The following is a 144179-nucleotide window of genomic DNA, read 5'->3' as shown; positions in this document are numbered from 1 at the left end:
CTGGGCAAAGACTGAAGCTCTGTCCCAAATTCATGCCCAACAGCATGGCTCGGTTCAGGTTAGTGCCCGGTTCCTGCGCTCACACAAAACTATTCGCTATATCTGTTGAGGAAAGGTACGAGGCTGAGATCAAACGGACACGGTAACTCCTACACGATAGATAAAAAAAAAAAGACAGAGTAGGATTTGTATCCCGTTTGCACAAAATCTTGAATGAAAAAAGAAAAAGAACAAAAAACTAAACAAAACTTGGAGCTGTTCCTTTGCTAGCATTTTCCAAAAGTTCCAGAAGAGCAATTACAAGCAACATCAGCCAGAGGAAAAATCACTTACAAACTGAAATTTGATAAATGATGTGTTTGAGTTAGAGAAAGAGAGAAAGAGAGAGAAAGAGAGAGAGAGAGAGAGAGAGACAGACGGACAGACAAATCCAAATATGCCACGAAGCCGTATTTAACCACCGAACGAAGCAGGCGAACGTGCTCGATGAGCCGTGACCCAACGGATGCTGCAGTGACACGGCGCGGATTCAAACGCAACGCGACTTTCTCCTGACGACGGTCTGGGAACTCCAGGAAGTCATTAAACAAAATGCTGATTTAATTAATTTTGAGTCCGTCCACTTTCTACGTTATCATTCTTGAGAGGAGTAAACAAAGTTATTTAATTTAATTGTACTAATTTATATGACAATAAAACTCTTTAATCTATATCCATTGTTTTTGTGGCAATTACTTAAAAGGTTGGTTTGCAAAATCAATGCTCGATTGTCATCCACTAAGGGCAAGTTGGGGAACGGCGATTAGCCTAATTGTCACGCAAGTTGTGGGGCTGCGGGCGAGGCATAACCGCAAAGATGTTGAATGAAAGAAAACAAAACAGGCAATTTATAACAAAACTACTGAACCAGGTGAGTGCTCTCATCACCTGGCCGAGGTGCATCCTGGGAAATGAAGTCCAACAGGCCAAAACACAACATAAGAGTCTTACAACACCACAACATCCGTAACAGAAATCTCCATGTCTGTGGGAGGAAACCGGAGTACCCAGAGGAAACTCACCAAGCACAGGGAGAGAACATGCTCTTAACAACTCTTCACTATTCGCTAATCCACCTGTCTGTCACATAATACTGGTTACTTCAAGTATCGAGAACATACATGAAAGGATTCGGCACTGACTATTTTTATACAGTCAGATTTTACAACACACCAAGCACTTCATGAAAAAAAAAATTAATAAATAAAAATTCCAATCCTATACTCTTCCTGCAAACTGGCAGTTCGTGAAGGAAAATATGAAGGGAACTGAGTAAAGTAAAAGCAAAGCAAGCTTTCCAAGGGTGGGAAATAAATCCGGTCTGTGCTGGGAGGGACGGTGTATCTGCTGCTCGAGAAATGACAGGAGGAAGGTTTTAATCAGGACTGGGAGAAGAGCGGAACGGAGAGGAGGAGACGGGAGGGGGGTGGGGGTAGTACTTAAGGAACAATTTAAAAGTCAATCGCAGGGGAGATGACAATGCACTTGGAGAAGAGTGGTTAATAAAACATAATTTAAAAAAATTCTAAGATGAAGATCGAGGGGAGAAAAGTTATAAGAAATAGTGTATTATGAAGTTTAAACAAAAAAAAAAAGAGAAAAGCCCACACATCCTGCAGCTCCTGGCGATGAGCAAGACCGGCGAGTTTACGCCAGACCTCCATCTGTTATTGATCAGCAAAACCTCAACCAAGAGCGAGATACGGTGACGAAAGAAAGAATGAGATTTCAAACATGCCAAGAGTGTAAGCGAGAGAGAAAGAGAGAGAAGAGAGAGAGGAAGAAAAGTGGAGATAGAGATTCATTCCCACAGGCATCGGGTGTGTCCTGGAAGTTATAAAAAGCCACTGGCTCGGCAAAAGCGCTTATTATTGTGGTTAAAAGAAAGAAAAAAAAGAGAAAAAAGATAACATATGCTTTCCATAAGGAACAGATTATCAGAATCGCTTTTATGACTTTTTTCCATTTTGTTAAAGTGTATAATTAATCTGTGATTTTGATATTTTGGAAACACTCCCAGGAACAAAACTTTTGTGCCGGAGAAATAGTCCAGAAACACACACGCATGCGTGTGTACGCCATGTGTGCACTCATAACTTTTAAAACAATGAAAACACGCAGAAGTATTTAGACATGAAATGAAATGTCGCTGCGACGCTGAGTAAACCGGGCATTGTCGTGGGACGACGCTCTATTCGCGGGCTTTAATATTTATATATCTAAGGGCAGGACGCGAGCAAACACACGCATGCGTTTACACGGGTTGTTATATGTTCTGTCTGATCGACTCCTGCTTTATTAGGCCATAAAGACAATGCACGCTTGTCAGGAAGCTTTTTTTGGTCTACTAGATTTGACGCTAACCAACAGCGGCGTTCCTGATGAAATCACTCTTTCCGTTCCTTGATCTCGTGCCATCGATGCGATGTGTTTCCAATACAGGAACACCGCGGGAAAGCGGGAGACGGAGGGGAGTAGGGGAGAGTGTCGGAGAGGTGAGGAGGAGAGGAGGTGAGGCCCTGTCATTGGCTTCGTTCCTCTCTCTCTCTCATTCTCTTTTCTCTCTTTTTTGTGGTCCAAAGGTAATAAATCACGTTTGAAGCCAGGAGCAATCATCACACACACACACACACACACACACACACACACACACACACACACACACACACACGGTAGCTATGGTACATCGATCCAGCATGAAAACGAGCTGCCTGAACCAAAAAGCACAGATAACACACACAGATGCTTGTTTTAACATCGGTATGAGGACCCGCCCTTAATGCGCCTAATTAATGCTATATTACACCTCAGTAGCGCTCAAAGCAGTGCTGAAAGGTCAGACATTCCTATCCTTGCAGGGGTATTTGGTATCCAACAAGATAGAAAAGCATGGACACACACACACACACACTAATATAAAATACTGTTAAAAGCAACATTTCTGCTCGGAGCACATATAATCACGTTCTAAACATTCCTGCAGTTTAAACACACAGGAGTGTTTTTTTTTTCCACCCCAAAATGGCTACCTGTACACGAACATTGTACAACTGGCTTCCATTACGTCTGGTCCGGCGAGATTATCATTTAAATCACCTCCATTCGAGGTGACGGCCAGAAAATTAGTGCTTAGCACGGTTCAGGAACAACGCTGTGATTTCTTACAAGGTATTTATATATACCTATATAAATAAATATATATATATATATATATACAGTAGATGAGAATTTGGTTGCAGTAGTAGTTGTAGTACGTGCAGTAAGACATGTGCTCCTGCCAGATATACAGCTTTCCCAGTCTTCAGTGTCCTTTTAAACTGCGATGCCAATCATAAACTACTCTCTCTTTGCCAGTGCTTATCTGTTTAATGCAGTGTTTCCCCACATGTAGAGGAGACTTGGGTGGGCCGCTAAAGTATATTGATGTCTGTCCAAGTATATTTGCCCTTTAAACAAAAAAAAAAAATGAAAAGAATCTGTCCAGAAGAACAAAACAGCAACACACAAAGATAAAAAAAAAAATAAAAATACTGCTTATAAACAGAAGTCCTGCTGGTGTTTTGTTTCGAAGGAGAAGGCTTCGGACGCCAAACTATGCGTTTGAGTTTTCTGATACGTGACGCAGAACCACGTGTCGTCACTATTTTTAAAACGTGCACATTTTTACGTCTATGGGAAAAATTAAGAGAATTACATCACAAAAAAAAGGAGGAACCCACAAAATGTGTATACTATTATTGTCTTGTCTATACAGTACATATAATAAAAGTGTAAAGTGCAAGTGTTCAAGTCTGTACATTGAAGATATTTGCGATAAAAGTGATTTGGGGTGATGTAAGATGAGTAATCGATAGAATAGAACTAATTTTTTCCCCCCAGTCTGTTTGTTTGTGCACGCATCACATAAAAACTTCTTCTTTGTCTTTCGGCTGTTCCCTTTCAGGGGTCGCCACAGCGAATCATTTGCCTCCATCTACCACTATCCTCTGCATCCTCTTCTCTCACACCAACTAACTTCATGTCCTCTCTCACTGCATCCATAAATCTCCTCTTTGGTCTTCCTCTAGACCTCCTGCCTGGCAGTTCCAACCTCAGCATCCTTCTACCGATATATTCACCATCTCTCCTCTGAACATGTCCAAACCACCTCAATCTGGCCTCTCTGACTTTATCTCCAAAACATCTAACATGGGTTGTCCCTCTGATAAATTCATTCTTAATCCTATCCATCCTTGTCACTCCCAAAGAGAACCTCAACATCTTCAGCTCTGCTACCTCCAACTCTGCCTTCTGTCTTTTCTTCAGCGCCACTGTCTCTAAGCCGTATAGCATTGCTGGTCTCACCACTGTCCCGTACACCTTTTCTTTCATTATCGCTGATACTCTTTTATCGCACAACACACCTGACACTTTTCTCCACCCATTCCAACCTGCCTGTACCCGCCTCTTCACCTCCTTTGAACACTCTCCGTTGCTCTGGACCGTTGACCCTAAGTACTTAAAATCCTGCACCTTCTTTACCTCTGCTCCCTGTAGCCTTACCGATCCACCTGTTCCCCGCTCTCGCTACAGAGCACAATGTCATCTGCAAACATCATAGTCCATGGGGACTCCTGTCTTACCTCATCTGTCATCCTGTCCATCACCAGAGCAAACAAAAAGGGGCTTAGAGCCGATCCTTGATGCAGACCCACCTCCACCTTGAACTCTTCTGTCACACCTACAGCACATCTTACCACTGTCTTACAGTTCTCATACATGTCCCGCACCACTCTAACATACTTCTCTGCCACTCCAGACTTCCTCATACAATACCACAGCTCCTCTCTTGGCACCCTGTCATACGCTTTTCTAAATCTACAAAGACACAATGCAACTCCCTGTTACCTTCTCTGTACTTCTCCGCCAGCATCCTCAAAGCAAATACTGCATCTGATGTACTCTTTCTAGGCAAAAAAACGTATTGCTGCTCACAAATGCTCACCTCTGCCCTAAACTAGCTTCCACTACTTGTTCCCACAGCTTCATTGTCTGGCTCATTAGCTTTATACCTTTATAATTGCCCCAGCTTTGCACAGAACCCTTGTTCTTAAAAATTGGCACCAATACACTTCTCCTCCATTCCTCTAGAATCCTCTCACCCTCCAAGATCTTGTTAAACAAACTTGTCAGAAACTTTACTGCCACCTCTCCTAAGCACTTACATACCTCCACAGGTATGTCATCAGAGCCAACAGCCTTTCCACTCTTCATCCTCTTCAACGCCCTTCTCACCTCACTTCCACTAATATTTGCTACTTCCTGTTCCACAACAGTCACCTCTTCTACTCTTTGTTCTCTTTCCTTTTCCTCATTCATCAACTCCTTAAAGTACTCCTTCCATCTTCCCATCACCATCCTGGCATCTGTCACTACATTTCCATCTCTATCTTTAATCACTCTAACCTGCTGCACATCCTTCCCATCTTTATCTCTCTGCCTTGCCAACCTGTACAGATCCACCTCTCCCTCCTTACTGTCTAGCCTAGCATACAAGTCCTCATATGCTCTTTGTTTGGCCTTTGCCACCTCTATCTTCACCTTACTCTGCATTTCCCTGTACTCCTGTCTACTCTCTTCAGTCCTCTCAGTGTCCCACTTCTTCTTAGCTAGCCTTTTTCCCTGTATACACTCCTGGACTTCCTCATTCCACCACCAAGTCTCCTTGTCCACTTTCCCCTTACCTGATGGTACGCTAAGTACCCTCCTACCTGTCTCCCTGATCACATTGGCTGTAGTTGTCCAGTCAACTGAAAGCCCCTACTGACCACCCATAGCCTGTCTCAACTCCTCCCTAAAGACTTCACAACATTCTTCCTTTCTCAGCTTCCACCACTTTGTCCTCTGCTCTGCCTTTGTCCTCTTCGCCTTCCTCACCATCAGGGTTATTTTACACACCACCATTCTGTGTTGTCTGGCTACACTCTCCCCTACTAACACTTTGCAGTCACTAATCTCTTTCAGGTTACAACGTCGACACAAGATGTAGTCGACCTGAGTGCTTCTGCCTCCACTCTTATAGGTCACCCTATGTTCCTGCCTCTTCTGGAAGAAAGTATTTACTACTGCCATTTCCATCCTCTTTGCAAAGTCCACCACTATCTGTCCTTCTACATTCCTGTCCTGAAGACCAAACCTGCCCATCACATTTTCATCACCTCTGTTCCCTTCCCCAACATGTCCATTGAAGTCTGCACCAATCACCACTCTTTCACCTCTGGAGATGCTCTGCATCACTTCATCTAACTCACTCCAGAATTTCTCCTTCTCTTTTAACTCACATCCTACCTGTGGGGCATAACCACTAACAACATTGAACATTATCCCTTCAATTTCCAGCTTCAGACTCATCACCCTATCTGATACTCTCTTCACCTCTAGAACATTCCTTACAAACTCCTCTTTCAGAATAACTCCTACTCCATTTCTTTTCCTATCCACACCATGGTAAAACAATTTGAACCCTGATCCTAAGCTTCTAGCCTTGCTACCTTTCCACCTGGTCTCCTGAACACACAGTATATCCACCTTCCTTCTCTGCATCATATCAACTAACTCTCTTCCCTTCCCTGTCATGGTCCCAACATTCAAAGTCCCTACTATCACTCCTAAACTCTTGCCTTTCCTCTTCTCTCTCTGCTTTCGAATACGCCTTTCTCCTCTCCTTCTTGCATCACATAAAAACTACTGAACGAATTTTACCACGGTTTTCACAGGTGTATTTAGCCGAGCTTGAGGTAACATATAGGCTTTTGCTTCATTGCAGTCTGCCAACTAGAAGAAAAGATACGCTACTTTATATAGAAATTTAAATGGAAAACGCCCTTATATCCGAGAAAAAAAATCAACCTTAAAAAATCATTAGATTATCTTAAAATTCAACAGGTGGCGATGTACATTTTTTATATGCGCTTATGAGTGTGTAATTCAAGTCCACTTAATGAACACAATCTCACACCTTCAATTCCGCGCACTTCACGGTAACACATATAAATTTAAGTTCAACAGATGACGTTTTACATTTTTAAATACGCCCTTATGAGTGTGTGATTAAATTCCATGCGAACGCACATCTAGTAAAAAAACTAATCGTATGAATCTGTGCTTTTTTTTTGCCTATGGGACCCTTTCCTTTTTTATTTTGCTCAGTCATGTTTGTATAGTTGGTTAAAATTACATCACATTGCCCAGGTTGCGCTTAAAAAAAAGAGTAAATATTAGTCTATATTACACAATCCTGACTCTACTAAAACATAGTAATGCAAAAAAATTATAAAAATATTGAGTTTTTTAAGGGCTGCGTGCTCGACAAACAGTAACAGCTTTGTACACCAAGCTTGTTTAGTTCTTAATATTTTCTACTTGGTCTTCACGTACGTGTAGATAGATGGAGGGGTAGTAGGTTGGATCTCTGAAATGTAAAATTAATAGAAATACCAAATAAATCTAAATATTGTGTTATGTATTCGTTGTATGTAGTAGAACACATTCGTGAGGGTGGGAAAAGCCGTCCCGAATACCACCGCGAGTATATTTCAGACCCGTGGGAAACACTGTAACGCCTTTTGATTCCTTTCTAGTTTAATGTCTCTAATTGCATGAAAACGGAAAGAAAGTCTTTTGAAGATACTTATAAAACAGACCATGCTTTTGTGACTAATGTTTAGGCCCTGAAACATGTTTTCGAATACCTTTATGATTATTGATTATTATTATTAGTGCTTGATGTGATTACTGATTATTAAATTACCCCAAGAAAAAAAATGTCAACAGACGTTCAGGAAATCCAGATGGTGGTTGTGGAAGTGCTTGTATTTACACGTTGGAACCGGACAGGTTTATACTATTGCCCTTTTTCTTTCGGTCGCGAGACTGAAAGGTCAAGCTTTAACCACATTCACAGTGAAGTAGAGGGCAGCGCTGTTTTTAGGTGGCTTTGGCAGACATTTAAAGAGCATACGTTACGACTCTCTCCCTCTTTCTCTCTCACATTATCAGCCTCTTTCTGTTTGACTTACGCTTCCTCTCCCTCTCTCTCTCTGTCTCTCTCTGTTTCTCTCGGCATTCTGCAGCATGAAGAAATTCAATCCCAGCTCTCTGATTGTATTGTTGCTGCAACACAGGAACACGGCAGACCATTAAGAGCAATCAGAGGATTTTTTTTTTCTTCACTCCCATTCAACATCATCAAAGTAAATCTGAGACTCATGACTCTTTCTTTCAAAGTTTATATAAATGGTATAAAAGCCTGATTTCAACCCCAAGTGAAACTGTTTGTGGTGTTGGTTTTTATTGGATATATTTTGCAATGGTTCTTCCTTTGTCAAATACCACAAACTACACTTTACACACACACACACACACACACACACACACAATCTGTAAGCTCCAAAAAATTGGAGTAATCATATTATCGGCAGGGCGCCAGGTAATTTCTGAGCCATGCACGGGAAGAAATTGCAGAAGAAAGAAGGCCTTCATGGCTGCGTGAACGCCCAGACACATCTGATTTAAGAGCGATACATGCTAAAATCATAATAAAGCAAGAGCGTGAGGGAGGAATTTGGACTAGACGGACTACATTTGGAATAAATGCTTAGAAACACGGGGTGTGAATGCTCTGGGTGTTATTTTTGCACGAGATCCTGTTCCCCTGGCTTTGGATTAGGATTTGTGTCTCTATTTGTGGGTTTTGGATGAAGACACGCATTGAAGACATGATGGATTGATGTGTGTTGAGTCCACAATTTGATCTAATGCATCACAGCACTAAAATTTGTCAGATGTTGCTGAAATGATGAATTGATTTAATGGGACCAGGCATGTTACTAACAGTAAGTGGAAAATTAAATGCCTATGGTCGACACCCACCTCCTTCCCTCTCTCCCTCCTTTTTTTTATCTCCAGTTATTTTGCATTTTATTAATCACTTCGATTCCATGTCGATTTTTACATTGTTAGATGCGTTTCCCATGGAAAGCTGGCAAATCGACACGTCCTCACGTCAATCCGTACCACAGTCCGCACTGAGAAATATGTCCCTTGTTAAATCGAATAATTGTTCCGTTTCAGAAAACCCTGATGCCGGCCAGCTCCGCTTATTTTTTTGGCAAGGCCCGTGTTGTGTTTTAGGGTTCTTAAAGACGGGCAGGCGCTGGGAAACGATGGAAACTGAAATAGATCTCCATGGTTAGTTTTAGGCGTGGCGTACCCGTGTGAACCCCTTGTATTTAGGCAGCATGCCTCTTTCACTTACCGACACACAAAACTACTCAGGCAAGGGGAGGAAAAAAAATAAATCTTAAAACCTGCTTTGTAAAATCTGTGGAAATGTACTAAGGAGAAAGGCTGTTTTTTTTTTTTTAAGTTGGAAATGATCCCTGCTTATGGTATTTTTTATGAGCTGTCCCAGTGAAACGTGCAAAATTATCTTAATGTTGTTTATGAATGAACAACATAATGTTTGTTTTCAGCTGTCAAAGGGCTGTCGTTAAACCATGCGGCGAATGTAAAGAAATAAAAAGCGAGGAAAGCCTTCCATGAATCACAATAAACCAGTTACTCCAGCCATGAACAACACAATAAGCCACAATAACTAACGAGGAATTTTAGTATATTGGACAATTTGAAATATCGTCCCTACCTGAGACCTCTCTCTGTGGAACGAGATTCCCAGAAACCTGTCTCAATCGAGTGTATTACAGCGAGTGCCTGAGATGTTATAGGATATTATCAAGGTTGTATTGTTTTTCCTACCAGCTGGTGTGTTAGCATGATCCTGATCAGCGGCTCCGACGACAGGTTGACCGAGAGGGCAGGAGAGGGCTCCACCTTTAAGGAGATCAGGTGGCTGGCTACCTGGATCTTATGGTCCTTAAATTCCACCGCCTCGTTGATCCTGCGGGAAATCGGGAGCAAAAGTCAGTTCAGAGACATGACGGATTGACGGTGATGAGTGCAGATAGTTAATGTTTTAAGACATGAAGGTAATGTTATTCTCTCAGTTAAGGCTGGGATGCGAATGACGATAATATTCCAGTACTTCAGAATTTTTGTGCTGGGGGTGGAATAACAGAGTGTACAAATTTTTCATAAGGATCATAAGAAGTCTGGAATCAGTGGATGTCAATAATCCTATACATCTGGTGTGAGGAAATGTCTTCTAATAATTGAATAATAGCTTTCATGACTAAGTGTTGACTAACAATGCCATCAGTGGCATGTCCTGTCTTCGACCCCTTTGTCCTGTCATTGGTTGATTAAATCATTCTGTTCAAACGCTCTCTGTTAATTAAACCATTTACAAAAGTCCAATCCATGTGCAACATTCTCAGCATTATCATGCATTTCCAAGCCTTGATTTCTGCCCCTACCTTCTGGTCAAGACCTTTGCCCTTGTTTTTTTTTTTTCTTTAGATACATGCTATTTACTTTATTTTAGCATTTGGCAGATGCCCTTATCCAGAGTGACTGGTGACTTTATTAATAAAAGGCTTTTTATCTTATTATACATCTGAGCAGTTAAGGGTTGAGGGCGTTGCTCAAAGGCCCAACAGGGACAACTTTGTGGTGGTGGGATTTGAACATGGGACGCCTTAATCACCGAGCTATCCCTGTTGTACATCGCCTGCCCGTGCTTTGACCCGTGTTAAGGATTTTGATTGTGAGTTTCGGATTGCCTGTAATAAAGAACACGCCAGTTTATGCCTGCAATCGTAGACGTTACCAAAACAAGAAAGAGGATTCGATTTGAGAATTTAATCAGAACGAGAAAATGAAGTTAAAAAAGATGGCAGATGAGCTGACTGAAAAGATAAAGCTGGCAATTAATTGAACCGAGACTCCGCTCCAAGAAGCTTAAAAGCCAATATTTAAAAAACCTGCAAGAACGCAACCCTTACACTTAAAGCGAGAGAGAAAGAGAGAGACACTAGTTCCCATGACCATGCTGTCATTTAACCAGCAATTATACAGTTAATGCTCACATATATCTGGTTTTAGATTTGATTCCTGGTGTAAACAGAGGGAGACGCTCATCCTAAAACGTCAGTGCTTGCAGGAACACACAACTGGCAGCGAGAGCCCTGATGGTTCCATCTAGAGTGACACGCTATACCCAGAGTGACACGATGTTTATATGTGGTGGAGAACTACCAGACTGTATAGTTTAAACAGGAAAAAAATTCACCATAGAGTAAAGGGAGAGCCACATCCATGCTAAAGGATAACGTAAAGGAGGCTTACTCAAAAAGTTAGGAAAAGAACAACAAATAAGATGCCAGGCTGGCACCGAGTAAGCCAAGTCGTACTAGATAAACAAAAGCGGTCAGGCGAGGAGATACGGACAGATCCACGGCTCGTAAACCGACTTTGTTTGTATTTTAACAGCGTGCAGATAAGGAGGGTCAAGTGGGACATGATCGAAATTCGTCTCAGATGTGTTTCGGCCTGAAGACTGTATCAGAATAAGAACAAGATTTTCACAAGCACTGATTACAAAAAAAAAAGAAAAAAAATGATGTGAAAAACCCAGTTTCTCTTTGCATCATGCTGATGAAAGGATCAACACTTGGCACCAGAAACATGAGTCATGAGCCAAGGCATTCTGTTTGCTGTGAACAGTAGGGGCTGGTGTAATGGGGTGGGGAATATTTTCTGGAACGAATTACATTAGGGCTCCTGATACGTACTTAAGAACGTCTGACCGCCTTAATGCTACGTTGATCGAGTTAACATCTTAATGACTAAGTTTTTTCCCCCTCTCTCTATAAAAACACACTAAACACTTGCTTAGAGACAACTATTAAGTGCTGAATACATTTTACAAAAGTATGTATCAGCTACAAAAAATACTTGCACACAACTGGAATTCGGCACAATCTATTATCTCATAATAAGATTTGGGGAGTCGGACGTGAATGAATTCTTAAGCTCTCTCCTGGGAATACGAGCGGCTCATAATTCACCGATGACTGCATGTCTGAAAATGGGAAGAGAGCATTATCAGAAATGCTGAGGGTTAAAGGGAGTAACGGGGTAAGTGGACGAGATGAGAACAGAGTATGCTAAATGATAAGAGCACGCTCGGAGGAACACGGTGTATCAAACACAGGAAATACACACAACACAGCACTGAGAGAGAGAAAAAAGAGAGAGAGAGAAGACACAACAAACACATGACAAACCTGGTCCTCAGAGGGCTGATCTGTTTGTAGTAGTTGTGCATGCTGTGGTAGAAAAGGCCTACGATTGTAGTCTGGGCTAAAAAGACAAAAAAAAAAAGAAAAAGTATAAGAAGTGTAATATTTCATTTTTTTTTTTTTACTTCAATAGATTAAAGTGTAACTTTCTTTAACTCTAACACACACACGTCCGTCATTAAATGAATAAACGGTCAAGCGCTTTAGTTCCAGGAACTGGATGACAGAAAACGCTAATGACGAGTGTGTTTGTGTTTATGTGTGTGTGTGTGTGTCTGTGCGAACAACCATGTAGTTTCTTTCACAGGTGACCTATTCACAAGGCGACAGCCAAGACTTATACATCAATGCTTATTCCTAAAGTTTCTCTCGCGAAGAAGAAAGTCACAAGGAAGCGATATAATCTGGTCGTTAGATTTAACGTTTCTAAATTGTTTTATTTCAACAAAAAATATATTATTATATAAAATTAGTGATCTAGGTTTTATATATTCCACAACAGCATTTGCAACAAAAAAAAACAAAACAACAACAACATAAGAGTAACTGTACATAAATATTGAGAAATTTTAATTTTATACTTAATTTTATTGTCACAAACCTACTACATATTGTAGATTTTATATTTCACGTTTCTTTTCTATTGCCATTTATTTTTTTCCCTTATTAGGTCACTTAACTGTCGTGCAAGTATTTCACTGAAAAATTTAAATTTAAATTCGAATGTTGAGCTTCTGATAACATTTAAAAAATTCAAACAGTATTTCCGTTGGAAATTCATTCTCTCATTTTGTGTGTGCGTCTGTGTGCATGTAAGATTTATGTGTGTGTGTGTGCGTGTGTGCTTTGATAATCTATTAAGAGGCTGCTAAATTGCACACGGAGGCTCTTCTCATTATCATAGCCTCTTGACTCTGTCCTCTCACCGTGAGTCTAATAGAACAGCTGTGCTCTCACACACACCTGCGACACACACATGTACGAGAAGATCTCGCGCTCCTTTACTGCGCCGCTCAGACACGGAATCAAAAGACACTAGCACACTGTGTGTGTCAATCTACTCTGGAGATGATTTGAATTCCGCTAGCCCAATCTGTCTGCCAAAAAACAAGCTAAAAAAAAAAAAAAACACACACACACACAGCTATGCACGCCACCTGTCTTTTTTGGGCATGAGTTACAAAAACGTGGCAGCACATGCGGTCTAAACAAAACAAAACAAAAAAACTAAAGTATCGTTTATATTGTCTGCAAATCTTCAGAGAACCAAGCTTTAAAAATAAAAGAATAAAAATACACCACCTTTTATATGCGGAGTCTCTGTGACACTTGGCCACACGGTACAAGCCAGTGGAACGCGAGCCCAACTTTCCGTACATTTAAGTGCCTTATAAAGTCAGGTTCGGTCTTTAATGGACTGCTCGGTGTATCCGCAACACTTGAGCAGCGCAGTAATGCCAGACCTGAGGTTTACATGCCAGTCATGACGAAGCTACTAATGATACAATCTATCACCGCTAACACATGCTTGGTCTCCAGATACAAAATAATCAGGGACGTTCAAGTCAAACCAAGACTTTTCATGATTCTTTCTCGTGAATGAGTTTGTAAAAGTGATTGACATTTTACAGAAGACTTCAAGGCACAGTACGGTGATGAGACTCTCTTAGAGAAGGCCGTATGTCTGTAAACAAGATCCCTGGCTAAGGTGGTTTGGAGCGCACTGAAGAGGGGGGTGGGTGTCTGATCCTTAAAAATCGACGAAGAACTTGTCACACATCTGTCTGTGTGAACTGTAAACACAATCATTCACCAACGCCACTTGCATATTACAGGAATTCGGCTTTGGGAGTTATTGCCACGTCCCCCGAACAGTCCTGACCTCGCTCTAAGACCTTTCTACAAGTTTGGGCTATTAAAAGAGTTATATTAAAGGCTAGCGTTTCAGATGTGACTCAGGCAGTCAAACTGAGAAAATGTTTTACATTAATAGTATACAAGTGCTATTAAAACACTGGAATAAGCGCATTAGTGTAGCAGGAAAATAAAAGTTTTTACTCTCATAACTGTAATCTGTTATTCTGCGCAATTCAAATTCCAGGTTTGATCTGAACGCCCCTTGTAGAACAAATACCTCAGTCTTAGAAATGAATTCATTTTTCGCAGCTTCTTCTTCTTCCGCATGTATTATTTTAATATTATCGATAATATAATTTTAAGGGCCAATATTCGTGAAAACTACTAATGAAGCAGAAAAGGTAAGTATTTTTCCAAATGATTTCAGTGGAATTTTTTCTTTCAATCATTTTAATGAATCTGGAAGGTGTCATGATGTGATACTTTGGCCATATTCGCTTACCTATCCGCACACACACACACACACACACACACACACATACGCAATTGCTCTGGCTGAATCAGAACAATTTTCTCTGCTCTGGGCTGTTTCTTTGCTGTCTGCCTGGCAGGTGTAATCAGCTGCATTGATTGCGGTGCTACATTCCAGCGCTTGGCTTCACCTCGGCCCAACTCTTCACACTCACACAAAATCTCTGGCTTCCTATGACAGACGTTTAGCCTTGGTCTATATGTGTGGAAAAGTGTAGAAAGAAAAAGACTTGTGTACATTCCATCAGGTGTATTTATTTCTGTGTGCCTGCTTCTTGTGCGTCAGTGAATCTGTGTGTGTGTGTGTGTGTGTGTGTGTGAGTATGTGTGTTCACTTACATTCTGTAGTAAAGGCCTCTCCTGGCACTGAGATGTAATTCTTGCCTTGTGTTGGAAATCTGTAGTTCTGCATGTTATAATTTTGCGGGAACTTCATCAAAGAGTAATCTATAAACAAATAAAATAGAGAAGAGAAGAGAGATAAAACGTTGCACACTGCTTAAACAATGAGACAAAGCTGAGCATCCCACTCGTGTTTATTGCTTCGGTTGTTTTTTTTTGCAATGCTGCTGAGGCTAGACATGCTCCCATGCTTGACAAAGCCTTTTCTAACCGCTATAGCATTTTAAGGGGCCTGCAGGTTTTTTGCACGTGTGACTCGTTCACCGGGATCACTCCTCTCATACACTACCGGGACAAGTTTTTAAATTGTCTTGAATTGTCAAGGTTGAAATCATAGATATTTAGAAATGAAGAAGCCAGTGCTGTCTGTAACACAACAGTCCCACAATCTTAATCCACGCAAAGTAAAAAAGATGAGAGTGTGTTCTCCAAAGGAAAAAAAAATCCTAGCAAATTTCTTTAAGAACCACCTGTGAGCAGTGAATGTTACTGAAAAGAGAGTGTGTAGTTACGGCTGCGGGAAAAAAAAAACTTTCTTGATTAATGTTAAGTTGATTTTTCAATTCCTGACGAAAATTTTTTTTTTTAAACTAGAATAACTCTAGTCTTAAAAGTTTAACATGAATTGGCAGCAATAGACACCATAGATATCAATCATAGCGAATGTTTTTAAGCTACAGTACAGACACTACAGTATAATATACCAACACCATATGTCCAAAGCTTCGCGTACAACCAGCTGACCATCGTGTGCTTTTCGAACACCCCACTTTAGCTGCTAAAACACCATCAATTCCACTAGATTTTTGGAGTTTTTGCTTTGGGGATTTGTGTTCATTCAGTCACAAGAGCGTTACTGATGTGAAAGTGGTGTTCCAGTTCAGCCTAAAGGTGTTCAGTGGATTTGAGGTCAGGGCAGGACATTCGAATTCTTTCGCTCCAACCTTAACGCACCATGGCGTTGTCATGCTGGAACATATTTGGGACTCTTAGTTCCAGTGAAGGGAAAATTTTGTAAAGAAATCCTGTACAACTACATACTCTTATTTTTGGAAAGAAAAAGAAAAGAAAAAAAAGAAAAGACGTAAATACTTTTGGCTATATAGAGTCTGAACACAGTGAATATTTCTTAAGGATGTGGTCAGAGACCACAAACTTTTTTTTTCATGGCATTAAAGGGTTTTTCTTTTCAAAAATGGTTAGTGTCTGTAGTCTGGGAATATTATAGCTTATTTGATGCTGGGGCATCTTAGTGTTAAAAGTGTATTTAGTTGTTTTTTCAACTGTATTAGTAAGTTTCTGATGACCTTTTGAGTAAAATAAAGCATTAAATCTTTTACAAGTGCCCAAGCTCCTGAACTGGGATAAAAATGATCATTTTTTACTGCAAATTACTGAAAATAAACATTGTTTAAAAAAAAAAACATTCTGATAGTCATTGTGGTGCTTTTTTTCTCTGAGCATACAAAACAGGAGGTAAAAAACATCCAAAAACTGTAAATAAATTTGTATGTTTATCCTGAGACAAACTCTCCACATTCGAATATTATGTGATTTATGTGTGAGACCTAAAACTCTTCATAAATTGTAAAGATGAAAATTCAGGGTAACCAAAGGCTTATGAACCTACTCTTCTGAAGAATCTAAACATGTAAACTCTTGTGTCTATTTATCATTTCGGTCTGTTCTAACAAGATCTAGGGAAAAGAAATATACTCTCTGGTGACCTCCAACCCTGAGGATCTTAATCTTATCATAATCAAGAGTGACGTTTAAAGAGAGAGAGAGAGAGAGAGAGAGAGAAAGAGGGAGAGATGAGACATGACAGTACCTAATAAGGCACTTGTGTAAATAATGAGTGCTGATGCACTTATCAGGGCAAACAGTAAACCCCTGGCATGTTTCTCAGTCCTTTGAGGAAATCCTAACCTATCTCTCCAGCCATCCGTCACCTCCTCCCCTTCCTACTGGAAGACACAGTTTCTGAGTAATAATTGTACCTCTATGACGCACTTCCTGTTAGCTATGCAATAATGCACGACTTGCTGTGTCAACTTGCTGACCCGCGATGTGAAGCCTGTGTCATTTATATACTCAGGGTCAACTACACGACCAGGGTAATCAATTCCTTAAAATGAGTCCCAGAGCAAAGGTAGCTGCATGTGTGTGTGTGTGTGTGTGTGTGTGTGTGTGTGTTTGTGTTTGTGTGTGTGTGTGTGTTGCCACTGACCTGCAACATAGCTCTTTCCACCAACAGTGACAACAGAAGACGGTTCAGCCTTGAGGTTGGACACCATGTGCCCCATGACTTTGTCCACTGTATCTATTAGTCCACTGACTACAGGAGTTGATGGCTGATTCATACATATACACACACACACAAAAAAAAGCCAACAGTTAATTCGTTCACTCATTCACCCGCTCACTCATCCTCTACTGACGAAGCGTAATGATATAGCGCAAGCATTTCTGCGTACCTCCACGTCTCCTCGCAAGGATATCACCTCGTCGACGCTCTTCAGAAATGACTATAACACACAGCCACAAAAAGACAAATAAACAAACTGAAAATAATGCGCATGACTCCACAAGATATCAGGGAGTGGTGGGCTGTGGTGTCTGGCATCGGGACAATGGCAGTAGTTCTTTTGGGAGCTGTGGATTGCAGGAAGGGGCATCTGTGGATCACGAGTGCTGAAGATCTGGGAAGTTGTGCCCATGGTCATGTGACCAGTTTATGGTGTATATAGCCTGTCATCAATGTTGCAAAGTAAACCTGGCGGTAGTATTAATGTTATATCTGACTGGTGAAGAATTTTTTTTCTTAACAATATTTTTATTTATTTTAAACAGGGATATAACAGGGTAAACATGTAATGTTTCAATACAGATTTTATAACCCCCTTATAGACCCTATAGCAGCCACCTCACCCCTTCCTGACTCCAAGCCGGTTTTACATGCATAAGAAAGGCTAGACTTTATGCCTGGCATAAAAAAAAGAAGAAAAAATATGGAGCTGGAAGTTCTGGTGAAGAATTTTTAACGCATTAATATATATTCATGAAAATTAATCTTAAGTTTGACCCTAATGGCTACCTATTATCGCTAGAAGCTAAGTGCTAAGGCTCTAGGTTGTTGATTTTCTGATCTGAGGATCCGGGTTCGAGCCCTGCTGTCTGTGGGTTTTCAACACCTCATTCTACCTAGCCACGAGGTGAATCCTGGTCCCATCCGAGGGATTTAAATTTAGCATTTGTTAAATGTTAACGTTTGAGATATTATAAAACTGCATATTTCCTCTAACCATTTTGTCTTTATTCCAACATTGCACATTTATAATACAAATAAATCTGAGTAGTTTAAAATTTGGATTAATTTTGATTAATCTAATCTAACTATTACAATTTTTAATCGGTCAACAGCACTAATATAAATGTAATGCTAAAAAAACAGAATCACACCCATATTTGGTTTATCCTTAAAACTTCCACAAAATTAAAAGCCTTTGTATGCTGTTGTGTCACAGTTTCCTTTCACTGGAACTAATACGCCTGAACCTGTTCCAGCATGAAAATGCCCTTGTGTACAAAAGCCAGCTCCATGAAGACACGTTGTGTGTGTGTGAAGACTGAAATGGAAGAACCCGAGCTTCCTGCACAGAGCCCTATGAACTGGATCGTACCGCAGAACACTCCCGACCCCCACCCGCCCGAAATCAGTGCCTGACCTCGTTAATGCTAATGGCACGCACCAAAATCTAGTGGAAATCCTTCCTAGAAGAGCGGAGCTTATTATAACAGCGAAGGGGAACTAATTCTGGAATGGCATGTTCACCTAGCAAATAGGGGTGTGATGACGGTCAGGTGTCCTTATACGATTGACTACATATAAAACAAGCCTTTTCTTGAAGCTTAATGAAATTATTATACACTGTAGGGTGTTCAAAAACTTTTAACTAAAACTTGCTGCACATCTGAGTATGTGGTGTTTCTGTTTTTCTCTCCTCCTCACACATACCTGTGTCAGATTGTAGGCCGTACTCTCGGGAATAGTCTTATTGGGCAAGATGAAAGAGGACTGGAGAACGCCTTGCACCGACATTTGCACTGAAGAGTCCTGAATCTCTGTGGAGTTAGAGGTAGTTATGTGGAGTGATGTTGTTGTTTCCTATAGGACAGACACACACACACACACACACACACACACACATACACACACATCAGGTGATCAGGAGCCTAGCCTAGGAACAAATGACTTGAGACTTACGTCACTTATTGATCCCGTATGTTTTAGGTTACAGATTTAATTTATGAAAATGATCGTCTCGCAGGATGTAACCGAATTAGGTCTGCTACTCTCCTAAGTAAAAGTTATGCTCTGCTCCAGCTTCATTAGATCTATTTGGCTGCTGTGTGAGCATGTCCGCTGTCCTACACACACACGCACACGTGCACGGCGCAGGTGGTAATGCGATTACGTGCGTCCTAATTTGGAACAATTAGAAGGAATTGTGCGAAATAACTTGCAGACTACCTTTCTCGTTGCCATGTTGTTTTATCTGCACCCAAAAGGAAGGTATCCTGAATCTGGGAACGTTTCAGCCATCTTTAAACTTCTTTCTCTCTCTTTCTTTCTCTCTAACCCTCCCTCTCACGTTTCTGACTTCCCGGCTTAATAATCTGCAGCAATGCCTTTTGCGTGTGCGCTCAATATCCGATTTCTTTCCATTTCCTCAGAGTCTGGAGGACAACAATAGCTCCACAAGAAATGGATTTGTTTGTGTTTATGGGTCTGAGCTCCATCTCATTTTATACTGGCATCTTATGCAAAGGTCTGTGTGTGTGTGTATGTGTGTGTGTGTGTGTGTGTATGTCCTTGGCTGTTATATATCTGTGTTAGCTTTAAACCTCCTAATCATTTTAGAACGTATGACTCATGTACAGCGTGTTTGTGTGTACCAAGTCCACATATCATTTCTCCGTTTATACTCGCTCTCAATGGCTGATGTGGAGGAAAACACACAGAGGCAAGTTTGAGAGTGTGTGAAATGCAGGCTGTAATACTCCCTTCTTTTCGGCGCTGTAGGAGGGCAGAGTGGATCTGTCAGCGCCCTGAATGCCTACTCTAATTTACTGGCGGCCAAATGAAGTTACCAAGCACAAGCAGTGTGCCATGTTCTCTGTGTGCTCTGCTACTCTTAAACTCATAATACTCTCTGCATTTAAATCTCCATCTGCATCCGGTCATCGTTTGTGTAGGATGGGTAGGATGTGTGTGTGTGTGTGTAGGATGTGTGTGTGGGTGTGTGTGTAAGATGTGTTGTGTGTGTGGGTTTGTGTATTTGTAATATGTAGTGTGGGTGTAGTGTATGTGTAGTGTGTGTAGAATGTGTGTATTTCGTGTATGTGGGTGTATATGTAGTGTAAGTGTGTGTACTGTAGGATGTGTGGTGTGTGTGTAGAGTTTGTGGGTGTATGTGTAGTGTGTGTATGTGTAGCATGTGTTTGTAGTGTGTGTGTTTGTGTAGTATGTATAGTAGTGTGGGTGTGTGTGTAGGATGTGTAGTGTGTGTAGTGTATTGTGTGTGTAGGATGTGTAGTGTGTGTCTGTAGTATGTGTGTAGTGTGTGTAGTATGTTTGTAGTGTATGAGTAGTGTGTGTCTGTAGTATGTGTAGTGCGTGTAGTATGTGTGTAGTGTGTGTAGTGTGTGTGTGTAGTGTATGTGTAGTGTGTGTGTAGTACAGTATGTGTGTAGTGTATGTGTAATGCATGTAGTATGTGTGTAGTGTATGTGTAGTATGTGTGTATTGTGTATAGTATGTGTGTAGTGTGTGTGTAGTGTATGTGTAGTCTGTGTCTGTAGTCTGTGTGTAGTATGTGTGTAGTGTGTGTGTAGTATGTGTGTAGTGTATGTGTAGTGTGTAATGTGTGTCCATTGTGTGTGTTTTTGTAAATGACCCAAAATATCTGACTTCGTGTTGAGTTGAGTTGCTGATGTCATAGTGATTGGGCCCTAATTATGGGATGTCTGGACATCAGGCACACCTGAATGCAATTGCCTACAAAGTTTTCCGTCCTGGTGCGTCTAGTTGTGTCCAGCTCCCTAATCAGGAAACCAGAAGTGACATCAGGTAGAAGCTTTGCAAAGGAACCGGACTTTGAAACCCGTCTCTCAGAAAATCAAGCCTGATCATTTTCATTATTCGGGGTGAAATCTACATATAAGAGTTAAAATACTAATAGAAATCAGTTAATACTATTAAACTGTGACTTTTTGATACATCACGTATGTTATAAATGATTCCTAACACTAAGGGAAAACTGAGATAAGAAAAGAATACCTGCTCTCTTTTCCTATGTAAAGTCTGACAAACCACTCTGGTCATTAATCAAGGTTTTCCATCGATTTACTACGAGTAATTTATCATGATCCAGGGTTAAATGGCTGTGCAAGTGTTTAAGAAACAGAACAAAAGCTGTTTTGGTTACTGGACTGATGTCAGTAAGTAATCAGTCTGAATGACAGACAGAGACAAACTGCAGGACCTAAGAGGTTGAGACTCAGTGGTATCGAACAGCCAGGCCTTCAATCAGACCTTTTCCCTCCGATCACATCTGCAACCTTTCTGCAATTACTCAGGAAATACACCGCTATTCCGACATTGTCTGCCCGCTAGCCATCCTGTCCATCTGTTTATATTTTCTGGGTGCATGATTTTTCTGAACGGGGTAATTCTCCATGGTGTCTTATGTATGTTTTCCACTTTCGGACATTTAAAGACACTCGGTTTGCAACTAAACAGACCTGGTAGTAAGATTCGGCAGAGGGATATGTTACCTGCAGGGGGGCGCCTGTTGTAGTGTTGATGAAGGAAGGAGATCCTGTAGTTGGAGGATAAACCACGTGCTTACCTGTACGACAAAGAAAAAAATGCATTACACTTATTCATTCAGAACTTTTTTTTTCTACAGATACCAAGCCTCACATATTTGATGAATGATGTTTTTCATAATAATTTTTAATTAGAAAACTGAAGCTACATCTAAAGCAATCACTGAACTGGACAATAAACAGATTAGAACTTAACATCAACATAACTCAGACATCATTCTTTAATGAACATTCTTAAATTTTTTATAATCATTGCTTACTAGGATTTAAGGTAAAAAATACTGAATTGGAATTTCTTTTGTAAAAGAAAACATTTTTCTTTTTAACACGCTGAAGTTCTATAATCCCATATTTACATAAAGCACGGTTTGTGCTCTGTAAGAGAACAACTGTAAATATGATACATACTTCCTCTCTTACACGAGAAGCATTTTCCTAGAAGAACACACATGACCGATTAAAGACCAGCTTTAAAGCCTCCCAAAAAGAGTACCTATTGAATCTAGCAATCTGCAAAGCTCAGTATTGGGTTTTGTGACAAGCATTTACTACTGCAAAGGAAAATGGTTCTAAACAGAAGTATTAAACAGTCCAATTCAAATAATTAACGCACATTAAAGAATCAAACAACGAATAGGCATTCGATGAAACATGACTTCTAGGAACGAGGCGTCTCTCTTGATTAGAAACCATAACGCTTCAGAACAAATCCTTACAAAGATTTCTGTCGAAAGCTGTATTCTTTCCATCTATGAAATTTTTACAGCGATAAAGGACAGAACGAAACAGAACGAGATCCAGCTGAAATCCCAGTGAAAGCGCAGGGGGTAAAACAGTCCTCGCCAAGTCTAGCACAGCTAGAGTCATTTTCAAACAGTGAGGTAATCACGACTGCCATTTAACATAAATAATCCGCCACAAATCAACTAAATGAGAGGCCGCAGATTCTCCGGAGGTTCGGGTTGAACACAAACAAAGCTCTTTACGTATGATTTGTGGGTAGAGTTTTAACTATTATTATTTTTTTATCCACGAATTCACCCTGGGAGGCATTCGCACTGTAGCATAGTTTCAACTTATCAGCCTCCTTTTACAGCATTTTATTGTATTCGTTTTGGAAGAAAATGACAATCCGTTTCGTAAGCGGGCTTTAATTCGTTCCTGCTGACTCTTTGGTGGGGTCTGACACTTTGTTAAAACAAGGCAGGCACAGATGTGCTTGGTCCAGCGTTCAGGCGAAATCGTATGGGGCAGAGGACTGTGATGCAACATAGAGCAGGCTCAGTGACCTTTAGAGTGACAGGGTATATTGTACTACTATCCTTAGCGCGGTTAACAATCCTCTTGATAGTTGTCTTGGTCTTTATAAACAGTATTAGTGTTTCGTAAGTTTTCTAGCTAAGTTCTGAGGGGCACTCGAGTTAAAAGGAGAAGCTATGTGTTGCAAAAAAAAAAAAAACTTGTCATGTCGTTGTAAAATTGTTGTATAAAACGCAAACAGAACTGAAACGGTCATTTGTAATACATTTTCAAACACATTCAGCCACAAACCAAAACAAAAACCCCTTATACAATGCCGAGCATGCCATTGCATACTGTACATATAAGGCAAAAGTATGTGCTGTCCCAATTAACAAAAAAAAAGACCAGGGTTTGAATCTGATTTACAGATAGTCATATTTTTCTCTGAGCTTTTTCCTACCTCTTTACTCACTAGAAAAAGGATCCTGTTTAAGTGGAAGAACCATTCGCCACCAGTTTGTGCTCACTGGATTGAAAAGGTATTTTTTTGTTCATCTTGAAGAGATTCGCTATTTCATTAAGGGATCCACTTAGAAATTTTATGATGTCCAGCAACCATTTATAAGCCACTTTGAAATATACGTACAGTAGATGTAGATAAGTTGGATCTGTAATGAAAGATCTCTTTTTCAGTTTCTTTTTTCTAATACTTTTTTATTATTTAAATGTTATATATATATATATATATATATATATATATATATAATGCTCGTAACCCACGGTTTATTACGCGCATAATTTGTTCCAGAAGTGGGCTTGTATTTCAAAAAACTCTAAATTGAAGCGAATTTCCCCATAGGAAATAAGGTAACTCAAATTATTCGTTCCACAGCCCAAAACAATAAATACATAAAAATAATTAATACAAAATATGAAGTAAAACTAAAACAAATTAACCTTGTTATGTTGATCATACCAGTAAGAGACGCGCAAAAGACCTAGCAGGGGAGACGATTTAACCACAATTCCACAGCGCAAGAGAGAGAAAAACCGTTGGCTTAGTTGTGATCACGTGACGCTCAAAACAAGAAGCGCATGTGTGATACATGATACTCGCAAACCAAGACTTGTTCATTTTCCAAGTCAAAATTGATTAAAAATCTTTGCTCGTCTTGCGGAACACTCGCAAACTACTAATATACTCGTTTTACTGTATATATATATAGCATATATATATATATATATATATATATATACAGGTCCTTCTCAAAAAATTTGCATATTGTAATAAAGTTTATTATTTTTTGTAATGTACTGATAAACATTAGACTTTCATATATTTCAGATTCATTACACACAACTGAAGTAGTTCAAGCCTTTTAATTGTTTTAATATTGATTATTTTGGCATACAGCTCATGAAAACCCAAAATTCCTATCTCAAAAAATTAGCATATTTCATCCGACCAATAAAAGAAAAGTGTTTTTAATACAAAAAAAGTCAACCTTCAAATAATTATGTTCAGTTATGCACTCAATACTTGGTCAGGAATTATTTTGCTGAAATGACTGCTTCAATGCGGCGTGGCATGGAGGCAATCAGCCTGTGGCACTGCTGAGGTGTTATGTAGGCCCAGGATGCTTCGATAGCGGCCTTAAGCTCATCCAGAGTGTTGGGTCTTGCGTCTCTCAACTTTCTCTTCACAATATCCCACAGATTCTCTATGGGGTTCAGGTCAGGAGAGTTGGCAGGCCAATTGAGCACAGTAATACCATGGTCAGTAAACCATTTACCAGTGGTTTTGGCACTGTGAGCAGGTGCCAGGTCGTGCTGAAAAATGAAATCTTCATCTCCATAAAGCTTTTCAGCAGATGGAAGCATGAAGTGCTCCAAAATCTCCTGATAGCTAGCTGCATTGACCCTGCCCTTGATAAAACACAGTGGACCAACACGAGCAGCTGACATGGCACCCCAGACCATCACTGACTGTGGGTACTTGACACTGGACTTCAGGCATTTTGGCATTTCCCTCTCCCCAGTCTTCCTCCAGACTCTGGCACCTTGATTTCCGAATGACATGCAAAATTTGCTTTCATCCGAAAAAAGTACTTTGGGCCACTGAGCAACAGTCCAGTGCTGCTTCTCTATAGCCCAGGTCAGGCGCTTCTGCCGCTGTTTCTGGTTCAAAAGTGGCTTGACCTGGGGAATGCGGCACATGTAGCCCATTTCCTGCACACGCCTGTACACGGTGGCTCTGGATGTTTCTACTCCAGACTCCTGCTTCCGCAGGTCCCCCAACGTCTGGAATTGGTCCTTCTCCACAATCTTCCTCAGGGTCCGGTCATCTCTTCTCGTTGTGCAGCGTTTTCTGCCACACTTTTTCCTTCCCATAGACTTCCCACTGAGGTGCCTTGATACAGCACTCTGGGAACAGCCTATTCGTTCAGAAATTTCTTTCTGTGTTCTTTCTTTCACCCTGTTGCTTGAGGGTGTCAATAATGGCCTTCTGGACAGCAGTCAGGTCGGCAGTCTTACCCATGATTGCGGTTTTGAGTAATAAACCAGGCTGGGAGTTTTTAAAAGCCTCAGGAATCTTTTGCAGGTGTTTAGAGTTAATAAGTTGATTTAGATGATTAGGTTAATAGCTCGTTTAGAGAAGCTTTTCATGATATGCTAATTTTTTGAGATAGGAATTTTGGGTTTTCATGAGCTGTATGCCAAAATCATAAATATTAAAATAATTAAAAGGCTTGAACTACTTCAGTTGTGTGTAATGAATCTAAAATATATGAAAGTCTAATGTTTATCAGTACATTACAGAAAATAATGAACTTTATCACAATATGCTAATTTTTTGAGAAGGACCTGTATATATATATATATATATATATATATATATATATATACTGTATATAATTTTTTCTTTTTCTGTTGATTGGCTGCCGTTTTCTTGTGGGTTGGGCTAGAGAAACGAGTCGGGGAAAAAAAATAATAATAATAGTTTACCATGTATGTATGTATATACTGTGAAGTCAATAAGTATTTGATCACCCTGTGATATTGCAAGTTTTCTTACTTAGAAATCATGAAGGGGTCTACAATTTTTAGCATATAGTAGGTGCATTTCCACTGTAAGAGACAGAATCCAAAAAGAAAAATCCGGAAACAATTTAATTAACAATTTATTTGTGAATTACTGTGTCAAATAAGTATTTGATCACTCGCTTATCAGCCAGATTTCTGACCCTCAAAGACCAGTTATTTTGCTTTTAAATAGTCCATATGCTTTTTACGGAGCCACTCCTTGGTTTTCCTGGCTGTGTGATTTGGGTCATTGTCATGTTGGAAGACCCAGCCACGACCCATCTCTAATGCTCTGACTGAGGGAAGGAGGTTTTTGCCCAATATGTCACAATACATGGGCATCCTCTCCTAATACAGTGCAGTCACCCCCAGAGCCTGATGCCTCCAGCCCCATGCTTCACTGTAGGTATGGTATTATTGGGATGATACTCATCATTATTCTTTCTCCAAACACGGCGAATAGAGTTAAGACCAAAAAGTTCTACTTTGGTTTCATCTGATCACAGGACTTTCTCCCATGATTCCTCTGGATCATACAGATGGTCCCTGGCAAACTTCAGACGGGCCTGGACATGGGCTGACTAAGCAGGAGAACCTTCCTTGCGATGCAAGATTTTAAACCATAACGTCTTAGTGTATTACTGATAGTAGCCTTGGAAACAATGGTCCCAGCTCTTTTCACGGCATTGACCAGCTCCTCTCGTGTAGTTCTGGGCTGATTCTTCCCCATTTTTGCATCATTGATACCCCATGCTTAGACTTTGGCTAATTGTGGAGTGCACAGGTGTCTTTATGATAGCTAACGACCTCAAACAGGTGCTACTAATTTAGAATCATGTGCAGAGTGTAGCTGGACTATTTAAAAACAGAATAACAGGTCTTTGAGGATCAGAAATCTGGCTAATAAACAAGTTATCAAATACTTATTTGACACAGTAATTCACAAATAAATTGTTAAAAAAATCATACAGTGTGATATTCGAATTTTTCTTTTTAGATTCTGTCTCTCACAGTGGAAATGCACCTATGCTGAAAATTGTAGACCCCTCCATGATTTCTAACTAAGTAAGAGAACTTGCAAAATCCCAGGGTAATCAAATACTTATTGATCTCACTGTATATATATATCTTGTTTAAATTTCCAATAAAAAATACTTTGGTAAAAAAAAAAAAAGTTTAATTTCTGCAATCCATCTGTTTAATGTGAAGAGAGATGAAAGAATGTGAAAAATCAAACATACAAAAAAAACAACAACAAAAAAAACCCACCTTTTTTTTTGGGGGGGGGGGGGGGGGTTCTTAGAACCGATAAGGGCAAAAAATAAATAAATAAAAGATCAAAGCTGCAGATGTTTTGTATTATGAATTTAATAACACTGGAATGACTGCTTATGACACGTGTGGAATAAAATGTAAAACTTGGACTGTGTGATGTGCTGTTTGAACAAACACTCGTCTGTAAATATTTATTTGCATCAACGAATTGACGTTAGCAGTGGGTTATTTCCTATAGATCTATACATTCTTACCTATCTATATCTATATCTATACGCAAACATGTTGCTGCATGTCTGTACACTCTTACATGATATCTACGCATAAAGAACATTCTAGATTAAGGTTTAAATCTGAACACATGACGTTCGATTGCCATCTGTGGAGCGCCGTGCGGGCTGTCACAGGCACGTTACTAAACAGCAACTCACCGACAGCTGGACGACAAGAGGAGACGAATATGGCACAAAAATATTAGCAGGCAGCTGCATGGATGCGGAGCGCGAGTTTGATTGAAAAAATAATAATAATAATAGTAATAAAATACCTATTGCAGCGTTATAGAAGAGCCAGATCTCTTTGGCGGAAAGAGCTCGCTCCCAAATGACAAACTCGTTAAAGGTCACTGGGACAGACTGCCTGTTGGAGGTGTTGGGTCCCGATCCGATCACCATGTTTGCGTTCGCATCGGCGTAGTTCTGCGAGACGTCGCCTTGGGCGTCGCTGGCGTTAAACGTGCCGTTTACGTAGATCTTTAGGCCGTCTGTAAGGGTCCACGTGAATAGAATGTTTGTCCAGAAAGGTCCTGCGGAGAGACAGGAATATTAAACAAGTTTTCCGCTTTGAAAATTAGTCCCAGTTTTGGTCAGGTTTTTGCAAAAACAAACTATAGAGTCACTGATATGATATCTAATAATGCAAGAGGCTGCAAACGAGCTGTTCTCTTCCTGCAAGCTTTTAAAAGTTCGTCCACATCGGCTTAAAATAATAATTCTGCCCTGTTAAGCTACAGACTGGCTCGCTGTTAAAGACTTTGTTCAAGAACACATTTTGTGATGTAAATGGCGAAAAGCCAGTGAAAGCATGAGCGCTGTGTTGCTTTTACGGCTCCATTTAGCCTGATTTCAGCGTTGGGCATTTGATCCGGCTTGGCGCTGCCGGTGCATTACGCCGGCTCACGTCAGAAGCACTTCAAAATTGAAAAACACAAACATTTACCTTCCATTTATCACAGAATACACACATGAGTCATGCGCAATGCTCACTAATAGCACTAAGAGAAATCTTTTTTTTTTGTCAGAATTATTTTTGAGAATACAGTCGACCCCCAAAATTTGTGGTGGTCACGAATTTTGGATGTGGTAAAAAAAAACAACAACATATAAGTGCCTATTTTTAGAGTTTAAACCCTAAATATTCTCTTTGTGTTATCTCTACAGTAAGAAAAAAATCATACAGTATTATATTTTATATGGAAATTTGGCTTAATTTATGCTAATATTTATGCTACGAAATCAGTAAATCATATTGTATTTAATAGTTTAGAGTTAAAAAGGCTTCATGACTTCATGACAAAACCATCCACACACTCTTTCCCAACATCACCTCAAATAATTAACACACACACACACGCACACGCACACACGCACACACACACAGTCATTTCCGGAGTCTCTGAGTGAACCTCAATAAAAGACCTGGCAGGTTGATTTTTGCTTTCCAGCGGCGAGTGTTTTCCTTGGTGAAGAACTCAACGTATCCTCCGCGAGAGTCGGTGTAGACAGAGAAGCCATTGGAGACGATTTTCCCTTTCATTATAGTGAAGTTGGAATGGGACTTCTGGTTCTTCCAGAAGAAGGAGAATGTGATCCCTGCCGGAGAAAACATACAAAACAGCGCTTTTACCTTGGTTTCGGGTGAAGAAGAATAAAAAAATAAATAAAAACATTAAAAATAAAACAATCTTTCACCAGAACACAATTTGTATTTTTGCAGTTTTATAAATCTCAATTACTAGACAGAAATACATTAAAAACAAGTTAAAGCATACTGTGATGATAAACAGCAGCGTGCAATGACACTGAGCAGGATGTGATTAATGAGTCTCTCTAGAGTTACACAGCAATTAATTGTGAAGAAACACGAGTTGTCGTGAGTGAAAATAATAATAGTAATAATAATAATAATAATAATAAAAAAACACTATGGAAACTTGGATAGATGATTGAACGCAATGGCTTGCTGCGAGCGTCTAAGAGTAATAGGCTGTTCATATTTGTTAACACTCAGGGTATAAATGACAAACAACAAAAACACTTTTTCGTGCACCAATTTTTATGTAACACAAGCATAATTTATGTTTTGGTAATTCTGTCGAACTGCCAAGGACCTGAGAAACAAATGCACGTTTGAGGATGAATAATCGTACGAGTCCACTTTAGCTCATGCTACTCCTGTCCAAGTCCCTCTGAATATGAATATAATATTGGAACCAAAAAAAAGAAAGAAAAGAAATTCAAGTTGATATAATATGGGAGTGATGCCAGATGATGTCAGTCTCTGCATGAAAATGTTGCCTTTTTTATTCCTAACGTGTGGTGACATAATTCAACTGACATCTGGAGCTGAAAAGTCTTGATATGTCGTAAATTTAGGTTTCTAATCATTAGCTATTGTTGTGTCATTCTGGACTAATGGAGGTTAAAGTGATTCATCTAGAAACGCTTACGATACGTGAAGACGCAATACTGCGCTGTTTTAGTATGAAGCTGGTTTGCGCGCTCTATCAGATCTTTCATAGAAAACACCCTAGTGAGGTATGGGTAAACAGGAAATAAGTAATTATATGGATAAAATAAAACTGATGGGAGATCAAAAAGAAGAAATGGGGAGGGGGAGAGGGGGAGAGGGAAAGAGGAAGGAGGGATGCTGGATACATCTGCAGTTAAGGACAGAGAGAGGGAGAATGAAAAATAGAGAAGAGGGGGAAAATATGGGAGGAAATGAAAAACAAAAAATAAAACAAGAAAGACAAATAAAATGTAATAAATGAAAGCAAGTGAGGAAAATTAAGACAAGAAAAAGAGAGAAAGATAAAAAAAGGAAAAATATAGAAGGCTAGTAATAAGCAAGAGATGTGAGAATGGGAGAAAATAGAGGAAGAAGAGAGAAAGAGAGAGAGAAACAGAAAGTGCAAAGGCTAGAGGGAGAGAGGATGGGATGCAGAAAACATCTGTATTTCAAAGAAAAGATAGAAAAGAGAGATGAGAAAAGAACAAACAGAGAGACAAATAATATATGGAGACATGAGAAAGAGTAGAAACGAGACAGAGCTAAACATTGCAACAAGAAAAAAAAACAGGAATTAGAAAGAAAGAGAGAGAGAGAGAGAGAGAGAGAGAGAGAGAGAGAGAGAGAAAGACTAAAAAACAAAAGGGCGACACAGAAGTAAAAGCAAATTTAGAAAGAAAATAAATAGAAAGAAAGTAAGAGAAAAAAAGACAAGGCAGGATATAAACAAGATGGCCAATGAGAGAAAATAAAGAACAGAAAAGAGAAGGAAAGCTGGAGAGATAGATGAGAGAGGAAGAGAGGAAAAAACAAGAAATGGAGAAGGGACAAGAGAGAGACACAAAGAGAGACAGACACAGAAAGAAAATAAAGAGAAAGATAAGTAAAAAAAAAAAAAAAAGGAAGACAACATGTATGTAAAAAGGATAGAGGGGAAGATGCCCAGCAAGGACAAAGTTGGATGGACAAATAAATTGAGAGAAAACATAAAGATGAATGAAAACAGGGACGGAGTGTTAAACCTTGAGGTCCACACAGGCTTGGGTCACTGATGCATGAGTTCTTGAAGGTGCCGAAATGGAGGAAGGTGTCTCCTTTCGCCCTGTTCAGGTAGATGCCTTTGTTCAGCACTCCTTCTACGATGTCTACAGTAACAACAGCCACAACCCATTAAACCACCTGGAAACATGGCTAACCAGGCTGTACAACTAAATAACAAAAAACAGCTCACTGTAGTCTCAGGAAAAGCAAGCAAACATTTTCTTTGAACATCTTTTTTTTTTTTTTTTTAAAGTTAATCAGCCCGAGGCTTTGCTGAAAACGTGCCGCTTGGCATGCTGGTCGGTCCGGGCCTTGGATTTACGACTGGTGCTCTGACTTTATGAGATTATGAAATTAATAAACAAGAATGCACTGTTTGCCTTCGCCAGTTCGGGGCCAATATGACATCATCCGGCTTTGAGCATTTTCGAGTAATTCACCTCACACTGGCGGATGAATGTGTGGCGCGTGTGGGCTCAGGTGGAACTTTTCTTGTTCGTGTCATGACTGTTTTACGTACAGTATTAGCTACTCGTTAGAAAGAAATATGACTTATTAACTACGTCCATGTTTTAAATTGTTTTGTATTGTTTTTTCCCTACAATATATATATATATATATACTATATATAATTTAACATTATACTTAATTATCGTTTAATTTTTTTTTTTCCATGATGATTTTGCTTAAACAACAACCTGCAGTAACGGGAATCATAACCCGCCCTTTACAGTAAATCAACGTGACCTTGGACTGGTCATACAGCGTTGGAGTGTTCCACCTTATCATTCATCTCAGTGTGGGCGCAAAAGAAAAAAAAATAAAAATAAAAATGAATGATTCACTCAACTACACATCTTCATTCACTGGACAAACAGTGCTGGGAGTTACAAATGACCCAGGGAGTTTATTCATTTCAACTCATGAATGGCTGTGTTTTCGAAGGAAGAGGGGAGAAAAGAACAACTACAGTATGGAGCGATATCCCGGACAATATTCAAAAGGAACTGCAAATTACATTTGCAATTGCATTTTCCATATGTGCATGCACAAAGTGTGCCATAATTCAAATGCAACTGCAAACTTTGCATTACCGTTTGCTGCTTCGCCTTCGTGAACTCACACTGACTGCCAAATTTCAAATGAATAAGAAAAGTCCATTTGAATTTGTATTTCCACAGTATAGACCCGCCCCTGATGCTGATTGACAGGTTTCTGTCTAACGTGTTGGAAATGCAATTGCAAATGGATTAGCGATTGCATTTGAATTTTGGCCGGCTTGACGCGTGACGCAGAGGAAGTGACAAAGCAAACTTGGTCATTTATTTTGCTATTTAAATATGGCAGGCTCATGACTTGTAAGACATGGGAAATACAAATGCAAATGGTCTTTTCTTTTTCATTTGAAATTTGGCAGTGAGTGTGCTTTCACGAAGGCGAAACAGCACACGGTAATGCAAAGTTTGCAATTGCATTTGAATTACAGTATGGCACACTTTGTGCATTAATGGGAAACGCAATTGCAAATGTAATTTGCAATTCCTTTTGAATATTGTCCGGGATATCGCTCCATAAAAAACAAACACAAGGGAGGGGGGAAAAAGGGCAATGAAGCAAATGAGAGAATAAAAATAAATGGCTTGATGCAAGCATGAGTTAAAGGTAAGAGGTCAAAACGTGAGCATTGCAGTAGAGATGAGAGAAGAAGAGAAATACACATACTGTATCTATGTTGTCTAAGGTTTGTTACTATAAAACAAAATAGTCTGTTCGAGATTTCTTAACACCTGTAATCCAGCGATTGTCTTAATCAATCTACAAGGAATGGTTCAGTAAAGAAAAATGAATACAGTAAGGTCAATTAGTATTTTTATCACCCTGTGATTTTGCAAGTTCTCTTACTTAGAAATCATGAAGGGGTCTAAAATTTTCAGCATAGGTGCATTTCCACTGTGAGAGACAGAATCTAAAAAGAAAAATCACATTGTATGATTTTTTTGAACAATTTATTTGTGAATTACTGGGTCAAATTTGATCACTTGCTTACCAGCCAGATTTCTGACCCTTAAAGACCAGTTATTTGCTTTTAAATAGTCCATATGTTTCTTACGGAGCCACTCCTTGGTTTTTCTGGCTGTGTGATTTGAGTCATTGTCATGTTGGAAGACCCAGCCACGACCCATCTTTAATGCTCTGACTGAGGGAAGGAGGTTTTTGCCCAATATGTCACAATACATGGCCCTCACATGGTTCATCCTCTTCTTAATACAGTGCAGTCGTCCTGTCCCCTGTGCAGAAAAACACCCCCAGAGCATAATGCTTCCAGCTCCATGCTTCACTGTAAGTATGGTATTATTGGGATGATACTCATAATTCTTCTTCCTCCAAACACGGCGAATGGAGTTAAGATCAAAAAGTTTTACTTTGGTCTCATCTGACCACAGGCATTCTCTCATGGCTTCTCTGGATCATTCAGATGGTTCCTGGCAAACTTCAGGCCTGGACGTGGGCTGCCTTAAGCAGGGGAACCTTCCTTGCGATGCAAGATTTTAAACCATGACGTCTTAGTGTATTACTGATAGTACCCTTTAAAACGATGGTCCCAGCTCTCTTCACGGCATTGACCAGCTCCTCCCGTGTAGTTCTGGGCTGATTCTTCACCATTCTTAGCATCATTGATACCCCATGTATCTACTTAGACTTTGCCTGATTTTGGGCTGCACAGGTGTCTTTATGACAGCTAACGACCTCAAACAGGTGCTACTAATTTAGAATCATGAACAGTGTAGTTGGACTATTTCAAAGAAAAATAACAGGTCTTTGAGGGTCAGAAATCTGGCTAATAAGCAAGTGATCAAATACATATTTGACACAGTAATTCACAAATAAATAGTTCACAAATCATACAATGTGATTTCCGTTTTTTTCTTTTTAGATTCTGTCTCTCACAGTGAAAATGCATCTACGCTGAAAATTGTAGACCCCTCCATGATTTTTAGGTAAAAGAACTTATTGATCTCACTGTACATTACTTTTCACAAACCCAAAATGTGCACTGGAGTTTAAAAACTGCAACCCCAACTCTTTTGCTATCTTGGAAAAGAGTATATAATCTCTAAGCTTTTCTTCACTCATGTATGGGTTTCCCATAATTCCAGCATCATAGAAAGATTTTAAAATATATATATATATTTATCAGACTTACTCAAAGCGATGCTCCCATCATGCATAGTGTCCACAGTACAAGCCTCTGGAGACAGTTTTATGACCTGGGGTTAATTCAGTTGCTCTGGTCTAAACTCAGCAACGTTGTGTGTGTGTTATGTCAGCTGATGACCTGAATGTACTGAATCACCAGATTATCAGTATCATCTATGGAGTTCTTTCTTCCCTGATGGTATAGATACATTTTAGGACTCTTTTTCTTTACTCTTTGTGACCAAGAGTGCGCAAGGAGCATGAGGAATCATTTTCACATATGAACTAGACATCACATTGTATGATGTAATCGAAGCTAAAGCTGATTGAATGAAATCTTAAATAATGCTGGAAAAATCTAGTAAACGTGTAGCTTCTACTGTTCAGCTCCTGAAGTTTGTGCACCGTCTGAGGAATAGAGTACTGAACTGGCACTGGGCTGGTACACCTACTGCATCTTAAGTATTAATATCTTTGTATATAGAACCTTACATACAGTATGGCGTTCCTTTAAAGCTTTAAAATATCTACTTGTAAAGTATAGCACAGTTCTTTTTGAAATCTATGTTTTCATGCAAAATACATTATACACATATTAAAGATAAAAAGCCAGAAACAGAAACAGCGATAGGTACAGTTTGCTACCTTTTTTCCCCCTAAAAGTGTACCATAAAGTTTAATATAACTTTATAACTTTAATGTGTAGCTTTAAAGCCTTTTTTTTTTTTTTTTTTCGCAAAACCATTCCTTTTTTTCCAGTCGTTACAAAGTTGTTAACGTATAGTCCAGGTAGAGGTGTTGTATCAGTGCAGGAACCTCACCTACAGAGACGGAAATATTAGTGTAGGCAGAGTCATTGGCGTACACAGAGGAAGAGTTATGGGTAGGCAGGACAGTGTGGTTGTGGATTCTGAGTGCTGCGGTGGAGAGAAACGTGGGAGAAATAATAATAATAAAAAAAAATTTAAATACACACAAACACAAACAGAAAAGGACATAAAGAACAAAACAAGTGACTTCCAATACAAGCACATGTGCACATTAGACAAACACGGAGATGTGATAAGAGACAGAGACAGACACACACACACAGATAGGGAGACATTTAAAAGAGTTATTTACAAATATTTAGAGACAGAGGTGGACAGCACTAGCATGTACAGGGTGAGCTTGAACAACAACAACAACAACAAAAGAGGGTGTGTAGGATAAACGTTAAATCCACGGGTCTCGCCCTTGATCCGTGTTTAGACCGTTTCTGTCAGAATTCAGACCAGACCCAGCTGGCGCGTGTGGGAAAACACGGCTACGGCTACAGATGCGCGAACTGATACTCTAAAACGTGGATAGGAGTTTGTCCCTCTGTTCTGAATCAAGGCAAAGGCTCGAATGTAACGACGCACACATTAGGGGAATAAAATCCGACGCCCGGCTCTCTCCCATATAAACCGAACATGTCATCATGTGTGGACTGGAGTGAGACTCGGTGAGAAAATAAAAGAAAAATGAGCCGGTCTCTCGTTTAAATACATGTCTCGTGTTTGTCGAAGCTTTACAGACGCGAATGCAACTTCATCGGAGACACATGCATCTGCGTTGGTGGAAAATGACTGACATAACCATGTTTGATTCTCTCTTAGTTACGCGGTGCGTCGAGGAGGACTGGAGTAATCATCTGTGAATGATTGATTGTTGTTCATCGCTTTCGAATGTTGCCCCGAATGTTGTGCCATTCGGTCACTTAAGCACTGAGGACAGCTGCACAAACTGAACAGAGATCTCTGGAGCACGGCAAGACGTGACTGCAGAGGAATGCTTGACAGCTGGGGAGAGAAACCCAGAGAGACCAGAGCGCAGAAAGAGAAAAGACATGAATGTGTGTGTGAGTGTGTGAGAGAGAGAGAGGGAGAAACTGAGAAAAATTAAGAGACAGAAAAGACTTAGGAAATAAGTGAATGACAGAAAACAAGAAAGGGAGAGCCAGTAGAGAATTACTGTAAAGAAATGCAAAAAAAAGAATGTAAAAAAAAACAGTCGAATGTGTAACAGAAAGAGAGAGAGAGAGAGAGAGAGGCAGTAAGGAAAAGGAATAAAATAAAATTCATGTACAGTCAGAGAGGCAAAAGAAACAGAGAGAAAGAGAGGGAGAAAGACAGAATTCAGTGTAAAGACAAAAATACAAAAAAAGATTCACAGAGAGAAGAAATGAGAGAGATAGAGAGAGATACGAGGAGAAAGACAAAGAAACAAAAGGGCGACAGAGAAGTGAGAGCAAATCGAGAAGAAAAATAAAAATAAATAATAAAAAAGAAGAAGAGAGACAGGACAGAACAGAAAAATAAAAAGTGACAAAGAGAAAATGAAGGAAGAGGAAAATGAAAAACAGAAAAGAGAACAAAAGCAGGAGAGAGAAATGAGAGAGGAAGAGAGGAACAATGTGTAAGTGGGTGAAAAGATAGAGGGGTGGGATGGCCAGTATGAACAAAGATGGATGGACGAATAAAGTGACAGAAACAAAGTGAGCAAGCAAAAGTAACAGAAACAAAAAGAGAGAAAAGTGTAAAGACGGAAATACAAAAAAGAGATACACAGTAAGCAAACGAGATGGGAGAAAATAGACGCAGAAAGAGAGAGAGAGAAAGAGAGAGAGAACAAGACCAGAAGTCTGAAGCAGAGACACAGCCAAAACCGGTGCACATACTTATATCAGTCCGATTAATATAACCTGTTCTATTTATAATCTGCTCCCTCAGGCTGTAGATCCCGTCTACGTCATCCAGTGACCAGTAGTGTGATGCTGTGGCCAGCACATCCAGGCCTAGACACACACACACACACACACACATATTAATATATATATATATATATATATATATATATATATATATATATATATATATATATATATATACAGTAATGAGGGGTCATATGTACAGTACAAATACAGTATGGCTTGTTTGGTTATGACTTTTTGAGTTATACACTATAACTGTACATTCCTAATTAGTTTGACTAAACCATTGTGACGATGCGATCAATCACATCACGATACGCTTTTCTACACACAACATCAACGCTATTACAGCGCTGACCAAATAGCGTTATTAATTATGATTATTTGATGTGAATATGAAAAGATGCTTTATTGCACCAAAAAATTCCCTTCTTTTTTATAGTTAGATGATTTGATTGTATGTAGACAAAAAGTGCAGTATAACGAAAAAAACAAAAATAAAAAAACTAGTAAAATGCTTGTATGTGTGTCTTGGTGCCTTCATGTACCATGACAAGACCTCTCTTTGAGATCAGATAAATCTGTTTTTGGATTGTGGGCTGAAAATGTGCTTAATGTTAAAAAAACTTTATCAGGCATCTAGAGATTTTTTCAGCTTAAATTAATAGGAGCTTTTATAAATCTTACTTGGGAAATGACAGCAGTCGAGTGCCTCTTTACGCTCTGACAAGTATATGCCCCCTTTGGTTAAAATAATAATAATAATAATAAATCCCAATTTATTAATAGGTATAGAAAACAACGCTCCTGGTTCATTCCCTTTAAACCACGCAGCTCACATTCCCTGAGCTCTCATGAGCTAAAAACATTAATCCAAATACATACTGAAATTGTCTAATGAAGGTTTTTGCTCTTACGTGGCAAAAAGCTGTTATTTCATGCTGTAAAAGATATGTTTTGTAGATTATATCACGGACAAACTTTTGAATTAGTTTTACATTAAATGACGTTTGACGTCTTAATTACAGATCTGATATTCATTGCACACGATTATAACGGATAAGTAACCAAACAGAAAACACATATTTGTTTGTTTGTTTGTTTTTTTTATCTCATCATGGGAAAACTGTGCATGTGTGTGTGTGTTTTGCTGAAAAATTGCAATTGGGTCGTCGGGCTGATCCTAATCACATTCACGTTAACAGTGTTCCCCCAGGACGACTTAGGACGTTCTCTCCGCTTCAGAAAACACATCCTAATTAACCCTTTTCCTGACCAGACTGGCTGTTTATCAATAGTTAAATCATTTTAGTTACACATTAAACACCAAGGTCCCTGCGAGGGACTTCACTGCTTATAAAAGTAAACAAACATGCAAGTCCGCTCAAAATTTCCAGCTGATTTGTACATGGGTGCATGGTACCATGCTGCTTTTGGTAGTAGTTACGTTTCAGAATAAAAATAACAAAAATAACAACCACAATAAATTATAAATAAATAATTACATGGATAGATAGATAGATAGATAGATAGATAGATAGATAGATAGATAGATAGATAGATAGGAAAATCAAATCTATAAATATTCTTTAACATGGTCTATTGAAAGCAAAAGCTCACCCTTGTAAAAGTTTCTTTGATTTCAGTTATTTAAGATAACTTTGGGATTTGTTTCCAACCAATATTTCCATCTAATTTACAAAGTTTGTCAGTTCACTCACTCATCATCTATACCGCTTTATTCTGTATTCAGGGCCGTGGGGGGCCTGGAGCCTATCCCAGGAGACTTTGGGTATGAGGCAGGGTACACACAAATTCACACACTACAGGCAATTTGGAAACACCAATTAGTCTAATCTTCAGGTCTTTGGGAGAAAACCGGAGTATCCAGAGGAAACCCACCAAGCACGGGGAAGAACATGCAAACTCCATGCATATAGAGACGGAAGTTGAGCCTGGCCTGGAATCGAACCCATGCCCTGGAGGTGCAAGGTGACAGTGCTAACCAATAAGCCACCGAGCCATCTTCTGTTTGTTAATTTTTTTTATTTATTTATTTTTTATCTTTTTTTTTTTTTAAAAAAGGCTGGAAAATTTGATATATTAAAAAAATTATAATGCTATTATTTAGACACATACTGTAACTGTGATTTAAACTTTGATACACAGCTATTAAATCTACTAGTTACTGTTTAATCATATTTATCTATTTTAAGGACAAATAATAGAACAATAAAATAAAATACAGAATTTATGAAAAACTCGATAATTTATGCAGCACTAATAAATAACTTTCAATACAGACACAAAGATGTTCCATCGACAGCCTTCTGTCTTCATTTTTTATGCAGTATCATTAATAAGTGATCCTAATTAACTTTTAGTTTTGCCTTAGTCATCTTAAAGCAGGGTATACAGTAATTAAATGATAGAGATTGGAAAAACATTGTTGTTTAGTTCAATAAGTTATTCAGTGATGATTCTTTTATGTGTCAAATAAAAAGAAATGTAAATCAGGTACTCCGGTTTTCTCCCACAGTCCGAAGACATGTATGTAAGGTTAATTGACGTTCCCAAATTGCCTGTAGTGTGTGAATGGGTGTGTGTGTGAGTGTGTGTATGTGTGTGCTTTGGGATGGATTGGCACCCTGTCCAGGGTGTACCCTGCCTCGTGCCCTAAGCCTCCTGGGATAGGTCCCCGCGACCCTGAATACAGGATAGAGCGGTATAGAAGATGAGTGAGTGAGTAAACTACCAGTCAAACGTCTGGACACATCATCTAATTCTATGGTCTTTCCTGGTTTATTTCTTTCTACACTGTAAAAATAATCTCCTTTGAAGAGCTGATATTGAGATGTTTCTGCTACTTTTGCTCTGTAAATCCTTCATAACGGCTATAATCTGAGGTGATGTTTGTTAATTGGTGATTTCTGAGTCTGGTAACTCTAAATGAACTTCTTTGCAGCAGAGGTAACATTTTGGTCTTGCTTGCCTGGAAAGGTCTTCATGAGAGACAGTTTCATCATGTAGCTTGATAGATTTAGCAAATGCACCTGACAATACTAGAACAATAGGAGAAATTTCAAAACCATGCAAAAACACATATGGAATAAGGTAATTAAGTAACAACAAAAACAAATGACTGTTGTTTGTTGTTATGTAATTCCATAATGCCATGTGTTAATTTATAGTTTTGAAATCCCCATTACAGTCGACCCCTGAAATTCACAGGGATTATGTTCCTACAGCACCCGCAAATTTTTGAAAAACACGAATCTTGGATATAGTAAAAAACAAACAAACAAACAAACAAAAACTCACAGTGTAAAAAACTCCATATATTCCTAAACACTTTAATTTTCATTTCAAACTCAGCTTAATACATTAAATAAGATAAAAAAATGTAAAGTTAAACCTGTAAACTGTACAGTACTGTACCTCACTGTCTCCCGCAGTGCTAGAATGTAAAAAACAGATGGTCCCCCTATACAGCATGTACTGTAATTCATACAAGTGTGTTTTCTTTGGTATAAGTAGGATAAATTTCGATTTCTCGATTTCCACGAACAATTATTAGTCAGGTTCTGAGGAAAAATCTGTGAATGACTGAGGCCGCGAAATGTGTATTGCTCTAGAATGTAAAAAAAAAATTATTAGGCAAAAAACATTGAACTTGATATTGTGTCCATTCTTTTGACTGGTACTGAATGTTTGCATTTGAGGTGGTAAAATGTTGCCATTCCTGCAGGTGGCGCACTCTAAACTATTCACACAGTGTGTGGTAGAAACAAACTATTATTATATTTTGTTGAGAATTGTAACAAAATATGAGAATAAAATGCATGTTTTTATAAACTCATGATATTTGCAAAATCATTACACAGATTGATTTGGCACCTTGGTATCATGATAATATTGTGTTGTGTGATCCCTGGTGATCCCTGTCCCTATTAAACAAATTATTCACAAACTGCTATACAACCAAGAGAAATTATATCAAGCTACAACAGTGACATTTACCCCTGTCTGTGTTCTATATTTTGGTTGTTATTTTATTTTAGTTGAGAAAGATTCTAAACTAGTTTCGGTGAGTCAGCACCCAGATGACAATTCTGGGACCAACACTCGGTTATGCGCTGGCACAAAGAGCCAGCTGTGGTCATGGCGAAGGGATCGTAAGCCTAAAATAGTCCGACTACAATCAGCTCCATTTAACATTTCGTGGCATTTGGAATCAGAGCCAAAACTACATCCTGGACGCATATGCGTCCAGGAAAACAAGGCGCTTGCCAAAGCCTGTGAGATTCAGGTCTCATCAGACTGGACTTGGGGTATTAGGAACCAGATCTGGATGAGTTTCATCGCTGTTAGTTCATGATGCTAACTTAAGTTAGGTGCGGTATGTGAAGCAGATAAATGGCTCGGATGTCTTATAACTTGATAAATTGAAGTTTGTCTTTCTCTGGAATAAGATAAGAAATGGTACCACTTAAGAAAAAAACAAGTTTGAAGAACAGGCAGAATAAAACAATAATCCATTTGGACGTACAAACTGATTTACCTTAAACTTAGGTCTTTAGTTTGGTATCTACCGTACAGTATCTATACAGATAGATACATCTCTCTCTCTCTCACCATTTCTCACTGCCAATATCTATTTGACTTAAGTAAGATTTCTGCCCAGGTGGCAAGGTGGGTAGAGGGGTTCGATTTCCACCTCGGTGCCTGACTGCGTGCAAGTTTGTGTGTTCTCCCCGTACTTGGTGGGTTTTCGTCCAGATACTCCGGTTTCCTCCCACAGTCCAAAGACACTGAGATTGAGTTAATTGTTGTTCTTAAATTGCTCGTAATGTGTAAATGTTGTCCTACCATGGTTGTAAAATGGGAATAAATACAGTGGTAATCACTATTGGCCTTATTTATTTAAAACATAACGCTTTAGACCGCTATCGTGCCTCATATGTATAAACTTTCTCTATATATTTATATATATTTGCTTTTACCTGAATGCTTGGATGGTGCAGCCTTGTCACCAAGTACCTGTGAAAATTTGGAAAAGAAAAAAGAATCTAAAAAAAAAATCACCTTAGCTTACCTACGAGGCTAGCTAAATAAAAGTACACAAAATATACAAAATATAAATGACTAATATTAAAGTAACCTGAGAAAAAAAGCAACTTAAAAACACCTTACCTGGAGGATGCTGACAAAAGTAGAAAGGTTCAAAACTTTATATAGAAAGCCCATCGTTATAAAAAAAAGAAAACAAGTAAAAAAACTAATCTTAAACGACAAAAATAAAAGATATTAAACTTTTATGCTAACTGAGCTAGCTTTAGTCTATAACGCGCTCGTGAGCGTTTTGACGGAAAAACAACAAATAACGGTTAAAACCGTTAATACAACTGGTATGAAGTACGATATAAAAAAAATACAGCAGGCGCAAACAGTTACGCGAAGTCAGAATGAATTATCCGAATCATTTGTCCTCCGTTTTTTTCTTATTATTTTTCTCTTAAATTAAAAGAAAACTCCTAATCCATTCTGTCAAACACCATCATCCGCTCGTGAGTGAGGCGCACTGACGAGCGCTCGCGCAAGCCGCCGCATGAGAACTTCTGGCGTGGTGCACGTGCGCGCGCGCGCAGCCCAACAACGACAGAGAGAGAGAGAGAGAGAGAGAAAGAGGGGTGGGGGGCACGAGCAAGCGAGCGAGCGAGCGAGCAGGTCCCACCACAGGCAAAACGAACCCCAGTAATGACGTCATTCTAATTGAAGCGCGAGGCGGGGCAGAGGAGAGAGAGAGAGAGAGAGAGAGAGAACTGTAACACAGTTATAAGAGCACTTTATGTTACCTGTAGTTATTATTACAGAGTACTTTTTATTTTAAAGTCTGAGCTTTTTTTTATTACATGCAGGGGAATAAAACACTGCAGAAGGTGATGTTGTAAAAGGCGATGTGATGAAGCACTGTGATGTAGAGCTCTTGTTAAAAAGTTTTGAGATTTGCATGTCACAGATCCCGTTGCTTTCGCCACACGTCCGACCTTAAGGGCCTTAAAACCTGGCAGTAGATTTCTCTTCTGGAGACAAATTCTCCATGCACAGTGTTGCAAATGTCGGAAAAAAATCATGAGCAGGTAGAGCTGTGGACCTGCCCCGCCTCTTTCGGTCGTGGAGATGAAGGGCACTTCCACTGTGAAGACTTCGTCTCAGGGTCGTACCCGTACACCCAAGTTTTGTCAGCGGTATTGATCCTCGACATGAAGGACATCTGATGCTGAAGGAGTTCCATATACACTGGTGCATTAGGCTAAGAGCTAGGCTTACCATTAGTCATATATAGAATGTATTTATTTTAAAGAATTTATTCATTTATTTATGAATGTCTTTCTCGATTCCTGAGAGATGATGCGAAAAATCAAGCAGTTCTGGAGGATTGGAAGGGAACGTGGTGCGGTGCGAGGTGTGATTAGAGCTGAGAGGTAAATAGGTGCTGGATACTTTGAGAGTTTTAAATTTGATCTGGGCAGCTACGGGAACGAAATGAGTAACAACCGTCACCATTGCTTGTTGCTCAGATCTATTTTACTTAAGCGGTGTAGTTTGTGGTTTGCATTCTGGCCTCACACCTTGAGGTTTGTGTGCGTGGTGTTTGCATGTTCTCCTTATGCTTGGTGGGTTTGCTCCAGATACTCCGGTTTCCTCCGGCAGGTCAAAGACATGAAGGTTAGTCTAATTGCTGTTCCCAAATTGCCTGTAGTGTGTGTATGTGTGTGTCTTGTAATGAATTAGCTTCCTTTCCAGGGTGTACCTCGCCTTGTGTTCAAACCCTCCTGGGATAGGCTCTCCTGGGATAGGCCCTCACAACCCTGTATACAGGATAAGCAGTATAGAAGATGAATAAATGGGAATTCTGCCCTTAGTTGAATTGAATTGTGCTATAATTGTTTTTTCTGTCTATATGACGTGCCCACCGTACGGTTCCCCATAAACGATCTGTTACTATAGTGACGATCTCAGAATGAACCCAACCGATCCTATGAGTTAAAGCTACCACTGCCCAAGCTTCGGTTAGAGAAAATTCATCAACGCTGTCAAGATTTCAACAATCATTAGTACAAACTGCAGTGTAACAAAAAATGTTCCAGAGAATGAAGATGCATGCTAAGCTAGAGGAAGTATAGCAGCCACACATCTTTCTTTCATTTATTTTTTTCTTCTTCTGTCAGTGTGTTTGGTGTCCTGATGGATCTGGTGTGAAGAACCCAGAGAAAACCCATGATGAGACAAAGAAAGTTTCTACTAAATTAACTGCAAACTATTAAACTAATTAATACTAATTAAAACCTAATGTGTGTGTATTTAATGTTCTGGTGTCATCTGCCATTATCATGACATGAGAAATACCAAAGCAGGAAGAGGTTTAAGTGAATTAAAACAAGCTTGCGGCTTTTTTATTAAATTGCAAATGCCGGAGATCTTTGTCAGACTAATTAGACACTTGTAACACACAACAGGATATCGGTCCAGTAATTGATGCGAAGATTGTCTTTTCTTTACTGTTTTATCCTCATAATGCATCTGCTTTTAATAAAGCCTCATTTCGAGGTCTGTTAGCATCTGGGAGAGGTTACGTCCTCAATTACAAGGATTAGGGGTTGATGGAATGTGCATGGAATGTTTTTTTTTTTTCCCGTTGCTTTTTGTGTGACCCGTGACAATAATAGGAATTAAACGTCACAATTTTTTTAAAGTCACACTTGATGTAATATACGTAGCGTATATTTGGTAATTGTAATAATAAAAAGATTTAAATGTTTTGAATAAGACCCCTATTGCTTTTTGGTTTCTTTTACTTTATACAAAAACTAGCTTCAATTGGATTCAAGTTTTGTTTGTGTAGAGTTTTTAAAAATAGTCACGAAGGAGCTTTACCGAAATTAAAATTATGGATATACATTTTTTTAAATGCCAGTGGCAAGGAAAAACTCCTTGAGACGAACATAAGGATGAAACCATGAGTGAAGCCAGACTCAATCCAGACTTTAGTACCCATGAGGAAATCTTCACGCTCAACTAATTCTTTAGATAAATCTTGTTGTTACACTGTCCTTACCTGTACAAGTTACAGTAAATGTAACTTGTCTCACATCTGAACCTTTATTTCTAATCTTTTATAAATAGCAGTAGTACCTCTTACTGTATATGTCGTCCTTGTTAATGATATTAAATGTGTTGCGGCAGATAGGTGACCTGGTTCCTTAAGCTTGTTGAAGCCTTCGTATGAGTAACGCGTTATCCATCCGGTTGGGAAATACAAAAAATCAACTTTTGGTTGTGCAGAATAACAGCACACAGTTATAAAAGCAAAAACTCATTTTATTTCTCTATATAATCCCCTGCAACACTAATCCCCTTATCTCAGTGTTTCACTAGTGCTTGGACACCATCAAGGTGGAAAAAGTTTTCTTTTGGGCTGCTTAATTCATGTCTGAAACCCTGGCCTCCCAGGAACTCCTTTAATGGGCCAACATGTGGAAATGACTTGGAACGAGCACTGTAGTCAGCACTGTACCGAGGGACTAGACAATAACTCCTTGTAATGTGCAAGTAGTGTTGGGGAATGATTGTGTGTACGGTTTACACAGACTGATGTGTCTCTTTTGCAAGTTGGCGAGGAGTTATACGTGGATTTTCAAGGATCAGATGTTGTACTCGTTAAACATTCACGAGACCAGCTGCAGGGTGCTCTGAGCCACCTTGGGCCGAGATCGGCATCGGCATCCACGGACGTACAGCTCCCTTCAAAACGTTTGCACCCTTTAAATGTCTCATCACCGACTCTGCCTGCAGTCTTCTGTAAAGTCTTTAATCTTTTTATATTGGACGCCTTCATTTAACAGAAATGTCACCACAAGTCCCGGGTTTGACTTGAACGGGAATTGGAATTCCAGGTAAAAGTGTGAACATACACATAATTAAATGTGAAAAACAAGAAGTTTGCATGGTTTTATAAACTTACCTGTTCGTTTTGTTAACCTCATTCTGCCAAAACAAACTTGTCGAAGTTTCGCAATAATAGAGGTGTTATGGCCATCTAGTGGCAAAACTCAGTCCGTTTCCTTCACCCAGTTTCTATTCACTGTGAGCATTCATGGGTACAGGGTTATAAAACAAGTAAATAACTAAAAAATATTCTCTAAACTGAAACCATTTTATGCAAGAATGAATGAATGAATAAATAAATAAATAATAAACAAAATCCTACTCATGGTGTGTGATGTGAAGTCTGTATTTATCTCTGGAGATCAAACACAAATTAAATGTTATTACTTAAATAAAAACATAATAAAAAATTCTAAAACTGACAGCTGATAATTTCACACACGCACACACAAAAAAACTTAACAGAATTTAAAACATACTGTAAAAACTGCATAAAATAACACAGAAAAGACAGGTTTATCTTCCCAAGATCAAACACCAGCACACAATCAATGTGTACAAAATATCAAATTTATTTCAATTAAAAAAAATGCACATGCACACCCACACGATGTTAGATATCCGTCACCACAGGCTTGTTTTTTTTTCTTCTTTTCTTTTCCGTAAAGCTAGCACACATTTTGCAGACTCTTTAAACGTTATGGTTCTGAAGACAGCATGAGGAAAAAAGCTTGCTCTGTCAAGATTAAAAAGTCGAATGTACAAAAAAGGCAGTCTGAAAAGCAAGTATAAACATTTAAAAAGAACGTACAAATGGACGAGGTACAAAAAGAGCAGCAAGTCACTCGGACGACATGTAGAAGCGATGCTCGACGACGTATGATCTCCTGACTTGGTAAAAAAAAAAAAAAAAAAAAACCCGAAGATTTATATATTTATATATAGATATATATTTTTATATATATTTATATACAATTTTTCTGATGACATAAAATGTCTAGTATTTGGCTGACAATTGTACAACATATACAGAAATGTTTTATACATTCTTTTTTCTTCTTCTTTTTTTTTTAAACGTTTTTTGGCAGTCTCAGTCCAAACTCATGTCTGCGCTGGAAATAATGTGCAAACGGAAGATGAAGCGGACAAGAGGAAGAAAATATTATTTGTAGAGAAAATACAGTACAGTACAGTACCAGCTCGAGACCATTCCATCAGCTTACATTCATGACAATAATGTTTGATGGAGAAAATGACGCAGTAATGGAATTAACAAAAGACAGACAATGGTTCAAAAAAAGAAAAGACAAACAAATTTCAGTGACAAGGTTATATGTCAAATCCCACCCATCTCTCAGATACAACACGGACTTTTGTGCACAATTGATAAGGCAATTATAAGAAGGCTGACGCCCACTAGGAGTTTCATGACCACCCAAAATCTGGGAAACTAGTCAAAAGTGGCAGGGTGCATCAGTGTTATTTCATATCATACTACACATAAATATAAACTCTCTCTCTATATATACATATATTGTATTCTAATTTGACAAATCTACATCTAAAATTTGTGCTATGTCTTTTTTTTTTTATTATTACTTTGTGCTAATTTTCATTAGCTGTCATTCTCTGACAGGGCTTTGGGGATTCCACAAGGGTCGTTCAAGTCAAACTGGGACTTTTGATTGTGCAGATCTTATGAAAACAGAACAGAGTTTAAAAACTCCCTTTATTTCTCTATATAATCTCCTGCTGCACTAATGCACTCATTTTACTAGATCATGGATACTATTAATTGCTTGGATCGTGATTGCTTTATGTCTGAAACGCTGGCCTCCCAGGAACACCTTTAAAGGCTCAGACATGTCTTGGAGCGAGGTCAGGACTGTACACGGGATGTGGCAATAATTCCTAGCCGAGTTCCTGTAATGTGCAAGTGGTGTTGGTGAATGATTGTGTGTACAGTTACCACAGACTGATGTGTCTCTTCAGCAAATTGGTGAAGTTATCTGATCAGACATTTCACGTATGGATTTTCATCGGAGCGACACTGAGCCACCCCGGCCGGGATCGTCATCCACGGACATATAGGCTTCTCGAAAAAGTTTGCACTGTTTAAATGTTTTACTGCGGCTAAGAGTCTCATCGCCGTACTGTGCTTAAAGTCTTTTGTAAATGTCAATCGCTTTTACGCAACGTCACTCACCAGAAATTTTATCACAAGTCCCAGTTTGACTTAAAACTGAGCGGAAACACTAGCGGTTTTCTATGGTAGTTAACCTAGCATACAGTACACTTTAGATGCTAGCTGGATGTTTAGTTTAAAGCAACATTTCAGTCAACAATTCCCTCATACAATTTCCCTTTAAACCACGTACAGTCGATCAGCTGAAGACTGGTTGAATTTAGAGCGAAAATTAGAGTTAGAGTCAGTGACAAAGAGTAGATAACAATTCAGGGAAGCTTGAAGTTATCGCTTTAGCATCACGCCATAGGGAGGAAATGTTCTATATAAATGTTAAATTCTAATATATTCGCAATGTAGTGTAGTTTTAAAAATTTAGATGAGTTTAAACACTACGATTCTAAAATGCAGACTATCAGCTTCCTGAGGAATATTAGCCTTTTAGCAACAAGCAAACAAATCTTGGTAAATGTTTTATTTTTGAGGTTAGGAGGTTGTTTTTTGGCTAACTTACCACTTTAACGCTAATGTCGGACTATATTAGTAAGCAGTATACTATAAATAAATATGAATGATCTACGCATGGTTTTACTATAATATTAGTTAGGTGATAAGTCTTTAAAGTCTTTCTTACTGCATACATCTTTAAACACAGAGCTCTGATTGGTGTCGTTTCTCACTACACATCCACTCACGCTGTACTCATAGATTTTGTTGTTGTTTAGTTTGGGGTAAAGAAATGAAGCCGGGCTCATTCAAAAGTCTAAAAATGCTCGACTAGTTTGGTTTGTGGTCATGAAAACCCTAGTTCCCGCTTTTCCCGTTTCTTGTTTCCCATCTCCGCCCAAATCCCTGAACAGAAATGGAGGAAAAGATGTAAAAGTGACTCCACCCATATTTCACAGCACCAAGTCTTTTCAACAGTTTTTTTCCCCTCTGGAGAGTAAATCCTTGTTTCTTACAGTAGGTCGCCGGGGATCCCTGACCCCTGGGAGGCGGGGACAGAGCCCTGGAGATGGGGGCGCTCCGTAGGGGTGGCGCTTCGTCTCAGAAAGCCCCCCGCTTTTTCCACAGGAACCTAATGAGAGACCCGTAAGGGACAGTTCAGGGGGAAAAAAATATACAAAAAGTAATAATGATAATACAGCGCTATGGTTTTTGATTTTCTCTCACAGCATCCCACTGCACATCCAACCCTCCATCTTCAACAAGTCTTTTCTGTCCCAGCAGGGCCACCGTACAGTACACAGGGAAAAAATCATGACACATAACGACTGAGTAATTATCTTCACTGTCTGCATTTGTTCCAAATAGATGAAATAAGTGTTCTTAGGTCTCTTTATTAAAAATATATATATTTTTTTTTGAGGTGCTACGATTGAGAGGGATTAAAAATGCATAAAAAGGTGCTTTAAATATTCTCGCTTCTATAAATAATAATAATAATAATAATAATAATAATACACAGTTTTCTTGTCTCGTCTTAATGGGGTACAGTGTAAATTGGGATCGTAGATATACATATTAGACACAGAGATAGCTGGACGTAAAAAAGCTGATTTGGTCACATTTCACAGCAACATCACCTCAAGTTAAATGCGAAACTAAAGAGTCGTTGATATTCGCTTGTCAACGTCTAGATCAACGTCACATCATTGTAAAACAGCGGGAAAAAATGCATCTTCGAAACAGAAACCGTGTAAGGTCATAAAGGAAATGCATCTCACTATCTAGTGGTCTAATGTGTATATCTATAATTAGATATAATCGTGGTTTTCTACACACATTCTGTAGAGGAAATAAAATAAATAAATAAATAAATAAATAAATAAATAAAAAAGACGCAAGTCTCGATCTCTTACGCCTCTCTAAATATGACTCAGCTGTAATAAAGGCCAGGAAGCGTTCCACAATCCCTTCTTTATCCCTAACTCCTTCGCACCTCCTTCAGGGTCATGTGGGGATGTGTAATATTAAAATATTATATTTAGATCAAATTAATGGTGATAAAGAGGAAAAAAGACGAGTTTTTAATTTACCAGTCTCTGATGTAATCTATCACCTTTCAGCTTGGTAACTTCGCCAAGGGACCTGAAGCCAAATTAAAACTGATTTAAAACACACATTTGAAACATCTTAACCGTCTAACAAACTATTAAAATGAAAAGAAGAAGTAAAAAAAATTTTTTGATTAATATAAAACAATGTGACAAACTAATGCTGATGGTGGACATCTACTCTCTAAAAGGGACAGAAATGGTTTTATTGGTGTTTGTTGGCCGTTCCTTAGAGAAACCCTGCACCCCAGACGTCACCCCGTGTCCCAATTCCTCGTGACTTGGCCCGTTTTGGATGAGTCAGGTCTTGTCTGGTGCGCAGCTTCTCGACAGGAAGGGAGAAGGGATCGTCTCTACAGGGGCGTCCACGCTACGGGAGGTGGGGAGAGGGGGGTTGTTCGAGGAGGGAGGGAGAGAGGGGAAGAGGCAGCTCAAACTCCTCGGACCTCTGCTGTGCAACAGGGCCCATGTAGCTTGAGCCATGATTTACAGCAGGAGTCAATGAGACGGACACTGTCATGTACAAACACCCAGAGAACCGACTGAAGATACCAGCTCAGCCCGTCTAATGCAGAGCTCGGGGGGGAGGGTTTTTTTCTCGTTCTCTGCGTTTCGATAAATGTGAGGTAGCAAGAGTGTGGCTAGAAAAAGTACCAGTAAGTGAGGATGTATTCATGTCTGATGAGATGCGCGCGTTTTATGTGAACATCTGGCAGTGATGGGATCCAAACCTACAACCATCTCGTTACAGAAAAATGTAAGCTCTGACCCACTGCTGCTTCACCTACGACTTTAGTCCAGGGCTGATGTTTTAAATGAACCACTACAGGTAGCTTGTAGTTTTAATGTAAACCTATAGGACAAGAACTAACTTCTTGGCTGGGTGACTACAGTTAGGTACCCAACCATTAATCACTATTGATGTCATCATAGCATCATTATAAAGATATTTCTTACTGAGATCATGTGACCTGAGTAACTACAGTCATGTAAAAAAAAATTAGTGCCCCCTCTTTTAATGGTTAATGTCTCTTTGTGCAAAAAAAATCATCTGTTCAGTGCAGGTCTCAGTATTAGGCAAATACAACCTTAGACGACCAACATGTAACTTTTTTCACTGTGCCATTATATTTTTAAAAAAAAATTAAACAACCAAAAAATAAAAATAAAAAGAAATATGCTGGCAATACCAAGTACCCCGTTACTTCTTCCACATCAATTCAGCCATTGATTAGCTGATTATCTGCAGGTGTGCAGATCTCTATAAAAGTAGAAAGATTGGCTGATCTGGATCATTCAGATGTGTGTAAACACAACGCCAAGAGATAGAAAGACATAAGCAATAGCTTTGGAGAAGCAACTGTTGCTGCACATTAATGTGAAAAGGGCTATAAAACCATTTCCAAACAATTTGGAGTTCAATGTTTTACAATGAGAAAGATTCACAACTGGAAAGCATTTAAGATCTTCTCAGGAGTCCCAGCACATTCATCTCAATGTCAGACCGTGCGACGCTCAGAGAAATACAAAAATACAAAAGATCTCAGACTCTACAGGCCTCACTGAACATGTTACATGTTAAAGTCCATAACAGCATAATTAGAAGACGACTGAATAAGTACAGTTTGTTCGGAAGCGTTGCCAGGAGAAAGCCTTTATTGTCAAAAAAAACAACAACATGGAAGCACTACTGAGGTTCGCAAAACCGCACCTGAACAAACCACAAGACTTCTAGATCATTGTCCTATGAACAGATGACGCCAAATTGAAGTTGTTCAACATTAATGCCCTGTGCAAAAACCTCTTATCAGAAACACTGTATACAGTATACCCACTGTTAAGCATGGCGGTGAAGGGTCATTTCTTTGGGCTTGTTTTTGCAGCCGCAGGACCTGGCCACCTTGCAGTCATTTAGCTGAACATGAAATCTCCCGTACAGTATACCAGAGCATGTCCGACAGGTCAAAACTGGGTCATGCAACAGGTCAATGATCTGAATCTACATCAGGAAAAATCAAGGTTGTGGAATGGCCGAGTCAAAGTCCAGACCTCAACCCAATCTAATGCTGTAGTGGGACCTTCACAGAGCTTGCATGAGAGCATAAAAGAATGAGAAAATGAGAGAATGCCCAAAAACCTCAATGAACTGAAGTAATGTTGTAAAGAAGAACGAACCAAAATGATGTGAGACTGATGAAGTGATACAGGAAGCTACTGAATCGGGGGGTGGTACTTAGTATTGCACAGACTTTTTCTTTTTGGTTTCCTTCATTGTTAAATAAGTCACGGTGCACGGTGAAAAAAACTTTTTGGTGTCGTTTGTCTGGGGTTGTATTTGCAGAATCCCGAGACACAATTTTACACAAAATACACACAAAATTCAATAGAGGGGGTACTAACTTCTGCACACGACAGCTTATAACTTTGAAACATTTTTGTGTCTTCAAAGCTGAGTAAATGTAAAGCGTGTCTATATTGCAACTAACTGATGTGTGTGTGTGTGTGTGTGTGTGTGTGTGTGCACCCCTTTGTCAGCGGGGTTAATGTTAAAGGCTACCCATGTCACCTGCATTAGACGAGGGCAGCGTTAGTCTCGGTATCATCAGTCGCTCACTTACGTGAGGCGCACAGAGCCGTTACGGAGTGAAATGAACGCTCTTCTTCTGGTTTGCCAAGCGGGTGAAGGAGAAAGAAAGTAAAAAAATAAAAAATAACAACAACAACAACAACCGGCATGATGCAATGCATCTCAACAGTGTGCACAATGAACATGAGAGAGTCAGAAAAAAAAAAAGTACAAGAACAACCTCTGAGCAAAAACAGTGATCATTTCATATTTTTTTTCTCTCTCATAAACCAGCACATTAGTCATAATCTACATTAGTCATAAATCTATATATATTTTTAAAATCACTCTCCAATTTATAATCTCTTTATCTACTTACAATCAGTTCAAGCTCAGTCTTTAAATATCAGCAATATACAAAAGACAAGTTATTTTGGAAACATATACAAAAGTGTATTTTTTTCCCCCTTTTTTACTGGTCTCAATCATTTTTGCATAATATATATAAAAAAAATAATAATAATCATGATATCCAGGAAATCAAGCATTTTGGAAGGAAAAAAAAGGGGGGGAGACATGCAGTTCTACATGGTTTCATCTTTCTGTACATCAAAACTATTGCCTCTATTAGAAAGTTATTTTCAGATCAATGAAACACACTCATATTCATAAAGTATCTCTTACAATCCTGAATAAATAGCATGAAGAGTCTGTGGTGTACCCGCCTCCCGCCCTCCCCGCCCCCATTTACAAAATAATAGCCTTTATCTTTAAACAATGCTTCATGAATACTGTATCATCTTTCATCTTTTTATAACACACACGTGCTCCCTCCCATTGAGTCTTTCGAACAGATTTCAACATAAATATAAGATTGGTACATCTCCGTAGCCTTTAAATGTGTTCTTTAACCATCCAACAAAATGTAAAATAAATAAACAAATAAATAAAATTATAATAAATAAATGAATTAATCGTCAGCCGCCACACAACACGAAACACAGACGGAGAGGAGGAAAAGAATCAAGTGCAAAACAAAAGGAAAGAGGTTAAAAAAAAAAAAAAGAGAGACATAGAGAAAAGGGGAAATTGCAGATGGATGAAAGAGATTGAGAGAGGGCTAGTGCTGTGAAACGGGGTGTACCCTTTTGCTCTTGGTCCTGCCTGGGTGATCCTGTGGCTCGGTGAGGAAAACCTCCACATCGTCAGGCACTTCTTCCAGAAAGTTGGAGGGCACCAGACCTCTGTGCCCGTTCAGCTCGCCCTGAGAGTGACAACACGTGACACACACTCAACAAATAAGACTTGAAGCGTGAAGACTTGAAGCGTGAGCATAGGCAAGCTTGTGTTTGTGTTCGCGTAGATGCAAATAATGTAAATGCGGCCACTAGGGGGAAGTGTTGCATAAAAGGTAACGAGCCAGAGTGTACCGAGTATAACAAGGGAAGAATAATAGTGTGTGTGTGTGTGTGTGTGCGCGCTCGTGCCATTCAGGGTGTACCCCGCTTTGTGCCCTTGGATAGTCTTTATTCCCTCTGCATCACTACATATATGGATAAGCGGTGAAGATAATGAGCGACCGGATGATGAGTGAAGATATCATTAAGCTACTCAAAGACTCCATTAGCAAAGCAAAACTTTTTAAATGTTTTTTTTAGCTTCATTGTTGTAAAGCTAAATTAAGATGTAACAAAAAAAAAAAACTGTCCCGAAGCTAAAATTTGCACTAGATTTTACTTTCAAAAGCTTAGGAAAAAACAAACAAACAAACAAACAAACAAAAAACCCAATCTGCCATACCGTCTCTCTCTCTCTCTCTCTCTCTGAATACATGTAACCTTCCCTTTAAAATGTAAATACATATCTCTAAAAACTTTCTTTTTTGTCTATCATAAAGTTATCGAACCACTTCAATCCATCACACTGTAGTGTACTCACATAATGAAACCCGTCTTCGTCGATTTCCCCAAATACTGTTATCACGTCTCCGGCACAGAAGGTCAGCTCGGCCTGAGAAAGACGACACGCAAGGCAAGGGTTATTACGTTAGCGCTTTACTGCTAACACACACACACACACACACACACACACACACACACACATGTATGCTTTATTTCCTTAAAAAAAGCTTAACGCCACATTATATATCCCCCTAATGTATTTTTACACTGATATATGATTCATATCCTGGTCAATAGCAGATCTGTCAAATCATTAGCCCGTGTGTCAGACATTTAAAATGATTATTAAAAAGTCATTAAATAAAAAAATCTATTATATTAATGACTGTGTGAAAACACTGATTTAATTTACAACCCATAGTGATGAAGCCTTCTCTCTCTCTCTCTTTCTCACACACACACACACACGCACGCACGCACACACACACTAGTGATAGTATAGGATTTGGTAGATTTGTGACATACAGGTATGATTGAATTGCCTTTTTACATCTTGGTTGAAACACTGGAACAAAACATGAAAAAGTTCAAGGGGGGTAAATACTTATGCAAGGTAGTGTAGTATGTCATAACCAGAAGCAGCTGGGATTCCTAGTTAGCGATTCGATAGATATTTCAAACAGGTTCAAAAGGAAGTGTGAACAACTAAACAACAGGTATTCACTTCACTGGAAAAGGAAATAAAAATTTTCCCATAAGTCATTGCGTCTGGGATGACGTCATATTAATATGGCACAACAATTAAAATTGTAACTTAATCAAGACTTTCGTAGTATTATATTTTATAGTATAGTATTTTTTAGTAAAAAAAAATTAATCAATTATTATTTTATTATTAATAATCAATAGTTTATATTATACGTTATACGTGCTACATATTAGTAGTATATATTTTATAATGGTATCAGATTTTGTTTGAATAAATATTTAATATCTGTAGTGTGAAATATGCACAGTCGCAGTGACAGGCATCCCAGGCGCTCATGTTACCATGGTAACACACGGAGGAAGTGACGTCTGTGCTGGTGACTACGCAGGGTGTTCCGGCGTTCCCTGCAAACGGAGCACCCTGTGAAGTACACGTCGGAATGGAACGCAGCTTGATGTTACAAAGATGTTGTTGATGATACCTTTATTTACTAGTGAAACCAGGAAGCTGAATTTCCCTGCTAAGGGAGTGACTAGCACCCTCTAGTGGCTCACATCAAGTTCCTTTTCTATTATTATCATAGTGATATTACATACACCTGTTTAAACTGAGCATCAGGATGGAGAGGAAAGATGCGGCAGGGTTGCTGGACCCAGACGGGCTGGTCTGAGTTTTTCCGAAACTGCTGATCTGCTGATGGGAGTGGGGGGGCGAGGGGGTTCTCTGGGTTACCTTGCTGATGCCGGAGGTCAGAGGAGAATGGCTGGACTGGTTCGAGGTAATAGAAAGGCAAGAGTAACTCAAATAACATCTCATTAAACAGGAGCTACTGTACGCCGAAAATCATCTCTGAACACACAACACATTGAAGCAGATCTGCAGCAGTTGCAGAAGACCACACCACGCCACACCTCACTAAAAACAGGAACCTGAAGCTACAACTCGCATGGGCTGACCAAAATTGGGTGATAACAGATGCTACACCCATCTCAATGAAATCATCTTGAACATGACAGTGTACTCAAATGACCTCCACAGTCACCAGATCTCAATCCAGTACAGAACTTTTGGCATCTATAGCATTACTGTGTGATCAATATGATGCAAGTAATGTTTCCAGCCTCTTGTTGAAGGCAAAAGGGGCAAAAGGGGGTTGGGTCTAATCCTGTACTTGCCTGGTGCGTCTACTGATGTAGCACGTGAGTGTATATTTGATGCACTAATTAGCAAATAGCTCATGTTAAAACATCAAGCTCACAAGTTTGACATGTTACTACTTACGTTTAAATGTGCCAAAATGGGTACCCTTTTACTTACTGTAGCTAAATAGTAAATATTAACACCAAGGTCATCAGACTCGAAAGGAAGTAGTGCCTTCCCTTCCTTAATTTATTTTTTTCTTTAATTTGGCGAAAACTGATAGGACGTGTTTGTATCATGGAGATTTTTTTCACCTCTACATCTACATTGGGCGAGCTCTCTCTGGGGTCGTAGTCATACAGAGCCACCATCCGGCGCGTGGACATCGGGTGCCGTCCGCTCCTCCTGTTCCTCTCTGAGACCAGGTGAAAATGGAGACAACGTGGATAAAACAAGAAGGAAGAGAAAGACAGAGGAAGAGTAATTTAATAATGCTTTAAAAAACTGATTACTTTGTACAATATGTAAATGTAAAAAAATATATAATACATCATGACAACAACATAAATGACACATGTATAAGAACACACCACTTACGACAGTAACACACGTCAACATAGAGAAATTATTTTTCAGTTTATTAGTTTATAGTAGGATTATTCGTCTTAGCCAAGCAGGCGTATTAATGCAACCTTTTGGCACCGTTTTTTTTAATCAACCAAAACATGGTATTGGTCGATTGAATGCTATATACATGGTATAAGTAAAAAAGTGAATTTTCAGATAGTATTTTTTTTATTTATTTATATTTTAATCAGATAAAAAGATGCCCTTTTATGTCTGTAGTGTCCCTCATTTTTTAAAATTCAAATCATTTAACGATCTTACAGTAATTGTCATTCAGATAAAACTTGGCCAATTTAGTTTTTACATAAAAAGTGTATTATTCTAAAATGCAAACTTGTTAAGATATTGTAACGTGGATTTGACGTGGTTACGGACACTACAGATTTTTTTTTTTGGAAAGAAATCCCTAATATCACCTTCAAATGCATTAATTTAAGCAACATTTTTACATGTCATATGCTTCTAGAAGCTTACACCTATTTTGGTATTAATACTCATAAATAATTCTCATATAAATCATTTCCTTTTTAAATGATTATTGTTTGAAGCGAGGAGTATCACGCTGAAAAATGGCCATTTTTTTCATCTTTTCAAAAACTGCTTAAGTTAGCAACTTGCAATTTTTAGGGTAACCATGTGTTTCCATGCGCAGGGCAGTACAAATACAAAGCACGTCCCTGCATTAATGTTACTGTACTGTTGAATCCGTGCTTACTGTAGATGATTCACTCACTTCTATTCATTTTATTTCTATGCTTCCTGATGACTGATCCCCATTCATGCTCACAAATAACTCCAAAGTTTCTCTATGAAGCATTTCAATTGAAGTATTCTAAAACAGTAAGCCTTTATTTACAAAGAAGGGGAAAAACATCAAAAAGTATGAATCAGCTCTTAACCGTTCATCTAAAACAGTTGACTTAATGAACAGAATAAACTTTTCTTTTCATGAAATGAGTCTGTAGCTAGAAACAAAAAAACTTCACAAAAGGCTAAGACATTACGAAGTGATTATTTAAATATTGCTTCTAGCTTTTTTTTATTATTGAAAATGTGATCAGTTTCTTCAGGCATGATAAAGTATTCCAAATAAAAGACCCAGTACAGCTAAAGTGAGACTGTTATCACATTTAGCATGCTAAGTAAGGATGGGAATCACCAGGGACGACTAAATTATCACGATACCATTATAACGATTTCATTTGCATTGTGATTCTTTGAAGAACAAGATTTGCTATCTGAATATTATATTTAAATACTAGAGATTTTAATATTTTATAATTTACTATTAGAGATTTTTTCCATCTAGCGTGTGTTCAGACATATTGACTGACATGGACATTGTGTCACATGTCATGTACAATACAAAAAAAGTTTGTATGTAAATCTAATATATATACTTATACAAATATTAACTCATAGTTTAAACTTGAACAAGTATAAAAATAAGGACAATATAAAATAAATATCACATGCACTAAATAAAATAACTAAAGAATAAAGGTGAGGAAAATGGTAAGCAAACTGTTTGAATAATAAATATTGAAATATTAAGTAAGATAAACATGCAACGTATTGGATGAAGAATGTTTTTTTTCTGCCACCTTCCTATTGAAAAAATCAAGGAATGACGTAATAGAGGGTGGAGGAAACCAGAAGGGAAAACAAACCTCGCTTGGATTTCCGAAATCTGCGATTTAGTGAGCGGCCGTCTTTAAACTGATCACAGTTCACTTGAAAGCAGAAGAGGAAGAGAAAACGAGAGGAGGGTGTAAAGTGCAAGCAAGCATAGGATTGGACAGCAAACTATTTTTATACCAGAAAAAGGAATGATTCAGGCTCCGCGGATAGAACAACAATCAAATTAGGAGACAAAGAAGCAGGGAAAAGGGGACAGTCCTAGAGGAATAGCTGATAAAGCGGAATCAAAGTTAATGTACCGATTTTTTCGACTGGGGTGTTCAGTGGTAGGAAGCCCTGTTGAAGAAGCTGGTCCATCATCTCACCGTCCTCTGTCTCGATCTCGGATATCATGTTGCAGGGGACGAGGCCTCTCCTGCCACTGACTTCCGCTCTGTAGAAGCCGTCTGTGTCCTTTTCTCCAAACACCTACACCGCAAGCGGTAAAGATGAGACAAAACAGGACGCTCAGCAGATCGCGACGGGACAGAGTGTGGCGAAAGGGAAAAACCGGAGGATGTACTTCATCACTGCACTTAAAAATATATTTCAAGTATCTATACTTTACTTGAGTAGTTTTATTAGAGGACACCTATTTCTTTTACCTCATTTAATAGTACATCGAATAACTGTACTGTACTTTTACTTAACCACATTTTTGCGCGTGGTATGTAGTGGTGTGTAGTATTTGAAGTGGGAATTTTGTCATGACAAATGTTCCTATGAGCGAATAAAAGCCCTGTACATTTAATACTTTAAGTAAAATTAAAGATGAGTACTCTTAAACTGTTGCTCAAGTACACAAGCAAATGTGGGGATTTTACTTTTACTTGAATAATACATGCACTAGGGAATCTCTACCTTTACTCAAGGACAGGATTTATGTACTTTGTCCACTTCGGGTAAAAGGTGACAGAATTAGAAATAAAAAAAAAGGACAACCTAAACAAAATATAATAAAATGAGCAAAATGTGTAACTGGCTTGTTTTTTTAATAACAAAAGCCCTGGATGCTGGTAAGGAAACATTCCATGTCCAAAGGAGAGAATGTATCATTAAAATGCGGCAACAGAATAAAATTGAAAACTAGGGTTCATAAGGGATCTATATTAATCATAATGATATTTGGGTTGTCCTATCATCAAGTGTTTGTCCTATCATCCGGAGATCGCTGGTTCGATTCCCGGGTGATGCTCGCAGCCGGAGGTCTAGAGAGAGCTGATTGGCCGAGCTCTCTCAGAGGGGAGGGATGAGAGGTGCTTAGCACTCCCACATTAATCACGGATCTACCGCCAACTAATATACTTGCGCAAGTGGAAGTAGCGGATAGCGCTGTCCTTCGAGTGTGTTATCCCGCGCCCAACGGTGTGTGAGTGAGCAGTTTGAAAAGGTGCGGTCGCCCGGCGTCACGTGGTTCGGAGGAAACACGTGATAGTCTTCCCTTAATGTGGGAGCCCCCTAGTGACGGGGGAACTAAATTAGGAAGAATATTCTGAAAAAATCCCCCCCCAAAAAATCATAATGATATTCATGGCCCACCTTTATGATCTGGCCCTCTTTAAAGGGAAGCTCCTCCACTGCGGCGTCAGGATTCGGGGACATGGACTGGGGATCGTAGTCGAACAGAGCTACAAAAATCCTCGGCAAGTTGTCCGGCCCCGATTCATCGAAGTAGTCAGGTGATCGTCTGTCCCGTCCTCTGTAACTACCTGAAAAACAACACAACGTATAGCTACTGCTACTCTCAGAACCTGACTGGAGACCATGCCTTTTACCAGTGACATGTGAGTGAACATTTATTAGCCAGTCGATGCATAAGGAGTGAAAAGTCTCTGGAAAAAACAATAATAATAAAAAAAAAAAAAACATAACACAATGTAACACAATAAAAAAAACCCTGATAATTAATTTACTCTCCTTGTTCAGACAAGAACATGTTTAGTGTCGACAGTTTATTTACTTTTGTTTTGCATTAGAGTTAATGTAAAGGTAATATAATCGTATACATCAGTCCCAGCTTGCATGTTTCAGCCTTGAGACTAAGCCACACCTAGTGCAAACTGCGGAGCTGGAGTTACAGTCAGAAAGAAGTGGATTATAAATCGTGGCAGATATTTACGGAAAAGATTCTGTGTGAAATAAGCTTTACTTATCTTACTACATTCATTTATTATAGACACTAAACATGTCTCGATGTTCTCAAACTGAGAAGCATGCATAGAAAACATAAGGGAAAAAAAAACCTTCGAAGTAAGATCCTATTAAAAAAAAATAAAAAGTTCTTCAATGTGTCAGACATGAGCTATTCTGATGACAAGCAAGAGCTTTTCACCACTAAAGAAAAAAAATATAGCAGCTATAAAACATCTGAAACGTTAATAAGAAACAAGAAATACCACAAACACTTTCCAGGATGGGAAGAACCACGAGACCATGCAAGGATCCATCATGCTGAATTGAATGTCTTCTGTACCTAGGCATCACTAACTGACCTGCCTTTAAATCCTACAGCTTTGATACTGTACCTTTTTAAACATAAAGCTGCAGGAAGTAATTCTTTAGAGCAATATTACAGAAGAAACTTGATTTCTGTTTTTTTTTTTTAAATGTTTGCTCGCTTGGATTCTGGCCATGGAAAGCTGCAGCATCAGGATTGAAAACTGCATTTGAACCTCTAATACAAGAAATGCTGCAAAGGTGCAATTTAAAGTCACCAATCAAACTACAACTATGTTTTAGGGAGCCACATAAATATAACTCAAACTCAGGAGTGAAGATGGAACAGATACCTGCTGCACCACGGCTCCAAGTTGGGAGAAAGTGGCTATAACACTGCTGCAGTTTTCTCAACCCTGGTCCTGGAGTTACCACTCGTCCTTCATATTTTAGTGCTGCTGATCACTGCTGATTAAACTGAAGCCAATTAGTAGACTTCGGTAAGACACTTGGACTAAGGTTAGGAACCTGTGGTCTGTTACACTCACTCATTCCCTATAGTGCTTATCCCGTACATGGTCACAGGAACCCTGAAGACAATCCCGGGAGATTTGGGTACGAATCACACACTAGGGGCAATCCGAGAGCACCAACTAGCCTAATGTGCAAAAACACATCATTCAGACCCGAACGCTGGACCCGAACCCTTGACCCAGGAGGTGCGAGGCCACAATGCTAACTACTTCTCCCCCCTGGTATTATTGCTCTAAAGAATAATTCCTGAGATTTATTTTTAAGAATGAAGTAACACTTAATGCACAGGACGATGTTCATGCAACATAAGCAAAAAAAAAAAAAAAAAAAAAGTGCAGAAATGCCAAGACAGGGTTCAAAAGCTCATTTTTGGAAAGAGCGGATAGGATGAAAGGAAAGTGATGAAGACGGAAGGAGAGAGAAAAAGAGAATCAGAAAGGAATGCACTGTTTGGGCTTTAAAGACCACATAGGGAAGGCAAGGAAGGACAGTCAGGGTTTCCAGCACACTATTTTCACTGAACAGAAAAAAAAAAAGGAAAAGAAAAGTTTGGAGGACTGAGGCGTACAGGTATTTACTGAACTCTGAGTTATCAGTCCTCCGAGCACTGGTCCTCATCAGCTAATAATAAAACCTACAGCCATCTATAACTGTCTTCTATCTGGTCTAAAGGTCTGCTCTTCTTCTCTATCTGTCTCTCTTCCCCACTGCACGTACCATATCGCTCCTCTGGTAGCCATTTCCTGCGGCGCGCTACACTGCCATAGTAAACATCATCCTTGACAGGTGAGAGGTTCCCCTCACTCTCCTCACTGTTATTCTCCATTGTGATCTCTAAGGAAACACCAATCAGAGCGTTACAGCCACGCCCTCCTCTATCCGTACACCTGTCTGATCATGAAGAAGCATGCAATGGTGGGATTAGTGTGATCGTTGTTTTTTCTCGCACATGAAGGCTAGCCTTTAGCATCATGATCCGCGAGAAGAAAACTGATCTCGGATCCGACATCGAGCGCTACATATGGGCCGGACAGCATTCCTGATGTGAGCAGATGGTGCAGGTAAACATCAGAAAACAGTCTTGACATGTCAGTATGGACATGCCGGTATACACATACAGTATATTAAGATGGAAAAAAAAATAGACTACAATGGAATTCTTAAGAAGAATAATAAGCGTGCTGATACAGTAAGTGTGCTTATCCTGTACAGGATGTCACCTCACTAACCAATGGAAGGAACCATCATGGGCCTTCTCTGAGGCGGGGGGCATCCGTGACCCATCCGGCGGCTGGATTGATCCGGTCGATCCGAGCGTCCCATGGAGGAGGAGTTCCCTAAAATCTTTAAATGTACACATGAAAGCATTCAGCTTGGATTGTAAGACGCAGCGATTATAAAATGACAAAAATAATGACACCACGCTCATGACTTAACCCAAAAAATAAGCAGTTATGTTATGCTTATACACACAATACTGTAGCTAAATGCTTATTATCAGTGATTAGAGAAACAAGGAGGATGAACTCGTCGAAAAACATTGAAACAGAAACGGTCAAAACAAACCCCAACAACGACATGGGCAGGGCTTCAAACCAGATGTTTAGCTAAAGACCATTTAGGTTTTTGTTCAGTAATTTCTCTGTGTAGAGGAATAGTAAGGGAATAAAGAGGAAGAAATCTACTGATCCATCGTTAAGTCTGTGTCCGGAAGAAACATGGGCATTTCTGTGCATGTGTGTATATGTGCAGTATGTATGTATTTACACTATGTACTGTATGTGTGTGTGTGTGTGTGTGTGTGTGCTACATGAACAACTGTCAAAACCTGATATCTTCATGCTGGAGTGTCACTGTGATATGAGAGGCTGCTCCTAATCAGTAGGAACAAGAAACACTCAGAAATGGCCTTTAGGTAATTGCAAAAGAAATCTACACGTTCATTAAAAAAAAAAAAAACACTTCACGTTCTAATAAGGAATTCACATGATACAAAAAAAAAGCAGCAAACAAGAACGAAAGGAAAACAACAACAGCTGAACCAACCGATAAATGACCATGAGGCAAATTTTCTGAAACTTCCGACATCTGAAAAAAAAGAAAGAAAGAAAGAAAGAAAGAAAGAAAGAAAGAAAGAAAAAGAAATACAGGGCAATGGATCCATTAAATGAGGAGGCAGAACACTGAGAAAAGAGGAATGGTTTAACTGCTTTTTGATGAAGGGGCAAAGCAGTTGATGGTGGATGCAGAGAGAGAGAGAGAGAGAGAGAGAGAGAGAGAGATGGAGACTAGAAGAGGAAGAGAAAGAGAGGGAGGAAAAGGAGGGGTGGGGATGTAGACACACACCAGAGGTTCATCCACAGCTCTGTTGAGTCTGGCCACAGAGTGAGCCCTAATGTCCCTGCTATAGCTCCTGCCAACCTCGCTCAGCCTGCTCTCGCTCCGGAACCTGTGTCGTGGCCGATGGAGATGGTGAAGATGGTGATAAATATGTGGACGGTAGTAGTGGTGGTACGACTCCCTCAGGTCACCTGCTGTGTCCAGGAAGTCCTCCTCTACGCCACACTGGCGCGTCAGCGTCCTCTTCCTGCCTGTCGCCAGCGCCCGGCGCTCTGCCGGGCCCTCGCTGTGGATGCTGCCGCTGCAGTGCCAGTTCCAGCCACCGCGGGGGGCCAGAAAGCTCTCATCTTCGCTCCCGCAGTCCAGGCCACTGTCTGGGCTTTTGGTGCTCTGCCTGCTGCTCCAGTGTAAAATTCTGTCGTCTGCTGAAAAGCAGCGCCGCCGCTGGAACTGCTTGAGAGCGTGTGTGTTTGCGGACAGCTGTTCGGACTCCCTCGCTTTCTCCTCTTTCCATGTTTTCTGCTCCGCCCCGGCCTCCTGCTCCTCCTCGGCCACCTCCGGGATGCTGTGGAGGCGTTTGGGGGAGCGCATCGAGCGCTGGCGGACCACCTCGCGCTGCAGGTCCCAGTTACAGCTTTCCTGTTCCTCCATCATGTCCTGGCGTCTGTAGTACGCCTTTAATGAAATATCAGCAGAAGAGGCAAAATCCAGGAAGGATTTTTTTTTCCATGTATTAATTTTTTTAATTTTTTTTTTCCGTTTAGTTTGTAGTTGTTAGAGCAGGCAGAGAAGACACAACCGTGCGCGAATGAAAACCAAAAGTAGGGAAAAAAGAAGAAAAAAAGAAAGAAAAGACAAAATAAAGACAGGATTAGTTCCAAAGAGGCTGCGGCTGAAGTGCAAAGCATGCAGTCTCATTCCGCGACAGGCGTGGCATGCTGCGGACGGGAATCTGTGGAAGGAATCGGTCAGGAACACACGGACCATACCAAAGATGGGTTTGAAGGAGGATCGCGTGATGCAGGACCTACTCAAACTGAGGGCTTTAACCTGACAAGAAAATCCTTAAAAGATAACTCCATACAAAAAAATGAATGAGCTGAGAAATGATAGATAAAAGGAAATATATATAAGGAAATATTAAACGTAACATAACCACAAAAAAAGAAAGAAACATGTGCGCCAGGTATATTATGGGAAAGGAGACCGTTAATGTCATGATCTAATTTAAAAGCCAGCACCAATTTACTCTGAAACAGTTCCCGAGTCTTTTTTATTCGAGTGAGTCACTTTGGACCTACTTCCATCTCCAAAGAGAAGATTGATTTAATTGATGCAGTAACGATTCTATTCTCACTTCATTTCCTTGTTGCAGGACTGCCAAACCGTCTCCTTCAAAGACACGCCGGTACATCTCTCTAAACTGGACGGTGGGGTACACCTACTGTGAAACATGGATCACCATGTGTTCATAAAGAACAGAATATTGCTGTCAATTTGAGCCTCTTGTAGTCCTATTAATCCGTCTCGTGCGCAAGTATTAGCCTGCAGAATTCCCAACCCAACCGAAACCTTTAAGACTGCTTTGAGTTCCGTCATACATTTTTTTTTGCCCCTTGATCACTCCATAGTAAAGAACGGTGACAGTCACTACAAAAAAAAAAAAAAACTATGGATTTGTTGCTAAGCAACATAGAGCATGTGGAAAAGTGTTTCTGGGATAAAAAGCTTGTAATAAAGGTCTAAAAACTGTGCGCCGTTCACAGCAGCCTTCTTACTGTACTGTACGTCTGCCTGCTTTTCTCGAGTACGCCATGAAGTATAGAATCAGAGCCAATTGAAGGTTCTGGAAAGCATTTTCCATGGTGAAGTTCTGCAGCCACCACACCGGACCAAGAGTTCCACAGAGGTCTTAAAACCCAGTGGGATACGGATACACACGGTGATGTAGACGACCCTATCTGGAGAGGTGATAAAGTCCTTTGCCAGGCTACTCAAAACCCAGCAACAGGATAAACTGATTTTCTCGGCAAGCAGACGGTGTTTTGATTTTTGCGCAATGAATATGAAGAGATGGCAGCCAAGAATACAAAGAGTGGTCGCTGGTACATTCTTCTTCACTTCATCAGCTCCTGGTGCTGTACAGTATATGATTGACTGGACTGATAAGGAGAGTCCAGTAATTAGGTGAGTAGCTTTCATCCTCTACAACTTACCCAAGCATCTCTTCACTCTCTTCACCACATCCTGCTCCGATGACTCAGTCACACCTCTGTCTATTTATACTGTAGCCGCAGCTGATCAGAGCAGAAACAAGCTATAGGTTCGTAAATACGGGAAGACTTGAAGAACGGAGTGGTTTCTGTCTTAAAGAGTACAAGAGATGTACCAAAGACCCAGAGGTCACTCTGGTGCAGCTCTGGTCTTCTGCTGAACTCCTTCACATTAAAGTGGCCAGATAAAATCACCTGGGAAGTTCAATACAGTTCGCCAAATGGCATCTAAATGACTTTCGGTCCATCTGAGACATGACTCTATGATCTGATGGCCTAAATACTAAGTGTTTCAAATGAAGGAGCAAGCTATAAAAAAGGCCTGGTGGAGGACGTGACATCAACATCTCAGGGAGGTTTGTCAGGATGAAGGGATGAAAAAAATGAAAAGATGCATCAACACATCCAAGAAACACATCCAAGAAAATTGAAGAGTGGCTTGAGGTAAAGTCCCGTCGTAAATGTCGGGTCAGTGTCCATAACAAGGTAATCAATCAAACATGACAGAGTTTGAGATGAATCAGGGAAGTTTCCCGAATCCGGTCGTGCCGTGTTTATCGCATCAGACCTGAAAAGACTTAAGCCTGAACAGAAAATAAAAGTGGCAGGGCCACCATTGAGGGACTGAATCCAGAAAGTATTACATTCTACAGTCACACACCTCAAAAATAATAAAACCAATCAATTTATATCATAATGTCACAATAATGATTTCCTTGAATAAAAGCAGCAGTCTTGTCAGGTAGACTATTCATGCTTGGTCTTAAAATGGTGTCTCATCGATAATTCTCATTTGAAGATGGAAGTTTTACACACTGACTACAGCAGCGATGACAAAAAACGTAAAAAAAAAAAAGAAGAAGAAGACAACACTTATTTCAGTATTAAAGGTAATAATTCATGTGATTTTTTTTTTTTTCAAACAAGAATGCAGTAATGATGTACAAAGATTTTCATATTTTCATATCAACTCTACACCGTGGTCAAAAATGACATGATGCCAAATAATGATGAAAAATATAAAACACCAATTTAATGCACTGGATACAGTATGTTCGCTCGGTGTTTTTCAGCAATTGAAGCGGCTTATTAAAGGATTCAATTGTTCAGCGTGTTCAGTATGCTGAAAGGAGACACCTTTCTGTGAATACAAGATTACCTTTCAAACACTGAGTAAAGCGAAGTAGAAGCATGAGACGGACAGAAATAATAATAAATAAATAAAAAAGTGGATAATCGTTTCATTTAAATGAGAGATGCTCACTTAAATGAGATTCCCAAACAGCCTCAAAAGCACAAGCACTTTAGCTGGAAACTTGTTACACAATGTCTCTTAATGTTAAACCAAACAACGCAGTACAGTTGACGTACTGGAATAGTTTAAACTAGGGGTGCAACAATATATCAGTAGCATCATATACCATGATATATACAGTATATATATTTTAATGTACTTGAAATCTGAACTATGGATAAAAGCTACATATATACATAAGTTTGAACTTTTCCACATGCGGTTTGCATTACAGGTAAATTTTACGAACTTACGAAAATATCCAGAATTTTTTTACGAAAAATATCCCATAATATTAAAGTGCAGACAAACATTTATTAAAAATGCAAAAATATTAACATTAAAAAAACGCAAAGCTTGTGATTGTATAAGTATTCACTCCCCTAGTAAAAGTGAACAGTTACAGTATCAAATTTTTATTGGCCAAAACATGGCATCGGTGCTAAAAACTGTCTCGTCTAGGTAAAAAAGTGCATTTTTAGATAGGATCATATAACGTCGTTTTTTATAATACTTTTTTATCTCCAGATCCGGAACTTTTTTTTCCCTCCAGATCCAAAACATAGTATTGGTGCTAAAAAGTGTCTTACCCAAGTGAAAAAGTGAATTTTTAGATACTGTAGGATCATATAACCCCATTTTATTACGTATTTAATACTTCATGCTTTTTATCTACTGATCCATGCTTTGTTTTTTGTGAATTTGCATACACAGTTGTTTTTCAATCAGATAAAAGAAAACACATTTGCTAAATACTATTTCATGCCCTTTTATGTCTGTAGTGTCCGTTTTGTTTTTTTTTATTCAAATCTTTCAACGATCTTAACGGTCATTCAGATGAAACTTGGACACTTTAGATTTCACATGAGAAGACATAAACCTGAAAGAAGGTATTAATCTAAAATGCTAAATTGTTAAGATATTGCAACATGAATTTGACATGGTTACGGACACTACAGATTTTTTGCCTTTTTAACTTTTTATCAAAAACAAATTAAGAAACAATTTTAACAAGTCATATGCTCCTAGAAACTTACACCAATTTTTGTATCAATACCCATTTCAAAAATATAAATAATTAGCAGTGTAAATAAGTAATGCTGAGAATTGGGGCTCACATAAAATCGTCTCTCCAAAACGGCTAAAGTTAGCAACTTGAATTTTTTTGGGGAAAGCAGGATTGGTCGCTTCCATGTTGCATGAACTTCCAAAGTAGCTTTTTTAGCCACACATTGTCTGTATTATATGTACTGCATAACATAAAACAATTATAAAATCAGCACCACTACAGTGTTTTGGCCGTATCTTGCTGTTAAAATCATATCTCATTTTCTCAGGATTTGAGTTTCTATTAATCTGGAAACTCACTGGATGTACAACTGACGCTACAGTAGCTGCATGCTCTAACGATATATATGTACACTATACCATACCACCCCTAATTTAAACACAGGATTTCAAATACAGTGGAACCTTGGATTACGAGTTTAATTTGTTCCGGAAGCAGGCTCGTATTTCAAAACACTCGTAAACCAAATAGATTTTTCCCATAAGAAATAATGGAAACTCAAATTATTCATTTCACAGCCTTAAAAAAAATAAATACATTAAAATAATTAACACAAAATATAAAGTAAAAATAAAACAAATTAACCTGTACTCTACCTTAATTAAAAAAAAAAAAAAAATCCCAACAGATAAGCGTTTCTGTTTGTGCGCACAGGTGTGTGTGTGTGTAAATCTAAAGTAAACCCCCCTCTCCTCCTTCTCGTCTTACACAGTTACCCTTCTAACTAATACTAATACAGAGAGAGAAAAATCTTTAACCTCTCTAATGAGACTTGCTTTTGCTTTACATGCGTGCTGTACACACACGCATACAGAAACAAAATAAAGAGCGTTTTGCACACACACACGCGTGGTCACAGTGTTATAGTTAACAGTACACGCGTGCACTGATGTTGATTATACCAGTGAGAGACGAGCACTAAGACCCAGCAGGGGAGACAATTACCCACAATTCCGCAGCGCAAGTGAGAGAAAAAACGTTGGCTCAGTTGTGATCACGTGATGCTTGGCATCAAAACAAGAAGCGCATGCGTGATACATGATACTCGCTACTCGCAAACCAAGACTTGTTTGTTGACATCTTTGCTCGTCTTGCGGAACACTCGCAAACCATATTACTCACAATCCGAGGTTTCACTGTATGTGCAGTTTATAATAATACAACGTACCGCTTGACCTCTTCAAAACTTAGAAATGATCATGTGGTGTATGCACAAAATCCGATTTAGTTTCATACCCTCAATTTTAAACTACTTTAGACATATCGTTTTTTACTGAAATGTCTAATCAAACATCATGCATTAATACGTGCAGTGTGTGTGTGAGTGTGTGTGTGTGAGTTCTCAATTCTCAGCAGTTCTCAATCTCAGGTCTGGAGAGAACCCGAGAAGTACATGTTTTTCCCAACACACTTGTGACTGAATCCGGTGTTAAGGCCCAAAAAACGCAATGTGCGTATGCGTGTATGTTCTCTCAGGCTGATATGGAGAATTGCTGAAGCCATTCGGCTGCTCATAAAGCTTTTTATGAAACAGGAGCGTGTGATGTTAAAGCGATAGCTGGGCCAAAATACAGCAAGATATACATTTCAATATTCTGGTTTCTAACCATTAATTATGTTAAATTATTTAAGACTTTGATGCATGTGTTGTTTTTTTTTTTGGCCAAACTATGCCATTAAATCCAGGCAGCTCAAAGACAGTGTAGCTCTACGGACCGCAGTGTGTAACACCCTCACTACAACATGCTCCAGTATCCCAGTTTTTTAAAGCTCTGAGCTCCTTAAACTACTTCTACCTCTCCCCATAATGAAGGTTATCTTCTTAATAGCAACATTTTGGCAAACTCTCTTCTCTCTCTTCCGGTTGGCTCAATTTAAACCTTGCCCAGTTTTGTGTTTCATATGCACAGAAAAGCTAATTATTTGAAATGTTTGATATAGTTATAGCTATATTTGTATATAATTATATTACAGAAATAATGTGCAGGTCATTATATTTGGAAGAAAAAGAAAAGAAAAAAAAAAACACTCATCAGTACAGTGGGTTTAGTGCAAAGCCACTGTATCCCGGTAAAGAGCAGAGTGTTACGTTCTCATTACTCTCTCTAAGCCTTAAGCTTGTACTCTAACCAGAAACCCTTTAAAACCTCAAAGTCTCATCCAATCCCATTTAATCACTGCAGCTCTGGTGTTTAAACCATGCCCATCTAAACTGCTAAAGCCGTACATCAGTACTTAGCACTGGCCGAATCCTTCCTTCCCCTAGGTGGCGCCCCTGTACGCTACTGCACGCTTCATTTCTCTGCGTCTAACCCAGAGAAGCGCCCCCCACCCCATCCAGCACGTGCGCCCGGTGCTCGAGTGCGTGCTCTTGTACCTTGAGGCTGTTGTGTGAACTGATGCTCCGCCGGCGGCCTTCCTCCAGCTGCATCTCGCAGTAGAGCTCCTCCTCGTCCTCCTCCATGATGTCGGACAGATCCGAACCTCGGCTGCTCTCCGTGTAGTACTCCTCGCTGTGGGAGTAGTGGTGGGGCTGCAGGGAGTGACGGAGAGAAAGAGAGGGAGAGGGAGAGAAGGAGGTGAAAGAAGTAGTATGAGAAAGAATAAACAGCGTGCAAAAACCAGCAAGAACGAGAGAGGATTTAATGTGACCCCAGGTTGCATCAGAAAAAGAAAATTAAATTTTTTACTGAATTGAAAGAAAAAAAAAACCTCTGGGGAAAAAAAAACACAAGATAACAAATATAATAAACTACATCATACAGTGCTGATTCACTCGAACGAGGCCCCTAATATTCTGTAATAACTTGCTATGATTAGGCAATCTGAACCTTAAAAAATAAAGACGCTGCATACCTAGACGTATGTGTTATCAATTGCATTGCATAGTATGCAGGAAGTGAATTCCGTTTCCTTCCAGACACGCTTCGTTCCATGTTCCTAAACGTACCGCAACCAGTGACAGTATTTGACTTATCTGAGTTATCACAGAAGATTCGGGGCCTCTTTCGAGTGAATCACCCTTTATTATCAAAACAAACTTTAGTAAACCGATCAGCCCTAACATTTATTACTACCTTATTATTATTGAGTACTTCCCCCCCCTTTTTCGCCACCATAACACTGTGTGTTCTGACATCTTTCTGATCACAACCAGCATTAACATTATCATCAATTTGATCCTGGATTGGATTACACAGGGCCAGCCTTCACTCCCCATGTGCATCAGTGAGCCTTGGTTACCCATGTCGCCAGTTCACAGGTTTTTCTTCCTTGGATCACTTTTGGTACTGTAGATCCTGACCAATGCAGACCAGGAACATCCCACAAGAGCTTGCAATCTGGCCCATGTCACTCAAATCCTTTTGCTAGCCCATTTTTTCTGCTGCCTAATATATCCCACCCACTTCCAGCCCCGATTGTAACGAGATATTGAATATGTACCCACTGTGAGAAGAGCCTTGTGGGATGTGCCTGGTCTGCATTGCTCAGGATGTACCAAAAGTGGAGATCCAAGGGAGAAAAACCAGTGAACTGGTGACAGGGTCATGGGTGGCCAAGGCTCACTGGTGCACACGGGAAGTGGAGCGCTGCTGTGTAGATCACATTGATAAAAAGTGATTGAAAGGTGTCCGAATAGTGCATCACTGTTACTGTATGGTGGCAAAAGTGGGGACCTGTTGGGTCCAAATCATAATGTTATGGCTGATCAGTGTATATTACTTAATATTAATTTTGATTATTAGAAATGAAGGTGGCCAAAGGAATGACTGTTTACAGCTGCTATAACATAAGTGAAAAGACGAGCTAACACATTTTGGTAACACAAACTACTGTATGAAACAATTGCTGCCAAACATACTGCTGAAAAAAATGAAAAGAACATTCGGTCCCAGTTTGACTTGGACCATGCATACACAGGTGTTTTTTTTTAACAGTATACATTGCTGTTAAATTAAAATAATCAACAGCAACTCAAAGTAAGCCTAAAATCAAACTAATTATGTAGTCACTCAACCAATAAATTTTTTTGTGTACACCATTCACTTCTTACGGTTTGTTACAGTACATAATGTCCTGAAGGTACTTTTTTTGAGTTAAGCTTTGGTTAAATCCGTTCCCATACTGTATCTTTTACCGGGTTGACCAAGATGGCCGCCTGCATAGGGTTTCAGCTTTCAAATACAAAGCGTGATCTTACATGTCTGCTCATTTCAGAGCCCCTGAGAAAGTCGTCCACCGAGGCTCCTCTCCGCCTGGCGTGGGCCGAGTCGTAAACATCGTCCTCCTCGTCCGAGTGAGGAGTATTATTCCTCTCGCTGAAGACGTTCCTTCTCTCCGGCTGAAACACACAGTCAGTACGGTGGTCAAGCGTATTGAATCGTGACAGAGAAGACAGGCCTTGGCGCTATTCTTAACTCATTCCTTCTCCTTTCGAGACCAAGATTAAAACTTTGGAGCTGGTGTGTGTGAGCGTCAGGCAGATGATATCAAGCCCATTCAGGAGCACTGGGTTTCAGGGGAAGCTTTGATGCACTGTGATGTTCAGATTAGAGAATTCTTCTGAATAAAAATGTGTGTTGCAACCTGTCAAAGTTAAAAGATTATGAAACATCCGTCACATGAAATAGTGCCTGACAAAGATGGGGAATGAAAACCAAACCTTATACGTAACAATAAAGCGGACAGAACATTTTTATTCCTTTTACAAGCTTACGCGGAAGAAGGAAGGAAACCGTAAACACGGGCGACCAGCGGGTCGCTAGTCAACCATTTCATCTCTGAAATAATAGGACCGAATCTTTTATTCCTCTCATTTCAAAGCGAAATTTCATCTCAAGTAAATTTGTAGAGGAAGCATGCCCCAGGCTGCAAGACAAACTTCTTGTTCAGTGATTCAGTATTGACTTGTGCTCATGAGTTTGCCTGAAATCTCTGCACAATTTTTATCTCATTTAATATATAATTTTATCTCTCTCTGACAGAAAGTTAAGGCTGAATAAATATCTCCTGGTTTATGACTCGTTTAATGACCCGCTGCTTGTTTTAAACTCTCTTCCTTTATGTGTTACGTGTACTTCATTCAGTATATCCTGTATATATCGTAGCATCCGTCCGCGTCAGGTCAGTAAGCAAACATTTTATTAAGCTATTTATGATCTTAGTAACTACTGTGATAACACAAGTAAATTATATTTGTTACAGCAGCCCGATTCAGAGTATCCTCACCTTGTGGTTGGCGCCGTGTCTCTGGGCCGCCTGCCTCGCCATGGCGCGCGCCACCGTGTTGGAGATCGGCGCTCCCTGAGGCTGCGGCAGGATCCTCTGGGTCACATGCGGCGGCGGTATTGGTGGTTCCAGGCCGGTCGGGGGCGGCAGGGGCGATGGGGCTCGCTGGTGAGGCTCCCATGGCTGGCACGGCCTCCTGCCTACGTCTGGCTCTTTGGCATGGGTATCTTGGGCACTTGGGAGGAGTTTGGGTTTGGGGAACGGCTGAACAGTGGGTGGAGGTGCGATATGGGGTTGAGGGTGCGGAGGGGGTGGCTGTGTGTGGGGTGTCGGTGTCGGTGGTGGCTGTGGGAAGCTCTGTGGATAGGGCGGGGGAAAGGGCGGCGGGTGAGGGCGAGGTTGAGACGGAGGTGGCAGTAGGTTGTGTGGGATAGAGGCAGCGTTGGAGTCTTGCGACTCGCCTTGAGCTGAGATGGTGCGCACGATGACTTCGCGCGCTTCCAGACCCTGGATACGATTCAGCTCGACTGTCACGTATTCTGCCGTAGGGAACATCACTTCCGCGATCTATCGCGCACAACACACAAAGAAGTTAATTTACCCGAAAGACTGCAGTCCCTGTGGAGCAATTAGGTTGCTGCTTTTCTCTATACTTTTGCTCAATCTTTTTATTCTGATTCATTAATCAAACATCCACATATACATCTACAGTATACTGTGTACCTGTACATGCATACAGTATGTGCTATGCTACTTTTTACTCAGCAGGTGGGGACAGAGAGCAACATCAGATAATACGAGACGATACACTTATACAGTATATGTAATTAATATCAGATTATACATGACATACAGAATACGCTGTAGACTCTTCACTGATGCCTATACCGCACTGATACTATTGATATACCGACCTTTTGACCTTTGGTGCAGACCGCATAGCCCATGACGGTGGCACCGTTGGAGGTGCCGCTTGGTGTGAGAGGAGGGGGTTTCCAGCGCACCTGCAGCACCCCCGGCGATGTCCCACAATGCACCTGGACATCTTGAGGAGGGAACGGTGGACCTGGAGGAGAACACAGCAAGAGGAGGCACACTCTGATTGGCTGCGCTGTAACCTAACGGAGCAGAAGGATTCAGAATGCAATCCTGCTCTGTACCTTACTTAAAAAAGCCTGGCAGTGAAGACTGATTGATATTCAGAAGCACAGAGTGAAAAATCCACCAGGACGGAGTGTTTATTATATGTTATTTCCTGGTCATTGTGTATAGCTCCGGTAGGTGTTACCTTACAATCATGGAAAATATTGCAGAAGGGTAATCATGCTTTAATTCTCAGTCAGGTCAAGTATTTTTAGAGCTTATTGTGCGGTACGGGCTGCGCTCTGGCGAAAAAAGCTCGCTCGCTTTTCAAGCTGCTTCAGGAAAAAAAAAAAAAAAGGCAAAGCAAGAGTAAAATAGTTAAAATGAGAAATGAACAAAAGGTTGTGAGCTGGAGTGTTATTCAGCCTGGTGGGAGAAAAAAAACAACAACAACACCACACAAATCAACACACACTGTTGTTCTTCTTTTAAGGACATCATTGTTCAGGACATTTTTCACATGACAGCTGATACTTAGAGAAAATTAACTTGTCACTACACTGTCATTGAGTTCATAAGAAGAAAAACAACAGTTTGAAAGCAATAAAATTAAGAGAGCTAGCAAAAAAACAAAACCCAGCAGAACTAGCATAATACTGTAACTAGCGCAGTCTGTCTTAAATCAAAATGTGACATATTTCCTTCACCAGAAGTGGACGTACAGTATGGAATAAAAGAGTTACATTTTTGCTAAATAGGCTGTAACTTTAAAAGATGCTTAGTGGGATTGCAAAAGCTTCATGTGAGTCTCGGATGACCTTTGGGATGCATTTTTGCATGGAACGAGGGTTGTGGAATTTCACCCTACAAATTGTATTTGCAACTATCTCATCCATTTCGCTAGGACATCCTCAGCGACAGCTACCAACCTGAAAGGGCGTAGGCTAACACATAGCGCATGTGAATCCACCGATCGCATTATTCGAAGTGTTTCTCGTGCCACAGGAATGCCGTGACACACTCGAAGGAAAGCACCATCGGCCCCTTCCTCATGCATGAGCTCACAGACGCCCCCCAATGGCTAGTGACGCTATAAATAACATATGTGTCTGCGAGCAGCACTGGTCGACTGGTCACTCTGGCCGATCTGCCCTCGAGACTCCTGGCTACAGATGGTTGCAGCATCTTTTGGGAACTGGAACCTCCACGTGACAGGGTGAGGACGGAATGTATATTACTTGGAGTTACTTCTACAGTATGGCGTCAGCTTGATATGTTGTGACTATACTAGCAAAGATCTGGTTGTATAAATACGGTGGAAAAGCGTGTACATTTGCATGATCGGTCACACTTCCGCTGGTTGTCATTTTACAGTAGGCACAAGATGTGAGGGTGTGATGTTGTCAGACACTTCATGTAAAGCCCACTCGATCCATATAGAGATTATAACTGGGAAAAAAATACTATAAATGTCTATAAATGTCCAAATGATTTTCCTGAGTGCATAATTCACGCCTTCTATTGATCTCTGACAGTTATGAGCAGCGTCCAAGTCCAGAAGTGACCACAAGAAGACGATAACCATATCAGGCACAGATTCCAGGTTTTTGGCTTTCCTTAAATATAAACGTCTGAGCGAATGCGTATGTGTATGTGCGCGTGTGTTTTACAGCTATAATCTGGGCCAGAATGTGAATACAGACTCTGCGTATGTGTGCAGCTTGTGTCAGCGCTCTGCCCGCGTGAGCGCCCATCCATCAGAATCGCGCTCTATATGAGCAGCGATCTCGCCCCAGGCCCTGGAACATACGCTATGTACTGCTACCAGAGTGAACGAGGAAACAGGGAGCGAGAGAGACGAGGAGGAGGAGGAGGAGGAAACTGCAATACGACAAGGTAACGTTCATTATTCGTCCGGAGCAGTTCAGGGTTTTTCCTCAAACATTTGCCTAATCGAAGCGATGCTAGCCAATCACATGCATCTATTACTTGACTGAGACAGAACGCACCAGATAGCAGCTATTGTATGATGTTTGCTTAGCAACACTTTGGAAATATGGTGTCAATTTAGGGGGTTGTTATAATGATGATTATTTAGAAGATGTTAAAGTGATAAAAAAAAAAAAGAGGACAGTTCTTCTGTTTATCAAGTTTAAAGTGTGATAGCGTATTAGCATGTTACAGACAGGCTAGGATCATGAGCTGGAACATTCCTTAAAATCCAAGGTGTGGTCTGTAGGAACATTTGGCTTACCATACCGAAGTGAATGTTCAATCTTGTGTATCATTATGGCGCTACAGGAAGTATACTTGAATTAAAAGATGTCTGGGTGATTTTTAACCTGATTGTGTACACCCGCGGGCAAATGAATCAAAATTCTGTCCGACAGCGACCCGATCATGATTCTGATTGATCCGGACATCAGAGTCAAACCCGAGCAGCGACGGACGATCCGAGCATCCAAAGACGGATCAAAGCTTTCCATACTGACTGATCGAATATGTCTGATTCTCGTTAATTTTTCTTATTCCCGAGAGACGATGTGCTGCAGGGGCTAGAACGAAGAAGGGAAATGGAGGAATTGAAAAAAAAAAAAAAAAGAAAATACAGAGTGAGGTGAGAGTGAAAACGAGAGGGGAGGAAATCTTAGCTAGAAGATAAGAGGAGAAAGAAGAGAACAGAAGAACAAATGTGAATGAGAAGGAAGGGTGATGGAAGATAAATGTAAGCAAGATAAGTGGACAAGAGACAATGAATAATTGTGTGTGTATGTAAATGCAGGGGAGCCAAACACAGATGGTGTCATTAATAAAGCCGACCCTGATGCTCTGAATCAAAGCTCTCGTAATTGAAACGAGTTCGAAGGCAGCGTGAGGCTCGGACGCCGTGCAATCACAACCTACGCATCCCGCAGTGGCACTCCCCCGGTGCACTTATCCACACACATCTGCTCCTCCACAGGGTGGGTGAAAAGAACCTAGGCATTAAAAGTTGGTAATAAAATCTGTATTTCTGATACAAATTTATTGAATTAAATTGTACATGTACTCTATTATACGGTATAGGAAAATAAGTATAATGTAAATTTTAACGTAGGCAATTATGCAAATGTGCTGCTGCTGGGAAAAAAAAAATCTGCTTTCAGCGACTTTGACTGTGCATGGATTTTTGGTGTAACAACTCTTTACAATCATGGTGAGCGGAAAAGGATCTCAGAGCTTGCGAGGGGCCGAACCTTAGGGCAGAATAGGAATCTGAGGCTCACTGAAACTGGACGGGAATCAGACATGGAGATGGAGAGAAATCTGCATCCATGTAAAAGATTGAAGAAAGTCAGAATCTCTAATCAGTTTGATTTCAACTGGATCGAAGACATAAATGAGTCCTTACAATGCATATGGCATACTGTAAACAAGCGTTGCAAGGATGACTTGGTCATTACCGTGCAACAATTCGGCCTCGAGTACTAAAAGACGTGGTGTGCCTCCTCAATGCAGTTTCCAAACATACATGGACATTTATTCACAACTGAGACTAGCACTATAAACATTTACAGGTAGTCCCTGACTTATGAACGTACGGATTACGAATTTCCGCAGATACGAATGGACTGTGGTTCCACGAACATTCGTAGATGCGAACAAATTGTAGGAGTAGCTCACGTTTAACGTACGAAACATAGACAGCGCAGTTCACCATATATTAATATTTACTATTATATAAAATACTTTCAATGTGTTTGTTAATACAAATAATATAAAAATATTTAAAGTTTGGGGCTGCGTGAAAAATGAGTCTGCCTCACCGGTTTCAATGAATCAGTCCGGGAGCACGATGATAGAAAATGTCTGTCCTGTAAATCTGTCCTGATGGTGAATAATCCTAATTTTCGCAGTCCAATACAGTGGAAAACAGCTCTGAAACAAAATGGCACTTGGGATTTCCCTCACGATTTAAGGGCACAGAGACAACACTGTTAGATTTGTAAGATCAATTTTCTCAGGTGCGATTACGGTTTTTGGCCACATGATGACAGTGTTGGAACGGGGGGAGGGATTTGGTCAATTTGGTGGATTGGTATGCTTTACATTGTATATTTGTGTCAAAGGCATATCACTTTGTCTGACTTAAGAACAAATCCGACTTACGAGTGTGCTCCCAGAAGGAAACTCGTGTGTAAGCACAGAACTCGTCTGTAACTTGAGTCTCTCCTCCATGTATTTTAAAGCATACTATTTACTAAATTTATTTAATGTATTGGATATAGAGTATATGATTTTTATATTATAGATGATTTATTAATATAAATTTGGTAAATATATACCTCTCGTCCAATCAGATTGCAACTAACTGATTATGATTCTCTTCCTTCACATGAGGACGAACACCATGTGCTCAGGTTCTGAATCCCTGTTCTAGTCCTGTCCTGTGATCATTTTGCATAAATTCCTGCGCCTCACTTTAACCGGTTAGTTAGCTTCTGTTGGTTTGTTGTCCCCATCAGGCATTGGACAATTTAAAAAAAGATGTTGACATAAAAACAACGTGGGTTTTTAAGAATCTTGATTTGCTTCTAATTTCCTGTCTTTTTAAGCCGAGTCTCCCAGTCTGCTGTAAATGTGTGTTAATGCTGTGTGGAGACCTAAAGCACCGCCGCCGCTGCTGCTGCTGCCGAGGACATTTCTGCTGACTCGGTTCTGCATTCAGGAGCTGGGGAAACCTGGCAGACACACACTCACACTCACACACACACACAAGTATGTCTGCTTCCTTCGCTGCATTTAGCGTTCCAATTTGTGTGTGTGTGTGTGTCTATGCTGCGTGGGCGAGGCAAGAAAGACAGAGGAGTCCCTGAGATGTGAGGATAACTCACAGAACCCTGGATTTCCCGCCCCCTCCCTCGTCTCCTGTGATTCTCTCGCTCTTCTCATCTTCCGTCGCTTCACCTCCTCTACTGCGGCAAACGCTTGGCCCACTTCCATTCCATACGCATTCATTCATTTCCTTCTCTCTCTCTCTCTCTCTCTCTCTCTTCTTCCTCTTCTTTGTACTCCAAAGCCGGTAAACACGACCCCCTTGGGAGACAACAGCTACAATCAAAAGAAGAAGAACAAAAAAAAAGCTAAACGTGTCTCGGCTGGCTGGTGTCTCTGTTACACGAGACATTTGTCTCTATGTATGTGTATACTGTATGTGTATATGTGTGTGAGTGTGTGAGAGTGAGAGAAAGCCAAAGAAATACCCTTCCGTGGATAAACATTAGGAGGTCTTTATGAAGGATAGGGTGATATTTTTTTCTGCAGTTAACAGCTGGCAATCTCTCAGAGCTAAAGAGCTGCCTGCCATGGTTAATGTGAATTCTGAGCTTGAGAAAAAAAAAAGTGAGAGAGAGAGAGAGAGAGAGAGAGACAGGGGAGGAGAGAGAGAGAATGAGAGAGCTGCAGGGCTAGACTGAAGCTGCATTTTAAAGAGGAAGACGCAAGAACATCCCACACTGAGGTTAACAGCTTATCTTAAAAACCAAATAAAAAAAACTCCCAGCACTGATTATCACACCACATGCCCATGATCTCTGAAAGCACACTCACTAACTGCACATACACGCATTATAACACAATCGATAAGATGTCAGACAACAATAAATTAACCTTATAAGACCCTCCATCAAGGCTACAACAATTAGCTAGACTCTTCTTTAAAACAACGACGACGATGCTCTAAGACGTCACGTGAGTTCCTGATTCCGAAGGTGTCTGATGGCGTCTCATGCCATAAAAGAAACATTGTCTCGTCCCCAAACGGAACAGTTTGTAGTCAAAGACAGCACTCGGAAAAGTGCAGGCGTGATGCAATAAAATGTAGACGCCGGTCCTGGCAGCGCATTCATGATGCAAGAACACTTCAAAAGTAAAACACCCACAAGGCCCCGCTTGCCGAGAGAAATAAACTGACTGGCCGATGCCGATGGTGATAAAGACACGGAGTTCTTTTCCAGTTAGAAAAATAACCTCCGAGCTGTTCGAGATGTCTACACGCTGCACGTTTCAGGAACCACGCCCGGATCCAAGCACGAGTACAGTATAACTATACAATATACAGTTCTGTGCAAAAATCTTAGGCAACCCGTGGTTTTCAGTACAAGCTTCATTGTAGAGTTTTTGTTTTAATTTTATGACTTTATTATTAAGTCAGTACAAAACGAATCAGACTTCATTGTTCGAAGCATCAAACATCAGTATTCTATGGAGTCCCTTAAGGGACATGGGTGGAGAAAAGAAATAGAAAAGTGACATGGGTGAAAAAGTAAAGTTTGGAATAAAAATAAAAGAAAAGGGTCATGGGACACACAAAAAAAAAGACAGGAGAGGAGAAAAACCATTTACATGGGACCTGAGTCAAGTTTTGCAACATTTTGCGAGATCTCGCGAAGATTTTGCGAGATCTCGCGAAGATTTTGCGAGATCTCGCAAAACTTTATCACCCCCATTTTCCTTCAACACATTTTTTCCCATCACCCATGTCCCTTTAGGGCATCCGTAGTATTCCATCACAAAATGGAAAGTTATGGAAAAATTTTTATATGCCCGAAAAAAAGCAGGATATCATACTGTATAAGCGACCACTTTTTAGACAAAAGTACTAAATGAAAGCTGCCGGGTTTCGCTGGCCAAAAATAAGCAGGTGCAACAATCAAAATTCTCAAAAGAACTGTGGGTGCTTCTGCATTATGCTCAGTAGAAAAAAATTGCACAAATTCTACTCGACAGGTTTAAGGGTCCTCAAAGCTTCGTCACACCAAATACTGTAGTGTTTTTTTTTTTTTTTTTGGGAAAGCATGGTATATAAATACAAAACTCTATCTTGCATTTATTTTTATAGAAAACTCAGTTAAATCCAAATGCTTTATAGTAAGGACACTGCCATGAAAACTGTACGGCATATTACCAAGTTACAGTACAGAAAAAATATTAAAATCTGCCCAGAGTGCTATTTTTAGACTCTAGTCTTGCATCATTAACATACTGTACAACATAACCTAATATAAACCTAACGATTATACACAAGCGATGCCTGGATGAGAAAATGGAGGACTCACCAGCAGTCTGCGTGCAGAACTCCCCCATGATCTCTATCTTCTCTCTCTGCTCTAAAGATAAGTGCCAGGGCACCTGATGCGGCCTTGCCACCACGCGCACCTTGTACACAGTCATTGGTTTGAGGTTGTAAAAGCGGTACTTGTACCCTCCCGGTTTGACCACGTCGTACTCGGTTCCGTCGAGGAAGACAGTGTGGCTGTAGTTGCTGTCGCTGGGCATCCAGGAGAGCTCGGCCGAGTTCTGAGCCACCTTGTCGACGCGGAGCTGGCACGGCGCCACCGTCACGTCCTTCCCGACCATCAGGGTGCACCGCAGCGGGTCCGAGACACCGCGCTCCGTTATGCTCTGCACAGAAATCCGGTGTGCGCGCGACGTCAGGTTCAGCTTCTCCACTAGAAACTTGCTGCGAGCAGTGCATGGCACGCTGGCACGCACCTCCTGGTCCACCAGCACGCTGTAGCCGCTGATGCATCCCCAGGCGGGTGGCACCAGAGGAGACTCCCAGCTCAAGATCACGCTCTTTGCAAGCTGTTTGATGAGCGTCAGGCGCCGTGGGTAAGGCACTACGTCTTCTCCGACCTCATCCACGCTCACATCCAGCATGGCCGTGCCTGAGCTTGTGGCACATGGCGCCAGGGGCTCGCCGGCCAAGCTGGGACCCATGACGCCCAGGTCGATGCCCATGCCCATGCTGCTCACGCCGCTGCTGCTGCTCGTCCCCGTGCCCGTGCAGGAGCTCAGGGCCTCCAGTTTCTCCGAGAGCAGCGTACTGAGCGTGCTCACCGCGCTGCTCGGTACAGACGCCGAGCTGCTGCTGTGGTTGAAGGTGAAGTTGAGGTAGGACGGTTCTTTCGAGGTCGAGCCGAAGTTGTCATCATGGGCGAATTCAACAAAGTTGGATGGGACGAGGCCCTGCTGGCCATCCAGCAGCTCCCCTGACAAAAGCAGATAACAAACATATAATAATAATAATAATAATAATAATAATAATGAAAACTTTGCTTACATTTCACAACAAATTTAAAATAATTAATTACACAACCTTATATTGTCACTTACTGTATAACGTCTAAGTTACATTAAATTGCAGTTAGCATAAAGGATTAGCAAAAGTGCTATCATATTGTATAAAAAATGATATAATACAAGTGAAAATGCTGAATAATTTGTTGTTTTTCCTTCGTTTGAGTCACATACAGTACATACACTCACCTTCATAGAAGCCGTCTTCATCCATGGTCCCGTAAACGTAAAGATACTTCCCTGCCACCAGGGGGAGCTCAGCCTCAGGATGCTCATTAGGGCCGTCGTACGGATTATAACTGCCGACAAAAGTCATTAATTAGACGTTGGGGTGCACTGAACTCTAAATGTCTCGACGCTGAGAGTGTACTCACTTATAGCGGGCGACACACAGCCGGACCTTTCCCGTGTACCTGGGCTTGGCACGAGGAGACAGGTTCAGCTCTCTCTCCATCTGAAAACGGGAGGTGGGTATAACAATCCAATGTAAGGCATTTCCATACAAACTTAAATGTTAAGAGACATTTTTGTTCAGTATTCCATGTGCACTGTCATTAATATGCAGTGCGTGTGTGTGTGTGTGTGTGTGTGCAGTGTGCTGCATGGAGGATGAAGCATGGTGTGTGTGTAAGGAGGCCAATAACTCCAGCAGGACACACTCTGAACAGACAGATTGGACAATTCACACCCTCGAATCTTATTCCCCGCACACACACACACACACACACGACTTGTGGCTTATGAGAAGACGAAACCGTGTCATTAACTGAACTCATACAGGGGCTGTGATCATTATCAGTGGGCCGGTTTTAATAGACGACCTCAGCGCACTCCAGCCATTAACTGTTATTTACATTAAAACCCTGCAACAGTGGCCAAAAAAATTATGCGATTAAGTGTCATTATCATGACCCAGAACAACAGGTGGGACTGAGTGGGACTGCGGCAGATAAAAATATTTGGAGCAAAACAAAACCCACTTCACACAAAATGCATAGAAATGACATGATAGCTGAAATAAACATCTTTTGACTGCATGGAAATTTTAATCCGATTGGCCTTGGTCGGTTTTACATCGTGCATGTGTGTGTCAGCTGTTGATTGACCGACACTTCGACTCGACAAATTGCCTTACAGCAGCAGTGAAGATGGGTCGGACCTCGGAGAGACAGGTTCGCCGGGGACTGGAGGGCGTGCTCCGCGACAGGAAGCTGGGTTTGATGGACAGCAGCTCCGCCTTCTCTCCGGCGCTCATCTGCAGAGGTCGAATGAACTCCGAGATCACAGACTTGCTCAAGGAGCCTTCGGTTCCTACAAGACAAAAATGACACACATCCTCTGATGGAAAAAATGCTGTTATGAAAAAAAATGATCACCTGCTGCAATGTGGTTTCATGTTGACTGGAGTCAGCGTTACTATCCTGAAGTTGACTATACACCATGATTGTACACCATACAAGTGAATCGCCCCTTCATCATGAGTTTGCGAGTTTTAATCCAGGGTGATGCTGTAGCCTCCCGCAGCTGAGGGCCTAGAGCGAGCTGATTGGCCGAGTTCTCTCAGAGGGGAGCAACTGGAGGCACTTAGCGCTTTCATATTAATCACGGCTCTACAGCCAATCACGGACGTCTGTGAGCTCACACAAGCGGGAGGAGTGGATAGCGCTGTCCTCCGAGTGTGTTACGCGAGTTTGCAGCTTAAAAAGATGTGGTTGGTGGCCCCATACGGCTCAGAGGAAACACATGCGAGCCTTCACCCTCTTTGGTTCTGTGGTTGTAGCCTTGTTATGGGAGTGCGGGTGGGAATTGGTTACGACAGAAAATCTGGAAAGATCTTAAAGATTAAACAAATAAAGACTAAAACATGCCATTTAGACCCATCACTTAGTACTCAATCAAAGCACCTTTAGCCTCGAGTCTGCATGTGAATGATTCTACAAGCTTGGCACACCATTCTGTCTCCTTGGCAGAACCATTCGAGCTCCACCAGGGTCAGTAAACAGCCATTTTCAGGTCTCTCCAGAGATTCTATTTTCAGGTCTCTCCAGAGATTCTTTCTTGGGTTCAGGTCCAAAGTCATTCAAAATACCCGTTTTTACTTTGCAAATGTGGACAGAAATATGAAAGATGTTTAATTAACATTTGAATTAATTTTACGATGAGTGTGGAAAATAACCAAATGAATCTTAAAACCCTTGGACTACTAATTAGAAGGTCCCAGACTCAAACCCCAACACCACCAAGTTGTAGATGTTGGGCCCTTAAACAAGACCCTTAACTGCTCATATGTGTAATAAGATTAATATAAGTCGCTCTGAATAAGGATGTCCCACACGCCATAAATGCACCTGTTTAGCAAGTGAAAAAGCACTGACACTGGAGACTCCTTCCAAAACCCGCCAACTAAACATCTACAGTACTTACTGGATACGCCCTTTTTAAATCTCTTTATATGGCGCGTCCAACGAGTGCAAATACAACAGCTGTCAGAGTTGCAGCTATAGAAACTGACCTAGCGCCTTCTGGCCAATCGAAAACCTTCAACAGCGCGGTGGCATAAATCATTTTAACAGCCATTCAGACGTTTGAAAGTGGCAAAATTACACGCCCTTTTCATCTCCCTGGAAGATCCACCAATCTATCCACAGCTCCATCCATCTTCGCAGCTAATCATCCATACATCTGATCCATCTCCAGCTAAAGGTCAGCTTGAGCACCGCGTATGCTCCCAGCATGCACTGCGACGTAATAACCACAGGATTCTGACATGGGAGAGCGGGGACTGTCTGACGGATGGCTTCATTACTTTCATACAGACTCCACAGTATTTCCATTTCTTGCCCCGTGCGGCGCTACACACCTGCTGCCATGTGTGTCCTCATGTCTCAGAGGGACAAACTTTGACATTCTCTTCAAGATACACCACTTTTTATGATTTGGTTCTACATAAATAACAAAAACAATGTTGCACACCCTTGCCCAGGCCATTGAGGAGCGAACTTAGCGAAGATGTTTTGCTGGGCGACTCGGGCGAGTCTCCTCCCGTCAGCTGTCCGGAGCCGAGCAAATCCAACTTCCCAGCCTGCAGCCTGAAACGCTCCAGCTCCTTCGACAGCATGTTGAACTGCTCGCTTTGCGCCCGACATCGTTCCTCCAGCTCCCTCACCTTCGCCTGCGCAGGAAACAAAAACACCAAGGGAAGAAATAGAACAAGGGACAGAAACAAATAAGGAGAGTGAGTGATCCAGAGAGAGTGATAGAAAGATAGGAAAGAAAAGGGAGTGATAGAAACAGGAAAAGAGTGTTAATTGCAGTGAAATTCACATCGCTAAATTATACACAGTTGACATAAAGGACACCTGAACATCACGGTCAAAACGACAAAGCGCGCGACCGCTTTAGATTTATCCGTGTTTGTCGTTTTTTTTCTCTTTCATCGGCTAATTTCTCGTCTCAATGATGGCGATACATTTAGCGAGTATTTAATTAGTTTTGTTAGACATTCTATTAAGTCTGTTAATTACATTATGCTCAGTGTGTGATGGCGCGTCAACTGTTTGATTCACATTTCACAGCTGAGCTGTTTGTTCTTATTTATTTCAGGAAGAAATTACGTATTACGTAGGATTAGGCTGAAATATCCTATAATAGGACAAAAAAATCCTAAATATTTACCAAAAAAAAAAAAAAACACAGGTGTGGAAAATTTAACAGAATTAGCCCAAAGACAAGAAAATGCACCACTGGCGCTAACCAGTGCTAACGCTAACGTAACTACAAATTTAGCTCAAAGCTGAATCGCCTATGTTGAAAAATTTTCAATTTCGACCAACAGAATTGGTAATACTGTACATATGCAATTTAGCATGAGTCAGCCAAAAAATGTACAGTATACACACTTCAGGAAAAGAAAAAACTTTGCTGTATATTGTTTATATAAGTTCTTGGAACTTGTTGTTGGAACTAGTGCAATTTGTTTGTCTGAAAGTGCAATTATTGTATTGTTTTTTTTCTCTTGTATTTATACACTGTACTGTCCCTATTTTTTATTTGCACAATTATAATTTTCTTCGCGGTTGTAACAAAGAAATTTCCCAGCTGTATGACGAATGAAGGTAAAATCTTATCTTATCTTAATATTCTGAGACTAAATTAATTTCTATACGTTATATGATAATAAAATGATAATACCTGTACCAAGACTCTCTGTACATGATTTAGCGGTTTAGAAGATGAGTAAGTGAGTGAATAATCTAATCATATTAGTAATATTATATTAATATAATATACATCATACCATTTTTCGTTTCCTAAGGTGTGTATAATTTTTTTTTTCAGTTTCCACAAGACAAATGTGAGACAAATACATTTTTTCCTAAAGCACCACAAAAACATGTTAAGATCTGATATCATGCTTTTGAATGTAACAGAACAATATATTATTTCCTAAAGTGAGTAATAAAATGGAAGAAAACACTTTTTAATACTTTTTATACAGTATATTTCAGTTATATTTAAAGTTGTAGAATGTCCATAACCAAACTTATAGAGCTTTACACACTTTTTAAAGACTTTCCTATGGCGGTACAGTCTGGTACCAAACACTGGCAACGTTAAATAAGCATTAACTTGCAGAAAACTTCATAATATTAATTAATATAGAGTTTACAGCGACTGTCAGAGCTGCTGTTATAGTAATAATTTTAATTAATCAACATCTTCTGACCAATCAGAATGGAGAATAAAGACATGTCCTTTTTTTTATCACATTTACAGCTATGACATGCGGCATGAGTGATGTATGAACATCGAGCATGTCTCAGAAAAGAGAACATCTGTGGAAATCATTCGAGGGGTGAACAGAAATCCATACGCCGTGTCTCAAGTCACATACTGTTACTTTACTAATACTTCAGTCTTGTTAAGTACGATTTTTTTATTTTATTTTAACAGGAACCAGAAACAAAGCAACAACATTAAATTGGACATGATGGTTTAATAGTTTTGAACTGGTTCATAAATTAATAACGAGTATGTGATTGTTGACACAGCTATAAAGTTGAGGAGTGTGCGGTGAGCGTTTTATCCCAACACGATTCTCTTATCTGAGTCGCTTGAGGGTTTCGGTTGTTTGTGGTATGGCTGAGAAGCCGAGCACAACGAGGAAGGCCATGCAACAGCCGTAAATGAGTAGAGGGTCAGGTGGTGAGCATTGAACACGTAAGACGTTCAGTAAGACGTTGGCGAGCAACTCGTCATTTATTAAAAGGCATATTTTCGAGCATTTCCTGTTTTACATCTCCGGTTGATCACTTTTGGTCAAAGACACAATTAAGAAAGTTAAACTACTTCAACCTTAGATGGATGTTTTTTTTTTTCCCCAAAAACATTGCAGCACACCATCATTCGTAAACACAAACGAATGCTCTCTCTCTCCTAGTTGAGATGAACGATCTTTACTTTCAGGAAGCCCTAACCAATGAGCAATCTAGTTCAAATCCAGTACTGAGGAGCAAAAAAATGGTTAAAATGTATTTAGCCTTCTGGATTAGTGACGAATAGGGGAAAAAGTCATTCATACTGTAATATGTAATTATTTGGTACAGTACATGCAATGTCTAATATGAAAGATGAATATCTCCAGTTAGCTATAATACAGTATATGTGTCATATCAAGTCTGGTATTAAGTCACGCAGCTTAGTTTTGCGCTATAGCCAAAACTAAAAGTTTTAAGCGTAAACATTGTTTTAAAGCACTTTAATTACTTGTAAATCACCCACAAGGTGCTTATTAAGCATCAAGGTCTACAAAGTCAGTGTTACTGACCCCTTGTTAAAGGAAATACATAAGACATGGCTCTCTTTAGACCATTCGTGTTATCTTCATTTGTTTCCCTATACAAGACAGAATTTAATACGCCAATTACATCAGATAGCTAAAACAGAAAAGGGTAAACAATCAGCAAAGTTAATCTCAAATGAAGATTGGATAAAATTCATGGACTTCACTCCTAAGTCCTTTCACTGTGGTGCAGTGTCATGAATCCAATCAGAAATCACTGATATAACACAATAATAAACATTAAAAGTATCTGTGAACTTTGAGTAGGTTAATATAGACTTAGATAAACTACACATTAACAGTGTTTGAGGAGAAAATTAACATTATACAATTTTCCTTCATTCCAAATCTAGTTTTTCAGCCAAGACATTTCCCTTACTAGCCTGTATACGTCAAAATCCTTACAGGCCTGCGTTAGATAAGGTTATAAAAGGTTATATAAATAAATCTAACCGTATTAACGTATTTTGTAAAACATCAGAGTTTGTATTTCTATATTTATGTTCAATGTTACCCCTTTCTTGGGCAAAGAACCACATTTGGTAAGTTGCAAGTGGTAGTATTAAGTACCTCGAGAAAAAACACACATTCGTAGAAAATAAGGCCATATCAATGTTTATAAATAAATCTGCTTTTTTTTTTTTTGCTTTTATTTTTGCTCTATATTTCCAATATTTATAAAAAAGTATTACCCTAAACAGACGAGGAACCATAAATGGGAACTTCACTGACCTTGAGTTGCAACATAAAAATGACAACAATGAAAAAATTCTATGAAAATCACAAAAGTAAAAAAAACCATTGTAAAATTTTGAAAATTGGAATTCCTAAGTATTTATGAGTGCCCTATAAAGGGTTCACTTGTATAGGGATGTTGGTCTTTAAAAACATAATGGACATGCTAAAACATAATTAAGAAAAAAAAACAATAAAAAAATTTCAATATCTTAAATAATCAATAAATGTGCAAGTTTTGCACAAAATTGTTGAGTAAACAAAAGTTAGAAAAAAATCTGAAATTCATATAAAATAGTAAAATATGAAGACTAGGAAATATTTCTAAGCTACCACTGCTAACATTATTAAAAATGGTAGCGATTTCGCTTGAGACTTTCGAATCCAACTGTGTTAGCATCCTAATCATTTCTACTACAATTCCATCATTAAACTTCAGGAGGTGGGGCAATAGGGGCCGGGTTATAAATAAAGGAAGGAATAAAGGAAGAACACTATACAGTATTGTTAGCTATAAAATAGAATTCCTTTAGAACTGTGACTCGATTTTCGGGCGAGGCGAACTTAGCTAGAAGCTTGAATGGAAAAGTGAAGCAAGACAAAATGATTATAAAACACGGAACAATAAACAATGCCTTGGCTGACTGGCTACATTCGGGACAATGAAGGTAGCACAATAATGCACAATTTGCAAGATAAATTATCTGACAGAACAAAAAAATCCAAGATAGCTAAATAGCTAAAAAAAACTAGCGTTTTTTTACTGACACAATTAACAGATAAAATTCATATGACTGGATTGTAGTTTCTGATTGGCTCTTTATGACATGCTCGTTTGTGAAAGATTGTTAGTGCTCTATTCCTGAGTTACAGTCATCATGGAAAGGCTGTGTTAGGCTGAACGAAATCCTTTCTTACATAACCAAGCATAACCAAATTACACTGAGCACAGAACATCCCACAGATGAACGTAGCTCGTTTCGAGCTGCTCTTCATCTTGGGCTCGAGCACAAAGAAAGATCACTACAGGCTACGCTACAGGAAGACATTCCCGAGACGGAAATAGGGTGTGGGGGGAAGGGGGGAGGTGGGGGGGAGTTCAAATGGGAATACACGTTGAGGAAAAATAACTGGCCAATACCTGCATGCTGTCCAAGTGATTCTGTATATGCAAAAAAAAAAGACCAATAACACAGTGACAAGAGATGTGAGAAAAAACCAAATCACTCTTGTAAACAGTCTGAATTATTACACAAAAAGCAGAAATTGTGCAGTCTTTCGAATCATGAGTACGTGTGCTGTGGAAATTAAGGCAGGGAAATTAAAGCTGCCGGTTAACGTCATGAGCGTCGAGAGCGTGAAAAAAAATTATAATCTCGGGTGTACTCCAGAAGAAGCAATGTTGTATCTAAAGAAATGTCAGGCTGCACAAAAAGACAAGCTTTTAAAAAAATAATAATAATAATTTACTTTCATAACGGAAGCTTAAACTCAAATCAGGTAGCAAAGGTAGGAAGGGCCACTGATACGTACAGTATGAGTCATCATGCATATGAAATGAAAATGATGCATGGTCTGTCCGAGTACAAGCTGAAAAGAGATAAAAGCTTGCATGCATTAAACACACACACATACAGACACACACACACACAGACACACAAAAACACAGATACACACACACACACACTCACTCACCTCTAACAAATGTACAGCACCTTCATGTTCCTTCTTTGCCTCAACCTGAGCCTGGAGTCATGAAAATTAAAGATTAGCCACGGGATTAAAGCGTGTCAGGTCTAAAAAAAAAAAAAAAACCTCGGAAAAAAAAGAAATTGGTCCGATCCTGTTTATTAAGAAGTAGAAAAGAGGGTGTGGTTTGCTGAAAGGTTTATATATGTATAGATACATACATGTGTGTATGTATATACAGTATACTGTACGTACACGCTCACATAAGGGGCGTTCAAGTCAAAGTGGGACATTTGATTGTGCAGAATAGGTTTGTAGTTGTAAGTCTAAAATCTTCTTTGATGTCACTAGTGCTTGGATACCATCAAGGTGTCAAGAATGTTTTCCTAGTATGCCAGAGCCATGATCGGACTCCATGCTTCACGTTATCATCACTGCTGAAATGCTGGCCTCCCAGGAACTCCTTTAATGGGCCACTAGTGAAACGCTGGGATAAGTGCATTAGTGTAGTGCAGGGGATTATATGGAGAAATAAAGGGAGTGCAGTGGCTCAGAGCCCAATGCAGTCGTTCAATGAACATTCAGCGGGTGGAACACCTAATTCTTTAAAAAATCGACTGATGATTAGTCACCAACATGTGGAAGGGACGCATCTGTCTGTGGGAACTGTACACACACTCATTCACCAACACCACTTGCACATTACAGGAGCTCAGGTACTGTAGGTCCTGACCTCGCTCTAAGCCATTTCCACATGTTTGGGGCATTGCAGGAGTTCCTGGAAGGCCAGAGTTTCAGACGTGAAGCAGCTAGAACGATAATGGCTATGGCGTACTGAGATTCTTTTTACGGTGATATAGTATTCAAGCGCTAGTGAAACACTGGGATAAATGCATTGGTGTAGAAGGGGATTATATAGAGGAATAAAGGGAGTTTTAACTCTCATGACTGTGTTCTTTGACGTGAACACCCCTCGGATATAAGCATTCAGATTCAGCCGAACATCCCATATAATCTCATGCCGGATATATGATGTACTGTAACGAGCAATAAAGTCAAGTTCAGTCGAATGTATAAATATATTACCTTATTAATTTTTGCACATATCACTTTTTCATTAAATACACAGTAATAATGATAAACTGCAAACAGGTTGTTTTCTCGTGTTTATTCTTTTGTTTATTCTTACATTTCTTATTGCTGCTGTTCTCACTACAATGACAATAAAGTCTCTCATCTTATCTTCTATAATTCTTCTCTAAACTAAAGAAGCGAATACACAAAACCAAACATACTGTACAGTAGCTTAGCCGAAGACGAATTAAAAAATCCGTCCATTTCATTGACATGGCATTGGTCTCATAATTATGTCCCAGGTCGTGCGTTTGTGAGTGCGCGCCTGATTCCGAGTGTCTCCCTATTCCCTGGTGATTATAAGAGTCCACTGCTTTCAGACTGCTTTCGTGAAGCTGACAGACAGTGTGTCAAACGTTCCATCGCACACTTCACACATCGTCACAGTTCATCTCTGAGTAATTTACTCGGCGTAGTGACACACTGCGTCTCTCAACTTTTAAATCAGGTGGAAATAAATGAAAAAGTGCAGATCTCTTATAACGCTCCCGGGCAGGGGGCAGGTTACAACTCAATGGCTGATTGAGCGAGTTTAAAATGACTCATTTGAGTAATAATGAGAAATTGTGATTCTCCACAGGTTGCTCAATCTAAAACGGTCAATCAATAGTCAAGATATTACACTCTGACTGAATTCTTCATAACAACAAAATGCCTGCCTCGTTAGCCAGCAGATAGAGGCAATGCACATACGCTTTCCTAGAATTATGAACACTAAGGAGTCTGTATGGTAGAAAACAGATAGAAAAAGATGGAAGAAGAAAGAGAAGGGGTGGGGGGGGGGGCAGCTCAGTGGTTTAGGACTGCTAACCAGAAGGTCCCGGGTTCAAACCCCACCACGCTTCCAATGTTAAGCCCTTAAGCAAGGCACTTAACCCTCAACTGATCAGATTTATCAAATAAGATGGGATCCAATAACGTAAGTCAAATGCAGTAGATGTAAATGTAGAAAGGGAAAGATGGAGAGAGATAAAGAGAAACATGAGAGAAACGTGAAGACAAAGTGAAGCTGAAACAAATAAAGAGGGATAAAGAGAAAGCGAAGTGGAGAGGCAAAAACAAAAAAGAAGAGAAAAAAAAGTGTGAGTGAGAAAAGAGATAGAAACAGAATGTGAGAAAGAAAGAAAGAGAGAGACAGAAACTGGAGAGATATAAAGACAGATATACAGAAAAAAAGAGAGGGAGAGTTAAAGAAAGAAAGACAACATTAAAAACGCTTATTACCCTGAACATACAGTATGGAAAGACGATGAACGTAGGCTTTCCTTATATGGTCAGTGTTTCCTGTTCTCGTTAACCTGTTTCCATGGTAGTTAAATACTCTCACCTGGTGCCTGTTAACCCAAAATGTTTAATTATAAACAAACCCTTTGTGACAGTAGAAAATGACTATCACTGGAGACTCCTTCCAAGAATCAAAATAATTGTCCTTCGTTCCGTTAAATAATCCGTCTCATACACGTCCCTGCGTTAAATGATGATTATATTAGCGTGCATTAATATAAACTCGCGATTGTTTGAGGTGCTGTTTTAAAAAAATCCCTTCTGACCAATCAGAATTGAGAATTCAACAGCGCTGTGGTTTAAAGACTCATCACCTAACAATCGCTACTGATTAAATGATCTTCACGACACTACGTCCTACACTACAGGAAGGAAGTATTAAACTCTAGATAGTACTCAGCTCCATTAAGTAGACTTCCAGACTCTTTTAGAAACGACTTTATGTCCATGTTCCTTACTCAGACTGTGTGTTCACAGAGGTCGAACCTTATCTCACACACCCTAGACTGAGCTGAGGCTATTTTTAACTACAAGCACTAGCTCCAGGGAGCGATCCTGAGATGCATGTAACTACTGCATATTTGTTCTCTGATATTCGTCCTGAATCCAAATCAGACCTGGCTGATATGAATAAGGTCATGACTTCTGTACGAAAAAAATCAAATAAAGTAAATCTATGCACAAAAAAAAAGGCACATCCTGGTTGCAGGTTCAGGAAACTTGGACTTAGATTGTGATCACTGACTGACAGCGTCATTGACAGACAGAGTTCTGATAAATTGTGGCGCTGGTTGATGTGCAAACATTTACCTATAAATGTAAATGTATCACTGTATAGCAGGCTAAAAAAAGGAAAAGTTAAAGGGATAGTTTGGTTTCTTAAAGTCTGTCTTAAATCAAAATTGAGGTGCATATACAGTACTGTAAGAACCGTAGGTTGCATTCGTTATAGTTTTTCCTGCTCTGCATGCCAACCAAGAAGCTCTTCAGCTGGAATGTGAGAACAATGTTAATAATCGGGGCCAAATTGCACAACCCTCGAGACTCATTTGGAGCTTCTGCAGTCTCACTGAGCTAGACTGGTTGTGGTAAGTTGGTATATTTCAAAGTAGGTGTGTTTTTAGTGCAAATTGAGCTCTTTTCTACAGTAAATCGACGTATAGTTCTGGTTCTGGTTAGCCACGCGGCTAGATCCATTTGGCTTTAGGACTGTGGTACTGTAAATTTGTACTCATACGCCATGACTTTGATCTCAGTGGGACTACAGGAGCTTCATACAGTATGAGCATATGAATGCATTTTTGCATGAAACGAGGGTTGTGGAAATTGGCCCCATTGTACTCATGAAGAACTTCACAGTTAGTGTAAAGAGCCGGAAAATTCATATCGAGTAAAAGCTATAGTATTGTACTTATACACATCTCAATTTTGATTTAAGACGGACTAGGACAAAAACTGAACTATTACTGATTATGGCACAAGCAGCCTGCAGCAGATTCATCGCTTTAAATCGGACTGCTTGTAAATGGGAGGAACCATAGACAGACTTAAAAATAAAAGATTTCTTCCTCTAGTAGCACTTTCAGATCCCAGTGGCAAACCAAAAACATGTAGTAATAACGCTTTAATAGAATAAGTGGAGAAGCTGTTAAAACATTAGGTGCTGAAAGAACGTGTGGCAGGTGACTGGAGCATGTCAGGCTGCTTTTTTCCCTTCAACGCTGAAACGGCTGGGCGAACAGATTGCATTCCTACACACCCTGGGAACAGCAAAACACCGCTCCAGTCTTAAGCCAAGGTCTTGGTTTTTTATCGCTTGGGTCATTTCTTCCATCATTTCTTTCTTTAGATTTGGACATCTGACCAAATACCTAGTAATTCGACAGGGATGAATGTGGTATCGGATAGAGCTGCTAATCAGGATGCGAGTGCGAAACCCGTTAGGTGGTTTGTTTGGCGAATCCGAGGAGCGTAATTCCAATCCATAGCAGAGGTTGACACACAGCCGGGGAAGTTAAACATGGATGATTCATAATCAATTACAAACACAGGCACGAGGATTAAATCAGGAACGCAAAAGAGCGTGTGGAAGAAAGGAGAGAAAAAGAGGAAAGAGTGAGAAACAGAAAGAAACATGTAGATGGAATCGGGAGACAATAGGAGAAAGATAAAGAAAGGGGGAAACAAAGAGTATGTTCAAAAGAGAAGACAGAAAGAGAGAGATAAACATTCTGTTTGAGAGAAAGGAAATAAAAAGAAAGAAAAGCAGAAAGGGCAAAAAGGGAGAGACAAAGACAGAGATGGAGAAAAGAGATGGAATGACAGGAAAAGAAAAAGAAGAGAGATAAAGAGAAATATAGAGCGATATTAAGAGAAACGGAGATACAGAAAGAGAGAGATAAAGAATGTGAGACAGAGATAGAGTAAGATAAAAAAAAGAGAGTGTGTTTGAGAGAAGTGATGGAGTGAAATAATAAGTGAGAATGTGTGAAAGAGAGAAAGCTAGGTAGACATGAAGAGAGAGAGAGAGAGGGGGAGAGAAAAGAAGAAAAAGAGAATGATAGATAAAGAGAGAGCGCAAAAGAAAAAAGTAGAGAAAAACAAAGTGTGTGAGAGAACATAGGAAAAAGAGAGGGAAACAGACAGAATGAGAAGAGAGGGAGAGAAAGAGAACAAAAACAAGGTTTTGATTATATTCAATACAAAAACTCTTAGTTAGGCTTTACGTTGACACACAACAGGGGATGATAAATTATCGAAAAGACATGACGTGTCTCAAACCATCAGGAACCAGTTGGATTCATAGTGCACCAGTGTTACCAATGGTTCCAACCGTTTTACTCGATCACATTGTTTTCACTTCCTGTTTCACTTGTTCTTCTCTCGCTAAGTGATATACATTATACACCAGTCTGTCAGAAATGTATCAGCTCTCACGTCGTAGACACACGTCCTCAGCATGGGTCGTGTCCCAAAACCACTTAACTGCTTAACCCAAAACAGCACACACTCCCAGGTGCAGCGACCCCCGACCTCTCACCTTCTGCAGAAGGTCGATCTCCTGCTGCTTGGCACTGAGGACGGCCAGGGCCTGTTCATGTTCCAACTCTAACTGCTGCCGCCTCTCAGCAGCCTCGCGCATATGCTGAGGACAGAGAGAGAGACAGAGAGAGAGAGAGAGAGAGAGAGAGAGAGAGAGAGAGATGTTAGCAGAAGGGCAAGAGTCACAGATTTGAGGAACAATGAGAAAAAGATGAACAAACTGAAAGAACGATGGGTATAAAATCGGGGATGGGGGCAGGTGCCGCAGAAGACAAATCGCTTTCTCCCTCTCTCTTTCTCTCTCTCTCTTAGTGAGTCAATGATGATAAAGTGATTCTTAACCCACACACTAAGAGCATTTCCAGCCCTCCTGAAATGCCAGCAGAATCATCTCCGAACGCCTGTGACTGTATCTCCGTCATCCCATCTACATCTGCCACTTAAACCTGTTCGCTTCGCACACTCATCCGTCTCGCGGCATCCCGCGGGAGTGGAGCTGAAGACGCTCAAAGTCTCTTCTAAGCTCTCTATCTGAATCAGAAGCGCTCTTGTAATTGTCTCATGTTTATTGCTACCTACTGAGTCAAATTAGACTCTAATTCGAGCATTAAAAAAAAAAGAATTACACTCTCAGGGCTCGACTCACTGAACACTCGTGCTCATCCAGGAGGAACAGGCCGAGCCCCGAAATTTATTTCCAAAAGCAAGACTAATACTGTACATATATATACAGATAAACAAATCTTAGTTGTTTTATATGATAAGTTAAGCTAATTAATGTTTTTTTGTGTTTATAAAATATATTATGTATCTATCTGTATTTTCATCCACTTATTAAAACTTAATTAAAAGGTAAAACTATTAAAAGTAATTAAAAACAACTTACAAGAATAAAAACAAAAAATAATACACAGATAAGCAACAAAATAAATAAATGAATACTAATTAAACTACTACTACCACTAATACTAATAATATTACTACAAGAGGCGTTCAAGTCAACCCAGGACACACAGACAGATGCGTCTCTTTCACGAGTTGGCGACTAGTTATCTGTCTATTTTCAAGGATCAGGCGTTTCACTCGCTAAATGTTCACAGGAATGACTGACGTGGCCTCCGAGCCACAGCTGGAATCGACCTTCGTTTGTGCCATTTGGATATTTTACATCCAAGAGTCATTCATAAATGTCAATCGGTTTTACACCTTCATCCACCAAAAAGTTCATCACAAGTCCCGGTTTGGCTTGAACAGGGGGCTTTCGGAAAGTGAAGGACCCAAAAACAAACAAACAAAGAAATCTTACAGTACATTTTCAGTTAAATTTCACATCAATGAACGAATCCATCACAATAACAAAAATTATTTTAAACAATTCCAGTGGTTTTGTCACTGATATAAACTAACACTGTGATGCACAATAAATATTGACCTGCAGGATAAAGATCAGCAATCAGAAGACTGATCCACGTCAGGGAAAAAGGCCAGCTGGGTCAATCCCACCAAGTGGCCATTATCTTCATATAAGGTGGATTTGGAGCATAAATTACATCCATAATTCATCAGCCACCAGTCTGAAAGGTGTCCTGTAGTTAAGTGTGCATCATGTTTGCTCAGCCTTGAAGACTCCAAGCCAGACAGTTTCTCAGCTTAGGATCTGTTGGTTAGTTAGTTAGTTCCGGTCTCCTCCCGAAAGCTCCTGTCTGAGCTGCTGGTATACGAGTCTAATCAACACCATCTGACCGATCGAGACTCAAGAACTGAACATTTCTTACACATTACGCCGGGTCTTACCTTCAGCACCTGCTCTAGGTTCTCCAGCTTGCCTTGGAGCTGAGTCCTCTCCCACAGAGCACAATCTCTCTCCAGAGTCACTGCACACAGAGCCTCCCACAGGCGCTCATACTCATACTTCACCTGCCGAGAGAGAGAGAGAGAGAGAGAGAGAGAGAGAGAGAGAGAGAAAAGGGGGACAAATATCAAGTGAAAAAGTGTGTGTGTGGAAGAAAAAAAAGAGAGAGAAGGAAACAGAAAGAGAGAGAGAGCAAAAGAATGATATAAAGAAAGGTAAAGAGGGAGAAATAAAGAGAGATGTGCAACAATGAAAAAGTGGAAGAGTGTGTGAGAGAGAAAAGAGAAAGAGAGTAAAAAGGAAATCGAGAAAGTTATAAATAAAGATGGAGACAAGAGAGGGAGAGAGAGCATGTAGGAGTGAGTATGTGCGAGATAAAAGAAAAAAAGAAATCAGAAAGAGAGAGAAAGAGAGAGAGAGAATACCAGTGGGGTTAATATGGCTCAGATTGGCCCTTTTTCCACTCATCAGTCTGTTCTTTCACTAAATCGCTCTCTGCACTCAGTGGCATTTCCCTCGCGTCAAAAGGTGACCGAGGAAAAAAGAAATCACTTGTGTTTTTGATACTGACATGATGTGATTCATGACTGATGGAAAGTGAACAAAAGTGCAGATCAGAAAAAAAAAACCAACCGTGAAAGATGCGCTAGCAAAAACGATCACATCTTCTAGCTAGCGTTCGAGTAGATCGTATGGATCTGGAGAAATGTCCATGTCCAAACGTTAAAGAGACGACTTTCTTTCAGTGGGGTGTAATAAAAACGCTGTAATCCTAAGCTATGTACAGTAGTTATACCCGTTCGCTAGCTCTTCCTCTGCCTAAATCCCGCCAGGTGAAAGTGTCGATCTCGCTCGCAGGTCTTTTCCGTATCCGCTGTCACCTTTGCACCCTCACGCCGTCAATCTGAGTCTGGATCAAACCGCTCTGACCTCGCTGACGTCTCTTATACCGACTTCTGAAAATCAATCAAAAAGGGATTCTCCTTGTCCAGACAGATTTTCAGACTCCTTAATAAGTTTCCACTGTACAAAAAAAAAAGAAAAGTGTACTGAGGTAAAAATAGGTCCTTCCCTCTTTCAAGTGCACTTAGAAGTGCTTGAAAGCAGAGACGGCAGGAGGTTCAGATTCTTTATTGATCAGGGAGTAAGTGATGATAAAAGAGCTGGGACACACACACACACACACACACACACACACACACACACCTCATGGCCTTATTCCAGCAGCCCTATTTCAGACATATTTAAAAAGAACTTCATGATTCATGCCTGCAGAAAAGTTTGTGAGGGGGTGAATACTTTTGCAAACTAGCATACATATAAACTGCGATCGCTACAACGGGAATCAGGTTTATCTGATAAGAACGTCACTGCATACAAACTTAATAAGAATCTATGATGAACAAAAATCTAAGGCAATTCTCTCTCATATTTTTATTTTTTTATTAGAATTTTTTAAAAATAAGGATGACATGCTTTTACTTTTAAGAACACCGAAGCGAGGGAGGTTTTAACCTCCACCGCCTGCGTCCAACTGTTCAAAACGAAGCTGCATCTGTTCCTCTCAAAGACTCCTCCAGTATCCCGGTAGCAAATGTTCAAAATGTGTGGAACGAGTACTGTATCTCCGAAAAAAAATTTGAAGCATGACTTATTATCATATTCCTATGTTGTAGGAATTCTCCTACATTACCATAGATACAGTAACAGTACGTCGCTAATTTCTTACAATTACTAGTGTTTATCATCACATACTATTTGCTTATTACTCTGCCTTCTTTACCTGCTAAGCTCAAGGTTTTACTTTTCTTGCTCGTCACTAATGTAAAGAGTGGTTATTTGGGTTACTCGAGTCAGTCTGTCCATTCTGCACTCACTTCCTGCATTACGGTCCTAAAAGCGTACCATGGTACTGTAGTAGAATTTTGAAAACGGTACTACAATAAACCAGTGTTTTGAAATAATCAATACTTTTAATATTGATCTGGCTAACAGGACGCCAGAGGTGGAAAGTAAAGTACATTTACTGTAATTGAGGGTTTTTTTTTTGTGTGTGTGTACTTCTACTTTTTAAACTAGATTTTAAAATCTGTAATTTTACTTTTACTTAAGTATGTTTTGCTTGAAGTATTGTACCTTGCTATATTTTAAATCATATTCGTTACTGACTAAAAATAGATGAATGAAAATGAAAAATAATTAAAAAATAATGCAACAAAGAGGAAAAAAAAATTGCACCCTGGGAACCACTGCACTGATACAGACCCAGCTGAAAGTGAAATGACATAAAATTCCTATGATCAAACAATTGACCATATTTAAGAGACCACTTTGATTTTAGGAAAAGCAACAGCTTTATTATGCAAAGGTGTTTCTTCAATTAAAAACAATTAGTTCGAGATTGATATTCGCTTGCCCCATTCCCCATCCCCCCCACCCCCGCTGTTAAAAAAAGTAACTCTGTATCTTTTACTCTAAGTTAATTTTTAATGAGCTACTTTTTACTTTTACTTGAGTAGATTTTTTTTTACTGGTAACTTTACCTGTACATCAGTAAAATGACACTGAAGTAACAGTAAAAAGTACAATTTTATTACTCTTTCTACCTCTGCATGACGCTGTCCCTTCAAGCACAGTACTTACGGCAATGATAGAAAAAAAACATTGTTAGTACAGTAAGACCAGCCACAGGAAACGCTGACTTGCAAACATCGGTAGAGTTGAGCTATTATTTTTTGTTGTATGAAATAAACACGCAAAAGTACAAAACTTTTATTTTCTTACTCGAATATTTAATTTCTTACTGGAAATAAGTACAACTCCGTTTAAACCGGTGCTTTACATCAATGGAGTTGCAAAAAGTGCATGAGCTTAACAACCATGTAAGATTCTCAAAAGATTAAAGTAAGATTAAATAAGACATTTAACATATTGCAGTATTAAGATACAGAGTTTATTCCTCTTACTGTATATACTGTCTTGACCCCCCTCATTTTTTCCCAAGAGTCTTGAACCAGTAATAAACAGGTATGAAATGAGAGGGGAAATGAGGTCGCTGCTGAGGTTGGAACATAAATGACCAGTTTTTGATTTATTTTTAAAAATAATAATAAAAAAAAAAAAATTAATTACTTTGCAGTCTGCCGCAGTAAACATTTCTCATTTTTTAAATTAAATATACTGTACATCGTTTAATTTAATTTACAGTAATATAAAGAAATGACTTTGCTTAAGGATTTTTCACAGTACTGTATATTATATAGTAAATATTGAGAAATAAAACTCAACAAACTCCAGTCTTATTATCAAAGACACAGCTAATTAAAAAACTGACAACATAACTTACAGTAATCTAGTCCCAGTTTATAATAGATCTAATCAATCTCATAAAAATGTTTTCTAGGTACGGTATGTCTCAAACTAATTGGGCCTCGGCTATAACAAATTTATTATCAGATTTCTTCTAACCCGATATTTTCAATTATTTCAGTCTAGTTTCAAAATTTATGACAGTATCAACATCGAAAGAAAAACTTTTGTACTGTAGTAACACTAAATGCACTAATGCAGCATGCATTTTGTATAAAATTCCCAAGAGATAATTCATAAACTTGGGATAATAACCGAAGCTCTTGAGCTGTATTTGCATAGTTTTAACTGTATGTACTGATGCCATGTGACTGGTCTGAATGAGCAGGTGTTCCTAATAAAATTATTTGTGACTGTATATCTATTTAAAATATTTTGAACTTAAGGCTCATTTAAACATAATTCTTACCTTACCTATACATACTATTTATACCGTATCGAGACGAGCACTGGAAACTTTCAAATCCCTATCTTTAGTGCTTGGCTATAAATCTGTTGTCCTAGACGACTGGCTGAAGTGTGTGACCCACATTCCATGACCAGATCCCATATCTTCCCTGCTGATGCTCTGACACATCCACACGTCTATTTTTAGTTAAAATGCAGCTTTTTTTTTTTTCGCTCTTGACATTTTTTCCAGTATAGCTGTGAATACGAAATTAACCTTTCTGTCCAAATAATTTATTTCGAATCAATACCAAAGGTATATAACAAAGACCTCTTTAAAGAAGCTGAATTATATTTTCTATAAGTCATATTATACAGATTATGTTTAGAAAGTATAGATCAGAGTACTCTTATTTTTTTTGTTGATGTTTAGATAAAGATTTTCTGCCAGTGAAAAGCGTAAGATCTCATTACATTTTGATGAAGATCATTAAGTTCCCATGCCATCTTAAAAATACTAAAAGGGGAACAGGGTCAAAATAGAACAATTCTCATTTAAAAAGTTCATACTACTTCCTAGCCATATCCGTGTCAGATTCTTAACATACTGTATCTGTCTGTTGTCACTAACTGTCACTAATTTCCTACCACACACATGATGACACGCTCACCAGATCCAATGAGATCTTACTGCGCTATTACTACAGTATAGTACATAAATGAGGACTCATGTCCATCAATCTGATATACAGTATGCTGGAGAAACTCCCAGGTGGGAAGACACTCTTTGTGTAGTTAACATCAAAGACAAAAGAACCTTTAAAATAAACATCAACAGCCTTCACCAAAGAGTCTGGAGCGTACAGGATGCGTCACACAGCATCGATTATACTATAACCATATAAAATCAAAGAATACCAGTTAGAAATACCCAAAATAAAATACCTCCGCAATTATAGAGACATTACAGCCAGCGGCAGTTTTCAGAAATTCTTTCCAAGGTGAGGCTGCGTTGGTCTCGTTACATAAGTCAATGACACAACGTGAAACAATAACAGTAATATTTTGATCATTTTGCAGGCCGTTTGGAGAAACCAGAGAATAAAGGACAAAAAACAGTTGCTTGGTCAAAATAACCCAACCAGGTGTTTACAGAAACAACCCAGCATTTCTTAGAGTGTATTCTTCGAGTTATTCTAATGTTCGATTCTGAAAGTCTATTTTTTCAGTTATTTCTATATTTAAAGTTTGATGTTTTTAAATGTAACATTGTTTTTAAATAATAAAAATAAACCAATACAAACGGAGGCGATATAACAGTTCATTCTTTGTACAAATAAAATTGTTAGCTAGTGAACCTTGGTCGTTTGTCTAAACAATATTTAACCAATTTTTTTCTCATTATTGTACAGTAAATGTCAATAGCTCTGATTTAGATTTTTAATGTTTGTTGTTTAAAGTACTTGGATGTGGAAATCACCATCACTGTAGTATTTCTTCGATACTAAATATGACTTTTTTTTATGACTTAAGTTCTAATTATATCTCATAACTAATTATGATTGAAAATGTCACTTTGCGCCACCTGGAGGTCATTTCACGAATGACACGAAATGCGTCTGATTTGCGTATTTTGTTTGCTGTCGTTTTGCTGCGGTGGTAAGCACGGCGGTAGAAGGCATCCCCCTTGACTACTGACTTCATGTCCAATCACAACGCACTACGCGTTGACTAGCCGCTTATAACACACTTAATATTTTGTTATTTCAGCCAATGTGCTAGTATAATTACCGCAACATTCGCAATGCTTCTTATCATAAAGTGATGGTGAAAAGAACTGAATCCTGTACACATACTAAATTCCCAGAATATGACATAACCTGCTGCGTGTGCCCTAAGCACTAAACGAACGTAATATTAAGTAACGTGGTCTTCTACAACATGGCATGGATGAACCGTATTCACAGCGCTAGCCTGAAGAGGTTGTTCTGAGATCTTCTTTAATGTACAAAGGAACAATGCAGTGATATCCCGATGACAGCTCAGTGAGAACGCTTTCCAATATGTCCCGTCTGCGCCATGGTCGTAGTACGTCAATAAAGTCCCTAAGGGGTGCTAATTACGCTGTTAACTGGTCAATGGCGTCATTACTACATCCTTAAGTTCTTCCTGCGTATTGCTTCAAGGGAGACAATAATACTTAACTGGTTTCTACCGCGTTCCTGCCAAGTTGCACAAGTTCTTACTATATAGATCTAATTTTTTGAGGACGTTGTAAGAACATACTGTAAGGTTAGAGAACACTCATGCTTACAGTTGGTACAAAATTACTGATAACAGCAACTAACATATTATGTGTAATATTATGTGTAACTCGAATGAGATCACTAACATACTGTAAGAGGAATAAAACGTTCTGTGACGCGCATTTACATGTGACCCATCAGGTACAGAATCCTCATGTCTGGCCACCCTGTCACTGATTAATTTTCCATCAAATCCTTTTGGTTATCTGATGTTCTGGTGTATCTCCTCGCAGCCAGTCCCCGCACAGTAAACAGTAAATATCATCAATCTAGCGTGAAATATATCTCTAATGATATCACATTTCCCATGAGCTCAATAAAGCCTGCTGCTTAGCAAGGCATCAGGGAGCTCTTACAGTCCCTTTCCAAGTAATCGCTCCATCCTTCCTTCTCTCTTTCTTTCTCTCTCTCTCTCACACTTTCCCTCTATCCTTCTCTCAATCCTGGATTATTAATAAATGTGTCAAGAAGGAAGCTATTTTTGTAATATGGATGTTTGTCAGCACACCTCCTTCAGTTGTGCTCTCTTTAAATCAGACATCGAGACGTGTTTACCCCAAAAAGGTGTGACTCAGACACAGCTACAGGTAGACAGACGTAAACAACGCGACTGAAGATGCCAGAAGGCAGACATACTGTAGCTAACACAATACGTAACACGATGGAGGTATGACTAGTGGATCTGAAATGCAAAAGTGATGGAGCGCACATCAAACATGGCTTACTTTCAACAGGGTTGGAGCTCCAAAAACTTAAAGTTAGCATTCTTTATCTATTCCATAACAAGATTTGATGTGTGTTTGGGGTAATTGGCCTGTTTGAACACTTATTTGTGTCCAAGGTTTAACTGATGATTTGAAGTTATGCTTAAGAAATACCATATAAGGTGGTACTTTTTCCTTCATCAATCCATCCACTTACCCAAAACAAAGAACCCCAAATCATGATGCCACCACCACTATGATAAACAGCGGCTACAGTGTTCTTAGGGTCGAATGTCTCACGTTCATTTGCCCTTCCATTCCTACAGAAGGCTTTTTCCTTATCCATGTGCTCAGCTGCAAACCTTACTCAAGCCTGAAGGTGTTGATTTTAAATCAATTGATTCTTTCATGGATGACGATGTAAAACTCATAACAGCTTCCAGATCATGGCAGCCCAGGGCCTCTATTGTTCCTTTGTTGTTCCTGACCATCCGAGTCAATTTCTTCTCAGCTAAGGGAGAAGAATCCTGAATCCAGAGTCTTCTTCACAGGTGTAACAAAAAATATAAATGTTCTCGTAAGTTCTTTATTCAGCTTCTTTCTTGACTTTAACTCATGAGGTCCTTACAGTATATGTGACATCCAATTAACCTCCTAGTGCAGTCAATGAGTTATTTTTGTGGACCCATGACATCATTTCCAATATGTGTCTGCGTAGCACATGTGACAGGACTTCATTTTTGATCCTTATCAAAAGCTTGTTTTTTTGTTACTGAAAGTAACTTTCGTCCTCTTTAACAATTAACAATTTAATAACATCTTATATTTCATATTCATTGTTCTTGAATAAATTAATAAAAAAAGCACACACAAACAAATAAAGAACAAACAGTATCGCTGTGACATTTGTCACATAGGCCTTTTACTGATGTACATCTACACTCACCCTGGACATTTCTGGACAACGGCAGGTTCAGACACCCTCTCACACACCGTGGACATTTCTATTTCATTTCATTTTTGCACATTATAGACATACGCGCATGTACACATTCATGCACATTTGCATTTTTTCTCTGTGCATATTTATAATTACAACAAAAGTTTATAGGTAAGGTTTTTCTATCGTTATAATATTTACTATAATATTAACTTTTTTTGTTTTTCTTTTGTTTTATTTTCAATAGCTATGTTTTTCTATAGCTACGTTCCTCTACTGTATATTCTATTTCTCATTTTACTTAAATAAAATACTTATATATATATATATATATATATATATATATATATATATATATATATATATATTTTTTTTTTTTTTTTTATTGTAAGGTCACGAACGGTCATATAAGCATTTTACTGCATACTGTGTATCACTGTGTATGTGAAAAATAACATTTTAATTTGAATTTGTGGGTGTATATATAATTTTCTCTTTCAGAATGATGATATCAGAAAACCTAAAAATAAGTAAAATGATTTGTTTTCTTTTCTATCAAAGATGTATTGTATTATTAAAGATTAAAGATCTATTGTGTAGATCTTCTATTAAAGATCTATACAAACTTTCTGCCCCCCAAAAATTCCACTGCAAGCCCAACATCGCCATGCATTCATGTTTATACTGCAAACTATAGCAATTTTAAACATTCATTCCATTCGCAGTCTCTTTTTTTTTTTAATTCTTGTCAAGTTAATACGGCAAAAAATAGCTTTTAACATTACAGAGAAACCTGGATGACTTACAGGCTGTTACAACGTGTTGAAGCTGAAGACTCCTTCCCATGACATTTAAACAAACATCTCACTGCCCACAAAAACATATTTTTTATGTGGCTTCCGCCTGGTTCGCAGTGTAGTGTACGCTTTTGCTTTAGAAACTACATCATATGTAGATGAGCCACCTGTGATGTGCCTTACAGCTGTTACAGAGAAATGAATCAACAGTTTCTGACCAATCAGATTCAAGAAGTCATCCTTACTTTCATGGAAAATGCTCTGAGGGAAACTCATGGCTCAGCTAACAGGAATGTTTATTTATTTGTTTGTTTATTTATTCATTTATTTATGCCTATATCGTGATGATGAGGGATCATTCCTAACAAAAATGTAATATCCATTGTTGTGAAGAACAGCAGACTCATATCCGTCTATCTGATACTGCTTCATATCTGTTTAAGAGCTGGGGGCAGATGATACACACACACACAAAAGGGGATGTACGAACGCAGGAGGAAGCGGCTAAATCTCAACGATCATCAGCCTACCTCATACCAACCACACCGAACAGGCAGGAAATTGCATTCCCTCTGTCTATTTCGAATGACATGACGAGGCGTGGCCTCTCTGAACTAGCTACATAGCAGTAAAATAGTTTTTTGTACATTTTCACAAGAGGTACCAATAATTCTGGAGTGAACTTGCATACTGTATGCAGTTCTGATGTATATTATATGTTCTCCGTGACACCATCACACTCTCACAGGCATACAGCTTTCAGCTGACACACATCGCCTATAAAACTGCGTTATAAACTCATCCTACTGAGAGCGAGTGGGCGGCCACTCCCGTGCTGCACTGGGCCGCGCGAAGCCGTCCGATTGGACGAGGGGATCCTGAGAGGCGCGGGGTTGAACAGCCCCAGGCCGCTTACCTGCTTACACTCTGTGGTCTTCTGGATGTCGTCGAGTGAGTGCACATTTAAATGTGTTTTCCTCTGCAGAACATTCTGGAGCTCACTCTCCTGAGGATACACACACACACACACACACACACATAAATTCTCAATTATTCATATAAAAGATCAGGCTTCTGGGTGGATAGAGCGTGTGTGTGTGTGTGTGTCTGTGCACAGTAATGAAAAGGAAAGGAAAGAAATGTAAATAGAAGGGACGGAGAAAAGGGGAAAAAGAAGGAAAAGAAATGTAAATAGAGGGGAGAGAAAGAAAAGAGAAGGAAATAAAAAGGAAAAAATGATAGATAGATGGATGGATGGATGGATGGATGGATGGATGGATGGATGGATGGATACTTTATTGATCCTGATGAAAATCCAACATTCAGTAGCTAGGATAGTAAAATGTTACACAATTAACATGTAGTAGCAATTGCAGATTGTTGATCATGTATAATGTAGATAAACAAAAACAAACAAACAAACAAACAAAGAAAAACACATGAAAGATGACCATATGACAACAGAGTATATATATATAAAGATATATAAAAAGAGACCACTGCAAAATAATTAGTTATGCATGTATTGGTGAAATTTGGAGTTTTGTGAACTGACAATATTTCTCCTAAATTTTTAAAGTAACCATTATTATTTAGAGTGTGTAGTTAAAGTAAATGACAACATCACAACACATCAAAATAACCCAAGTTCAAAACCAAAATGCAAATATTTTGTAAACAAATTGTGTTAACGCTTTTGCTAAATAACATTAAGAAATCAGTATTTGGTGGAATAATAACCCTGATTTGCAATTTCAGCATTTATGCGTTTTGGCGTGCTTGTTGGGTAACTTTATACCACACTTTAAAAAAAAAAAAAAAAAAGCAAACAGCTCAGCTTTGCTTAATGGTTTGTGAACATTCATCTTTCTCTTGATGACAATCCAGACGTTCTCTGGAGTAAACTGCAGTGCTCTCTCATTTTTTTTTCATATATATATATAACAAAATACATAAAAATTAATATTTATATACATCGATCAAAAGAATTAAATAAATATGTACAAATATCACTGAATGAGGATGAATATTACTTAGGTACTTAGAAAATTGACATGTGCAATAAGTTATAGCCATGTACTGTAAAGTGACAGCAGTGCCAAGGTGAAAGGTGCAAGACTGAGGTGGTGCAAGTCAATAGAAATAGGGGTACTGCATGATGAGTAGATAAATACATATGACTGTGAACAGTAACTATGTTATGATTGAGAGCAACGTGTTTAACTGCAGAAGTGTATTGGTAGAGGACCCCTCTGACCAAGAATTTCAATCACATCCCCAGTGCACCCCCGTAAAGAGGTGTTAAAGCAACGTGTGGCCCAGTGAACAAAGGGTTTCCTGAGTCTGTCGGTAGAGCAGCTCTGTGAAAGAACATGCTGGGTTTTTTTTCGCTTGGCAAAAGTTCCATACAGAGACAAGTAACTGGACATGGTGGACAGCATTTTGTTCAAGGTCCCCCTTTCCAGCACCAGTGAGTCCAGCTTAAAGCCTACCACAGATGACCGTGTTCAGAATCAAGAATAGAAAGTAAAGGAAACAAAGGGAAACCGAATGTAGATTGCAAGGAAGAGAAGGGAAGGAAACTGAAAATTAAAAAGGAAAAGACTGAAAAGAAAAAAAATTTGAAAAATATGGATACAAAAAATTATGGAAAGGGAAATAGAAAGGGTAAGAAGGAAAATAGATGAAAAGAAACAGAAGGAAAAATGGAAGAAAAGGCAAAGGAAAGCTAAAGTAAAGGATGGATATGAAGCGAAGGGAGGGGGAATATAAAAGAAAAGGAACAGAAATGTAAAAAGAAGAGATGGTAAAACAAAGATAATGGAAAAAGAGGAAGAAGACAGGCAGAAAAGGGAAGGAAATGGAGGGAAATGGAAGAAAAGGGCAAGATAGAAAAAAATAGGAAAGGGAAAAAAAATAAGAGGAAATGAGAGGAAAGGAATAGAAAGGGAAGAAATGATAGATAGATAGATAGATAGATAGATAGATAGATACTTTATTGATCTTAATATCAATATTAAAAAATATGAGAAAAGGAAAGAAAATAATGTAAATAGAAGAGAAGAAAATAAAGCAAGGAAAAGGAAAGCAAGGGCAGGATATAGAAAGGAAAGGAAAGAAAGAAAAGGGAAAAGAAATAAAAGGTATGTATCATTTACATTTGAAAATCACAATGTGTGCCTTTAATAGCTTGGTGTAATTAGCTTAACATCCCAAATCATAGGATAAGACTAAGTGCAGCATTGATTTCTCTCTCTCTCTCTTCCCTCTCTCTCTCTCGCTGTCTCTCTCAGCATGGATGGAGAGATTAAGCAGTGTTTCTTATGGCGGAGGGGAACTTAATTACACTCCATAAACATCCAGAACACCACTTAAACTCCTGACAGCTTTTCAGCTCATGTGCCAATAATATATACAGTACATGCACACTATATTATACACTAGACTGTCTAATCAATGTTATCTAACTGTGCAGTGTCATTAGATCCAATCAGCACACCTCAGTGACACGCCCACATTCCAGTACACCGACTATTTTAACGAGCACGATAGAACCTGGAGCACTGGCCTGACTGGAGCGCAAAATCCCTGTGGGATTATTTGGAAAAGCAGAAGAAAAACAGAAATAGTGCCCGTGATCCCGAAACTGACGTACGACCCAATCAGTGGAGGAGCAGCCTAAACCTGGCAGGAAGTCCCAGAAGACTTTACTCTGACAGGTCTGGCGCTGTTATTGAAGAAAGCAGAGGTGTAGCAATACTTGGAGGAATAAAAAAGCATTAGGAATGAGATGACACATGAAAGGATTTTTTTGGCCAATGAATTTATGTAACCATGACAACATCCAAATGGTGTAAATGATCGATATACACTATTTGTGCTTCACTATTGTACAGGTAAACAATAAAGTACATATAAAACCTGGGGTTTGCTCTGGAAAGTATCTATCTATCTATCTATCTATCTATCTATCTATCTATTAGGTTATTTATTTACTTGCTTGTTTACTTACTATTTTTATTGTTTTTATAAATGATTTTGATTTCAGCACAATGAAGGATTAAGACATTCTGAGTGGAAAGTAGTAGTGGAAAGTCCTAATCTTTAGTTACCTAGATTTAAATTGAAATGAGACAGTTACAAAGGAATGGAAATGAAGGGAAAGTAAAGGAAGTAAAAAAAGAAAAAGAAATGGGAAAAATGAAAACGGAAAAGAAAAAAAAAGATACAAAGGAAAGTAGACTCAAGAAGGAAATGAAAGCAAGAGAAAAAACAAGCAAAAAAAGAAAAGACCTACAAGGCATGGAAAGAAAGAAAAAAAAGGACAGAACTAAAGTAAAGAAATAGAAGAAAAGTAAAGTAAAAAAAGCAAGCAAAGAAAGGAAAAAATCGACAAGGAAAGGAAAAAAAAGGAAAGGAAAGAAAAATAAAGGAGAGGAAGCAATGTAAAAAAGGAGGAAATAAAAAAACAAAAGAAAAAAATAATGGTAAATAAATAGAAAGAAAAAAGAAAGAAAGAGAAAAAGAAAAGAAAGGAAGAGAAACAAACAATGTCAGGAAGTTAAGTCAAAATTAAATAAAAAAAAGTTTAAAAGGAAAATAATTGAAATTTACAGAAACAAAAAAAGAAAAAAAAATTTAATTTAATGAAACAATATTTAACAAAATTAAAAGGCAGGACAAGAAGTAAAGGAACATAAAATAAAAGCAAACGGAAAAAAAAGGAAGGTAAGGAAAAGAAAGTGTCATTTTCATTTCAGTTAAAAACAATTAATCTAATTACGACCCCCTTCACGATCTTGCATTCTGCTTGAAACACTGCATACAATAGCAGCTCTAATTAATACATAACAGTACTGCAGTCAAGCTAGCTAGCTCCCTAAACGCCGCACTGTGCTCAGTTTAATTAATGATTAGTAAGCTCGAATGACTGATGTATATGAGCTCGGCATGGAGCTAACATTAGCCTAGTATACATATATTATTTAGCGTCATTTAAAATTTGTCAAAAGTTGTCAATGTGTTAGCAAACTAGCTTAACTTTTAAATGAATTCCATTACCCAGCAATTACGCTAGCTAGTCTTAGGTGATCTATTATCTTAGCAATGAGAAATCTGTCTATCTGCTTTTGAGCCTCTGGAGGGATATATCACTACACGTCTGCTCTATTGCAAATACAGAGCGGTACTGTAAATACTGAAAAGAGCTGAGCAGGAGAAATGAGAGGAGATACGTTTATCACAACAAGGCTAAGATGTCAAAGAAATACACTACTGCGCTAACACACACACATACAGATGCACCGCTTCCATCCATACACACAGTGAAGGCTCATAAACATACTGCAGTCCCTTTTCCCTGCAGTCAATTCCAATCTGTCCTGCACTAAGCCATGATTGCATTGGCATCCCACTCGCAACGCATCGATCCAGAATTAACCGAACACACGATAGACTGAGAGCCGGACTCCGAAAGAGAGAAAGGGGGAGAGAGAGGAAGAGATGGCAGCAGGGTGATAAGATGTAAGGAGATGAGATAAGGATGAAGAACACTCAGACAGGATGAGAGACAGAGCAATGTCTTTCTCCTGTTCGGAATGAAATGAGATGGATGGCAATGAATGATGGATGATGCAGAAGATGTAGGATGGAGAAAAGCGAGAGATGCAGAGAGCGCTCGTTGAGATAAAGAGATTACTGAAGAGTAATATTCCAGGGCTTCATCCAGTTCTTATGAGACTGAGATGCAATCCAATCCTTGTGGTGAAACCTGTGATTTGCAGCTGCACTACTGTGCATGAATCAACACCTTCTGTGAGATCAGAAGGAAGATCTCAGCACTTTGGAAACAGCAACACACAAACACAACACAATAATCGTTGGCCTTCTGTTAGCTTCGGCTGAAACAAACGCTGATACATCGTGTGGGTGCAGTCTTGGCGTGTCTTGTCGCTGGAGTACTCACCACCCAACTCCTTCATCTCCATACCAGAGTGTATCTCTTTAAGTGGACGCTGTGGCTCGATGACACTCGTCCAATCAGAGCGCAGGGTTAATGCATGCGGTGTGCTTCCTGGAAATCAGTGCCTGTGACCTTTGAGTCTGGACAATCTGCTTCGTTCATGCTCGCAAATCCTTCTTTTCCAATCCTCCTTTTTTTACTCAGCCAGGGTTCATAGCACCGCACGATGTTCTCCACTTCTGGTGGGTTTCAACCAATCAGAAAACATCAGAGAATCTCATTCAGCTGATATACTAGCCTTGACATTTAAGTAAAATGTTCAATTCCTGCTGCTAGACCTTGACTTTATGACCCCCACTGTATAAACAGTCAATGAAGCTATGTTTTACTGCACCATACAGGTGGATTTCCAGCGTGAGTGGAGATAAGACTAGGTCCATGACATGTTCACCGGCCACGACTGAAGCCTTCTTTAATTAGCCCCCTGCATCCATCAGGCTTACCCGTCAAAGTGAACAACATAGTCAGGATGAGACAATGAACAACTGCACCTCGATTCCTGCAAGCCTAAAGATCAAAAAGCAGGAGGCATCGCTGACGGTACAGATGCTAGAGAGCAGGAAACGCTGTGAAAGCGTGTTTTATAGCAGACTGAGACTCCACTGACATCAGCTCCAGACTTTTTTGTTTCGCTTGGAAATCTCAAAGCTCTTATTGAATTTCCTCAGGCAAGAGGTTCCTGCTTCATGTCGATGCTCTTGTTAAATTTTAGACTAAAGAGGTTGTTTATTGCCTTTGAAGTCTAAAATCTGTTTATATTTGTTGTGCAATTTTCCATTTATCACCAATTATTTAAACAATGCTTTATCAGTATTTCATTGTATTTATCTTCTTTTTCTTCTTATTATTAATGGTAGTAGTACTGCTTTTTAAAATTTTATTTTCTATGATTTTTTTTCAGAAACTTTTTTACCCCTTGTTCTTGAGACACTCTTCCTCAAGTTCCTTAAGCTTGGAAGGCTCTTCCTTACATTTGAGGGCTTCCTCAATGTCCTAGGTCTTTTCGCCACCTTCCTCACCATTGAGAGACTCCTTATTAACTTCTTGACCTTGATCTTGGTCTTGATAGACCCTTCTTGATACTTTCTCATGAGTAAAGTGGCTCTTCCACAACTTTGTTAGTCTTGAAGATCTTTTTTTTAATACTCTTCCAGAACCTTCTTACATTTGAGTCTTAATGTGTTTCTCACATTCTTAGTCTTAAGAAGCTTTTCCTGAATTTCCTTTATCTTGATGGACTTTGCCTCGATTTCCTCCTACTTGAGAGACACTTCCTCAACTTTCTTTGCCTTGAGAAGCTTGTGTGTCTTGACACTCTTCTTCAACTTCCTCAGGCTTGAGATGCTCTTCTTTAACTACCTTAGTTTTGAGAAGCTCCTTCTGAAATGCCCTTGCTTTCGACAGACTCTTCCTGAATTTCCTTAAGCATGAGAGGCTCTTCTTCATCTACTTTAGTTTTGAGATCCTCCTCATATCCGTTGGTCTTGACAGACTCTTTATCAGGCTAGACTGACTCTTCCATATCACCCACTTGAAAGGCTCATTTTTTAATATTTTACATTCCTCCTTCTTCAAAGTTCTTTCCCACAAATTATCACAAACTTCATACCTCATCTTTGATCCTGGTCCTGCTCCCACAGTTCCGTAATCTTGAGACGCTGCCTCTCAGCAGACTCCTCCTCAATTTGCTTTCTTCCTGAATCTTCCTTAAAATGTTCTTCTCACGGGTCTTTCCTAATATTATCAGTCTAAAGAAACTCTTTCTCAAACTCGTCAAGTTCACACCAACATGTTTCTCACTTTTTATGAATGAATTTCTTTGATTTTGATTCTCTTCAATCCTGGCATGGTTTTGGCTCCATTGAAGCTGTGTTCTGGTTGGCTTGTGGTGCAGCAACATTTTTACTAACACACTTTATTGTTTTTATTTATTTATTTATTTCCTTCAGTTTGTCACCAGTCTGTATACAGGTGCATGAAGAACTCAGCATCTGTGGGTGTACATCTGTGTGTGGTTAAGTTCAGTGGCTTTGCAGTCAATACTCTGAGAATGCTGCTGCCTGTGGTTTCGGTACAGAATCCCAGAGGAGAGCAAAATTTACACTGCTGACTCCCACTGAGTTACCTTTCTCCTACACACACACATTCACACTCGCAGAAGCAATTTTTTACACGGCTCAACGTGATAATTGCATTAACATATGCACACAGGCTGCAGGACAGAAATCCCATTTTAAAAGCACAAAACCGCAGCACTGACACTGTGTCCGCCTCGTCCTAATTATATAAATCGTGCTATGAAAAACATTTTTGGATCCGGTGGCTGTAGAATAAATAGACGAAGACTCCACAGACACTCATGGCTTTCATGTTTATGTCATAAGGCTGAACTCAGATTTGCTCATTAATCATCCCAGTCACGTGTTATGCAATATATTGAGTTATGTAAAACACACACACACACACACACACACACACACACACTGTTGCTGTCACAGACCTACCTACGTCAGATTTTTTGTGATAACATTTCATTTCATAACAAGCCATAATTTTATAATGCATAAAATATAATATGCAATCTATTCATCATCCATATATTACATACCATAACACCTGTCCATCCATCCACCCATAAACCTATCTATTCTCCTACTCATCCATTATTCAAGCCATCAACCCATCTTTCCATCAGTTAACCATCTTGTTTATCTATCCATCCATCTATCTATCCATCCATACATACATACATACATACATACATACATACAGTACAAGCATATATACACACTAACGTTTTATTCTCCAGTTCACACATCTATCCATTTATTCATCCATTCATACGTATGATCATCAATCCATCTATCCATCAATACACAACTTTCATTCATTCTTACATCCAATCACTCACCCGCCCATCCATACTTCCAGCCTTTCATTCATCCACCAATTCATCTATTCAACATTCTTATGTATACACTGTTTTATTCTCTAGTTCAGCCATCTATCCATCCATCCATTCATCCATCCATCCATACGTATGATCACCAACTCATCAATCCATTCATCCATCTATCTAATATTCAATGCAACCACCCAACCTTCCATTCATTCTTCCATCCATCAATCCAATTACCCACCCTTTAATTTTTTACATCCAATTTCTGGTTTATCCATATATCCATACAACCACACATCCACCCCCCCCCCTTCATTTCATCCATCCATTAATTGACGGACTCATCAATCCATACACCCAGACTCCCACCCAACCAAACTTCCATCCTTTCATACTGTATATACATCCTTCCATTCATCCAATTTATTTATTCAACATTCCAATCTATACAGTTCATCCAACCATCCATTCCTCCACCCACAAATCCACCCGTTTATTTACTTATCATCCATCTTTTTATCCATATTTGATAATAATGTGTTTCTGGTTTGAACTAAGCCTTTAACGTCTAATTAGAAAATTTTTAACAACTCTGCTTTTTTTTTAAAAAAAAAAAAAGACTACAATGCTACAAAGTTTTTTTTTATCAAATAATGATACATTTTAATATTACACAATAAGAGCATGTCTCAAGTGTTTGATTCTTTTAATAATGCATTAATTTACTTAATTTTAATTTTATTTTATTTACAGTAAAAAAGCGTGATTTTTTTTACATCAAATCTTTTAGAATTTTCATTAAACTCATGGACCCGTGTGATTTTGCATTACATGCCCAAAAAGGTTTACCCTACTTAAAATACATCATGCTTAAATATGCATGATGCTGTAGAGTGGCTTGGTTTTGTTTAAGACCTAATGCTGAATTGTGTCAGGGTGTCGTTACACATCACATTACAACAAAAACAAGTTTTCCCACTTATTTTGTGTGTATTGTTTAGTCAAATGATTTATTTATGCATATGGAACATGTACAATAGCATAAAAGTTAAAACATCATACAATATGTATGCAAAGTGAAGGTAAGGACACAACGCTGCACCTGTCCATCTCAAAGGCTTTTATTTACTAAATAAAGGGAAGACTATGTCCAAAGAGTTCCCCAGGCATTCAGCAAAGATGAGTCTGTCTACATACCTCCACCCCCGTCCTTTCATCTGCCTCTCTCACACTGCTGCTCCTTTGCTTTGCTATGACAGCACACCCGTGAGCCAAAGACCATTTCTGGTGTGTGGGGAGGACGGAGACAAAAAGACAGAAAAAGAGCCGGAGGGATGCAAAAACGTGTGGAGGAGAGAGAGAGAGAGAAAGAGGGAGAGAGAGTTCCTTGTGTTCACAGAGGCTTTATGCAGAACTGGATTTTAAGGAGTAATGAGCAGTATTCCACTCCCTTCTATTCAGTGATAGATTGCTGAATATTCCAATATAATATTTTCAATAATATGCATGAAGAAAGAAAATCTATCTATTCATCCATTTATACGCTTACCTCTACTTCCATCCATTCATCCATCTATCCATCTACTCATTTACCTATCCATATACCCTATCTATATTCATTTTCCCAACTATCCATCTACCTATCCATCTACTCATCTATTAATATACAGTACTTCTACATCAATGCATTCAGCCATTTACCCAGGCATCCACCCATCTTTCCATTTAATCATCTACCCATATATCCTTTCATCTATCCATTCATCTACCATTATACACCTTCATCCAAATACCCATCCATCCATCCATCCATCCATCCATCCATCCATCCATCCATTCCTTTACCCATATACACCTCCATCTATCAATCTATCCATATTCCTATGCTTCCATTTATCCATTAATTTGTTTATCTATGCGTTTAGTCATTCACCTATTTACTTATGTACTGTATGCATTCACCTACCCATACACCTCAATCCACTCGCCCACCCAATTATCCATCCATTTAATCCACCCATATACCCATCCAGCCATGCATTCATCTATCAGTTTATTCATCTACCCATATACACATCCATCTATCCATCATCCACTCATCCATCCAATCATGTACCTATATTCCCATTAATAGATGAACAGATATTCATTCAGTTATTTACATACATACCCATGCATCTATCTATCCATTCATCCATACATACATTTGTTCATCAGACAATTCACCTATAAATCTAGATGTAATCTTTTATCAGTGTATTAATGTGATGTAAAAATCAACTATTCCAAGTAGGTTTGTGTTATTCATCCATCTATCTATATACCCATCCATCTATTTGTCTCCCTAACTATATATTTATTCTTCTACTAATACTGTATACCCCTCCATCCATCCACCTATACATTCACTCATGCACTCATCTGTCCATCAATGCCTTTCCTTTGCATCCAGTCATTCACCTATTCACTTATCTATTCATTCACCTACCCATAAACACCTCCATCCACCCATTCAAATATTTAAAAAATCTACCAACACACCCATTCAAACAAACCTATCATTTATTTTTATATACATATACCTATCCACCTCTCCATCCATCCATCCATCCATCCTCTTATCCATCCAATTACGTACCCATATAACCGTTCATGCATCTATTCATCTATTCATCAGTTAAACCTAAACATATACCCATGCACCCATCCATCCATATATCTATTCATCAAACTATCCATTTACCTTATATTCATCCATCCATCCATCCAATTATCCACCCATATGCCAATTAATCCATCTACCCATTCATTAATCTATCAACAAATCAATGTGTAAATAAGCAGGTTATCTACTCACCTGCTTATTGACACATTCATTTACCATCCAGGAATCCTCTGATCTACTCATATACCCTCATACCCATGAATTAAACCAAGCACACATTTACCTACCCACCTATCAATTAATCCATCTACTCATGCATCCTATATCTCCATACTACGCAATCATCCACCGCTTTATCTACCAATACAGCCAGTTCAATAATCCACCCATCTATTATCTATCCATCTTTTTATCCATCCATCCACCCCAAAACAGCCTACAAAATTGGCATGTTTTTCATTTTCCTTTTAAATTCTGCCAACCTAAAAAAAAAAACAGCATTTGCACGCACCCTTAACTCAACTTCTTCCACCCTTAAGCATGAGCTCTGCCAACGAAATCCTAATGCTATTAAATATTTCAAAAAAACATATTAAGAATTCCACTTTAACCCATCATTAATACCTTATACTCCTACAGCGCTCAGGCCACATGCAACCGCCGATCAGAGAACAGAGACTTGCGTTTATTTCCCCGGTGCGCGAGCAGCAGAGGAGTAACGCTGGCTGACACGCCGCTTCAACAATCGAGAACTTTATCGACACCTCTGCAGGGAACGGCTCCCTGAAGAGCCCCCGGATATCACGCTCCTGTCTGTAAGTGTGACTGGGAAGAGAAGAGATCTCATTTCACAAGCTCTTACCAAGGTTTGACATGATTGGCTCTTTTTCTTCACCCCCTCTTGGAGAACGTCGCACTCGTTCCTCTTCTTGCTGATCTCCTTCTCCTGAGTGAACACACACAGGGAAATATGATTCGAATAGATTCCAGTGAAGAAACACTGACAAATGTGGTGGAGCTTCTCAGATTTAATACTGTAATGAGATGGGAGTTCAGAAAGTCTCTAATGGAAATATTTGGTAACTTTTTTTTTTTTTTTTTTTTTACAGTTGTACCACCCGTTTTCATCAGCAGTTATGCAATTTTTTTTTTATTTGCGAAAGCTGTTAGTATCTATCGCTATACACATAAAATTGAATATCTTTGTTCAATTATTTTATACATTTGCAATTTTTTTGGTTTTAGTTTTAGTCTTTAAAGTCTACCCTAATCTTTTTACTACTTATTTTTTGTTTCATTCTAAATTTTTGAGTTAGTTCACAATAATATTGTTGAGGTTTTTGGACGTTTTAGTTTTTTCCCCAATTTTGACATTCATCAATCCTTCATTTTTATCTTTTCTCCCTTATTTAAAACTCATTTCCTTTTTAAAAAAAATTTACCTAAAAGTAATCTTGTTTTATCTCCTGGGGCAATTTTTCCCATTTTTACCTCTCCCATATTATCAGGGTATTTCCCTCTCTCTCTCTACACACACACACACACACACATACACGCACACGCACAAAGATCTCGCCACATGGAGCTCAAATGATCCGTGTCGTGTCTGCGTGCCTGCGTCTCTGTGCCAGCTCTCCAAGCCCTCACAAGACTGATGAATCTCCACCGCTAATGTCACTCTCTAATTACTAAATGTCCTATTATGACACACACACACACACACACACACACACACATATACACATAAATTTTCCAATCCTCTAACCACAACACTGTTCCACAGCACGGTGGATCAGCTAATGGTTTATGCCAGAGTCTCCAGAGAGCCAGGTAAAGCCTGTGGGTATGATTGGGTATGTGTGTGTGTGTGTGTGTTTGGTTGTAGGAGTGTGTGTGTGGGAGGCTACAGATGGCGTTCTGTCCTTGTAATGGCAGATACAGTCCCGCAGACACAGACGCACTCGCACAGAATGCAACATAAACAGCACGCATACGGATCAAAGGACGAAGTCATCCTGTTGGCAGAAACGTGTGAAGGACTGTGCATTCCGTCGAACCTCACGAGCATTAACTCAAACGCGCCCAGGAATGGCAGGAGACATTCTTAAAACTTCTTTTTTTAGGGTGAGTCAAAAATTATCCGCACTCTGGCGGTGGAATTTATATTAATTCACTTTTAAAAAAGACCAAATACGACCAAATTCTTCCGACATAACCTGCGAGCTGGGAGTCACGAACGCGAAGCTGTCTTCACTTTTTCATCAGAAGTGAATCTTCACCTTCGTAGTTCTGCTTTCAGGGGAGCGAACAGGTGATGGGGCCCCTGGATCAGGACTATAGGGAGGATGCTTTAACAGTAAGTGTGCGGACGTGCATCGCCATGTAACGTAGGATCACGACCCCCTTGGATAGCGGTCCTCTGCGTTTAGTCTTCGGGTCTTCAATAAGCGTCTCACTGTAACGAGCACTGTTGATGGTCGAACCGTTTTCCCGATGATGTTCCAATACTTCTGCCCCCTTGAGAATCTGAGAAAACTGTAAGGATTGATGAATCCTCTAGCTTGATGGTTTAAAAATGTTTCCGTTCCATACTCTGCATTTACTCCCAGAAGAAACCCGTGTCCCGTCACCAGTATCGGTTCCCTTTACGAAACTTTCACCTTCCTTGGAGTATCGGAAATTCAAATTCTGTTTGCGCTTCTGTTTACGCTCTTCAGTGAGTTGTTTCTGCAACAGATACACCACCCTCAGACCAAAAAAAAGAAAAAACCAATCACAAGTGAGGCATCCATTTTTTGCTCGCACGGAAGTTACAGATGAACTGATGTAACTTGTTCACACCTGAATGGAGGACAGTGATAAGTGATAACAATCATTCTTGTTCTTTTTGAGCTGGTCATATTGCTTAGGCTTCTAACACAGGTGCTGGATGTATGCCATGTGAATTACAGTATATTACAGATTGCCGTAGAGCCGTGGTGTGCTTTAGAGCTGTGTAGTGTATATTTCCTTCCTGCCCACTTGTGCTGGTGTTAAACGGCCGCCGTGGCGCACTGGGTCGTTTGTAACATGCAGTTAATGCCGTGATGAATATTTAACTCTCTCACAGACTCGATCGAGTCTCCCGCCGGCTGTTTGTCTTAAAGCAAAGCGCTGCTGTTCGGTTAATGCCCCGAGAGCCACGGTGAGAGACAGGTCACAGCGCAGGCATACATCACAACCCGGTTACGGTGCAAGTTTTTGGGACAGATGTGGAGAAATCGAATTATACTATCACGTTCATTATATTCCAAAGGAAGAATCATACTCTACGTCTCGGAGCCGGCCTGGTAGATCAGAGATAATCTATCATTTCATAATAGAACGCTGCGATGAGATCGTACACCATGATGATTAAGTGTTCGGCAGTTATCGCGTTATGAACGCTATCGTGGAAATTTAATATCGGTAATTTAATATGTCCAGCGCCCCGCGATGTCTCTGATAGAGCCGCAGCCTAGCAACCGATCGTCGCGGAGATGACCCGTCTATTTGGCGAGGACGACGGATGCTCGGTGGTAAAAGACGGGTCACTGACACTGGCCACATCACACAAGGGCTCTCCTCCTGTCTGTGCAACACACACACACACACACATCTGTGTGTACGGGAGCAAATCACTTCAAAGGAACACATCCACCGAGATATCAAAACAGAGAAAAAGCTATTAGACCTTTGAGTGAAGGATTAAACTGTCTCACACACACACAACCTGATGAAGAAGGTCAGAGGTGCTGATACCTCAACCACTCTTTACAAACACGGTGAGAAGAAAAGAATTACACAACCCACACACAGAGACAAGCGGCTCACACCCCTTCTGTCAGCCAGCAACAGGAATCTGAAGCCTAGCGCATCTATGCGGTACGTAGATGTGATTATGTCCTCGCTCAGGTGCTCGGATTTCTCGCTTTACCGCAAACCCGATCCGATTTCTGTAGCCCGAGCACGAGCCGAGCTTTCACGTGGACGCTCGTGTCGTGAAAAGGCAAATTACATCCCTGGTTCAGAAACAGACTAATCCCTAACGATCGGAGATTAATGGAAGAGAATGAGAATTACATAACATTAGAGCTGTGTGTGTGTGTGTGTGTGTGTGAGAGAGGGTGAGCGAGAGGGAGAGAAAGTGATAGATGCTGAGCTTACTGCTTACACACACACATGCGCAGTGCTGTGCTGCTAACCTCACTCGTCCCAAAGTGCACAGCTCTAACAGTAGTACAAAAGATAAAATAAAAAATCAACACGACAAGAGGGATAAAGCAAAAGAGCGAAAAGAGAAAGGATTTACCTTCTAAGCTGCTCTGATCAGCAGGTTATTAGGCAGGCCGTCCTTCACTCAGGGTTTTTTTTTTTTTCTTTTCACATCGTGCAATTCATTATGCATGTGCGGCGTCACTCACACGCAGATTTTCCCATGAGCCATCATTGTCTAAAACTCATGAGATATAAGAGACGACTCTGACTCATCTCCGGCTTTGTCTGAATGCTCCGCTTTCCAAAGGGTGCACACACACACACACACACACAAATACACACATTTCACTTATGTATTTTGTTCTTCTTTTACTTCCAGGTCCCTCCAGGTTTGCAGAGATACCTGTCTCTCTCTCTCTCTCTCTCACACACACACACACCTCACACACCTCAGTGCACCCATCTCAAACACACAAAGAAGGTATCCAGGGAATCTGTTGTCAAATTAGAACTCCCCCGGCTTATTTCAAGTACACATACACACACACACACACGCACACACACACGCACACACACACACGAAATGATGCAAATATTGCATTAGGAATATAAACGCCTCAGTAAATGTAGAAGAGGTTTGAAGCGCATGCTTTAAGAGCGAGCTCAGCGCAGGTTAGAGAAGGTTATCTAAAGCTAGTTATGCAATAAAAAAATGTAAAATGTAAATTAGTGCTAAAATGTACAGATGAGGTTTAGGGTCAACATTAAAAAAAAAAAAAATATATATATATATATATATATATATATATATATATATATATATATATATTTGAGTTCTGAGTTTTTTTCTTTAGAATTTAGCTAGTTTAGTTTAAGTTTTAGTTTAAAGTCAGAATTCTCAGAATAAAGGCAGTAATACTGAGTTTAAAGTCTGAAATTAAATTCGAATTGTTTTAAAAAAAAACAGACTTCTGCAGGAAAAAAGGTCAAAAAAAAAGGCTGAAATTAAAGTCTGACTTTTTTTTTTTTTTTTTTTTACAAAATTCGGATTATTTTTATTATTATTATTTATTTAATCTGAGATTAAAGTCTGAGTTATTTTTTAAAAAGTCAGTATTCTGAGAAAAAAGTCAAATGTTTTAGAATAAAGTCGCCATTCTGAGTTAAAAGTCAGACTTTTGAGATGAAAGTCAGAATTCTGAGAATAAAGTCAGTAATTTTGAATTTAAAGTCAGAATAATCTGAAACTACATTAGAATTCTGAGAAAAAGTCAAAAGTCTGAGATGAAAAAAGGCAGACTTTAGAGATTAAAGTCAGAATTGTGAGTTTAAAGTGAAAGTTCTGATCTGTCAAAATTCTGACTTTTTCCCAGACCAAAGTCAGACTTTTGAGATTTAAGACAGGATTATATATATATTTTTATAATAATCAGAATTCTGAGAAAAAAAATCCGACTTTTTAGATTAAAGTCAGAATTATTAGAAAAAAGTCAGTATTTTAAGAAATAAATACAAAACGTTTAAGAATAAAATCAGTAATTCTGAGGGAAAAAGTCAGGCTTTTGAGATTAAAGTCAGAATTTTGAGTTTAAAGTCAAAGTTTTGACTTTTTTTTTCTCAGTTTAAAGCCAGAATTGTAAAAAGAAAGACTTAGACCTTTGAGATTAAAGTAGAATTCTGATAAAAAGTCTGCATATTCCTCATGGAGGTTGTGATTTTTAAATAGGCATCATCTCTCAGCTCTACCCTCTGCCCTACTTTGGATATTACACCCTGACAGCAGATAAACCGTCCACTGGGAGACGCTCCTATTGCTCCTGCCAAACTCTGCAAAACATCCAGCCAAACTGCAACATAATCCACCGTCCTCCGTGCCAGAACCCCTCTTTTACTTCTCCCAGCACGTCGGATTTCACTAAACGTCCTCTCGATCCTTTTCCATTCCCAACATCAATACCACTCACGCAATCGTTTAAGCATGCTGGAAGGGGAAAAAAGTCTCCGGACCGACAAAACTGCTGTAATTACAGACCAGCGTGGACGTCCGGCTGGCCGTATCTGAGGAGTGCTGCCGGGAGCTGCAGATGCTGCTGACGCCCGTGGGCGGAGACGTGCTCCGGCGTGGAACCGGAGCAGGTGCCGGGAAAAAAAATGCCGCTGCAGCGTTGTTCCCTGGAAACCAGGGCTTGTCTTTTTTTTGTTTTTTCTTTCAAGACTGCGTTCGGCCAAAGATGGGTCAATTAACTTAATGTAGTGGAACATACACACAGAGCATTGCAGTGAAAATCACAAAACAGTAACACACACACACACACACAAACAGAAGAGTGGAAGTGCTGAGGCGGCATCCCTGCCGAGACCCAGCGGAAAACAAATTGCCTTATTTTCTCTGTAGGCCAGCTGTACTGAAAAGCCTAATTTCTTCGCACAGTCCACTTTTAAACACACACATACACACAGGCACACACAATACACATGTGTAAAAATAAACACACACACACACACTTATGATAAGAAAGCCCGTACATTGTATAATCACCTGCACCCGTATTTTCTTGTGGTTTTCAGACCGATGTGGTCAGCTCGCCTGAGCTGGACGTGAATATTCCTGATTCTGGTCGCTCAGAGAAAATCTGCTGAAAACCCGCCAGGCTCGTCAGAACCGTATCAGACTGAAACCAATCAATCGGTGTTGGCACGGTTCCTCTCGGGTGTGTAAGGAGCACTGGCACGGGTTCACCAGCGTTCTGAAAGTGCTGGCTACAGGAATGATGACGGGGCAAGAAAAACCTCAAACTTGTGTAATCCATCAGATTAATCTGCACTGAAAGCACTTCTCGAGAGTTTTTCTTTCCATCCGTCCGTATGCAGTGCGACTCACTGAAAACACACACTTTTGTTTGTATTCTGTTTAAATCCATGCCTAAAGAAATCTCACGCTCACAGGGATGGTGGAAGAAAGGAACGAAGAAATAAATTGGTACATGCCAGTACATTAAAAAAATTATGAAAAGAGGAAGGGGAAAAGAACGAAAAAGGAGGAAAGGAAGGAAGGAAGGAAGGAAGGAAGGAAGGAAAGAAGGAAGAATGGGAGGGAGGAAGGGAGGATAAACTGATAAATTGAGAGAAGGAAAGATGTAAGCCTACAAAAAATAAGAATAAAAAATGATAAAGGGAGGAGGAAAGAAGAACAAAAGTAAGATGATGAAAGAGAGAAAGAAAGAAACCAAGAAACAAAAGAAAGAAAGAAAGAAAGAAAGAAAGAAAGAAAGGAAGATGCAATAACACTAAAAAAGAAAAATGAGGAAGAAAGGAAGGAAAGTATACAAAAAAAGCAAAAATCGAGAAAGGGAAGAATAAGAAAGTATTGCATAAAATAAGAGAAAGAAGAAAGAAAGAAAGAAAGAAAGAAAGAAAGAAAGAATAATAGAAAAGAAAGTCCAAAAGACTAAATGGAAGGAAGAAAGGATAAATTGATAATTGTAGGGAAGGAAATATGTCTGTGTATAAAAAATCAAGAATAAAAAAGAATAAGTGAAAGAAAAAAGAAAGAACAAAAGCATGAAAATTAAAAAAAGAGATAGAAAGAAAAAAAAATTAAAAAGTCTGAATGAAAAAGATGAAGGAAGGATAAATGGATACGTTTAAGGAATGAAAGATTTCAGTGTATAAAATAAGAATAAAAAAGGAGAAAAAAGGAAGAAAGATTTACATGCACACGAACACACAAACACACACACAGACATGCACACACAAGTCAGTTCAGACACACCACACACACAGCAACATCACATACACACCATGAAAAAAGACATAAAGAGAGAAAGCAAACTCATACTGTATGTGTGTGTGTGTGTGTGTGTTAGTGTTGTGTTGCATTTTAATCCTGTTTGCGTAGCAAAGAAAAAGACAATATATGCCACGTGTGTGCGTGTGTATTTGTGTATGTGTGTGTATGCATGTGTGTGTTTGTGTGTGTGTGTGTGTGTGTGTGTCTGTTTGCTCCACTCAGAATATCAGCAGCCCATGATGAGTCACTCACTACTGCTCATCTGACTCGGCTAAATATAGTGTCCGTCTGAAAGAGCAGCTTACACACACACACACACACACACACGCTTAATTTATTAACAAAGCAGCACAAACCAGTTGATTTGCATCTCTGTTTCTTTATTTGTGCTTACTGTTATTACTTACTTATTCATTTTATTTATAATTTTCCTGTCTTTACTTTTTTCAGTTTTGACTGTGATGAAAGTTTTGCTGAAGCACATTATGCTGTGTCACACCAATAAATCTCACGGGATTACATTAAATTGAATTGAAACTGGGAGAACGAGAGAGAGAGAGAGAGAGAGAGAGAGAGAGAGAGAGAGAGACAGAGAGAGAGAGAGAGAGAGAGAGAGACAGAGAGAGAGAGAGAGAGAGATACAGTGAGGCAGCTGGAATATAGTAAGCTAAAGTGTTGCATTCATGCAGACTGGCCACACCCCCTTCCCTGAGACAGGCCCACAGGCCACAACTCTTTATAGAGACTGGCCCAGAGGCCACACCCCTATCACCAAGACAGACCAAGAAGTCATATCCCTTTTACTGAGACTGTCCCAGAGGCCACACCCCTTTTACTGAGACTATCCCAGAGGCCACACCCCTTATACTGAGACTATCCCAGAGGCCACACCCCTTATACTGAGACCTTTCCAGAGGCCACACCCCTTATACTGAGACTATCCCAGAGGCCTCACCCCTTTTACTGAGACTATCCCAGAGGCCACACCCCTTATACTGAGACTGTCCCAGAGGCCACACCCCTTTTTACTGAGACTGTCCCAGGGGCCACACTCCTTTTACTGAAACTATCCCAGAGGCCACACCCCTTATACTGAGACCTTTCCAGAGGCCACACCCCTTATACTGAGACTATCCCAGAGGCCTCACCCCTTTTACTGAGACTATCCCAGAGGCCACACCCCTTATACTGAGACTATCCCAGAGGCCTCACCCCTTTTACTGAGACTGTCCCAGAGGCCACACCCCTTATACTGAGACTATCCCAGAGGCCTCACCCCTTTTACTGAGACTATCCCAGAGGCCTCACCCCTTTTACTGAGACTATCCAAGAGGCCACACCCCTTTTAATGAGACTGTCCCAGAGGCCACACCCCTTATACTGAGACTATCCCAAAGGCCACACCCCTTTTACTTAGACTGTCCCAGAGGCCACACCCCTTATACTGAGACTGTCCCAGAGGCCACACCCCTTATACTGAGACTGTCCCAGAGGCCACTCCCCTTTTACTGAGACTGTCCCAGAGGCCACACCCTTTTTTACTGAGACTGTCCCAAAGGCCACACCCCTTATACTAAGACAGGATTAATGATTTACTTTCTAGTCTACAACAATACTGGGGATTTCAAAACTATAAAATAACACATATGGAATTAGGTAATTACGTAACAACAACAACAGTCAGTTGTTGTTGGGGTTTTTTTACGACACAGAGGTCAACCTTTCTGGAACAGTTCTTACAAGAACAGTATTGTGTCGAGTGCACTTGCAGAACCCTTGAAGCTCCATGATGAAACTGTCTCTCATGAAGACCTTCCCAGGAAAGCAAGACCAAAACGTTACCTCTGCTGCAGAGGAGAAGTTCATTTAGAGTCACCAGCCTCAGAAATCACCAATTAACCTCAACCAGAACCTCAGATTAGAGCCGTTATAAAGGATTTACAGAGCAGAAGTAGAAGATACATCTCAATATCAACTGTTCAGAGAAGATTACTACATATTTTCGATGCCTTCAGTATTGCTTTACAATGTGGAAAGCAAAAAAAATCTGGTATGATCATGGAATTAGAAAGCCATCCCGAACTTTTGAAAGGTAGTGTATATAATGTATGTGCAGTAGCTTATTCAGAAATTCTTTCTTTCTCACACACACAGACATACACTTCCTCTCCATCTCCCCCCTCCCCCTCTGTCCTTCTTGAATAACCCGAGGTAATTTGAATTAATGAGAAAGTTTGGTGTCAGGCTGGAGAAAACGTGGGTTATGAAGAAGAGCCGAAAGCGAAAACAGACACTGATTTAGAGCGCCGCGTGCCGAAAAACACACACACACAAAGCACTGCGGTATGATAAGGGGAGTGTGGGTATTCACATGAACATACAGTGTGTATATATAGTGTCATTTGGTAATTTCACTGGTGTGGCTGCTATTTATTTTTTTTATTGTTTCAAGTAAGTATGAATTCTTTTCAACTCTTATTTCTAAAATTTTTAAAAAAGCATTGTCACTAAAACTATTAATCAGGAAGAGAGAAAGCACAAATACAACAATACACGCCTCCGTCCGTGAGACAGACACAGACCACGCCTCCTTCACTGAGACAGACACAGACCACGCCTCCTTCACTGAGAAATACACAGGCCACGCCTACTTCACTGAGACTGACACAGGCCACACCTCCTTCACTGAGGCAGACACAGGGGGTCAACATCCCTCATTGAGACAGACACAGGCCACGCCTCCTTTACTGAAAAAGACAAAGACCACGCCTCCTACACTGAGACAGGCCACACCTCCTTCACTGAGACAGACACAGGGGGCTAACATCCCTCACTGAGACAGATAAACTCCAGGCCTCCTTTACTGAGAAAAACAAAGGCCACACCTTCTACACTGGAACAGACACAGGCCACAGGTTTCTAACTAAAACAGACACAGGCCACGCCTCCTTTGCTGAGACGAATACAGAGGTCACGCCTCCTTCCCTGAGGGGGCCAACAGGGGCACACAGGGGGCCAACATCCCTCATTAACACAGCTACAGTCCATGCCCCCTTTACTGAGACAGACACAGGCCACGCCTCCTTCAGTCGGACAGACACAGTACACGCCTCCTTCACTGAGACAGACACAAGGACCAACTTTCTTAAATAAGACAAACACAAAGATAATGTCTCCATTACTGAGACAGACACAGCCCATACATTTCTTACTGAGACAGACACAGGCCACACCTCCTTTACTGAGACAGACACAGGCCACGCCTCCTTTACTGAGACAGACACAGGCCACGCCTCCTTTACTGAGGCAGACACGATTGTTCTCTACATGGAAATGTGTATATGGGTAGTTTACGCACATAACTAAGGCTCAAAGCACAAACTTAACTCCAGCAGTAGAAATATCGTTTTCTATTATTTTAAAATTCCTTCTATTTCTAAATGTTAATTAACCAAATTAGCTGAAAGAGGAAACACTGAGCGAGCGCCCTCACGGCAGGAAGTGTATATGATATAAACTTTCCCCGGAGAGACACGCTGAAACGGGTTCGCAGCGTGCGCTCGTGTTACACCGCTGACCTGAAGTGCGTCCTCGCTGTAATATGAGTTACTGTCACACTGACACCGGGAGACGCCGGTTTTCATTAACTACTTATGAAAACTGTCTGCACACACACATACACACATACACACAAACACGTACAAGTTTTTTTACTCAAATCATTTTCGTTTAACGTCCTGAAGTTGCTCTTACACAGCAATTTGTAAACAATTGGCAAACGATTATTATTTTAATTTTTTTACATAATGAATGTAAATATTGTTAAATGTTGCTTTTTTCTGTTGTTTTTTATCCCTTTGTAGTTACAGTTAATGTTTGAAACCAAAAGTTACCTTAGCAGCTTTTATATATATAGTACGTACCGTTCATATTCTCTCATTCAACATGTAATATACAGTGCTCTCTCTCTCTCTCTCTCTCTCTCTCTCTCTCTCTTACCTTTTCGCACAGACATATGGAGCAGTACTGAAGAGTCAGCTCTCTCATGGTTCTCTCTCCCCTTCCGATTATCAACATCAAGCTTCTCGTTTCACTTTCTTATACACACAAACGCCCCCCACCCAGACACACACACAGACACCTGATCTGTCAGCATGACAGAAATGACTGAATGTCTCTTTCTTTTCCCTACTCTCTCACTCTCTCACACACACATGCACCCAGTCCAGGACTACCAGAACCCTCTCGAGAAGAGTCTGGTTCAAATTAGAAAACCCACAGAAGCTTCTCAAAGTGTTTGGAACCGGGCCACGGGCTGCAGTAACTGGATCTGAGAGAAGGTGATAGAGCCGCTGATCGAGTTACAGTGGAAATCCACAAAGAGCGAGAACATACGCGGTGCAAAACGCAATAATCAGGACTGATAAAGCATGAGTAGAGGAGCACCAGAGTTGCCGTTCAACAAACATCTACTTACAGTAATGTACAAACAGCATGGACGCTAACAAACCATTCTGAAACCGAGGGAGAGAGAGAAAGAGAGAGGATATTCATTCTGTCATATTTATGTTAATGAGTGGACAGGGGGAGAATGAAGACGGAATGGAGAGAAAGAGAAAATGAACACATTAGCTAATAAGGCAATGACAGAGATAAACACTGATGGAGACATACACAGAGACATAAACAATAGAGAAAGAATGGAAGAGAGTAACACACAAAGCGATAGAAAGAAAAAACAGAAAGAGAAGGTGAAAAAGAGCATGAAAGACAGAAAAAGAGGAGAGTCAGGCCTACAGATGACAATAATATATATAGAGAGAGAGTGATAGACAGACAGATTAAAGAAAGAGAGACACAATAAAGGAAGAGAGTGAGTGTGACAGATGGAGAGACAGGAGGGACAGACTCACAGAGACAGAAAGACAGAAAGTGAGAGTCAAGCCTAGAGATAGCAGACGAACACAGTACACTGTAAACCCTAATGCTCAAAGTAATTAAACATATTGAGTACTGTTAACTAAAATAATTACAATTAGTTCAAATTAATAGACCTTCATGAGTATTTAGAACTTTTTGGTATTTATAAGTTTGTAGAAATGACACTTTTTAAGTTAGCTGAACAACTTTAATATTTTAAACCACAGTAACTGTAACCGTTTCCTTAAAGTTCCACCAACGTGAAATCTTTCAGCCCAGCGATTTTGTGTCTGACGTCATCAATGCACATGTAAACTGCCCACGTTGAATTGTTTTGATGAAGATGGTGGATTGATCTGTCTTTGCATGATGCTGTAAGTATAATCTTTACAAATCTGGGACCCTAAAGTTGATGTTTTTAATTTATGTCATGTATGATTGTCGACAGTTTGGTGCGCTCTAGAGTTATGAATAAAATGTGTTTAGACGCGCACGGGAGAAAACGTAACCTCTACTTTTTGCTACCTACTGTTTCGCAGATTAGAAAGCAAGATTTCTTGTAATTGGCAAATATCAATCTTTAATTTGAACTGCCTACTTTACTAGCAAAAAATTTTTTAGTTTTTGAAATTGTCAGGTTTACAACTCGTGGTTTTCAGGGTTTGAATGAAAATCCAGAATTCCTATTAGTTTTAGTTAAGTATTAATATTTATAGATTTTGTACTTTCAGATTTAACTGAAGAAAAATGAAGAAAATTACTTATTTGATTTGTAACAGGTCAATGGTGGCTCAGTGGTAGGTGCTTCGTCTGCCATATGAAAGGCCCAGGTTTGATTCTTAGCCTATGGACAAAGTGTCTGTCCCACGCCCAGATAAAATGGGAGGGCTGCTTCAAGAAGGGCACCTGGTGTAAAACCTGTGCCAAGCTGTACTCATTAATGCAAAAAAAAGAATTATTAATATGAATGAGTACAACAAACTCAAAAACTGATAGTTTTGTTTACTTGAAATCAAAAACATCATAATAATTTTTTTATATTTGATGTAACTGATTACCTCAATTTTTTTGAGTTTTGACAACTTATTCGGGTGAGGAAGAGACGCAGACAGAGAGAGAGAGTAAGAAGATGAAAGACAGAAAAGAAAGGAGAAAGAAAGACAGGTGAAAACTGAGATACAGTTTGTGAGAGAGAGAGAGCATAACAGACAGGAAAATAGGCGAGCCAGCGAGACTACCTAGCAGACAGAGAGAGCAAAAAGAGAGACAGAGTCTGACAAACAGAGAAATAGGAAAGAGACCCACAGAGAAAGGAAGAATGAGAGAAAGAAAGAATGAAAGTGAAAAAAAAAACAGTACAGACAAACAAACAGAGAGACAGATAGAAATAGTGATACAAAATGTGCAAGATAGAAAAAGAGAGAAAGTGAGAGAGACAGAGAGAGATCAGAAGAGAGAGAGAAAGGAAGAGACAGACATAGATGCAAAGGCAGACCGAGAATGTGAGACAGACAGACAGAATTTACTTCCTGCTTACTTACTAAGACGCCTTTAATGCATCGTCCTCCACCTGAGCTCGTCTCTCCAGCATACACCTGACGCCATGCCTGAGAGACAGTGTCTCCTCGCCATCCTCAGACGCCACGGCAACCCACTCGCTCTCGACTTTAACCTCCCACATACACTCCCACTTCTCAACTTCAAACCTTCGATATTTCAAAGAAGGAAAAGTAAACAAGTGATTGGCCAGGCTGCAAACATCTCCATATACCTTCTTTTACAGTCGGAGAGAGAGAAAGAGAGAGAGAGAGTGAAAGAGAAAGAGAGAGTTGCTTCCCTCACGCCCTCATTTTGACTCAGGGCCCACCTGGTGCTGTCCATGGTGCTGAAATTCCTCTCTCGCCTGCGGTTCACAGCATATTCATGGCTTATGAAGCACACAATTGTCCAGCATGTCTTTCCCTTTGTTGGAATCAAACCTGCTCCAGCATGACAACGCCCCTGGGCACAAATCTAGCTCCAGGAAGACATGGTGTGACCTAAAGGCGTGTGTTTATTATTACAGCGAAGCAGGATTAGTAAGGGTTTGGTAAACCACGCACCAGAGCGCTCACTCAACGTGGGTCGTAGAGCTCGTAAACCATAAACCGGGCTCTTATGAGACCACAAAGTCCAAACCACGAAGCACTAAATCTCCCTCACAATTAATAAAAATACGTTAAAATGTGGTCAAGACAATAGATTCCTACTTATCCAATGAAGTTATTAATTCACATTAAAGCCTGTTAATCCGAATTGCTAAAATGATGTGAGTAAAAGTGAGTCCACAGCTACCATCTAACATCATTTAAATTATTTTTTTAAATAAATTTTTTATAACGGTGTTCGTGATGTCTTTGAGAATCTTGACCTAGCGTTCCTGAATACCCGAACTTTGCTGTACATGCTAAAACTGAATCCTAAGCCACTGCTCTGTTTTAAAATCTGACTCACATCTTACTTTTCTTTACAAACTTTCCTCCACATTTCTCCACCAGGTCTATTTCCACATTGTACTTTATCATTCCGACTCCTCTTAAGGTGTCAATCATGGAACAACCTGGCAGACGTGAACATCAGCACGTCTCGGAGTCGTGCGCGGTGTGAAGAGAAGACGAAACGCTGGCTGTGGCGGTGAGGAGCTCGGAGAGAGTCTGATCGATCCACAGATCACCTTACACCACTGAACATTTATCTTGTTACTGATGTGCCTTATCTGACTATTTTTTTAATCATTTATTGGATTAGAGCTGTAATGTGCTTATTATTAGGTATATGAGCTGATCATAATATGCAACATGCATATTATTGTAAGCCACAAACACACACACATGCACACACACGGCTCCAGTTCCAGATTTCTAATTAAAGAATGTAAGATTGACTGTTTCCCTCCTTTTGATAGCATAAAATTAGATGTTACAAATTTGGAAACGCATTCTCGCTGTGATGTCTCACACTCTCTACTGGTGGGAAGACAGAGAGAGAGAGAGAGAGAGAGAGAGAGTGAGTGTAAGATAGAGAGCAGAGAAGATTCATGCTGATCTGAAATGTCACATGTAAATATGGTGAGAGCAGGAAAGAAGAAATAAAAAGACCTAAAAAATGTGCCCAGACGTGCACACACACACACACACACACACACACATACATACAGAATGGTTTATGCACTGCTTCATATTCAGGAGTCTATGCAAATCTGTGCGCACAGTTTGTTTTATATTAAGATGAAGGTCTTGCTCTCTCTCTCTCTCAGAAGCCACGCCCTCTTTACTGACACTGTTAGGCAGAGAAGCCATGCCTCGTTCACTGATTATAAATAGTGTACAGCTTGGAGGGCGGAGTCACATTGAACCCTACTCTTTCATCTTAACTGACAGTTAAATGTAGAAGTCATACCTCCTTCACTGATATTGTTACAAAATGAAGCCTGGCCTCTTATTAAGACTGTTAAATGCAGAAGCCACGCCTTCTTCACTGACACTGATAGACACGCCTCCTCAACTGATACTGTTAGACACAGAATTTACACCTCCATCACTGACACTAATAGATGCAGAAGACACGCCTCTTTTACTGACACTGTTAAAAAAAGAGGCCACACCTCCTTTACTGGTACTGTTAGACACATAAGCCACGCCCCTTCATTGACACTGTTAGAAACAGATGCCACGCCTCCTTCACTGACATATTTAGATACAGAAGCCACGCCTCCTTCACTGATACTGTTGTAAAAAGAAGCCACGCCTCCCTCAATGACACTGTTGGACACAGAAGCCACGCCTCCTTCAATGACGCTGTTAGACACAAAAGCCACGCCACCTTCAATGACACTGTTAGACACAAAAGCCACGCCTCCTTCGATGATACTGTTGGACCAAGAAGCCACGCCCCCCTTAATAACATTGTAAGACACAGAAGCCACGCCTCCTTTAATGACCCTGTTGGACACAGAAGCCACGCCTCCTTCAATGACACTTATAGCTTCAAAAGCCACACCTCCTTTAATGACACTGTTAGACACAAAAGCCACGCCTCCTTTAATGACACTTATAGCTCCAAAAGCCACGCCTCCTTTAATGACACTGTTAGACACAAAAGCCTCGCCTCCTTCAATGACACTTATAGATCCAAAAGCCACGCCTCCTTTAATGACACTGTTGGACACAAAAGCCACGCCTCCTTCAATGACACTGTTAAACACAGAAGCCACGCCTCCCTCAATGACAATTATAGATCCAAAAGCCACGCCTCCTTTAATGACACTGTTAGACACAAAAGCCACACCTCCTTCAATGACACTTATAGATCCAAAAGCCACGCCTCCTTTAATGACACTGTTAGAAACAGAAGCCATGCCTTGGGTTTAAATAGTGTACAGCTGGGAGGGCGGAGTCACGTTGAACCCTACTCTTTCATCTAGAGTTCTTTTTATTTCTCTCTTCTTCTCATACCATACCAGTGAGAGAGACAGGGAATATGTGTGTGTGAGTGTGTTAGTCAGAGGTTTTATGACCTTGTTAAAACTCGTTACATTATTCACGGCTCAATTCGTGCAAAGACAAAGAGGGAGAGAAACGGCAAGAGCAGGAGAGAGAGGAAACGAGAAACAGAGCCAAAGAGATAGTAAACGAGAGGCTACGAGAAACAGATAGAGAGAGTAAAAGATGGATGCTGTTTTGTTCAGAAGGACGGAGAGAGAATAATCAAGCAAAAAATAATAAGATGAGCAGCAAGCCAAAGACAGTGATAGACACAATGCCTTTTAATAACATAATCATAACAATGTAACTCTCTTGGTGCACTCTCTCTCTCATTCTCACACACACACACACACACACACACACACACGAAACGTGGAGCAGAATGTGTTGGGTATCAGACTCCGCACTGCCAATTTTCCATTAACACTTCAATCCTTTCACACATGAGCAACAGCACGGGCCAGTGTTGCCAAAACAATTACATGAGAACCTGATGACTCGCTACATTGTGTGTACACACACAACAACGTGTACACACACATACACACAAAACCATGCACACACATACACACACAATCACACACGCACATTATTTCCGTTGACTGAGCTATAAAGAAATGAAACAGAAAGCTTAATGAGATGAAAGTTGGCCGGTTGCAGAAATGCCGGTTGCCTAGCAACCACACACAGGTAAGAAAGTCTGTACCCGTGAACACGTCAAAGTAAAATTCTGATTGGATAAGTTTCTCGGATTAAAAAGCAGAGCTGAAATCATGTGCTCCTTATAAATTATTTAACCAAATGCATTAAAAAAGCAACAAAAGCGCTGTTATTAGAACACTAATGATGACACGATAGCTAGATAGAACATACAGTAGCTTCTGATGATTTAGGGAGGATGTAAAAACGGAGTGATGATGGAAATGCAACAGAAATACAGGAAAATCTACATTTCTCTTAAATGTGTTAAAACATTTTGTAGAAAATGAAATAAACTTTTATTACACAACATCAGCAACTGTTTACCAACTCCTGTGATGGGAATTTCTAACAGAAGCCTCACAAACACGGTAAACATACGAAACCGTTCTAAAGTACGATATTTCTTGAGTTCACGTCTGAGGCTAATCATTTTCCTAGCTAGCATGTATTCCCACATTAACTACAAGACTGAGTGACTGCTGATGTGATGAATTTCTCAGAAAACGCTCCATGTGACAAAAAGCTTCACGGTAAATATGCATAGCATTGACTGCTAATCAAACCTTCCCATGTAAACACACTGGAACAACCTGCCATTTCTTTTAATTTAGCATAACGCTGACATTTGCACTTGCATTCGCCTGGCTTCAATTTATTTAACCTTCTCATTAAATTTTTATAGATGCGGTAAACGTCATAAAAAATATCGGTAGAGTAACGCTTCTTAAAAGTCAGATAAGGCCGCAGTAGAGTGTGCAATCTGTGTGCGTGTGTGTGTGTGTGTGTGTGTATTTGTGTGTGATCAATGTCCTTCATTTGCATTAGACCCAGTACGCCGAGGGGAAGCCTGCATATTTACAAGTGTGTGTGTGTGTGTGTGTGTGAGAGAGAGAGAGAGAAAGAGGGAGAGAGATAAATCTATCTGACACCATACATGGAAACAAGCTGAGTGCTGACAGTTTTCACCCATGTGCATAACACACATCAACACTCCAATGCAAATCTACTTGACATCAGCATCAGCCATTTTAAGAAACTTCCACGCTAAAACACATAAAATACATCATAATAATTATACCGTGGAACCGTAAAAAATTACCCACAATGCACTGTGGTTATATGTTAAATTTAACTACGTTAGCTTTAACAGCCCGTCCGAGCTCATCCTGAGTTAACTTATACCCTGGAACATCATGGGAGTGTCCTAACTACAATCACTTAGGATTGCATGGTTTAATGTAATAGGGGTCTAGGGGTGTCAATACTTTTACCACAAATACTATTTCTGGGAAAGAAAAAAAAAACGAGCAAACATTCGTGTATGAAACAAAGCTCGTCTTTTTGGATGATAGATTACATACGGTAAAAAACGTATATATATATATACACTTATAATAAAAAAAAAAAAAACATAATAATTAAAATACACAAAATTAAATAAAATCCTTTCTGCAATACTGAGTATATATAGTACATATAGTATATGAACATAATGGTCATTTACAATAAATGTTGAGCTCAAAACACGGATGGACTGATGGATGGATGTTTGGATAGAGATTTTAGCATCTGAATAAATGGATGAATAGAGAGGTGTTTGTAGCTAAATAGCTGGATGGATGGATGGATGGATGGATGGATGGATGGGATGTGTGCACTTGCAAAGAGTAGATGGCCAATCATAGGAATGGATGGAAAGATACATGGAAATATTGGTGGCTAAATAGATGGATGGACGGTGGGATTGGTACTGTACATAGCTAAACAGATGGATGGATGAGTGGAAAGATTCATCATTGGATGGGCAGTCAGTCAAATGCGTGAGTGGACAGATGGATGGATGGATGGATGAATTTACAAATTGGAAGAAAATAGAGATACAGTTGGATCAATTGACCACAGATAGACATATGCACAGAAAGACAATTAGATAGATGGACAGACTGAGGGATAGACAAACAGACAGACTGGCAAATGGCAGGACAGATGGATAAGTGAATAAGTGGTTAATAAAGGGATGGACAAATGACTGCATGTTTAGATAAATGAATAGATGCCTGGGTGGGTAAAGTAATGGATAGGTGAAAAATAATGGGTATTGATTGGATGGATGGATGGATGTATGGATGGATGGATCGGCAAATAAACAGATGAAGAGATAAATGGATAGATGGGTGGGAGGGTAAATAAATGGATAGACGGTTGAATGAATGAATGGATGGACGGATGGATGGACATCCAGTCCAAAAGTGGAGGGGGGGGGGGATTATTAAATACAGACTGACCTGTAGGCTGTTCTGCTTTAGAAGAGGAATGTGCTGTCTTTCCTCTAGGAGACGATACGCCTTTACGTGCTGAGGCTGAAAATCTGTTCTGTGCAGCAGGGGCACGTCGCTCCTCAGTTTCTGCAACACACACACACACTTCAGTGTTTTACACTTTATTTTCATACAACCTTCTTTAATTGTTCAGGATTTGAATCAGTCTGAATCCGTGCAATAGTTCTAATATTTACAATTTAACAATGCTCACAATCTACCAACACACACACACACACACACACACGCACAGAGGGCAGTAATGGCTCTGTGATGGCTGAGGATGTTATGAATGCAGGAGACGGTGCACACCAGATGCTCTCTGTGGCTGTGAAACTTAATGCTCTTCATGAATTTCAGCTCAGTGCCAACCTTCAGCGTGCACACCCTGACACAGGAGCGTCACACACCCCGTTTCAACAGCGCTTTACTAAAACACAGCAGCGCTATTAAACCGTAAGCAAAGTTACCTAAAACTACAATCGTACAAACTTATTATGATCGAAACCCTTCCCAGCTGATTTCATCACTTCACATCACTTTATTACTAAAATAAACTCATTCAGTCACACCCACATGACTAAACTCAATTACTGAGCAAACGCCAGTAGGCATATGCCAAAATCACAGTTTAATATCACAGTAATTGCCTAACCTTTTATTATGGTTTACAAAGAAGGACAACATGGTGTGCTGCTAAAAAAAAATAAAAAATAATCAAAGCCGCCCTTCTGAACAAGACAGACGCTGCCTAAAAGTGCTCTTTACCTCCTGCTCTCTTTTAAATAGGGTGCAGCATTAGTGCAGATTTTGTAATTGGAACACACACTTGGAGGCATGCTGTTATAGGATAAATAATAAAAAGTGGAACATGTATTAGAGATATCGCTTAAAATCTTCAAGCACAAATTAAAATGTGTTATTCTTTAACATATGTCAAAACATTTGATTCGAAAATTATTTAAATTAAGAATTGAATTAAAATACATGTCTTTAGGGATGGATATTTATAAAAGCGAAATGGATTGGATGCAAGTCTGGGTGAACAGATGGTTAGAGAGAGGGACTGATGGATGGATGGAAGGATGGATGATGGATTGCTTGTTTAGGCTGGAAGAATGTATGAATGTATAGCAGTGTATGGATGGACAGATGCATTAAAAGTTAGATGAAAATCTCAAAGAATTGATGAAAGAATAGCTAGATGGATGGACAGATAAATAGAGAAATGGGTAAACAATTGGATATACGGATGGTATATGGATGGATGCCTGAATAAATAGATGGATGAATATGTGGATGGATGAAGAGGTCAAAGAATGGATGAAAGAATAGCAGGATTGATTAATTGATACATTTATTGAATGCAGAAATGAACGGAGGGAGAAATGTGTGCATAATTGAATAAGTGATAATGAGTGATAATGGATAAATGGATGGATGAATGGATGGATAGATAATAGATTGATGGTTAGATGGCTAAATAAATGGATCCTCTAGGAGATGATCTTACAAAAATGAGTAATTTGCATAGACCCTTCTTTAGCTTGGAGCTCAGTTCCACCCAGAGGTCCACCATCAGGGTTTCCTATAGCAGAATCATCATATGAAGAAGTGAAGACACGGTAGATGTCCTTGTGGAAATGTTCTCACGGATGTGTGCGTCTCACAATCAATTCACATTGGACTGCTGTCTCGAAGAGGGATTGGTTCAAGACTGAAGCTCAAAAGTGGATCGATTCCGACTGTCTGTCACTCAAATTTAGATCCTAAGGCTGTAAGAGATGCTATTTTAAAGTTACATTACTGCGTGTTTAGCAAGGTAGCCTGTTTTACTTAGCCACAGTGGTGGCTTGCATTGCACACCAAAGCAGGATATCTTCAGAGAATTTGCATGAAACATTTTAAGCCAAATTCATTCAAATTCTAGCATCATCATAACATAGTAGGGTGAACCTATTGTACACATGGCAAAGTTTATTCCCTTATGGTGTAATATGGAATATGGAGTTCTTTGAACAGGACTTACTGGAGGTCCAGTGACTTCCATGCGTGAATATGAGAGTACTAGACGTCTGCAACAGCTGGAAGAGATACAGCTAACCTTGCCTTCTTTAGCTCTTTACAAACAGAAGGACTAAAAGATTTAGCTTCATGTCAGTGATGTTATACCCTATTATATAGAAATACAGATTAGACTGAGGAGGTTCTTGCAAAAGGACACATACTGTAAGTGAAACACTTACTTTGTCTCCCATCCATTCCCTGCACTGCTACAAGGGGCAATAGAGGGGATAGTAACTCTTTTGCATTTAAAGGTCCCATAATATATTAGGTACTTAGTGCTCCCACATTAATTATGGCTCCACAGCCAATCAGGGGTGCCTGTAAGCTTACGCAAGCGGAAGGAGCAGATAGCGCTGTCCTCGGAGTGTGTTACGCCGCCCCAAACGGTGCATGGCCGAACAGTTTTAAAAAAAAGCAGTCGGCTGGCGTCACATGGTTCGGAGGAAACACGTGATAGTCTTCAGCTCTCCCGACCGAGTGGTAGTAGTAGCCTTAATGTGGGTGCCCCCTAGTGATGGGGAGGAATTGGACATGACTAAATTAGGAAGAAAAATGGGGAACAAAAGAAAAAGAAAACTTCCTCTCTTTGACTCCTCTATTTCCGCCTATGTAAATGATCCACTTCTGAGCCACACCCCTCCAGAAAACAGCTGAACAAGTGGAGGCAGGATTTCTTCCTATATGAGGTCACAATAGGGGGAAATCGAACTGGCTTGTTTAAATCATGTATAGCCACACTAGAGACCGATCAAAATTTCTAAAAATGACTTAAAAGTAAACTTTGCATATTAGGTGCCCTTTAAAGCTACAGACACTGAAAGAGCAAGCTTGGAAAAGGAGCGAAAAGAAAGGGATTTTAGCAATGCCAGAATGCATGATCTGAGCGATATTTTAAGTGGGATAATCAACAGACACGTTTTACTGAGACCTACAGTATGCCAACTTGTTAAAAAAATTAAAAGTATATTACGTGACATTTAATTCCGCTTAAAAAAGCAAACATTAGGACACCATTGTCTGCTCTATAACATGACAATAAACATGCGAACTAAAAACCGAACCCTGTCCACTCAGTTAGCCTTTAGGCCTGTTTGTCTGAGCACAGAAGGCCGGAAGAGCAAAAGAAGCGCTTATTAATTCATAGCAGCGCTCATGTGCAACCAGGGAGTGCCTTTGTGTTGCTGATTGGCCTCGGAAACGCTACACTGCAGAGACACGCTCATCACTTCAGCACGGCTAAAATTAGACCGGTGCACGTGAGAGGCGGAGATAATGCACGGCTGGGCAAACATACATGTGTTTTCATGGCGCTGTATGTGTGTGTACACTGAACGGGGCGCATTAGTGCTGAGTCAACACATATCGCATTTATTCATGACACATTTCATCGTTTATATGTCTTGTAAAAGTCGGGATTGAGTTGAGCGTTGGGCTTTAGGGATGCGCTGGTATCGATCAATTCAATAATTGTAAAAATAAATAAATTAATAAATCTTGGATGCCTGAATGATACTGTTTAACCTAAGTCTAGTGTACATTTCAGGATTAATCAATCAGAGGTGGAACTACAGCACTGTTTAACAATATAAGCAACCTGATTTAACAACATCTTACGTGCGTAAGGAAACATAGTTAAACGCAAAAGTTCAGAAATGTGAAGCAATGATGTGAGTGTACTTTAAGAAATGAGAGAGAAAGAGAGAGAGAGAGAGCACTTCCTTTGGGCGAGCACTGAGCACAGTTCAAGCATCTCCGTTACAGTGAGTTTAAATCTTAAACGTAGCATTTTAGTGACGTTAGTAACGTTTAGCATGACTAAAGATATCGCTATCTAAAAACAAAAGGAAAGTAAGAACAACCCAACTTTGACACTCTGCTGTCTGTGCTTCCCGTTTCCATTTCACATATAATCATCTGAATATAATCTGTAATGTAATTATAAAAGAGAATGAGCCTTTACCTTTATTATGATTGAGCTCTCATGATGCAGATTATTACCAGATCATTCGACTGAAAAAGTGCGAACTTCATTCATGGAAATGGAAGAATAGCAAGATTGATTGTGATGAAAAAAGCTGGAAGCTGGCAAATGTCTAACGTGACATGAAACAAATATACGAACGATGCATGAACAGGACTGTTCTGTATTTTGTTGAGATTAAAATTTCACAAAGATCAAAGAAAAACATTGCCATTTTACAATACTAAGAAATGAGATTTTATTCCTCAAATAATAAGAAAAAAGTGTCAGACTGAATAAAACCACATTTTGGTTGGAGTCGGAGTATTGAGCTCGTCTGTACATGGTGTTGAGTGTGTGTGTGTGTGTGTGTGTGTGTCAGTCATTTCTCATCAGCTAAAAGCCCATCTGTGTGTGAGGGCAGAAGGAAACCCTGCCCCCTTGCACGAAGCTGCCCCTTTAATGTCCAGAGGCTGC

The 144179-nt window shown here is 39.7% G+C and overlaps 2 protein-coding genes across 5 annotated transcripts in view; both read right to left on the bottom strand.

The window, feature by feature from the left end:
• adgrd1 (adhesion G protein-coupled receptor D1) overlaps nt 1-42902 on the bottom strand; it is a 68014-nt gene extending 25112 nt beyond the window's left edge. Inside the window, exons 1-14 of one of the 4 annotated variants that reach the window (XM_053503102.1) lie at nt 42520-42902; nt 42330-42366; nt 37318-37410; nt 35414-35509; nt 31376-31498; nt 29261-29434; nt 28111-28368; nt 21909-21982; nt 19087-19236; nt 17546-17596; nt 17299-17422; nt 15006-15113; nt 12264-12339; nt 9835-9976 (exon numbers count right to left, since the gene is read on the bottom strand). In XM_053503102.1, the coding sequence (XP_053359077.1) occupies nt 9835-9976; nt 12264-12339; nt 15006-15113; nt 17299-17422; nt 17546-17596; nt 19087-19236; nt 21909-21982; nt 28111-28368; nt 29261-29434; nt 31376-31498; nt 35414-35509; nt 37318-37410; nt 42330-42366; nt 42520-42573 (1560 nt within the window). In that variant the 5' untranslated portion in view covers nt 42574-42902. Of the gene's footprint in view, nt 1-9834; nt 9977-12263; nt 12340-15005; nt 15114-17298; nt 17423-17545; nt 17597-19086; nt 19237-21908; nt 21983-28110; nt 28369-29260; nt 29435-31375; nt 31499-35413; nt 35510-37293; nt 37411-42329; nt 42367-42519 lie in introns of all 4 variants that reach the window. The other 3 variants (XM_053503103.1, XM_053503104.1, XM_053503105.1) reach the window with 3 other exon arrangements.
• A 10121-nt stretch (nt 42903-53023) lies between these two features.
• rimbp2b (RIMS binding protein 2b) lies at nt 53024-99134 on the bottom strand. The gene is made up of 20 exons (XM_053504761.1): nt 99040-99134; nt 97244-97348; nt 91792-91842; nt 86493-86691; nt 84679-84830; nt 83894-83973; nt 83709-83818; nt 83299-83431; nt 82496-83187; nt 75230-75381; nt 74316-74882; nt 73288-73428; nt 71464-71619; nt 63340-63454; nt 60680-60849; nt 59401-59569; nt 57148-57248; nt 55022-55093; nt 54228-54347; nt 53024-53180 (listed from the first exon to the last, which is right to left on the bottom strand). The coding sequence occupies exons 2-20, from the start codon at nt 97343-97345 to the stop codon at nt 53154-53156; spliced, it is 3309 nt and encodes a 1102-aa protein (XP_053360736.1). The 5' UTR covers nt 97346-97348; nt 99040-99134; the 3' UTR covers nt 53024-53153.
• Nucleotides 99135-144179: the final 45045 nt, after the last annotated feature.

The sequence above is a fragment of the Clarias gariepinus genome, chromosome 9, assembly GCF_024256425.1.
Source record: "Clarias gariepinus isolate MV-2021 ecotype Netherlands chromosome 9, CGAR_prim_01v2, whole genome shotgun sequence".
Lineage (NCBI taxonomy): Eukaryota > Metazoa > Chordata > Actinopteri > Siluriformes > Clariidae > Clarias > Clarias gariepinus.
The sequence above is the reverse complement of the archived record's forward strand: the minus strand, read 5'-3'. Positions and strand labels throughout refer to the sequence as shown.

Bases quoted from the DNA above. Each gene is read 5' to 3' on its own strand.
- rimbp2b (XM_053504761.1), bottom strand. From the start codon at position 97,345: ATGCGCGAGGCTGCTGAGAGGCGGCAGCAGTTAGAGTTGGAACATGAA. The intron at 83,974-84,678 runs GTCCGACCCATC...TCCCGTTTTCAG, and splicing joins GGCGAACCTGTCTCTCCGAG to ATGGAGAGAGAGCTGAACCT. The intron at 75,382-82,495 runs GTGAGTCCTCCA...GTTCTCCTCCAG, and splicing joins GTTCTGCACGCAGACTGCTG to GTCCACCGTTCCCTCCTCAA.